This window comes from Rhopalosiphum padi, chromosome 3 (assembly GCF_020882245.1).
Source record: "Rhopalosiphum padi isolate XX-2018 chromosome 3, ASM2088224v1, whole genome shotgun sequence".
Taxonomy (NCBI): domain Eukaryota; kingdom Metazoa; phylum Arthropoda; class Insecta; order Hemiptera; family Aphididae; genus Rhopalosiphum; species Rhopalosiphum padi.
Genome location: NC_083599.1, coordinates 47,166,397 through 47,282,968, shown reverse-complemented (window position 1 = coordinate 47,282,968; position 116,572 = coordinate 47,166,397). Strand labels below are relative to the sequence as shown.

Below are 116,572 nucleotides of genomic sequence, written 5' to 3'. Positions count from 1 at the left end.
ACGTTACGGCGACGCATGCGCACCGCACACACGCGAAACGTTAGCGGTGGCGGCGGCGGCGCCGGCGGTGGCCACCGGCGTCCACCCGCCCGGCGGCCGAGCGGTCCGGAGCAGCAGCAACACAGCCGCCGTAACGGGGCCGAAACGCGCGCGCAGAGAGTGTGTTCACCCCGCCACCACCACCCACGTCCCCCGCCGACGGATTAACGGCCACCCGATAGTTTTATTTAGAACTTTGCCGCCGCGCACTGTTGCGCCGACGAACGTTTTGCCGTTTATTTTTTCGTCTCTACAACATTAATAGGCAATACGTATATACACTATATGTCCACCGCCGTCCTCGTCGTCGTCGTCGTCGCCGCCGCCGCCGCTACCGCCGCCGATACGATATCACAATAAATTGATGTTATAAAACTATACAATATACCAATATACGTATATATCGTGATTCGGCGATTTTATTTGGTTTGGTTTTTACTAATGTAAACCGCCGCCGTCTACTTTGCCGGGCTCCGACGACCCACGACCACTGGTCGTTTGATTTTCTTTCGCGGGGCGACGAGATCCGGCCGATCTCGCGTTCAATTTTTCCCGCCGCCACCGCGAATTTAAAATAATATATTTCACTCGCCAGTGACGCGCGGACGCGATCTTCTCCTGTACGATAATAATAATAATAATAATAATAATATTGTCACCGTCAGCGCCCGTGGGACGCGATCGCGCGCGCGCGCACGTCACTCCTCCGCGGAACGCTACCGACGGCCGTCGTCGTCGTGCACCCTCCACCTACTTCGTCGTCGCACGCGCGCCGCGAGATTATATTGGGCACTTGCCGCCGTACGACCGCCCGCGGCTGACGCCACTGTAGCAAGACCGCTGGCTAGACGACGACGACGAAGACGACGACGACGACGACGGTAGCTGCAAGCCGCTGCTCCGCCAACTCGCCGTTCCGAAGAAGGGTAGGCCAAGTCGTGTGTAATTTTTTAAAATTTTTTTTAAACAACACTTACTGTTTTTGTTTTTTTTTTTATCTATTTTACAACTACCGTAGTACAATATATATATAATATATTAAAATAAAAGACAACGGCCAATCTTTTCGTTGCGTTTTCCGAACACTGCAGTAGTGTACTAGTGTTGATAAAATATTACACTATCGCATTATTTATTATATCACACATCGTACCTTTTTATCTGTGTGTGTATCGTACTCGAAAAGGAACCCGTACACGGTATTATTGTAAGACACACGGCTGCACGCCAAGCCATGTCAGGCGTTATCATAATGATATTATTTTATTATTGTGTAATATTGTTAGAAATTTAACTTTGACGATCGTTTGGATTATGTCATTTTTTGCGTTATCTCAACGAAAATAATGAAAATGATACGGTCGTTATTGGATATTATTGTATGACGAGTACAGGTCGGACGACGGAGAGATAAAAAATTGCATATTATTCACTGTCTTCCTGCCGCGGTGGGTTTAGATGATTTTCGCGTGTTGTGCACACGCCGCGAGTTTGCGTTAGGTTCGCCGCGTGCGCATGTCGGCCGCGAGTCCCTTTTGCGCGAACGCACCGAGTCGTAGTCGCTAATAATTAGTTATCTAATGTAATAATGTTATACAGCGAAACCTCCGAATAGTGATCGCTTTTGGTCACCGAAATTTTATCCGCTATTCGGAGGTGTCTTAAGGCATTAAATGAGGTTTCACAGTCTAACGCACCTAATAATAAAAATAACTATTTTTGCGTACGCTATTATTGTACCTATAGACGATGTTTCGATATCGCATAGTCGTGTACTGTGTAGGTACCGCGAAAACCGCTCGAGTGTGATAAGCATAGTAATAAATAATAATATTATCGTTTTATATACCTACCCACAATTTTGGACTTAACCGCGCGATTGAACTGATATCAAAACATACAAATTATGACGTTTCGCCGAACCAACAATAATAAAAATAATAATATATATTAAGCTCATAAGCTGCCATGCTGAAACGCGATCGATCACTCATTTCATACGCGCGGCACGTTTTTCTTATGTTATGATCCCGAAGAGATTTCGTTTACTCACAATTTCGTAATGTTTTGTAGTGAATCGTATATATTTGTAATTCTCACGAACTTTCGATCGTTTACCTTTTCCCCACTACATCCCGTTTAACATCTTGATAACCCATTGGTATTTTTATGATACGAGGTGGATTAAATCCACTTAAACATGATTTTTAGTTATACTATAATCATAAAAATTCATGATATGAAATAAATAATATAGTACACATTATATATATAAAAAAAAATTGAGATTGTAAAGATGGGTGACATACTCGTATTTTATATTATAGGCTACGTTAGTGTAGGTTTAAGTCAAATGTTTAAGACGTGCTTAAGTTTGCTTACGACAATTTATTGCAATTGTGTTTTTGCTGTTTTCTCAGAATTTATTCAGAGTTCGAAAAAAATACCTCTAATTAAGCCTTAAGGTAACATTCTGGTTTGATTTCGTTCTGGGTTCCTGCATGCTACTTTTAAGCTTTTTTAGTGTTTCGAGTACGATTTGAGAAAATCCCCACATAGAAAATGTGAAATTGATTCATCTTGCTTAACTATAAATCTAACACAATATTACCTGCTACGTATTATGATTTTATTTTTTAATACAAAAATGGCACAAGTGGTTTTATTCGTTATTACCGATTAAACAAACTTGTAACTAATATTATATTTTTCAATAATACATGTTTAAAATAAATGCATTAATATTCAATTGTTTGGCTCATTAGATATTATCACAATTAATTAGTATCTAGTTGAAATTCGTCATTTACCTAACCTAGCCTATATATAATATATGTATAATAAATATATTTATAATAAGTAGCTAAAAGTAGCAATTGTATGAACTTTATATTTTTGATTTTATTTTAGATATAAGCGAAAAAAACTCTTTTATTAAAACTAATATGACTTACAATTATTTATTTATGAATCATAAGTCATCAAATATAGTTTACTAATTAAAAGTAATAGTAGCTTAAAGACACTTGAGATATTGATAAATCATAAAGTTTGAGCAAGTATAAGTAGGTATGTTTATAAATTATAATATTATTTGATTTATTTAAATTATTAATTTGATAAGCTAATCTATTATGTCTTGCTCGTTTATAAATTAGTAAACAATTGGGATTACGTGAAAAATCCAGAAAAAAAACAATATTAAGTAAACAGGTACTAATTTGTAAAATATAATAGGGCAAAAAAAAATATACGGAACTATAATGTTTTTATTTTCAATTGTAAAAAGACTTCATTAAAACAATTTTCGAGTTTAGTTCATACAAGTTAATATAAAAAAATAAAAAGCATGTATTTAAAGTAATATTGTAGAATTTACTGTAGGTACTACACTACTACATATAGCAAATAGTATTGATTATTGAGTAAAAAAATACAACAATATTATAGGTACAAACATTTTTATGTTTGGAAAATACGGGTAAATGGTAAATACGAGTATATAAAGAGTTTTTATACTATAATAAAAGAAAAAGTAGGTAAGTAATATTTTTATATTGTTAAAACTTTTTTCAGGCGTAGTTTATTATGTTATACTGATTTCCATTAAAACTGGATTATCAGTATAATAAAAGGTATATAAATTATCATCTAATAAAAATTAAAAATTGTTTCATTTTGTCATTACTGTAAAAAGAAAAATCGATTTCCATATATTTAACATATATTATATAAACTATGTACAGACATACAGTTTCCCAATAATAATGTTTGTTTACAATGTTTACATATTATGTGTACTTGCGTTATATTACTTTAAGACATCGTTAATTTGAAGTATATAAAAGTTACTACCTTCTGTACAGTGTACATTATTTGAAATATTTATAATTATATTTTAAAATTTTGTTTTGACTTAATACTTATGATAGGCATCATAAAACATTCAAATTACGATATTAAAAATAACCCACGCTAACTTTTTGTACAGATTCTAATTTTATTTCGGTAAAAACATTTTATTTCAATATACATTGAGCTATTAGAAATACAAAAATATACTTTTGAACCAATTTAGTGGAAGCGTAATAACAAACAAAAGTACCGCATCATCGAATCGACATAATATTTTGTACAGAATTATTATCAACGATTGATTTATGTATTTTAATAAAAATAATTATCAATTGAAATTGTCATACAATTTCATTAATATAAATATATAAAAACATTGTGATTATAATAAATAATTTATCAGGATATTTTTGAATTCGAATTAAAACAAAATATTTTCACGACTGATTTACGTATACAAAAAAAAATATTTAAAGTAATTTAAATTTGTTACGATTAATTTAGATTTTATAATAACTTATTTATTCTCACCTAGTTATTATCTATCGTTGAATAACACAACTTTAACTATATAGAGATTAATTAATTTAATTTAAAATAATAAAACCATTAAATCATTAATTTGTATCGGAGTATTAATATTACTCCAAGAAATAAGTATAAAATTGAATATATTTCAAAAAAGAACTTAACGCATGACTCACTACTCACTATACTACTATAGGCTTGCCACTTGGCAGCTGGCACAGAGTATTGGCATTTTAAATCTGAAAGCGATGAATCATCACATTCTGAATACAATTTAATATGAAGATCATCAGCTGATGATAAAAATTACACTGCATTTAAAAAACAATAAATAAAATAAAAATATTTTAACAGTGATTTTCAATACAATTAAGGAAATATTAATTTGGTGTGGATAACTTTAATATTGAAAATATTAAATCTTCATACATGTTGAAAAATTTTGAAAAATATTTTCTACATAAAATATTGTTTTTCAGTATTTACTATATATTTGATTAATATGAATGTTTTATACATAAAATATGACAATTGTATTTATAATAATATAATCGTATTATTATTGTTGAAAACGTTTTGTGATTTCAGACACAGCGCCGAATGCGTTGTCTCCATCTTATAAATGGATGACAACGAATATGAATTCTAAATTTATAATTTTGGGTTTTTATAATTTATATTAATGAACTGATCTATTATCAGTCTTTTAATGAAAAAACATTATCTGTGTTATCTAGGAATTTTTTACAATATTTTAATTTTTAAACGAGTTATGAGAGTTTTTAAATTTTAATAATTTACATATTCATAACTTGTTTAAAAATGAATATATCATAAAAAATTACGAAGAAAATAAAAATAATTTTATTAGTTTATTACCTTTAAGTTTTATAATAATTCAATTCACTTTCATAAAACAATATTGAAACTGCTGAACGTAAATTTTGGTATGTTATGCATTAATAAGACAGTCAACACATACGGATACGAGGTCCTCCTAAAATAAAACACTACTTAAAACATTATTTTATTTTTAACGAAAATTCAAAATTCTTTTAAACAATTTTAAACTAATAATATGCTTATTAAATTCTGAGTGAAAGGATGAATATATATTAGTTTTACAACAATGTATGTTTCTATTTTAAAGTAAAAAGTAAAAATGTTTTGATTTTCTACTTTGAGGATAATTTTTGGTAGCAATATAATGGATATATTGGATAGTCAAAAATAAAAAAATAATCAATACTTTTCAAAATCGTCAAGAAAAACTATATTTACACTAAAGCAGTTTTTGACAAAATTAATTTTTTTATCTTATTATAATACAAAAACGAATAACCGTAGAAACTTGAAAGTTTCACCAAGATAATTATACATAAAAATAACTCTTTTTGAGCTATTTTTTATAGACTTTCAATTATTTTTTTTCTATAAAAGTCGATTAAAAAAATTCCAACTTTAAAGCGTGGTTAACTCTAAAGTTTATTATATTGTTATAATATAATATAATATAAATGTATATTATTGTAGTAAATATTTCTATTACATATAATAAATGCAATGTTATCAACAAAAATTGAATCAAATTTCCGCAACACTAAGAGTAAAATAAACGAATTTAATAGCTATATTAAAAAACATATCGTGAAGTGTACTTAGTGATATAGGTTGACAGACCGTCATCGCTCAAAATCGTTTTTCGCACACAATGATGTATCATGTGATATATCATTGTACCTATACAAATTTAACACATCCATTACAGTGACCCACTCGACAACAAAGCGGTACTTACATGTCCACTTTTTTTTGTTTTTTAAGCTTATTTATTTATTATATATTCCTCATTATAATTTTACGACTATAAAGAGATTAACACAAACATAAATCTAAAAACTGGAATTTATATGAGCTGAAAATCTAGTTGAAGGTGCCACAAATAATAATAATAATAATAATAGTGTATAAATTCATATTTAATAAGTAGGTACTATTACCTATATATTATTAAAATGTTTATAATATAGTATCAAATATTCAAATCCATATTTTGTTTTAACAAAAATTATCTATATATTATTTCGTCATAAGTATGGGTTTTGATAAATGGTAGATATTTACACACCATTTAATTTATACATGATTTTCAGAGTTGAATATTAATATTCTCTATGGACCTATAGTAGTAAGTAAATGTCCTTCATTCACATAAAGTCGTGTTGCTTTTGAGTATCTCTAAATGATTAATGTAGCTCCAAAGTCATTTAAAAAAATATCGTTATGAATTTATGATGAACAAACCGTAACTTGTGCGTATGTAGTGCGGTGTTGTGGACTTTTCTCCATGCGAGTTTATTTATGGTGAATCGATTTTTTTCTTACCTAAAGGCTAAAATAATATATGCATAGCCCTCAATATTATGCTTCTTGATATCGCTTTAGAAACGTTTAGATCCTTCAATAGGCACGCCCCGAAATTAAAGACATAATTTCCAATGGTGTATTTAAAGGGTTGATAGGAGCAACCTCCCCCAATATTTTTCTATGTAAATTAACATTTCGTTTTTTTTTTTAAGAAAATATTTTATCATTAGTCAAATATTGTGTTATAAATTATTAATCCCATCTTTGCCTATTACTGTTACACCTGCCAAACACAGCTTTTTCACGCTTATTCTAAAATTTAATGCATTATGCATTATGTGTGTATAGTATCAATTACTAATATTTGATATTAATCTTATCTTACCTACATCGCTGAGTTTAAAAAAAAAATGGTACAATATCGCCTAACGGATTTTTTATTACTTAATATTTAAAATTTTGTATCTTTATCTGTTGATATTGTTAACAAACTTTCAAGCATAAAATAAAGAATATAAATCAAATTTATAGTAAAGTTATTTTCTATTTAAGTGCGTACTTTTTATTGGGTGAGGGGTTCCCTTTTCACCAGAAGTTAGCACTCAAATACGCCCTTGTCAATTTAAAATCTGAAATACTATAAAACAAGAAGTACTTACTTAAAGAATTAGTCAAGTAAAATATTATGTGGTAGAATATTAACCTCATGTTGGAATAATTATACTCATGGTAGGTTACCTACCGCAGTACAATGTTAATAATGAAAACAATTTTAAATTCTGATCAGAGCGTGGAATGTATTGATTTTATAATAATGTCTGCTATCTATTGTGTATTTGTATTCGTTTGTTTATTATTTGCAGTGGTACTGTGATGGGTTTATATATTACATTGTTCTGTATTTTGCGTATTCGGGTCTATATGATATTGTATTGTGTTAGAATTCACTTAACTGATTTTTGTTTTTTAGCAAATACATTTTGAAAATATTTGATATGTGCCTGCGAGTGAATATATATTGGGTTTTATCTTTTACTATTTTATTTTCCTCGTGCATACAAACAATGTGTAATCTATTTTTATTTTACTTTTTATTTTTTCATAACTTAACAAATATACTGCTTTGGTAATTTAACATAATTAGATGATATCGATAGATTAAAAATATAATTTTAGAATTTCTATGTTCGTTTTATAATAAGTAAATTTTGCGATAAATTCAATTATTATTACTTTGTTTACAACAAAAATAACATATAAAAGATACTTCAAATTTTGATTTATTTATTATTTTGAAAATTTTGGACAATTTTTCTGGTCTTTTTGGATACACTTTATAATTTATTTATTTTTTTTAATTTAGTTGTTTTAACAACGATTATATTTTATACAAGTCAGGTATAAAATATTAATTCACGATATTATTTTTATGGACATTTTTCTATTTAAATTACATTAAGATGCATTGTATATTAGTGTACTATAGCTATTAAGCTAATGAGTTATTCTATATCGTTTTTTTTATGTCAAACATTTTTTTTAATCGATTTAAAAATATTTTAATTTATAAATACGATTCTTTTTTTCAGACCTCATTTTTATTAACAAGTATTATTTATTATGATTTTGATACTAGCATTTTTAAATCAGTTATACACAGTCATATATATTATTTTTATTTTTTATGAATTTATTAGGCATGGTAATCTAATCATTTAGAAATATTATCTTTATAAACATATGTTGACAGTTTATTGCTTATCTATTAATTTTAATCCATTATTATACACAATATTTTTTTGATTTTATAAAAACCATGATTTTTATCTATAAAAAAGTAATCGTTGATATAGTTATAACTTTGTAAGCATACTATTAAAATATTAATACGCATATTACATTTTACTTGTGAAACTCTGTTAAACAATACATAAGTACCTACATAAATAGATAGTATCTGTAAACCGTCATTGACTAACTTCTTTTATTTTATCTAGATTTCATACCCTCTCCCTCAAACACAAAAGTTTTATAAAATCAATAATAATATATTTATAAGCTATCACTTATATTGTTTAAATTGTATAAATTGTATAACATTGTATGAATCTAGGTCAATTGACAAAATATTTTAGTACCTATTTTAATCATTATCTTTTTAATGAAGTTACTTAAATTTATATATATATATATTTTTTTTTTTAATGTCTAAAAATTATTAGTATATTAAATATTTTTATCATATTTTCCGAAGAGTATCGATATTATAAAATCTTCAAATTTGAGAATTTTGTCATTTATTGTATTTGATCAGTTATCAGTTATCAGTGACTGGTATTTCAAATGTGATGTTAAATATTAGGTTTATTATCATTTGATTCTAATTGTAAGAATTGTAAACCGCATGTTGAGCATAGTTTAACATTTTTTTTATTTTAAATTAATCGAATTCAAAATTCAAATTATATATAATCGCATATAGAAACTTCATTTTTTTATTTAATTATGTTATGTTAATATGTATTAACATAATATTGATGTGAATTTAGTTGCGTACGATAAACCTTTTAGGGAACATGATTGTGTATATATTTTCCTAATAATAAAGGAATACCTTAATTACATTTTGATTAAAATAAACTTCAACGTTGTCAAATTTATAGTTACACAATTTTCAAAATCACAAAATCATGTTAAATTGTTTTTTTTTTATTTTTAAAAGTTAAAAACTAATAAATTACACTCAATAATCTGCAGTCTCACACTAAACTATAATTAAATATCATCATTAAAATCATTTTTATATAAATTTAATTTAATTAAAATACGGAAAATGCTTACTATATTATATAATATAGTTCATCATAAATAATTTAAAACAGTTTTCATGAAATTTTTATTGCCAATTAAAAATGAATATGTATCAAAATAATTTGTGAATTTTATATTTATTATAATATTATATTATATAATTATTATATGTAAATTGAAGTTTAAATCATTACATTAGATTCATTAGATTTGACATGAAAAATCTGAAAGATTTATTTCATTGTGGTTGTGTGTTGAGATTTAACACGTTTTTGTTTTTGTTTCAACTTGACTCTCCACTAATATTTATATAACTACCTACATATGTATTGGTGGGTGAGCACAATAAAATTGGCTGTTGTACGTTTTTTATGAGTTTTCTGTACCCTTTAAATTTATTTTATTTTGTTAGTCATATATTTGTGCTCCATTATAAAATTCGTATAATTTGGCTTTGGCAACGCCACATAAAAATAAAATTAATTTAACGCACGGAATCGTGTTACAAAAAAGATACCGCTGATAAGTAGCCTACGCAATCGTACTCCACCTTTCAGTTGATATTAATTAATAATTTGTAATTAAAATCGATAACTGGCAGAATTTTTAACCCACTATAAATTACATAAAATATAATTTATATTCCGTCACAAAAATATAAACGTTTGAGCAAATACTTAAAGTAGAATAATAATTAAATTGTAATCATACAAAGACGAAATAAACTGTGCTAGAACTTAAAAAAAATTATAAATTGTCTAATTATTCTTTATACATCATCATATATGGTTGAATCAATAGAGTATTGCCAGGCCCAGATGCATCTTTGTTTTCTTAAAGAGGCGATTACTCGAGTGGAGATTTTTTCAATAAACTCTAAAGTAATTATTTTAATTATTCACAAGATTTAAATAATGTATTTTCTTTGAATGCGCACATACAAAACATCATGATATATAATCAACATATAAACAAACTGATTAGGTTATGATATTTTTGGGGTAGACCATGTTTTAAGTTGATAAGTAAATATTACCTACCGTTATACCTTGAAAACAATTTTTGGAAAATTATACATAGTAATATATTATTTATGTATATTATACTTGAATAAATATGATTTAAAACTAATTGTATTTTATATTTTTAGGTAAAATTGTGGAACATGACTTTAGTAGGGTAATATTCATTACTTCTTTCTGTGTATTTTGAAAAAAAAACTATGAGTGTTGTAAATGACAACAATGCCGATCCTAATGGGGTGTCAAATAACAATAGTACCAACAATGCTACCACAAACACCAATAATAATAACACTACCAACAATAACACCAATAATAACAATCCGGCGAACAATAATCAAACCAAACAGGTAACGAAAAGACCTATTCGAAGACCTGGAAAACAGCTCCCCGACAGACCGCAAAGAGCATTATGCTGCCTATCTCTCAAAAATCCTCTTCGTAAATTATGTATTGGTGTAATCGAATGGAAGTATCCTTTTTATTCAATACGTTTACTAAATATTTTTAAAAAATAATTATAGAACAATAATTATTATTGGTAATTGCTGATATTTCAGAAATCTTTTTTAAATATTAAAATACGTATATATTGTATCGTGAAATTTTCGTTTAGAGTAAATTAAATATTAATTTGGTACAATATTGCAGTTAAATTATAAAACTGTTAAAAAGCTTGTACAAAAATATTCTTATAGAAAAAAGTTTTTGTTACGTAATTTTTTGTAATAGACTATTTTAATATTACAAGTTGTTTATGTTAAACATTATTGTGTACACATATTTAATACGACCACTAGAAAAGTAATTTATTTATCAATTCACTATGTACTTGTACAAGTCTATTTTTATAAATTGTATATATTTTACACGGAACACTTATAAAAAATTAAATGAATTTACCAAGTTATGCCTATTCTCTATAATAGTACCTAAAAATTACAATTATATGAAATATGTATACAATATTATTAAGTGTAGATTAAAAATTAAAATTGTCTGAAAAAAAAACGATTTCTTAAATTTATAATTATAATTTATACTCATAAACTATATTTTCTTAACAAATTTATTTAGACCATTTGAATACTTAATTCTAATGACTATATTTGCTAATTGCGTTGCTCTCGCAGTGTATACACCATATCCATGTAATGATTCAAACACAGTGAATGGTTATTTAGTAAGTTTAACTAATTTTTATTAAATAAAGATTTATACAGTTAATACCAATTTTGTTTCAATATAAATATTATGACTTTTAGGATAGAATTGAACGAGTGTTTTTAGTTATATTTACTGTTGAATGCATAATGAAGATTATAGCATACGGGTTTGTTGCCCACCCAGGCGCATATCTAAGAAATGGCTGGAATTTCTTGGATTTCACAATTGTTCTGATGGGGTAACTTGGCTATGAATAGTATATTTTACAATTTAAAATAAATTTTTCATTATTATTTTTCAGAGGTATCAGTATAATCAACGGATTTGATGTAAAGGCGTTGCGTGCCTTTCGAGTCTTAAGACCACTGCGATTAGTATCGGGTGTACCAAGTAAGCAATTTTATTTTACTTAACATTATGTACGAATATATAACAAATTAATTCTATAATTTAGTATATTCATCAAACATACTCAACTTCCCTTTATATTTTAAATATTAATAATGGATTTATTCAAATTATAATTTTCGGATTTCCTGTGCACTTATATAATTAGTAATGATACTCTAATCGACAGAACCGCACCATAACTAAAACTGAAAAAGCCATAGAGTTTCTAGTCCCTGAATTTACATAAAAATATTTGTTGGTTTTATATTATAATTTATTAGGTAATACTAAAAGGAAAACATATAAGTAATGTAAATATGTTTACTCAAATAGTCGAATAATTACCTACTTTATAATTTTGTCTGTTTTTAACCAAATATAATTCGGACATCGGAGAATAAAATTGATATATAAAATATAGGTTTTTTCAAAGTCTAGTACTTATAGTAGTATGAAATATTATATTTAACTCTCGCTACTTATTATACATACTCAGGCCCAGATTTACCAATTCATAGGCCCAGTACAATTTAAAATGCTGTACCTCTAAATTATTAAATAAAATTATAGTGATTAAACACAATTATTTGATATACAAGAACACTATACATTTTTAAGCACCTACTCTTAATAACGTAATATTTATATTATAATTAAACAAACTAAAAATTATCAATTTATTAATTATTTGTTTTTAAATATTGTATATTTTTGATTTTAATAATACCTACCTATTTTTATAAAACTAAATTTTTAAGTAAAATTTTAATGAAGTTTTCACAAATATTTTCTCGCTTTCTGTTATGATAACTTATCAATAATATCGACAAAACACAGGGTTACTGAATAAAAAAATATAATTACAAATACAGTAATTTGTTGCCTGTAATCGGCGAACTACTCTTTCATGTGAGCCCAGTGTAAAATGCCCCATATGTGTATTCATATAAACCTACCATAAAAAAGTCTTAGAAATTAATATTAGTATACAATATTATGCATATTTTACGTGTATAGTACATATATTATAGTAATGTATAAATAAGAAATAGCTAAGTGTTAAGCATCAATATTGACTATATTTGATGGATTAGAGAACCGTTTTTGACAAGACGATTGAACGTTTTTCTTTGGACTTCATGTCAAATAAATCAAAGTAATTATTATACATAACATTAGATTAAAATTTTACTATTTTCGTAATTTTTATGTCAAACCTAAGTAAAAAATTCACTCTAATGTATAAAAATAAAATTTTACCTCGTACCTATTATTATATTATAAACTTACGATCAATATTTCACATACCTATTCAATTATCATACATGATATTATAATATTAATAACATGATTTGTTTTCTTTTATATTATTTAAATGCAATACTATAATTTTAAATTATAGACATACCACCCCATACTATAACACAATATAATGTATAATAACTATACCTAGTCTTTATGGTATAATTTTTCTTTTCACAAATCGTGACACGAAAAATCCACAAATTTATAAACTGGATATTAAATAAAATTATTTGTATTAAGTATATTATGTTGAAATTTATTAATACATTTAATATGATAGAATATATTTTAATAATATGCATGCTGTCTAATGAATACAATATTAATGATACGTTTTATTTTGTTTACTTACAGGTTTGCAAGTCGTATTAAATTCAATTTTACGGGCCATGGTACCATTATTACACATTGCGCTTTTAGTTATATTTGTTATCATCATATATGCAATTATTGGATTAGAGCTATTCTCTGGGACTTTGCATACCACTTGCTGGGATAATGACACAAGTATTGTTTTATAATTTTTTTTAAATTGTATTATCTTTACATATAGCTTTTTTATTATTTAATTGAGTAATTTTAATCTAGTGTAGTAAGTATATTATGTGTTATGTGTTTAATTTTAATTTATAAAGAAATAATTACTAAACTATTTAACTATATTTTATATTTTTTGTTGATTAAATTCTCTGGTAACAAAATTAGGAAGGGACTTGAAGGGCAAACACTTCAAAGTCCCCTAAAATATTATTGGTGGTTATAAATAAACTTTTAGTTTAATGAAAGCGGCCACTAACGATCCTATAAAGTCATATTAAATAAAAAAAAAATGATATTTCATGTTTGATAAACACGAAACTCGATATTAAGATACGAGTACTCTCAATTACTTTCCATATTGCCTTAATATCATATAACTCTGTATTAATACGTATATACTTTCATAAAATAATAAAAAAAATCAAAATAAATCCAAAATAGGTCTACACCTCTACGGATTAATTAACTAATTAATATTTTTATTTATTCGTATATCATATAAAAATGTAATATAATAGATGATGATTAAATATCAGAATTGGATAATATTATATGTACTATGAATATTATGTGTATTGTGTATCATATAGTTGTTAAATATCAATTCCTAATCCATTTAATGGAAATTATATGACTAAAAAAAAAATAAATATGTAGGTACTAATGTACTATATAGATACATACTTAATAGAATATATTATATTAATTGTATTATATTAATCTATCAATTAGTGGCACAGTAGGAAGATTTGGAGGATCAATTATTCAATCCAATCTTATAAACATAATATTATTTTTTTATCTAAATTATATCAACAATTATTTTTTCCAACATTTACTAAATAAAAATATTTTCATTATGTAGGCCACCTAAGATATATATTTTTAAATTATTTATAAAAAATTCTAAGTACAATTTTACTCTGTATTACAGTGATGGACAGTCCTCATCCATGTGATGAAGGTAATTATGGAGATATTAGTGGTTTTAATTGCGCTACTCTCGAAGGGAATTTCACCTGTCGTGGACCTTGGGATGGACCAAATTCTGGAATAACCAATTTCGACAATTTTGGCTTGTCTATGTTAACCGTTTTCCAGTGTATTACTCTTGAAGGATGGACAGACGTGTTATACAGTGTAATTTTTATTTAATATTTAATTATTTTGCAAACAAATATTTATAATATAAATTAACTAAATATACTTTAATTAACGTTTGGTTAATCATCACCGCATAAATCATATTATACAGTTAACTATAGATTTTTTAATTTTTATAAAAACTTCATTATTAAACATGTAACAAGTTAGTATTTCTTGTATTTTGATATATATAATATATACCTAATACCTATGTTATAAATTATTATTATAACAAAAATCCAGATTTCTCGCTTGGAGTAAATATAATGTTTAATATGAACTGTTCATGTGTTGTGAAATATTTAAGGCTCCTTTGAATTTTTATAGGAACTGGTTATTCGTGTAATTCCACATAATATATTATTAATTAAACATACACAATAAAAATAGAATAGTCGAAAAAACTAAAAAGTCCAATTATTTCACGTTTTTATAATTAATTAATTTATATAGCATTTAGTGTTTTTTCGATAACTTAATTTTATATAAAATAAAGTAGTTAACTTATTTATTGACCAAAAATCATAATTCAGATATAAAAAAAAATCACATAGAATGAGCATTATGGAATGCACTCATAAAGTCATAAATATGATTTTATCTTCATTGGTAAATTGTTGAATAATTTTTTTTGATATTAGAAAATATTGATTTTATAGATTGAAACTGAGCAAGAGATATAACATTCCTACTTATATGAACTAAATGTTTTCGTTCTTTGAAATTTTTACAAATTACTTCTATTTTCAGATTTGGCTGTAGATTCTGATTTTAAGAATTTATATAAATAATATATATTACGAGGTGTGTTCAATAAATACCCAGACTAAAATTATTAAAAATTATATTTCAAACTTACAAATTATTTAAATGGATCACCTTCAAAATAGTGTCCTTTAGCATCAATACAATGCTCCCAACGGTCTTGCCACTTTTTGAAACACCTTTGAATTTCATCTATAGGTATAGCCTTTAGCTCTTGTGTCGCGTTATGAATAGTTTCGTTAACGTCTTCAAATCTGTGGCCTTTGAGGGTACTTTTCAGTCTCGGAAACAAAAAAAAATCACAGGGAGCTAAGTCGGGTGAATATGGTGGATGAGGTACCACTGGTATATTTTTAGATGTCAAAAATTCACGTACGGAAAGTGCAGAATGCGCCGGTGCATTGTCGTGGTGCAAAAACCACGACTTTGATTTCCACGCTTCTGGTCTTTTACGGCGCACTTTCTCTCTTAATCTTTCTAATACTTGTTTATAGAACACTTAATTTATTGTCTGACCTGTAGGTGCAAACTCATAATGAACTAAACCAAAAAAATCAAAAAAAACTATGAGCATTGCTTTGATGTTTGACCGGACCTGACGACATTTTTTTGGACGAGGTGAATTTGCGGTCTTCCATTGCGATGATTGGACCTTGGTTTCGGGATCATATCCATACACCCATGTTTCATCGCCCGTAATTATTGATTTGATAAAACTTGGGTCATTAGAAACCCGATTTTTTAGATCCAAACACACTTCAATGCGATGTTCCATTTGCTCCTCGGTTAACAATTTTGGCACTAATTTTGCGGACACTCTTTTCATACCCAATTCATCTGATAAAATCGAATGACAAGTACCAATTGATATGCCAACTTCATTAGCTACTTCTCTGACAGTTAATCTTCGGTCGGATCTAATTTTGTCTCGAACTAGAGAAATGATATCATTTGTTTTTGATGTTGATGGACGCCCAGGACGATGGTCATCTTCAATGGATATACGACCTTCTTTAAAACGTTTGAACCAGTCAAAAGTTACACAACGGCTTAGTGCAATATCTCCAAAAGCCAATTTTATTAATTCAAAACATTCCGTAGCATTTTTACCAATTTTGAAACAAAATTTAATACACGCGCGTTGCTCCGAAATATTATCCATTGTGAAATCGCGATTTTATACAAAACGACCAACTTCGAACGCGTATTGTCGATGACTGATTTGAGATAATGATAATTATTATATACTGAAATAATGGTCATTATCTCTAGTTTATTTTGGTGCAATAACATTTCCGATAACATTAAAAGTTTTTCTACAATAATTTTAGTCTGGGTATTTATTGAACACACCTCGTATTTGATTCACGCGTTTTACATTTAAAAAAAATTTTTTAAGTAATGTTCTAATTACAAACCAATTGGTGTGTTTGTTTATTCTTACTTTTTTCTAGAATATTTTATTGTATTTGAAATAAAAATTAAGTTTTAATAAATAAAAAGTTAATTTCTACATTTTAGTCATTTTAAAAATGTTTTATTATATGCATTATGAAGTTTCTCTATAATTAATAATTTAGACAGTATTTATTATAAAATTACTTTAAAACTGTATTAAAAAAATATAAATTATTTAAAACTTCAGCACTTGTTAGCATAGAATTAATGAATGAAATTAAAAATATTTGTTAGATATACTCAACTATATTTTATTTATAATTATATTTTGATAAAAAATTTAATTTTTATATATTTAGATTGAAGATGCATTAGGAAGTTCATGGCAGTGGATATATTTTGTTTCCATGGTCATTTTAGGCGCTTTTTTCGTTATGAATCTTATTCTTGGTGTGTTAAGCGGGTATGTTTAATACTTTTAAATGAACAGATAACAATTACATTAAATACATATACATAAGATAAAATCTAATAAAATACTAAAATAGTAAATATATATTATAACAGTATGTAAATTAATGTTAACAAATTTCAGAGAATTTTCTAAAGAGAGAGAAAAGGCTAAAGCTAGAGGAGATTTTCAAAAACTTCGTGAAAAGCAACAGCTTGAGGAGGACTTAAGGGGTTATTTGGATTGGATAACACAAGCAGAAGATATTGAACCAGACGCTGATGATAAAGACGAAACTTCTAATCAACAGGGTAAATTATTATTTTTAAACTTATATATAAATCCCGTTATATTTTTTATATATCTAGTTGAATTCTAAGACTTTTATATATTTTAATTTATTTCAAAATAATAAATAGTCATTTTAAAAACATTGGACTTAATTTTTTATCTACTGACACAATAATGCTAATGTTTAACTAGTTTCATGAATCTTATTTCTATTAAGATTACAAAGTTTATCTGACTATAATTTTCTATTAAATAAACATAAATTATGCAATAGGCACTTGCATAATGATTGAATTGGTATCCTAAAATTATGTGATTTTTCTGATGTTTTGCATTTAAAAAATTGATATGGTGAATTCGTAACTTTTATACTATTATTATGCATTTCAAGTAGATAATAATGCAAATGAAAACAAATCAACCAACGTGGAACGGGATGAAGTCGACTCAAGTAAATCGTGGTGGAAAAAGAAACGAAAAGACTTTGACAAGTTTCGTATTTAGTTTTATAGATTGATGTTAATTAATAAAATTTAAAAACTACATTTGTATCATTAATCCAAAATTGATTTATATTTTATTATTATTTTTTTTTCAGAATTAACCGTAGAGCTAGACGAGCTTGTCGTAAAGCTGTAAAATCTCAAGCATTTTATTGGTTAATTATTATTTTAGTGTTCTTAAACACTGGCGTTTTAGCAACAGAGCATTATAAGCAACCAACGTGGTTGGATGATTTTCAAGGTATTTCATTTAACATGAATGATATTATACAAATAAAATAATTTTCTATAATTGGTCACTGTTATAATGGATTTTAATAAATAACAAAATGTTTTTTTTTTACTTGTAGAAATTACAAATGTTTTCTTCATTACTCTTTTCACATTAGAGATGTTATTAAAAATGTATAGTCTCGGAATACAGGTAAGAATATTGCACACATTTACACAATATGTTATGTATTCAATACAAAACGTAAATAATAATAATATTGATGATATAGCGTGTGAAATGAATAGGTTCAAACTTCAATTACTTAAGATTGGTGGTGCAGAAGAATGGTGGTTTTGAGTATGGCGTAAATAAATAGGAATATGTGTGGATGGATGAAGTGAAGAGAAGCATCAGTTATTTTTTACGGTAATAGGATCCCGTTGAGATTAAAAATTAAAGTTTATAAAGGAGTTATGAGGCCAGTCATGATGAATATCGAAGAAGATATGGATATATAGAATAGAGAATGACATGAAAGTGGCTGGTATGCAAAATTAAAAGGTAGGGGGCTTTAGAAGTGTGACCATAATAGTTGATAGTAAAGGCCAAAGGGTAAAGCAAAAAAAGAAAACACTTCGTGAACAATAACAAATTATTGCAATAATTATCGCAATTGTAGCAACGTAAAACCCTTATAAGATTATTTTATTATTTTTAGGGATATTTTGTTTCGCTTTTTAATCGTTTTGACTGTTTTGTTGTCATCGGAAGTATAACTGAAACGATTTTAACGCGAACGGAATTAATGTTACCACTTGGAGTATCAGTGTTACGTTGTGTACGACTACTCAGGGTTTTTAAAGTTACAAAGTAATAATTGACTATATCATAATAATATTAATAGGTACTAAATAATAAAATATTATTTTATTCGATAGGTACTGGAGGTCGCTGTCAAATTTAGTGGCCTCGTTGCTCAATTCGATACAATCCATTGCCTCTTTGCTGCTTTTACTGTTCCTTTTCATCGTAATATTTGCGTTGTTAGGGATGCAAGTATTTGGTGGAAAGTTTAACTTTGACGCCACAGATTATAAGCCACGTAGTAATTTTGATACGTTTTGGCAAAGTTTACTGACCGTATTTCAAGTAAGTAAATATATTAATTATGTTTGCACCTTATGCATAACGGACCATAATACACTGACGATAGTAGTTATTGAGTACTGTTCATAATTATATATACTGATTAAATATTAACTAAATGACGCGAGTCCACAATTTCTACTCATTAGGTATATATAAATCTATTCTGATATGATTATTTTGTTATATATACATTTTTACATTTGAATTTAATATTTAATGTTAGTTTTATGATCTTGCAAGTTGCAATATAAATTTAATGTTTAAACACACAACAAATTTAAATGATTTATTTCATTATCCAGTGTATAAAATAATATCTTAATACTAGTAGTTGATTCAGGAAGGCGAGGGGCCCACCCCCTTGGAAGTTATTCCTTTGCAGTATTTCCAGTAACATTATATTATACGAGTGAACGATCATTTTCTACTTTAAAACTAATAATAACATACTTGAGGAGTACAACGAGGATAATTCTTTTATAAATGTATGAACATTGCTTAATAATCACAAAGAAATCAATGTAATATCAAAATATGTTCTAAATCTCCTTTACAAACAACAACTTAGACGTTTACAATTTTCCTTACTATAATATATAAATTGATTTAATACATTTTATGTTATATTTTTTTATTTTGTAATATTTCAATAAACTTTTTTTGTAAATTATAATATAAATTACAAATTAAATAATACTTTTAAATTTTTTATGTTAGAAAAATTGGAGTAATACTTTATTTGTAGGCTTAACATCAAACCCTAAATATTGAGTTTACAAAATGAATATGATAGCTCTTCCCTCTCCCCAAAAAAATCCTATATTCGTCACTACATACCTATATAGTTCTATTTTAAGTAATTTATAATTTTACGAAGTACAGTCACAAAACTGTACTATTAATTTCAAAGTGAACCCAAATTTTGATTAAAATATTATAAATTTATCTACCTACAATAAATTCTAATTTTGTATTTTTAATAATTATTAAGGACTAGATATTTAGGTATCTATAATCTACAGTTTATTAAATACTTAACTACTTAAGATTTATTAACATTAATCAAATTAAATATTTAATTCAGATTTAATTATATTTAAATGACGTAAACTCATATACCTACTTAACATAAGTCATAATTTATTTATTATTATTATTAATTCGATATTTTTAATTCACTTACGTATTTTTCAGATACTAACTGGTGAAGATTGGAATGTTGTGATGTACAATGGTATAAAAGCTTACAGTGGTGTATCATCACCTGGTATTTTAGCTTGCATTTACTTCATTATATTGTTTATCTGTGGTAACTGTATCCTTTAACAAAATAATTAGATATTTAATACTATTTACACAATAGGTATACATTTTTTATACAAGTGTAAATCAAAATATAATTAAATTATTGAATTATGATTTACAATAAACCTTGTAATAAGTCAAAAGGCTTTAGTTCTACGATATCTAATATTATCTTATTGGTTTTATAACACACTGTATCATGTAAGTAGTTCTCTGTAATCTGTGTAATGTACAATTACTAACCAGTAACTATTTATTCATAATTAAATAGACGTCACTGTTTATCGATAAACGCATTTTTCCAATACCCGTGTAGACACACGAGAAACTTTACTCTTTCAAACACACCTTCGGAATAGAAATCTAATAATGTTTACTCTTTTATAAGAATAAGTTCGACGTACCACTTTACTACTTATATCACTTTCGAAAGTGATCAAGCAACAGCTAAAAAATCAGTTTTATTTTATACAAACTTTTGATAGGTTTTTCAAATGTATTTTTCAGTATGATTAATTTAATTAATTTAATAACCTGTATAATTATGGATACCTAAATATATACCTCTTTATAATCAGTAAAAATATAAAATATAAAGTTTACGTGACTAAGCATGTCATTTGTTTATGGAAAATCAAATCTTTTTTTTAATGAATTAAATTACCTTAACTATATATTAATATACCAGATATACTGTTAAATGTTTTCTTGGCTATCGCTGTTGATAATTTAGCTGATGCAGAGTCTTTGACCGCAATAGATAAAGAAGAAGAAGTAAGATTTTTCAAAATATTTTTTTCATTTTATACATAACATTCATTCAATTTGTTTTCGTCATTAAGCAACCCGACAAACAACAAAAATCTCGAAGTAATAGTCAATCGAAAGAGAGAGATAACGAATATCAAGGAGACAATTCTGAAGGTATTTCTGTCGAGGAAGAACTTTCAGACGAATGGTATGTAACCTTATTATTAATTTTTTTTAATCTAACAAGGTTTTATATTTTTAATACAGTTCGTCAAGAAAAGATTACGAAAGCGACAGTAACATCAAAATCGATTTAGAAGGATTCGACTTCGAACCAAATGGAAATCCAGGTTATATTATAAGACTGCGTCATTTTATAGTTAAGAAGTAATTATAATATTACTGATTTATTCTAGAAAATGAAGAAAATGAAGATGGCGTCCGTCCAATGACAGAATTCAACAATGCAAATAAAGGGATGCCTATTCCTCCAGCTTCTTCATTTTTCATATTTTCACCGACCAGTCGGTAAATAACTTTTATTTAGTTTACAATTATTTTTATTCAACTAGGTATATGTATATATAAAAAAAAGTGTTAGTAGTGTAGCAAACAAATTCCACGGTGATATATTTGCAGTTATTTTTGGTATATATTATTATAGACCAAAGACACATAAAATTACATTAGACTTTGAACGAAGTGAGGAATGTATTGATTTTACAATGATGTATGTTTTTTTAATTTTTATTTTTTTGTGTCTATCATCACGTTTTGGAGTAGAAATAATGCTTTGAATTTTGACTTCAGCCCTCTTTTGAAAAGGAAAATGAATCCATTTGGTATTTTGGAAGGTCAAAAATAAAAAGTCCTGTAATTTTTCAAAGCGTCAGGAAAACCCTTAAAAAGTAACGGAAAAACGGGAAGTTTTACGCATAACCAATTTTCAACAAAATTGGTTTTTTTATTTAGATGTAACTAAAAAACGAATAATTGTAAATACTTGAAATTTTTATCAAATGTTTATATTAGCGTTATATATTTACGATTAAATTTTCAAAATATTTTGACTTTTCTTAAGCTATTTGCAAACAATTGAAATGCCGATAAAAAAAATTTGGCTTTCCAAAAAATCTTTAAAATTTAATACAGGGTTTATTAAGTTGTACTCTTGTACTTATCGTAGAAAAAAAAATCAAAAATCGTTAGTCATAATTTATTTGTATATAAGCATTTAAAGTTCAAATGTTTACGAAATATGTCAAAATCGCAAAAATTAGCAAGGAATTTTGAAGTTGAAAATTCATAACATTTTTGTGATTTATACCTAAGAATAAAAAACCCAATATAACGTTTTCCATAAGTTTTCCTTCAAATAACTGTAAAAAAGAACTCCAGCGTCAATATAGAAAACATTTTGTGAGCTTATGAAATTTAATTTTTTACGAAATCATGTAAAATAACGATATATTACAGTTTAAATATACGTAATAACTAATAATATAATATATCCTACTAAATATCCTAGACTGACAAATCATCTCCGTTCAGAAGCGTTCTTCGTATACAATGATACCTGTCCTTGCATTCAAATAGTACTATGCAGCAGAACGATACCCACTTGCCCACCCTTTTTTTACCTGTAATCGGTTATTTTAATTAAAAATAATATACATTCATACATACTACATACATAAACATAAATTTAGGTATTTAAAAAATCAATTTTTAATACGATAACTCGTTTTACTTTAAATTACTCGCAACCACACAAAAGTCCTAAATATTAAATTGTCAATAAAGATCTATAGATCGCGGGTAACATGTTTAAAATATTATACTTATTATACTATACTTATTATATTATAAATTATAGTAAACACAATATCAATTAGGCAAATGTAAAAAATAGTTATAAAAGATTAAAATGTTGAGTGGCGAGTGCAAACAAATACAAATCATTAAAATTAATACATAAAAAATTAATTTTTCAATTTTTTACATTATTAGCGAAAATTAAAATCAATGAATCTTACAACTACGAACTATTTTTTTCAAAAACCAATGAATTCAATGTATAAAAAGCTACGAATAGTCTACTTAAAATATAAATTTACAAAAACTTACTCTGCAACTCGTCTTAGGATCAGCTCTAGACAGAGCATATAGTTTTATCAACTAATTATATATTATAATTTTTAATAACCCATCATGGCATATACATTATAATTAATCTTCCAATGGTATATCTATAACAATCTAAGCTATACATACTCTGAGGAAGTTTTCTTTTTTACAAATTGATTAAATTTAATACTAATAAGATATTTAAATAATTTGTTTAGGGTTCGAACGTTTTGTCATTGGTTACATAACCATACATACTTCAGTAATTTTATATTAGTATGTATTATGGTTTCTTCAGCGTTATTAGCTGCAGAAGATCCGTTAAAAGCAGATTCAGAAAGAAATAACGTGAGTAAAACTATATTTACTGAAAAATCGTATAATAACTCGTATAAAAAATTTATTTTATTTTTTTTCAAAGGTATTAAAGAAATTTGATCATTTCTTCACGGCAGTTTTCACGATTGAAATAATTTTGAAAATAATTTCATACGGATTTGTATTGCATGATGGAGCATTCTGTCGATCATTTTTCAATCTCTTAGATCTTTTAGTTGTGGCTGTTTCATTGTTGACGGTTATTTCTAAAATGGCAAGGTATGTTATTTTAAAAATTGGAACAGTATATACTATTTTAAAATAATAGTACTCAAAATTTTAGCGCGGGACCAATGTCATTAGTAAAAGTCTTAAGAGTCTTACGAGTACTCAGGCCTTTACGTGCTATAAATAGAGCAAAAGGACTGAAAGTAAGTACAAATATTACAAAGAAATGTTTAAGGAATTTTTTTTTTTTTTAATATAATATATTGTTAGAGTTTGTTTCAGTACTTTTTTGATATTCTCTTAAATGAGTATATTTTGTAAATTTACATTAATTTTTCTTAGATATCTAATATATCTAAAAAAGAAAGAAACATTTATTAATATATTGATATGTTATCAATTTTCTATTATTATTTTAATAGTCAATATTTAATATTTTAATATTTATGAATTCGAAGAAATATTTTGAATTCCATTGATGTATAAAGGTATTACACATTACACGTATTCTATAATGTAGTGATGTATCATTGGTTTTATGGTTCACATAAATACACAGAATCAACATTATAGTCATACATTTTGTATTGATATACCTAAATACTAAGTAGTTTTAAATAATCTGTATTTTGTGTAGTATTTTAATTTAGAATGAGTACCTATCTAATATTGTTATAGCTTATAAGTAACTAGAAAATAGTAGAATTTGTAATCATTAATGTTTATGAGTTAGTCCAAGTTTGTATAAAACCTGTGTTATTTAATACATCTAAAATAGTATAATATAGTTTAATCATAATACAATTTTTATTGCAGTTTAATTAATTTTGAATTGTCTTCATCAGTTTATTCTATAATGCTTAAATAATAATAATAACAATAATATATCAATAGGTAGTGTTAATATTAATTTTAATATATGTTATTCGCTCATTCCAGTATTTACAGTACATAATATCATATAATTTGCGAAGCACTTAACCTATGAATAAATTTGATCCGTAAATATGCTATTTTGTTTACTAAATGGGTGAACATTTAAAATAAAAAAAATCATTTTTATTAAATATTTTCATGTTGATTTAATTCAAAACGATATTATTTGTATTTATATTGCAGTGTTTGAACTATGAAATTGAAATATTTTCTAAATTATAAATATTTGTCTCAATATTCTATTTTATAATATTATGCATATGTCCACAATATTTGTCCTCGTTTACACCCATCCGCCTACTACACATTAGTGTATGAATTATATAATAAACTACTTCTAACTTACCCGCCTTCTGTCAACACTTAATACTTGTGTAACTACATAAATACTTAATGAAAACTTAAAATTAATCTTTTAAAACTACTACATCAATTAATTCTATATTAATTAGCAGTTCCAGATGTCTATGAAGCACCAAAATTATTGCTTTTTTTTTTTGAGATAAGTGAACCAAAAAATTACAGTGAATTAGAATCACTGTGGCTCTATAATAATAATATTTTGTTATCATATTTAAATAATAGAAGAATTTTAATAAAAGTTACTGTGTACAAATACTACAAACACAAAAAGACACTATATAAAAAAATCCAAAAAAAACTTGATTTCGCGTAATATTGTAGGTATAATATTTACATTCGATTTTTATATGTTTTACTATAAAAAAAAATTAAAAGAATAATAATATTTACGTAAATAACAAATAAATATGATATTGAATAGAACTCATAATATTATAGCTTATAATCTATCGAACCATTTTTCGTAAAATATAATTTTTTTTTACATAGACATATAAAAATAATTTTTATATTTTTAGATTCTGAACGGGTGCTATAGTTGTACGTGTTTTTTATTTTTAAATATATTTTTGTATTTTGCATTTTATAAACTTTTTAATATTTTTAATTTTTCTCCATATATTTTTATCTACTTTTTTTCTTAGTCAAAATTCTAAGCTTGAAAATATTAAACAGTTCTAAACAGTGATCTATTAAATTATGTGGTACTATACGTCTATACAACAGATCTACTTCCCAGCGTTTTCATAAAACTAAAATATCCGTTCGATTACATTATAATTAATAATATTTTGACATTTCATAGAAATAGTTTTATTACAATTTTTATGATGATGCTATCCATCAGATACTGACTGCCTGTTATAATACTGAATTAATTTTACAAATACATATTTATATATATAAGCCATACTTTATGAGTTATAAGGTATAACAAATGAAGTAATACGAAATGTTTAGCATGTAGTGCAATGTGTCATTGTTGCGGTCAAAACGATCGGGAACATAGTGCTGGTAACATGCCTTCTTCAGTTCATGTTCGCTGTAATCGGAGTTCAATTATTTAAGGTACGACTGATTAGAGGCATAAATGAGTATTGCGTACCCAAATTTTCGTTCCTTGTAATGTTATTGTATCGACCCGCAATCCCTGGTATCCTATATTCAGTGTTTTTATCTAATGACATTTTCCGAAACAAAAATTTAACCAAAATAACTACTACCTATGAGTTAAATAATTAACTGGCGTCGTGGCATTTGCAACATCCTAACAATTAATAATCTGTTTAAAATATAATATATATTTGACGATTTACATAGATGGTTCCGATGGTAATTTTGTTTTTTTATGTAGATTTGTTGTGTTTTATTTTATCATAAATATAAAAAATACAAAGAAAAACCGTTGCTCTATTCATAGTAATTATCTACACGATATTAAAATCTCAAGTAAAACCAAATTAATTAATATTCATAGATTTCTAAAATGTATATTGTACATTGAAATAGAATAAGTGAATTAAATATAAATGTAAATTATTTACCACTTTTAATATAAGTTATTTCTTAATAAAAATTATTTTATTATATTATATATAAGTACCGAAATCATTAATGTGTTAATTTTGACGTAAGTCATGACATTTTATATAAATAGTAAACATTGTAGTAATTCAAGTTGGATAATGTACCTATATTTTTATTATTTGGATAAATATAATATTGTAGTTTTATATTTATTTTATAAATATCATTATATGGCTACACATTATACGTTTGTGTATGTAAAGTTGCTTTATTCTTATATTAGTAAGAAACTCTAAAATCGAGTTTTAAATAAGAAAATCTTTGATTTTATAATGACAGTGGTCTAGTATATTTTGTTGTCTTGTTAAGAACTTAACAGATAATAATAAAATATTATCTGATTAAAAAAAGTAAGATTAAGGGGATTCGGTCCCGGCTTGGTTTATTATCTCTTTATTTTATGCCAATTGTACCTATCTTAGAAGTATGATTAATTTTCTGAAAACGTATATGAATTTGTCACACGCACACTTAGAATATTGTCTATTTTGAATTCTTTAGAATCGGTCTGTATCGAATCTTCTTAACACAGAGTCATTGAATCGATTGAAAATGTTAAGTATAATTATTATATTAAACACATATAATGTTTAAATTGAGTTTAGTTAATTTTATCAAAGTAATTAAATAGTAAAATGTGTATTGTTGCTATTGTCAACTAGCTATAATGACATGTAAATGTAATGAGCACATGTTTCATGTTTACAATAAATTATATTGAAATCTATTATTATTTAATAAAAAATGTCAATTCAGATTTTTAAATAGGTACTTGTATACTTTTAATTTTAAAATGTATTTATAAGTTATTCATAACCCTTAGACTTGATAGTATAAAACTTATATAATTTGACTGAATTATATATATATATATATATAAATATTTTTATACTTAAATTTTAATTATTTATGTTTAATATTTTCTTTATGAAAGAACTTTTATATTAATATTTATTATTATATAATTATACACTATAAATAAGTATTTATATTATTTTAATTTACTTTTAATTTGTATATAAAAATAACCATAGTTTTGTATTAAGAGGATGGTTTGTGCTATATTAAACAGAATCTGGGATTTGGGTTTAAAAACTAAGCACATTATTAATTTAATAAAAAATAATAATTATATTTATTATTGTAAAAATAGGTGTATTTTGATAAAATACTATTATAGTGTTTTACTATTAAATTCTGAGCGGGGCGATGATTGTATTGATCTTACAATTAAATGATTTTTTTTTTTATTATTGTGATCAAAATTAAAATTATACTTCTGAAAAAATTCGTCAAAATCGCAAAAATTAGTAAATTATTTTGTAGTTAGAAATTCGTAAACATTGTTATTTATTCAAATTTAATTTAATATTCTCTATTAATTTTTCAAACTATATATATATAAAAATAAAATTCTACCCGAAAGCCAAATTAATTATTTATGAGCATTTCGAGATATTAATCTATTTATACTTTAAATCTTCTTTTATTATCCTAGAAAAAATTGATGTAATATGGTATAAATATATATTATTATAATAATTAAATAGTCATAATTTAATAAATGCAATGTTTTCGATTACATTAAATAAACCTACAGTACTACTAATAGTAAAATAACTTACTTTAGTGATATCAAGAAACTTATCAATTTATCATGAAATATACTTTATGATATAAGCTGAAAGACCGTCTCCTCTCAGAATCGTTTTTCGTATACAATGATATATCATTGAGTTCAAATTTGACACCTAATTTAGGTACAAATCAGTAGTACCCACTTGGCTACCTTATTTTATATAAATACATATTATCATTAATATCATAATTATTATTAAACATTATATTTTTGTATTCTAGGAATTTACTTATTAATGTATTTTTAGGAATTGAACATCCTCTTAATAAAGTTTAAAAAAATGTACTCATTGATTTGTATTGTTAATTTTATAATTCTAGTAATTAATGGCAAAATTGTTAGAACATTTTATCTAGGTATTGTATAATTATTAACTTAAATCGTGTAGACCACTAGTTAATTATATTTATTTGATAGTTTTCCTTTTTTTATAGTATGTAGTGAAATGCGTGATAGTTGCAATTAAGACCATCGGAAATATCATGCTGGTTACATATTTACTACAGTTCATGTTTGCTGTCATAGGAGTTCAGCTTTTTAAGGTAATTCCATAGCTTTCTTGTACAAATAATATATTCTGTAGAAATTGTTAAAAATTTTAATTATTATGTAATGAAAACAATTTTATTTTGTATACAATTTTATTATACTTAACGTTTTATATACTCGCTATAACCTACTATAGGTTTTAGTAAGTTTAATGTTTATTTTATATTGTAGTTCTATCGGTGCGATCGTATGTAGTTTAGTTAATGTATGCATTTTTAATAGCTAATATTTATACGATTTCTGGTAGGCAAAAGTGTTTAATTTATTTCTGTTTAACAAAACGTGACAATTTCTAGTAAATAAATTTACTAGTATTATAGCGATTATTATCAATAAGACTCTTATGGTTCGTTGAATTGCCCATGCAAATTTTTGATATGGAAACATTATTTTCACTCTTTTCATTCACAAAGTTAAGCTAAGTTATAAATTAAAACCAGTTGTCTTTTATTTAATAAATTATTATAAACTATAGATATTTCACATCATTAAAGTTATATTATGGCACTTTTGCATAACAGATAAAATATTATTTTGTAATTACTTTTTAAATTAATTAAAATAGTTAAATACATTTGTGAATACTATGGAGAATGTAATTCTTTAAGTATACTGCATGATCATAATTTGTGCACATTTTTTATATCATTTGATAACATTTTTTACACGCTATTTTTTATACCTCAAATAATATTTTGCAAATACTACCATTAAGTATTTCAGCAAACTCCAACACCACTGTGTGGTTATGATATATTTTCTAAGTGTACCAATATTGTAATATTTTAATATCGTGTAGAACCAGTCAGGGAGCATGAAACTACTAGTAACTCAGTTTATTGGCTTGTATAAAATATTTTACCAATTTTTTACCTTCAGCATTGTTGTCATAATGTATATTTAATTATAACCCTCTTACCCAAATACTATGATAACAATAATTATAATTTGTGTTTTAATTTATGATAACTGCAGAATAAATACCGTTGTAACAAGGATTCGACTACAATATTATGGATTCTGTTTTACGTCTGTTCAATTGGAAATAATTCCTAAACTAATCAAAAATACCAAAATGAAGAGGTTTTAGGATGGTTGTTTCTTCAGCTGTAAAAATTGATTTTTAAGTTTTCGAATTGCCAATTTCAGAATGCGCTTTGATATCTATTTTAAAATATCGATTTTTTCACGTTCCAATTTTGTTCAATAGTACCTACTGATTCATTTTTAAAATATGATACAACAAATATAATAATAATAGTTCATATTTTCTATGACATCTTTTACGCATATTAATCATTTGAACATAACTATAATAAGTATGATCTATGGGTTATAATAACATAATTTACCTATTAATAATTAATAGGATTAGTTGCAACCTGCATGTTTTTATTTATCAAACGCACGTTGATAATTATTTAATTTATTCACATCCTTGTAATATTAAACTTTGTACATAATCCTTACTATTTAGTTTGATTATTACAGTATTAATACTTGATTCCTTCATCTTCAATCTAAACATTAAATATTTTCATAATTACTTTATGTATTGCAAAAACGATTGAGATTTTTACGTATGATTATAGGGGAAATTTTTTTCATGCAATGATCTTTCCAAAACTACAGAATTTGAATGCCAGTTAGTATAAAATATAATTTAATTATTTCAAAAATTGAATATATTATTTCGCGTGATTGTTGAATTTTAATACTTTAAATTTATATTGCAAGTTATCTATTATTTAACGCTTAAGATTCTATTATTTATTAGTACCTAAATGTTTCATTACTAAGTCAAAAGTTTTCATTTGACAGAGGCTTGTACCTAAAGTTCGACCATGGTGATGTCGATACTCCTAAAAAGGAAGATAGAAAATGGGAACGTAACTCGTTCCATTTCGACGACGTAGCCAAAGCAATGCTCACTCTCTTCACTGTATCCACCTTTGAAGGATGGCCTTCGTAAGAATGCATTCTTTTTATCACTGAAAACGTCGGGTTTTGTTAACGAAAAATGTGTACGTGTTTTAGACTGTTGCAAAGGTCAATAGACTCCAACGAGGAAGAAAAGGGTCCGATACACAACTACAGACCAATCGTTGCCGCATATTACATCATATATATAATTATAATAGCGTTTTTCATGGTGAATATATTTGTCGGTTTCGTTATAGTTACGTTTCAAAACGAAGGAGAACAGGAATACAAGAACTGCGAGCTTGATAAAAACCAAGTAAATTATACGACATTTTTGATGTTTTTTGTGAACACGTTTATATATTATTATCTATGTTTGTCATAATTCGCTTATATACTTATAATATATTTTTAGAGAAACTGTATAGCATTTGCACTGAAAGCCAAACCTGTCCGTCGTTACATTCCCAAGCACCGATGCCAATACAAAGTGTGGTGGTTCGTGACGTCACAGCCATTTGAATATACCATATTTGTGTTAATTATGGTAAACACCATTACACTTGCAATGAAATTCTACAAACAACCACAATATTATGATAGCATCTTGGATATGTTAAATTTATTTTTCACCGCTGTATTCGCATTGGAATTCGTATTCAAACTAGCGGCTTTCCGTTTTAAGGTATGCATAATTTATTAATTGTTTGTTCACTCCGAAGAAATATTTGAATACAATTAACAATTATTCTAAAAACTTAAGACTGTAACTAGGATAAATATTTTTTTAAATCATTTGCCAATTTGTAATTAAGTATAATATATATATATAATGTGTGTACCTCTACAGTTCTATCTATGTTCTATAATATAGATGACATACATAAGAAAAAGTTTCATTTCGTTTACGCTTGTGAATGCTCATAAATATTTGAAATATTTTATTAGATCATTTGTTCTTAAAATTAATTCAATTCCTTATTTATTTATTTTATATTTATTATTAATGTAATAGTAATTCATTACTTAATAATACTAAAAGTGCATTGCAATGTTTTAAATTACATCCATCATAATATTAATGCATCAAACCCGTTAAATTAAAATACTTTTTTTTTATAAATATTTAAAATTATATTCTTTAATAATAATAAGTATTATGTACTTTTTTCATTCAGTCGACTAGACACCTCGGCACAAAAAAAATCATAACACATTAATATACATAATATATACTAATTTAAAAAAAAAAGCATTTCGCTATATGTACCTATCTAACTATTTATTTAGCTAAGTAAAATAGAAAAATATTTTTTACCCACTTTACTCTATTAAAAAAAAAAATATATTAGGTACTAATAATAATATCTTATGTATAATGAATAAATGTATAACAATATTGAATTATCATATCTATAATACTATATACTATAGTTCAATATTAAATAAAATGTATTCTCGAGTGGTTTTTATTTTATTAAGCACCCACATTAAACAATATACTGTTTTGTGTAATAACAAATAATATGTATTATTCTTTTATAAACTTAAAGTGAACATCTAATTTTTTAAAGGAAATAATCGAACTTTTCCTATTATTAATTACGGGTTTGTTTATGGGTTATTAATGGTTAATTTTTTTTTAAACGTTTTTTAGAATTATTTCGGGGATGCATGGAATGTATTTGATTTCATAATCGTACTGGGGAGTTTCATAGATATCGTTGTTGAAAATTTGTCCGTATGTATTTGTATATTGTACTTGTAATTTCTCAGTAAGTATATTGTTTGATAATTTTTTATTTTATTAGCCTCCTAATATCGCTAACGCTCCGAAGAAAAAAGAAAGAAAACTGTCGATTAACTTTTTTCGACTATTTCGCGTTATGCGTTTAGTTAAGCTATTAAGTCGTGGCGACGGTATAAGAACATTGTTGTGGACTTTCATAAAATCATTTCAAGCCCTACCATACGTCGCACTACTTATTGTGATGCTGTTCTTTATTTACGCTGTCATTGGGATGCAGGTAATAGTTTCAATGATTATAATTATATTATGTATTATTTTGTTGATACATTTTTTTCATTGGCATATAATAACACACAAAATTACATTTTAATATCGTGGAATAAATGTTAATATAGATTTTCGGGAGGATAGCAAAAGACACTGAAGATTCTGCAATCCATAGAAACAATCATTTCCAAACGTTTCCTCAAGCAGTTCTAATTCTTTTTCGTTCTGCTACCGGTAAATTGATTAAATTATTTAATATTACGTTATACTTTAAATTGTGAAAAAATTAATTATTTCGTATATAGGTGAAGCTTGGCAAGATATTATGATGTCATGTGCTTACCGACCAAACGAAGTTTTTTGCGATGAGGGGGCTGATAAAACTGATGATAATTGCTGTGGCTCTGATTTTGCTTTTCCATACTTTATTTCATTTTATGTGTTGTGTTCATTTCTGATCATCAATTTGTTTGTCGCAGTTATAATGGATAACTTTGATTATTTAACCAGAGATTGGTCTATACTCGGGCCCCATCATTTAGACGAATTTATTAGGTTGTGGAGTGAATACGACCCCGATGCCAAAGGTAGAATAAAGCATCTGGACGTTGTAACGCTGTTGAGAAAGATTTCACCACCTTTGGGATTTGGTAAACTATGTCCACATCGAGTCGCGTGTAAGGTACATAATCTTTAATTTTTAATTTATGTTAATATCTAAACTAATTATTGTCAAGCATCAAGGCCGTAACTGAGTTATGACCTTACTGTACATTATCAGATTATTTTAAAAATGTATTGAATATGACACAAATATTTTTAATCAATATTTAGAGACTGGTTTCAATGAACATGCCTTTAAATAGTGATGGCACAGTGTTGTTTAATGCGACATTGTTCGCTGTCGTTAGAACATCATTACACATCAAATCTGAAGGCAACATTGATGATGCCAATGCAGAATTAAGGGCAGTCATCAAAAAAATTTGGAAACGAACCAGTCCAAAACTCTTAGACCAAGTTGTACCACCTCCGGGAGGTATAGCTTTTGTTAACCTGTTGTTCTAATTTTTATTAATAATATATCAATCAAAATGTGTTATAATAGTTGATGACGAAGTTACCGTGGGTAAATTCTACGCAACATTCTTGATTCAAGATTATTTCCGACGATTTAAAAAACGAAAAGAACAAGAACTCAAAGAAGGCGATAAAGAAGCGCGTAATACTGTCACTCTTCAGGTAATATCATGGAAAGTTCACGGTTATTTTTTTCACTGAGCAAAAATATTTTTATAGGCTGGTTTACGAACTTTGCATGATGCTGGTCCTGAAATCAAAAGGGCTATATCTGGAAACCTCGATGAATTAATCGACGATAATCCTGAACCATCACATAGGGTATTTATTTTAATCATACATATTTGTAGTTAATAAATTTGAAAATACAGTTCTTAAACCGTTTATAAATTTGAAGAGAAATCATTCGCTATTTGGAAGCGTTTGGTCATCGATGAGACGTAGGACGGGCAGTTTAAGACGGTCATTTAGAGTAAGCAATACTCATCCGAAAAAGAAGCATGTAAGCTACACACTTGATAGACTGTGATTTCAATTTTTGATCAAACTCGATATAAAATTAACAGTTTTTTATGTTGTCATACTTACAGTTACTAAACATGTGCGCGTAGTTTTAATTTTTAGGCTTTACGTTGAAAGTTAGGTCCAGAAGTAGTTGCTACTGTTGCTAATAAACTAATAATATATCATAAATATTACAATATATTAATATATATGCCAGTTGAATAAGCTTAATATTACATTATAATATTATATTGTATAGTTATAAAATGCTTGATATTTGCATTTGAAATAGATTTTAGATCCTATACACAAACGCAACTAACTTTAATGTATTTACTAACGTGACTAATTGTGTGAATAATACAAATTATTATTCAGATATTTCTTATTTAACATAAATGATAATATTATACAACGTAGAAATTGTTTGTAGAGTGTACCTACCATCGTACTAAAATTTAAAAAGCACAGTGCATATTATTATAATTACTAATTTAAAATCACTGAAAATTTTTAATTTTGGAAAAATGTATTTATTCTTAGAACTTTTTTTATAATAATGGTAACTAGAAGTATTATAACTAATGTTTTAAATTGAAAGTTTCATTTTACTTAACACGCAATAACTTTCAATAGTTAATACATACTTATATGGCTATATGTAATACATATTTACAATTTATAATTATACCCAATTGTGTATAAATATTTGTAACATAATCATAAATGTCATTATGAGCTTATATTATCATCGCCTATAATTAATATTTTACAATTAATATAAACTATAAAGCAATAATTAAATGTATTAAATAATGTTTTCGATTATATCACGATTAAAATAATAAAATAATTCGTCATAACTCATAGCCAATTAAATTAGGTAGTATAGTTATCCATACACACATATGAAATAATTATGTTGACTTATTTTACAAATATTTAGCGATTTATCTAGCGGTACTTCAACAAAATTTAACTACGTAAAATAATTACTAATTAATAGATTATGATTTCTCATTAACTTATTTTTTTATCGTAAACTTAAATAATGTACATCATACTATGTGTCTATTAGAATTTATACATCTCAGCAAAAAAAAATATTACAAAAAAAAATAATAAATAATTATACGTATCCACTGAGTCATTTTAAATGTGGAAGCATATCCCATCTAATACAAGTCAAAAGTTAATAAAAATTATTAATGGATTAGAATATTCTCATATAATTTGTGCATACGTGAATCATTAAACAATAATGTTATAAAAATCTTCAAATATAGGTACTAGTGGTTATTGTTATTGGACTAAAAACTAATCGTTTGATACGTAGCTAAAAAATGTACTAACTTACCGTGTTCAATATAGTTATAGTTGTTTATTCTTAAATATATTATAATAATATAATAGTTATAATGTTATAAACCTATACCTAATTATATTATAATATCATAGAAATTATACATTTTTCAGAAAAATTACTTACAAGTATCGGGAAGAAATGTGACAAAGGTATTTTCCTTGATATATATCTAATAATATTAATTTAATATTAACAAATTTATTAACATTATAATTAAATTGACCAAAAAAAAATTATATTAATCGCCCGTGGGTTCTTCTACTCTAGCTGTCTCCGTCGAGTTCAATCGAAGTAGATTATTTACCAGGCAACTATGCAAAACAGCAGCGAGATACCAAAATTCAAAATGGATCTGTTTCACTACATAGGTAAAATTTTATTAAAATTCATAATAAAAAATACGATTTTATGATAAAAAATTAGAACCCAGTAGATAGGTTATTAAATGTTATAATACTACTAATTTCCTGCAGAGTTGTAATGGATTTTTGTAAGTGTCAGTAGGTTAGATCACCTTCCTAAAATTTAAATACTTCTGTTTACACTTATTGTTTCTATATATATTTTTGTATACCAACTATAATTTATTAATTAAAATTAAAATTATTTAAATACACATGAACGCAATACTTCTTCCTGCATTTTATAATCTGAATACATTATCATTGTGGCAGAATATTATTATGGATCTAGATACCGTACCTAAATATTTGAATTGAATACTTGGCATATATAGTTTTTATTTACATTAACTATAAATATTAAAGCATTATTATTTACTTATAATATTCTATCCATAAATACAATTTAATAAACAAATTATTATCAATAATTGCTTAGATGTCAATCAAAATACCTTTTATTTGTATACTATTTAGTTGCATTTTCTTTTTTCAAAAGAATATTTGAGCATTTCTAAATTTCACTTATACTTTTGTTATCTCTGCATATTATATCACACTCAATGCATACTAAATGTACATTTTGCAGAACCAAAACTCTGTGGGTCATACAACTTGTAGAATTATAAGTGACTTATTTAAAAGTGGTTTATATATATATATATATATTTTATTTTTTATTGAAAACGTGGCTATGTGGTTAGAACATGAAGATACTTAGGTACATTAAAATATAAATCATTATTTAATTTTAAAATTAAGTTGTTGAAAAAAACCAACGCTACGGGTAACATTGTCATTATTAATTAAAAATATAGTTTTCAAAATATATTGATACAAATCTACATCGTTGATCCTACAAAAAATTACAATTTGTTAACGATTCGTACAACAAATGTATAATGGACGGAGAAAACAAATCCTCTGAATTATATTTTTATATTAACCTTAACAAAATCGTTAATTACAACTATCGATAAGATTACCTATACGAGTACAATACATAAAAAAATATATAAAATATAATTTCGAGTTATTTAAATTTTTAACATTTTATCAATTATTATAGTTTGATGTTTCGAAGAATTTGAATTATTGGTATATACACAGCCATCTGAATAATATTGACCTTAAATAACGTTTAAAAAATATGAACTTATAATAAACCAATTTTATGCCTATCTATTCAAAAAAAAAAAAAAATTTTACGTATTAACACTTAACATCTTAATCCATCTTACGGAATTATAATTATACGGATTTATATAAAAAAACAATGTAAGTATTCTGATTTCCTAACCATTTATAAAATATGTCCATCTTATTTTTGTACAAACCATATAAATGTATGTAAGACAACGATGTATAGTAATGCAGGATATTTATAAAATTATTTGTAGCTATTAACGTTTATTAAAAATAAAACTAAAAGACATAAATTAATCAGTTTATGTAGTATATATAATTAATACCCAATAAATAGGTATAGTATAAAATATCGATGACGCGATATGTAAACCATCGCTAGACATATTATTAAGTTTATTAAGAGACACTCTCAATTCTCTTAACCAAAGGCACTTTTGTCTTTTAGCCAAAACAAATAATGAGTATGATGTACAAATGACGCAAGATTATATATGTATGTATATTTCAGACGTTTACCCGTTCAAATGCGTAATTTTAATGGTAAGAAATAAGCTGTTTTTTAGGGATCACAATAATATTAACATACACTTAACTCGGAATAAGTGATTCTTCTTTGATTTTTTTTACTTTTTGTAGTTTCATAAACAAATTACATATGTATATTAAATGCTTTTATTGACACACTATAATATTATGTCGTTGCCGTTATGGAGTTAACCAAACTTGTTTTATGGTATGAAAAGCAAAATATATTACATGATTTACACTATACCTATATACTTTATTCTATCTATATTATATATATATATATATATTTATTTATTTATATTTATATACTTAATCTAATTTATATGCTTAACACTTGTACTCACCATAAACATAATTATTTATTCGTTTTCGGTTTCGGCTATACACGTTTAAGACAAATTCATACATAAATACTTCATTATACCAAACTATACGGTATATAGTGTAACTATGACTGTACTTCTCGTTTAAAATATGACTTCTTTTATTTACATCAGTTTTCAAAACTATAATTACGTTCTTTGGCTGTTGACATTTATTTAGTATACATACATAGACATAGGCGCGGTTAAATAGCAGCTTGTATCATCTATATCTATATCTATCTACCTATACGTATATAATATATGTTACACGCGTAACAGCCTTATTACAATAGCTTTAATATTAGTATCAGTTTATTTTTTTATTTTATTTTTTTTTTTTTGCACCATATACCTATACATTTTATTATTATAATAATGACATGAATATAACATAAATATATATTATACATTTTATTTAATTTTTTTGTTTTATCTAATACAATAAAATAACTAATGAATGACGATGCACGCAACGCTAACATTGACATTTTCTGTTGCTTTTATTTTGAAATGCTACCATTAGAGGATACCCCTATAACAACGATTGGCTAAACAGAAGTCCCGATACCGATGATAATATGTCGAACTTCAGCGGCGATAACGTATACCTGCCCATGCGAAAACGTAATGCTGCTAGATTGCTATACGACCAAAATAACCAGCGAACCGTGCATATTATGCATCAACGCGCTTCATTTCATTACAAAGGTATAACTAATCACATTTTTACTGTGATGCCGTGTAGTTTGATTAAAACAAAATTTATACATTTTGTGGCTACAGTATGTAATTATAATTTTTTAGAAGTACAGATTCGAAAGGCTTTTAAAATTATTGATAAATTACGACATAGTATAATAATATTTTTATTTATTTTGTTGCACGCGCAAAAAACATATTATATATATTTATCTTAAATCGACTGAAGTTCTTATCGATTCGCGAATGTGACATTTTGTACGTATTTAGCGTATGGACACGAATCGCCTTTTTAGCGCTGTACAATATACAAGTTTTTATTTAAAAAATTGTCACTTTAAACATATTTTTTATATTTATTAAAAGCCTTTTTGTTTGTGCTTATTTACCTTGATTTTAATCGTGAACTGTCAAACCAAATTAGTTCGTGGTTTTAATCATTGCAATATAATTTTGATTAATTTAATATATAGATAGTAAAGAAGAAATGAACGGAGCCATGCCCCTAACCAGGTTATCACATTCTGTACCTGGAAGCCCCATAGACGATAGACTGAATTCAACCGAAGTTATTGGATCTGCGGAAAGCCTCGTCGGACGGGTAATATATTTGAACTATTTATTAGGTGGTAATACTCGGATATTCAAACGTTTAAATTTTGAAGGATAATAAGATAAATATACGTATATATATATATATAAATGATTAAGTAATATTTATACATCATTTATAAAATTAAGAATTTTTAAATCATTCCTATTTTCAATGTTAATAAATTTCCTAAGAAAAAATATTAAATATTATTGCATTTTTAACTAAAATTCTTACTGGTAGATATATTTCTATTTAATACGAATTTCCGTACAAGATATATGTATAAAATATTAAAAACTTATTTTACTTATTCATTGGAAATAATACAATTTGTATTGTGAAAAATGAAAATTATAAATCATGTGGGTAAATAAAAATGTCTAATGCTGTGTATATAAATTTACACTTTGCTAATGCCCAATAGTATTTAAATTTATAAATGTATCATAATTCAGTTGATACAAATATTTTAATTTACAAACCATATCCATGTTGGTCCGTACCAACGTGTCAATTTGTTATTGTGTTATCTGCACATTACATTGCATTTGTATATTTTATTATCGTATTAATTGTGAATTACTTTAAAACATACCCGCCATATCATGGCTTCCATGACTATAATATTGAAAATCAAGCTTTCATCCGACCTGCATAATGTTCTCTTGCTTTAAAGTCAACAAAATACGACTATTCTTCAGGGACCCAGGACGTAAAAGTTTTCCCGTAAGACGTGTTTTTGTTCTAAACACGTATCGGCTTCGACCCCCTTAAAACTTAAATATATCATATTATTGTTATTTGTTACTAATAATATTGTAGTTAGAATAATGAAAATTGTTAAACACTGACTTACAATACTATTATTGTTGTCTATTTTTAAATATCAAAAATATGTAACTCTGTTAACAATGAGTTTAGATGACAATTAAATGTCGGAGAAACTTTAATAAAAAAAATAAAAACATTGTATACGTAACTAAATTTTTGAAAATTTATTTTTTTACATATTGTTTATAAAAAAAAAACTATTTAATAATAAACGATAGTTCTAACCTAGGAGTTAGCTTTTACTAGATAGCTTTCGTTTTTCTGTTACACATTGATTATGATTATGACTCACGAATACTTTCGATATATAATTTATAATATAAGATAATACGTGTATTTAGATATTAGCGGAGCAAGGCCTTGGTAAATACTGTGACGAAGTGTTTGTACAGAACACGTCCAAAGAATTACGCGAAGCGTTAAATATGACAAGAGAAGAAATGGATTCTGCTGCACATCAGTTACTTACCCGTGAACAACATGGCCGCCCCATATCCTTCCACGAAGAAGACAGTAATTTTGTCTAAGATATTTTCCTTCCTATAGGTATAAAAATTATAATTAAAATAATTCATAACATTAATATAAATAATAATAATCATTATTCAATTCTCCGAGTCCAATTCAAGTGCCTCACAATATAATTTTATCGGTGTTATTCGGCACGTGTGCCTATAGTCATAAAGTTTATTTATATTATTATACTTTTGAATTTAGTTATTTTATTTACACATTAAGATTTTATCGATAAACGTTTTCCATGTTAACTAATTATGTAAATAATTAATTTTTATTAGACTATAGCTTATATTTTTTGCTTAGTCAATACATATTTTATTTTTTATTTTTGGTGCTGACATTTTACGGTTATTATATAAATGCTATGTTATATTATATTATATTACATTATATTATATTATATTATATTATATTTATATTGCAGCTGTATTTACTTATTATTTTGTTTTTATTCTGATTTAATTAAATGACTAGTTGCCATTGAGAGCAATTTATAAAATTAAAATTTACTAGTTTAATAGTATGTAGACACATCATTTGCATACAATGTATAGCCGTATAGATACCTAATTTCATAAATTCAACCGCTCAATAATTACAAAAAAACATCGCAAAATCATAAAAATCATTATTTTTATCATTTAAAACAACATCGAGTGTGCTAACGATGTAATAATAATAATGATGAATATATAAGTTTATTATTGTGTTTAAAAGAAAAATATACAAGTACGTTTAAAATTTAAATAAATATAATTAATGATTGCCATCAAAAGTCTATATAGGCTTGTTGAAAACATAATATAGTTCTTATCTGGCAAAACTACTTAAGTTCTAAGCTATATACATAAATATAACATTAGTTTTAAATGTTTTAATTAAAAATTACAATAAAATAAAAATATCAGAAATATTAAACAATAAATGTTAAGAAAACAGATTACAAAAACTGTTCAAATGTGTAATTTTAATCGCATAAACATTTTTATCTTAGTCTTAACATATTTTTTATGAAGATCATAACCCTTAAAAGATTTTATAGAAATACCATAAAATATAAACAAAAGTATACCATAATTAACAATATCCCTTTTTTATAATTCTGTATTTAATATATATTTTTTTTAATACATTTTTAACCATTTGGTGAGTATTTACCAAAACAATGGTTAAAACTGACGCTTTCAAGATTGTATAAATACAAAACATAATATTTATATAATTAATTACTATAATATTTGAAAATAAATTTATTATATGATTATGATTTTTAAATATTTAGATTTTTTTTTTTATTGATGCTTATATTAAACATTTATACAAATATAAATACAAGTACCAATATTTTTAGGAAATTATTTGTGGAATAAATAATGATATTTTTTGAATTCAAACTAAAATATGTTTTATTTATTGTGAATATATTTTTTTGAACTTAATTAATTAAAAAAGTAAATGATATTATTAGTAAATTAAAATGTATAAGAAGTAAAATAAATTATGATTAGATATACAAACTTTGAGAATAAAATGAATAGCCGTATAGTCGACTATTATGTTATACACATGAAAAAGTCATTATAATATTGTACTTACAGTACTCAATTATAAACTAATTATAATCTATTGCATAAGTTAAAAAATTGCATATAACTTCCAACAACGGAGTTAAGTTCTGAATTAAATATTATTAAATACCATACTCAAACATTGTCCTTACACAAGCCTGATTTAATTTGTTTTTAAGTATTCAAATTTATAAAAAAATAAAATAAAAATGAATTTTATATTTCTGTATACTATATAATTATAAAAAAGAACTAAATTTAGATGGTAATATATTACTATAAAAGTGATTTATTTTATGTTGTCTTACTACTTTTTCGTCCCACAATTTGTTTGCTGCAGTAACAAGTTACTGTTACTTGCGTAATAATAATAATATCGTTTCATAAAATTCCAGATACTGCTATAAAATATATTATAACCAGTAAGCAATCAATTAATCAATTAATAAGTTTTTAATTTTCAAGCATTTTAGTGTTTAGATTGTTTATGTTGATGTTGATGGAATTAGATCGAACAAGAATATTTTCATTCCTGAAAATAGACAAATTTGAATACAAGCGCAGGAAAACTTTAATTTTGGCGCAATTGGTTCATGCCCATTCAAATCTACAACTATAATATTTTATAGGTGCTTAATTTTTACAGCTATGATTGTAATGCACTAGAAATGGTGGTGAAATTGCATTTCATTAAATAAATGACTACTAAATAAACTGGGACACACAGGGCTATGTCAAAAATATGACCTTTTTTCTTGGGACGTTGTCGGGATATCCCGATTTTTAGAGCGTTTAAATCCGTTCCCTAGTCAATAAATTCAAATTAATTTTATACCTATAAGGTTTGAAAATTGAATACAGTTTTATACTATATAACTAAGTATATTTAAATATAAATATATATAAAAATATATTATAAGTTTAGCAACATATGTGTAAAAAAAAAAAATATATACTAAAAAGCCAAATTAATATTTTATGAGCATTTGAAGTTTAAATTTTTACGACATTATCAACCGTAAAATAATTATTTCTCCTTATAAACGATTTGATGTTTTGTTGTATTAAAAAATTAACAGTATAAATACTTAAAATTATTTTTATCATCATTCATATGATCAAATTTCAAAATTTTTTTTACTCTTTTGGAACTATTTGTTATAGAGCATGATTAAAACCATGACATATTTTAATTTTTTTTCAATTATTTTTCCATAAACGTCAAGAAAAAATTACTTCCTTGATCAAAATTCTTGACAATTTCACGAAATCCAAAACAATGAATAACGATGTTAATTATGTTATAGTATAATTTAAAAACATTATTTGTGGGAACTTAAAACTTTTATGTATATTATATTATTATGAATTTTACTGCAATTATTTTTTTTTTTAAATATTATCTACGTATATATATAATAATTCAATTCTGTTATTAAAATAAATGCAATGTTTTTAACATGATTGAATCAATCTAGGTATTGTAAATTGTAATACTAATAGTGTAATAAATCACTTTAATAGTAATATCAAAAATTTACATGAAATATGATGATAATAAATATATGTGATAAAGCTACAAAAAAAAAAAAGATGCCAACGGCACGTAGTGTTCCCAAGCGGTCACCCATCCAAGTACTAACTACGCCCGACGTTGCTTAACTTCAGTGATCGGACGAGAACTGGTGTATTCAACGTGGTATGGTCGTTGGCGAAGAGTTCGTGATGTCGGACTACAAATAATTATATGCCTCACTTTTTTCTATCTTACAAATAATTTAATAAGAATATAATGAAGTATACAATATAGCAAACTTAGTAATCCACTCGAACTCGACTCTAATGTACAACAGTGCCCACGAGCCTACCTATTTTTTTAACGTTAAATTCAAGTTTTGTTTGGCTAAAATTGTGACCTATATAGAAGCTTCAATAGCAAAATATGGTCAAATTTTGTAAGCCACAAATAGTATTTCATGTATTTCAACAAAGCTTTAGGTAATTTTAGTGTCGGACCAACAACCTCACAAGTTACACAATACAAAAATATACATCAAGCATAGGTAGCTGAATAAAAGATTAACATTTGTTTAACTGGAAAATAAAACGTAATTAAAGCCAGTACAAATATACAAGGATGAACGTAAATCAATTTAAAAAAAAAACTCAGACTATTATACGTATAGCGTAGGTAAACATCAGTCACTAATCGTTTTCAGACAATAATTAAATTCTAATTTTCGTGGTTTATTATAAAATTATAAATTATCGCTGTGTACAGTCACAAAATTTAATACCTATTGGCTATTACCAATGCATGTATGCATTTGTATTTAACATATTATAAGTTTAGTTTTAATTTATACTCGTCGTTTATTCATAGACGAGATTTTTTTTTTCTTAACAGGTGTTTTACAAAACGAATGATTGATATTAACATTATTTGTATTATTATAACATTAATGATAACATGATAATAAAGAATGTTTCGTGACGTTCCGCACATCAAACGAAAACACTTATGTAACATTGCCATTACGATTTCTCGATTTTAAGAGGTTAAAAACTATATATACTATATTACTATGTGGCTTTTAAACATTATTAAATATAAATTATTATTATTTACTTTATCATATTATTTATCCCACAGTTATAACATCTATAACACTACAATTATATATTATAGACATTCTATGCTTCATATCAGGTTTACCCAGCTTGATTCAGTTTTTAAATTTGAACGTCAATCGATATATTTACAAGCAAAAATATAAAAGTTTAGTTTATTAAATTAATTTACCCTACGAGAAAAAAAAACGAATTATGTTTTTATTTTGATGATATAGGAAAATATTAAAAATTATATAATGTTATATATAATAAGCAAGATGAGGCTGCAGAGTGGCAGAGTGCAGACTGACAATAGTTTATTAGGAGCAGCATATAAGCAATTTATACTTGAATTTTATTATTATTTAATATTAATTATTTGTTTATATTTCGTTAATTCATATATGTATTAGGTAAACTGAAGAGTTAATAACAAAAGAAGTTGGTAAGTGGGTACCGCTCTGCTCCACATTAGGTGTCGAGTGGATCTATGTAATGGATGTGTTGAATTCGAATTCAATGAAATATTATTGTATACGAAATACGACACGAATGAACAGAAACGGTCCTAAATTCCTAATCTAACAGTGACTCACTTGACACCTCCTGTACTCACATCTACTACTCGCCAACGACCATACCACGTTGAATACACCAGTTCTCGTCCGATCACTGAAGTTAAGCAACGTCGGGCGTAGTTAGTACTTGGATGGGTGACCGCTTGGGAACACTACGTGCCGTTGGCATTTTTTTTTTCATTTTTAAAATGTCTAGCCAGTCAAATACCTATAACAATAGGTAAATATTTTTATATATGTAAATCATTAATATTATTTAATATGATTTACGAAGCGATTTAATGAAGTGGTATGAAATTATTTTATTGGACATGGCCAATGTTTGAAGCATAATATATATTATCTATTTTATATAGACTTTGGATGACAATAATCAATTGCATTTATTTCAACGTATTATTGTATATTTTTCTTTTTATTATTAAATTGTTATTTGTTAGCACAGTCGATGTTGTTTTAAATGATAAAAATAATGTTTTTAATGATTCTACGATGTTTTTGCAACTTTTCCATTTGTCTTAATTATTTTTTTTAAATGTCAAAAATGTAGTTACGTACAATGTTTTTATTTTTTTATTAAAGTTTCTCCGACATCTAATTGTCATCTAAACTCATTATTGTTAACAGAATTACATATTTTTGATATTTAAAAATACTTAATAATAATAGTATCTATTAATAAGTCAGTAAGGATGATAATTTTACAGTGTAACAATTGTCTATATTACTATAATATTAGTAACAATATGATCCATTTAAGTTTTAAGGGGGTCGAAGCCTATTTTTTTGTCTAGAACAGGAAAAACTCTTACGTCTTGTAGAATATTCGGATTTTGTTTACTTTTTTAAATTTTAAGTAAAAGAACATTATGCAGGTCGAATGAAAGTCCGATTTTCAATATAATAATTATATAAAAGCTACTAGCTGCATAATCTGGCTTCGCTCGTGTGTTAAGTAATCGATTCGTACCTATATATAAATTGCTTTTTTTTTATTATAATTAAACTTTTTAAAACCTAGCTACATAATATATAATATTTTTTATAATTTAACTTAATTTATGATATTTATAACTGTAATAACGAATAAAATAAAATTAAAAATAATAAGAGTGGTTTATTCGAAGGCTCATTTGGTACATCCTTGTGAAAAATAAATTATTTAAATAACACGCTAAAAAAACGTAACCTTTAAATATAAGCCTCCCTCTCCGTCCCCTCAAACGAAAAATAATGAAAAATCGGATGACACTCAGAAGAGTACTTGGAACATCATCCCCGTGAAAAAAAATTCGAAAAAAGTTAAATTGTGTTGTCACAAAAAACGCGTATTATTTTTTTATGTATATGTATAAATATATATAATGGTATACATTAAAATAGGGCACAATTAATAAGATGTACAAATACAATGTAATGTACAGATAACATACATTTGACAAACTAATCGTGCAAATTAATAACATATAGATAACATAGGTAACATAGGATAACATAGGTATATTATGCATTACATCGCGAAAACGTATGAAATTAAAATTGACACGTTGGGTACAGACCAAAGTGGATATGGTTTGTAAATATAAATATTTGAATCAATGTGAGGATGTTTTTATACTATTTTTATACGATATTGGTTGTAGGCGTTTGGCTTTGGCGTAACGATAAAATGGTGTGAGGAACAAGCAACTTAAAATGATTATATTATCATTATTGTGAACTGAACTTATTGCCTTCAATAGTGTTAGGTTACCGTGGGAAATTATGTTGATATAATATTAATTATCATTTATCAAGTTGATTCTGCAGACTCACAATATAGTTACCTATGTAGCTGATGCTATATGAAGCATAGAATGTCTATAATATATAATTGTAGTGTTATAGATGTTATAACTGTGGGATAAATAATATGATAAAGTAAATAATAATAATTTATATTTAATAATGTTTAAAAGCCACATAGTAATATAGTATATATAGTTTTTAACCTCTTAAAATCGAGAAATCGTAATGGCAATGTTGCATAAGTGTTTTCGTTTGATGTGCGGAACGTCACGAAACATTCTTTATTATCATGTTATCATTAATGTTATAATAATACAAATAATGTTAATATCAATCATTCGTTTTGTAAAACACCTGTTAAGAAAAAAAATATCTCGTCTATGAATAAACGACGAGTATAAATTAAAACTAAACTTATAATATGTTAAATACAAATGCATACATGCATTGGTAATAGCCAATAGGTATTAAATTTTGTGACTGTACACAGCGATAATTTATAATTTTATAATAAACCACGAAAATTAGAATTTAATTATTGTCTGAAAACTATTAGTGACTGATGTTTACCTACGCTATACGTATAATAGTCTGAGTTTTTTTTTTAAATTGATTTACGTTCATCCTTGTATATTTGTACTGGCTTTAATTACGTTTTATTTTCCAGTTAAACAAATGTTAATCTTTTATTCAGCTACCTATGCTTGATGTATATTTTTGTATTGTGTAACTTGTGAGGTTGTTGGTCCGACACTAAAATTACCTAAAGCTTTGTTGAAATACATGAAATACTATTTGTGGCTTACAAAATTTGACCATATTTTGCTATTGAAGCTTCTATATAGGTCACAATTCTAGCCAAACAAAACTTGAATTTAACGTTAAAAAAATAGGTAGGCTCGTGGGCACTGTTGTACATTAGAGTCGAGTTCGAGTGGATTACTAAGTTTGCTATATTGTATACTTCATTATATTCTTATTAAATTATTTGTAAGATAGAAAAAAGTGAGGCATATAATTATTTGTAGTCCGACATCACGTACTCTTCGCCAACGACCATACCACGTTGAATACACCAGTTCTCGTCCGATCACTGAAGTTAAGCAACGTCGGGCGTAGTTAGTACTTGGATGGGTGACCGCTTGGGAACACTACGTGCCGTTGGCATCTTTTTTTTTTTTTTTGTAGCTTTATCACATATATTTATTATCATCATATTTCATGTAAATTTTTGATATTACTATTAAAGTAATTTATTACACTATTAGTATTACAATTTACAATACCTAGATTGATTCAATCATGTTAAAAACATTGCATTTATTGTAATAACAGAATTGAATTATTATATATATACGTAGATAATATTTAAAAAAAAATAAAAAAATAAATAATTGCAGTAAAATTCATAATAATATAATATACATAAAAGTTTTAAGTTCCCACAAATAATGTTTTTAAATTATACTATAACATAATTAACATCGTTATTCATTGTTTTGGATTTCGTGAAATTGTCAAGAATTTTGATCAAGGAAGTAATTTTTTCTTGACGTTTATGGAAAAATAATTGAAAAAAAATTTTGAAATTTGATCATATTAATGATGATAAAAATAATTTTAAGTATTTATACTGTTAATTTTTTAATACAACAAAACATCAAATCGTTTATAAGGAGAAATAATTATTTTACGGTTGATAATGTTGTAAAAATTTAAACTTCAAATGCTCATAAAATATTAATTTGGCTTTTTAGTATATATTTTTTTTTTTTACACATATGTTGCTAAACTTATAATATATTTTTATATATATTTATATTTAAATATAATTAGTTATATAGTATAAAACTGTATTCAATTTTCAAACCTTATAGGTATAAAATTAATTTTATCAAATTTCTAACTTTATTTTAAAGTAAAGTACTTGTAAAAAAATCTCGTGACTAAGTAAATAGATTTTCGATATATTTTAATTCAGAAAATAAAAACTTATGAGGCGCTTTAAATTAGCTTTTTTAATATCTGTGCCCAACGAATAATTTTTAATTGACATGTACAGAAGAAAAAAAAGAAAATTTCTAATGCCTATAATATAAATAGCTCGAAATATTTTAAGAATTTTATATCTAATAAGAAATAATATCATAAATATTTGGTGAAAATGTCAAGGATCTAGGGTTATTTATTAATCGTTTTCGAGTTACACCATCAAAATAGATTGTGTCAAAATTGGATTTACGTAAAAGTTCTCGTTTTTCCTTAATCTTTAACCTCCCTATAGTACAAAATTTACTACCAGAAACCACCTCCATTTTTTAAAATTAAAGCATTTTATCGACTATACTTATATCGCTTCAAAATCTAAAAATATCTGTGAGTGATAAATACGCGTTTGTAATAAATGTTGTATTTATCATGATTTATACCTTTATGATGTACCACTTAAGTGATACTTACTATTTATCCTAATCCGATAGAACATCGATTTCATTGGCAATTGCACGGTATAGGCGCTACACTACTCGCGCAGTGCCTCGCTCTCTTCGGTTCATTTCCTATTATAATACACGATATACCTACACAACCGTATCATATTTTCGGCGTCTCTCGACTCCAAGGCCCTAAGGGTGTAACAGGCGTACATTCGTCGGCAGAAATAGTTGTACGAACGCCGCGCAGTCGTGTCCGGAATTCACGATCATTTAACGCTGCAGCAGATCATCGTCGAGCTTCATCACCCCGTCCGTGATCCGTGCCGTACAACACAATATGTGTGATAGATGTTATATACAATACCATATAATAATATGTACATTATTCAGCGTTCCGCGTGTGAGATATCACGCCATAATATAGCTGACAAACCTCTCGGTGTGACGTCCTCTTAAGCGGTGAGAATCGATCGTCTGCGTCGGAGTACAATGTAATAATCGCCTGCATATTATAAAAACGACTCGATATAGTCGCACCGAACACGTACATATTATATACATATAATATATATATATTCTATTTCTATCATATATATATATATTGTATATATAGTGTCCGCAATGCATCGTGTGCTGTATATAATAATAATAATAATAATAATAATAACAATATGTACATGTATATAGCACGCGGGAATACACGCGCGCTGAGTTCATTGTCGAAACCCGCAGGTATCGGACGACATATTATATAATGTATATTAGAAACGGGATCAAAGCAAACACCATTAGCCTGAACCTCCCGCGGACAACCCCGAAACGCGTCTGAAAGGACCGAGCACAATATTGTTTACGGAGTAATTTTTCTTCCTCGTTCCTATGTTGATGTAATAATAATAATATGGGTAATATATAAAATATATCATTATACGTTATTACTATGTACTATAGAATATGTACATGATGTGACGCCGATCGGCTACGATTATATTTTTCTATTGTTGTATCGGCTTAGCATTACAGTCGTGAAATCGCAGTCCGGACAACAGCGAAGAAAAAAAATGAAACCCCACACGTTAAAAAATAAACACTATCGTGTGTGTCCAGTGTCCACAACGATTTATTATCGACAGACTACATCATTAGGACGACGTTCGATTCAACAGGGACACAATGCACTTGCCATTTTTAGTACCTATTATTATTATTATTATTATTATCGTCGTCGTTTTTTCTACAGTTCAAACAACGGGATAAAAGGAATTATCTGCGTTATATAGGATATCCGCCAGCTGACGCGGTTTCCTTTTATTTTTCCAACAAAGTGCCCATAATAATTCACGCAATGACAACTTAATCCGTTATGATATATTTACTATGTCTTTTCGACAAGAAAACGGACAAAAAAACGTGTAAATATATTTACGACCTACGTCAAAACTATATCGATATCGGTGACACATATAATACGTTGTTATTATTTCGTACGTCACACAATACGATTGTCGATTGATCAAATTTTTAGCGATAAAATAATAAATCACTGTATAATAAAAGCGCCAAGGGTAGACGGGGTGCCAATATGATTTATGCGACTGGTCACGCCGATTTTAATCGTATTCGGTAAACATTTCCCATCGGTAGTTTTTTTTTCAATTTCACTATTATTTATTATCAGGGTGACATTTTGACGGGACGGGTTTACAGGTCTGTTGAAAATATCGATTTCACACGTTTTCTGCAAACGTCTTCCGGTGTAACGTATTTTCTACTTTTTTTTACATCAATATTTATTTTATCACGGAATAGACACATTTTCTGGCCTTTTTGTAATTATTAACTAATGATAGCAATGATAGCATGTATATTAGTATGCTCTCACAGTCTCACTACGTTTGTTTCGTTTGGTATCTGCAACAACGCGTCTCATTTTAGTAATAAATCGCACTAAATAATAATAATAATATGTACTATAGGTGGATTTTAAAATAAATGAAAAATGTTATTGTATATTAAAATTCATAATAATATAAAATACGTAACAGTATAAGTTCCCATGAATGTTTTTAAATTATAAAAAAATTATTATATTATTATAATTATTAATATATCATTACTTATCGTTTAAATAAGTAATTTCGTCCAAATTTGAACTTGAAATGCTTATAAAAATAATTGTATAACTTATTTATTAGATTTTATGGTAATATGGTTCCAATATAAATTATATAAACTACTAATGAATAATCTTGTATTACATTTTTAGAAACTAAAATACAAGAAAAAAAATTGTATACATTTTTAACTACAAAATAGCTTCTAGTTTCTTGCGATTTCGACAAATTAAGTCAAAATTCTAGTTTAAAAATTTTCTACAGACATAAAATTATGTTTTGTGGGATCTTGTATTAAATTTTCAAGTACTTATACTAAGCAAATAAATTTTAATCGACTTTTATAAAAAAATCTAAAAAAAATTAAAAATTTCTTATGCCTTTAAATAACTAAAAAATAGTGAAGTATTTTGTACATTTTATTTGTAAATATAAAACTATAATATTAACAATTGGTATAAATGTCAAGTACCTACCTAAGGTTATGCGTTTTTAAGTTAAATCAAAAAAATAAAATCGATTTTGTTGAAATTGGATTTGTGTAAAAATTAAAATATAAAACACATAATTTAATGTTCAGCTATATTATTATTTTTTATATTTGTAATCGTCTGAGAGTAATCTAACTATGTCAATACAAGTTCCCATGCAACAAAGGTGTTAGATATATTGTTGTTGTGATTGTGGTGCTAACTTTATCAGTATCACATTATCTACATCGTAGATTATAACTTGTCTTTAAATTGTTTTGCTGACTAAAAATATGACAAAATATCCTGAAACGCAATTTACATTTACGTATGTTTCAAAAATACTCGATCCACAATTTGCGTAAGTAGTGATGTAGTTTATATGATTGTGGCCTTTTTGTGGACGCAATTTACCGACTTCAGTGAAAACAAAACAACATGGTTGTCACTTTTCTAACAATAATGTATTTTTATTATTATTAGTAGTAGTAATATATGAATTCACATCAGTTACAGGTCAAACTTTTATATTTTAAAGTAAACAATTACACGTTATGATTATTCATATTTCATAACCTTAGACAGTATTTTATACTACAAAACACTTTGTTATTTTATAATACGTCAATACGACTACATAATAATTATAATAATAATAATAATATTATTAATTTATTTACCAACAACAATACATACGTATATAAATAGAATCATAAAAATAGATGAGTTGAAAGCTTAACCAGTTAGCAAAGAATGCTTGTGACGGTTAAGTTGAGTTCTTAAAAAAGAGATTATAAGAAAAACAAAACAGACAAAATAATAAAAGGCTACGATATTAAATACAATGTTACGACTTAAATATTAAATATTGCTAATATAATACTTATAAACTATTAAAATTAACAAAATTATTTAAATTAATATTATAATTAGGAATTAAAAAAAATCCTTACATTATAGGACTATAAGCATTCCAAAATTAGGTTTATTAAACGGTACAATTAAATTACAATTGTTTTTATTTCTTGTATTATAATAATGAGTAGGCAGAAATTTACTAATTTACTAACTTTAATACTTTATACAATATATTATATAATAAAATAAGTCGACAAATCGTTCATAAGTTTAAGTAATAGTAGAAACCTTAAACTCAGAATAAATTATGTTAGAAAAATATAATCTAGCTTTATTAAGAATAATTTAAATTAATATATGTATAGTTTTAAATAGACCATCGATGTGGGAAGAGTGTGTGCGGCCTCATATCGAGAGACCATACGAAAAAACTGATTGTGCAAAATCTAAGTGAATAGTTCTAATAGTTTTAAAATCTAGCATTTTTTTGTGCAAACAGTATTTATTAACTTATTAGTTATTACATAAATTTCTAATAAGATTATTTACATAATAAATATGTTTTCAACAAACTTTAGTATAGTCTATAGTTAAAATATTTACCAAGATACTTAACGCAATCAACTCTTTCCAATAAGGTACACACACACACACACAATTTAGATATTTACAATTAAAAGATTGTACACATAATGAAAAGTCAGGACTTATAAAATGATATGAAGCATTCGTAATATTAAAAACGATATGCTTAGATTTGACTATATATGTAAGTTATTATTATTATTATTATCGCATCAATTTTTACTGTAGACGTTAAACAAAAATTAGCTCTCTTGTATAAGTCATCTTAATTTAAGCTTTTAACTAGAATTCTGAATTACAGTGTCATCAACATAAGTTATGCTGCATAACACAGTTTATCTCTGTAACTATATCTATAATTATTATTTATTGCAAATTGATTGTAAATATGAAAAGTAGAGAATTGTATTAATATTTTATTTAATTTAAATTAATCTATAAAAATGATGCTAAGACAAACAAATCCACGAAACTAAAATTAAATAAAATGTTCCTTGTTTGTTTTTAAGCGCATCTCGACTGCATCCTTGTTTAGTACGTACGTATTTCAGAGAACTGTTGGTGTTTGCTAGCCGCATATACTCGTCATGTTATACACCTAAACAAAAAAATAAAAAAATATACAGAGTTATAATATAAAATACAGGTCGTCGTGACTCGTGGTTCTCCACTGCGGTATACCTATACTCATAATGATTATAGAAAATCGTACTTATCGAAAATATTAATCAAGAAAACGTTGTTGGCGTGGACCAATGCGGTGAATGATGGTGAAATGGACACCCTGTACACTGTTCGGCGTCGGACCTCGTCTCGAGGCGGTACGCCTCCGACATGATAATATATAATATACTATAAGTATATATATATATATACACGCGTATATGATGAATACAACCAGGCACGACAAGACGTATAATGTATGATGTATAGCGCGAGAGTCTAAACATATATATATACGTACGACACCCATACGTACATATATTATTTTGTATTATTATTGTTTTGTTTTTTTTTTTTTAAATTTTAGTTTTTAACAGTATTCGCCAATATAGCAGACGACTCCCACGCGCTATCTCCTATTATAATACAGGGTGATTCTCCAAGCATGCGCACCATCACCACTTTTACATTTAACAATGAAATCATTTAAATTATGGTTTTTGGAATTGTTTAGTATGTTTAAGGACCATCATATTTCTGATTATTTATAATTTATAAATCATTTAAGGAGCAGTGTACCGTAGTGACTAAGAACTTAATGTTTTTCAATGTAAAGTAGATAATTTTGTTGATAATTATTCTGATGTATATATAAATCAAAATTTAGAATAGTTATTAATGTGCGTATACTAAGGATATAGTGATGGTCCTTAAAAATGGTTTAACTATAAAATAAAGAACTGATGTAATAGTGGATCTGTAATATTTACTCTATATTTATTATTTACTGTACCTACCTATACTTGACATTTTAACAAATCACAAACCGTGATGTATAGATTAATATTGATTAGGTATACTAAGTTTTTAAATCTTCCTACCATCATCCTTAGTAAATAGTAGGTACGCACAAATTTAAATAACTCAAAAACTACTCGTTTGCATTTCGATTTAGATAATAATATGTATACATCAACATTTTCAAAAAAAGTTATCCGGAACAACAATTCACGAGTAAAAAAAAAGCGAAAAAAAAAATAGTCGGTATCGCCACAGGAAACTCCTAAAAAAATATAACCTAGTTGTATAAAAAAATACAAGTACTATTTGAAAATATGTCCACTTATAATATATATATTATGTATTGCGGTGTGTATTTTAGAGTTTAAAAAATCAGAATTTGAATGAATTCGATGTTAAAGGAAAACACGGGGGGGTGATGGAGAGCACGCTCGGTGAATCGCTCTGTATAATATTGTAATATACGTGGTATATTATATAGTAATGTGGTATTATACCGAAACGCGAGACCAGAATTTCGTATATACGACGACGTCGTTAATTTGTTGTAACAGTCGGCCCGAGACCCCGCGAAAGAGTGCTGCGGGAAACTTGCGTGCGTGCGCGCACGAAACGCGTATACCTACGCCCGTCGCGAAACGATTAGCTGATAGATAGGCGCTCCCCGCCCACCCCACTGCACCCCATGTGGACCACGTCGACGGATTCCGTCAGACCCGTCCGGGTCGTATATTATAATATATTATCATGTCGTTTATTTAATAACGTTTTCTTGACGAGCGATTATTATTATATCATCATCATCATTATTATTATTAAAATAATAAAATATCATATAAATAATACATGTATAATACGTATTATATTATACGCGCGCTGTATCGCTCCGAACGCCATCGTTCGTAATCATCAATAACGTTTGGTATTATTACATGTATTTTATTAATTATTATTTATTATATGTAGTACACATAATATTATAATATTGTGGTGAAAACGTGTATAGGTATAATACTGTGCAGCCGTGCAGGTAACCCATATACAGGTATAGTGCCATACCACGTCCGAGTAATATTTTAATATGTAAACGACGTTATATTATTATATATTATCTATGCGTTATTCAGAGCATAACCTAAGAGTATATTTTATATTTTAAAAGTATATAATATATATATATATATAAGTAAATAAAATGTTATAATAATATGTTACAATCGTGATGTGTAATAAACGTCTAGTTTTTTATTTTATTTTAAATATTATACTTTTAATAATTCTGTCGCAACTGCAATGATCACTTTTTTAGATACAAAAATAGTATGTATTATAAATATACAGACAGCATAAAATAATCATTATTACCTATATTAGTCCAATAGTCCATTAAATATCAATACGACCAATTAAGATGTAATTAAAAAGTAATAATAATTTATTTATAAGAAGAAACAAATTCAATATTTTCAGAAACGTACTTACGTGTTTGTTGTACATAAGATATTAACATATATAATATATTATGTGAAATGTGTAGGTATCCATAATTGTTGTAAGTTTTATCACAATATTAAACGATCAACAATAATCAATATCTTTAAATTATACCACGCACTACTACGTTACTATATAATTGAATAAAATATCACACGTATAGTGTTTATACTTATTTAAAAATAATTTTTCAGCTTGAATTAAGATGTATGCATTAAAACATAGGGCCTCGAGTTGCCCGGATTTCTATTAACTGGACAGGGCAGCTCGTATATACCTACACTATAGGTATTCTATCATTATTATTGTTTAAACATATATAAATAGTATACGTGTTTAGCTGTTGATGAGGTGTCCGTAAAAAATGTTTATAGACAAAAAAACGTTAAAAACCATATTATTATATTATTGCAGTAGTTATAATGTATGATATTATGATGAGCGTATAGAAGAAAAAAATTTAAACATACGTTTATTTTATATTACCTATATAGGTGCATGATGAGGATAGAGCGACTTTGAGATGTATATAAGTATATAGTCGTAGCAGGACGCGCAGGTATATACCTAAATACCTATAAGATAAATCTTTCACTTGTACGCAAAACGCTGTATAGTTATAGAACAGAAAGAATTTAACCGACCTACATAATGCTGCAAAATTACATACCTATAATACTGTTCTAACCGTATGGGTTTTTATACAGCGCGCGCGTGTATATTATAATACATACATTGTAATTTAATATGATAAGAATTATCTCCGTGTCATTTTTTTTCTTCTTCGACATACATATACATTTTGTTGGGTATGCAATGCATAGCAATTCAATGAAGACCGCTTATATTATAATTTATAACGAATGAAGAGATTAAAACATTATTTAAACAAACGAATCTATAAATCTTCATTATTACAATGTATTTTAATTGTACTTTTATACAAACGAAACGCAATACCCCCTCGGCCCCTCCGTTTAGAATATCATTCAAACGCATCACACGTGCGTTAGATAATATTATATTATTTATCTTCCGCGGCCAAGACCAAAATGAAATAATTTCTTTTTTTTATTTCGTCTTGTTTTGTCTCTCACGCGATAAGTACGACAAAAATAATAATAAGCAATAAAAGTTAACACCTATGCATAATATACTAATACTACCTACAACCTACTCCGTGTGTAGAATCGTATAATTTGTTTATATTTAAATACAATTATCGTTGTATTTAGGTACCTTATATTGATGAGAAAAAAAAACTAAACCGTATAAATTGTATAGATCTTTCAATTTAATATACTAATGTATATAATATATACATATTATTTCATATTAATTGCAGCAGCTTTATTATGTTATTTTATTACTCAAATTGTAGTTAACATCTGACATATAAATTTACTATGAGCGTAATTGTCGTACGATTACTATTTATAATTCATATACGAAGAATGTGATAAAATAAATATATTTAATTATTTAAATTAATCCTGTATTTTCTTGTTTATTGTAGAGCGCATTAACTGTAACCTGCAGTGTGGACTAAATACTAAATAGTTAATACTTACTGCAGTTATTTATATTATATACTGCAATTGCATATTCCGTTATTTTTATAATAACTATACAGTGAAATACAGAATGTTGATAATTAATAATTTATGAAAAAAAAGAAATGTTTTTTATATCAAACTATTGTTTATGTGTATGTATGGATTTGGCAAAGTCCGTAATTATTTTTCCCAAGTGATAAATAAAAACATATTATTAAGAATAAATAGCTTAAATACACTTATATAAGTGCTAAAGTCTGGGAAAAATAATTAAAATATAATTTCGTACTTTCGTACCTTCGTATAGATATGAGTACTTAAAATGGTCGTCTCGGATCAATTTTGTACGCCAATAATTTTGAATTCTAAACGAAATCTAACGAAATGCAAATCTCATCATTAAATTCACAGTAATTATTCTACTCATATTAATTGTGTTAATGATTCAAAATTATGATTATATGACGACGTATAATAATAACTATAAACCCTGCAGTTACGTTGCTAATGTATTATTGTATAACATCACAAAATGTGTATTATAAAGCATAATTTGATTAACCTACCGACATTACTCTACACGTAGTTAGCGTTTGCGTGATGTTTATAAATTATAATAATATATCAAAAGCGTGAACACTAATCGTATACAACACCATTCCGGCGATCTGTATGACGAGGCCTCAAAAAATGTCGGTGTGAAATGTCATTGCGTATATGTGCGCGTATATTATATATTATTATATAGTCGCTAAACAATGGCGTGGGTACACATTATAGTGTTTTAGACGCGCATTATAATATTATGGCGGACGGTTTTAATTTTTATTAGTTCTGCAGGTAGAAAATATATTATATGACACCAAAAGCCGCGTCCAGAGTTGTAATAAATTTATATGTCGCCGACGTTGTCTCTATACATAATATAATGTATATAATATACCTACAAACGCGTATTTGTATTATTCTTTGATCGTTATACCGCCTACGGGGCAAGAACTGATTATCGTCGGAAACACACGCGTCGGGCATTATAATAAATTACAGTGACAAAATGATTTCTTTCGGTCCGGAATCCGGATATGTTAGCACTATTATGGCGATATGATGATGATATTTTGTAATTGTGTTTATGTATTATATATGTATTTATGTTTTGATCGGTATCCGAATGAAATATATAATATTACTTAGTATAAGGTGAATCTGCAGCTGGCGTCCAATATATTATGTAAGTATATATGGGCATTATTTATTTAGTATTGGTTTTATTAAATACTATCAATACTATAATATATGCTATTTCGTTAAATAATTATATTCTCGAGTTTTCTATTAATTTTACTCCAAGTATCTACTATGTTTTTGGATCGAATAAAAAATATTTCGAATGTAATTTATGTTTCTGATACGCTGTGGTTTAATCCTAACCATAATTGATGCTTTATTTTTAATAATTGGAAGAAATAATTACCTATGAATGATCAGTTTTGATTGACTCGAATTATATTAAGCAATTAAAAATATAACGAAAATAATGTTCGACACTATAGCGCGATAATGGAAGCCAAACCGAATGAATAGGTCATATTATATATAATAATATAATAAATTATAATTACTACGGATTAATTTAATATAATAATTTTTTACGCGCTTATGCAACAGTTATAAACATATTATTATAATATATAATAAAAAATTGGCTTATGAGCTATGAGCAATAACTAATAACAATTAATACATAATAATATCGGTCCTCAGATATAACAATGATTAGGTAGGTACATAATTATTGTCACCGAAAGATTAATTAAAGAATTAAAAAGAGCTGTTGCCGTTTACTATCGTCTTTATAAAATATTATGCATGTAATAGTGCGCATTCAGCTGTTGCCCAATTATAATTGTTTTTTTTTCTTGTATTGAAAAGATTATGATTCTATATTATGTCTATTATATTGGCCTCCCGCGAGTAAATCAAAACGGCTACATTATGTATATAATATATATATATATATAATATACATGCCATTATTCTACATTATTATGCATTATGATGGTAATACATACCGGAGTCAATATTTAGTGTAATCTATTATAATAGATCGTATTTGTAACAGCTAGTTTCTCAATCTATCTGTGACCCAATAAATTGTGTTCAATTCTGTGTCCGTCAATTATAAATTCAGCTCAAAATTCAAAGTGTGGAGTCAAAACTTAAAATGTATCATGTATGTATATAGTGTCGTGCTAACGAGCTAACGTTTGTCTCAACTGTATTATACAGGTACTTACTATATATATATATTGTCTATATTAGTATTGGGTATTGCATAATATGTATTTATTGTTTTTTATTCATTAATTTTTTTTTTATGTTCTTGGTATACACTACATATACATATATACCGTAGTTCAAGAAATAAGTATTCCAAGTAGTCCAAGTTCTTAAAGTTAGTAAAATATGTTATTGAGGGGGTTAACAGGATGATCAATCCCCAGACGTTTTTTATGCACTAAGTTTTGTTTTGTGCATTAATATTATAGTTCATATATTTTATAAATGTGATAGGTTGAGTTGAATATTGAAACATTTGATACTTGAATAACGATCACACCCTGATCCACCCCATTGGTTTGCAACTGGCCTAGGGACCTGTGTTTAATATAATAATATGTTTATAAACCTATATGGCTATCGTGTATATTGCTATTCGGTTAAAGAATAGTATTATTAATGTTATAAATTATAAGATATAAGTTTATAAGTTTATAACATTAAATTAAAGATGTGTGTGTGTGTGTGTGTGTGTGTGTGTGTATGTGAATGAATGGGTTTCTTGTTCAACACTATATTCATGTCATTTTAATCTTGTACATATATCAAATTTGCTTATTGTAATAGATGTGTACAGATTGTAAAATTTTCTTTAAATAAAAAAAAACCTAACATTATTGAAATAATGAAATGTATTGCTGTTTATAATCATAATATAATAAGTACGAGATAGAAACAGCAAAGTACTATTTTTAGATTTCCCTGTTCACAAAAATTAAAAACAATTCCTCCTGGTTAAATAAAATGTTTCTAAGGATTTAAAATATCTTCTGTTTTACTATCACAATATCACAGTTCTGTGGAACGAATTATACATATTATAATATAACCATAAATTGGTATACTTTGTTGGAGACTCGAAGCTAGTAATACAAGCCACAAGGTAGATATATCATATCCACCTTTGTTGTATAGAAACACTAGCACCTATATTAAGTATATTATGTAGAAATATTTAAGAAACAGTTTTGTATTGAAATAAATATTTTTACGTAGTTTGAATATCAAAAAGTTAACAATAATTATATTTTAAATATTTCGATAATAAACGCATATGTTCCATAAAATACATAAATATTAATAATATTATGTACTATTTTATTGGTACAAATTGGTTTTCACGACAACAAACATTTTTGGATTCAAATATTCAAAAAGTATTGTAAATAACGTGATTTGATAATTACCTATTCTAACATATTACGATTTAATCTTTTAAATTTATAGGTGGTCACTGGTCACCTAACGTTCAAGAAACAACAATAATAATTTTCTCACAAATAATTGGGTAGTCGCCATAACCAATAAATTCCATTTTTATCTCTTCATCGTAACGAATAACGCGTGGGTATAGTAATTTCAACAATATATTATAATTACATAAAATTACGAAAATCAAGAATTAAAAAATGTACAGTGTTTCTAATTGTTTTTACATGATAATAAAAAAACGATTTCGAATAAAAAAAAAATATTGGTTTAAAAAACCTCTTATTTAGTAAAATAGGTACTTATTAAAAACTTTTATATAAAAATTATATATAGTTATACAAACAATGTTATTGATGTTCCTATACTAATATATTAAAGATACTGTAAATATAATTTCTATTAATTTTTAAATGAAATATTTATTAATTATAATAAATGTAAATATATATCAAATTGTGAATAAACAGTATTGACATAATATTTATATATTTAAATACTTTCATACTTTTTTACTAAATTAAAATCCGTTTTTTATTAATAATATTTTTAATATTTTATTATATCTATCATATAATAATGTAAAAACGGCCCTCTTCACGAACCACTGAACTGCATCTTATATTATAATATGTATGTATTTTGTGGTGTACGTTTTATAATTGGTAACTGAATACATCCAGACATAATTCTAACGGCCCCGCAGTAAAACACAAATATTGGACTGCGATACGTGAAATATTAAAAACGCTGTAGAGACTTAACAAATACGGTAATTACTCATTTATTAATAAAATAACCATAATCATAGTATTCTTTCTATTGTTGTTTTGCCACGCAGCTAATATAAATTAAAATGAAAGTCTTTCACTATATATAGTCTATAATATATAAATAGTAGGTATTAGCCATAAGGCGAATACAACGGTTCTGAGTGAATTTCGTAAATAATATGGTTGGTTACACACTGTTTAGCAGCTGCCCAGACACATTAAACTAAAAAGTGTATTGTTTGTTGGACAATAATAATATAATAAGATTGGTGGTGCAAACGTGAAAAAAATAATTTACATAAAGCATTTACGAGTACAAACGCACTGCTTCAGGAATTCGGAAATTCATAACGTCATACGTCATACTCATCCAAAATCGACTCAAGTAATATAATATAGTTATAATATAACCATTAACTAATTTCCTAAAAGCATTGAGTGTGCTGATGAAATAACAATAATAAGACCGATTATGATATAATATAATTTATGATCATAATTATTTTAATAACTGATGAACATTAATGTCATTAAGTAATTGAATATTACTGTAATTCTAATAATCTTATATACGATATAGCAAAATGTATAAATGTACTAATGTATGTACTAATACTATAGTATTATTATTGTCATCGTTTATTTTTATTTGAAGCTGTACTCGGTGACAATTACATATCATGATATTCTATGGTACATTGCTGAATTCGCTGATTTCATCATTTGAATTCTATGAACGCCTTCATTTGGGTTCTTTTTTATTTTTATAAATAGGTATTGCGGTGACATTTCGATTCCTGTGGCGACTCTGTCGTTATATAATTCTAATGATGATGCATTGATCCTCATCCTCGTTCTGCGAATTGTGCGTCTTATTTTTACAGACCGTATATTAATCATAAAATATAACTAGAATTAAATGTAACACGACACATGTGGTCAACAATACACCTTATAATCAATCGGAATCCCATACTTATTTTATGAATTTATGATACAACGATTACAAGTTACAACGTATGGACTATAGTTTACTCTAAAATATAATGGTATATATATATACATAATATAAAATGCGCATTGTACGTGATTGTAGGTTGTATGTAGTTAATAGTATGTAGATGCGAAGATACCGAAGACGTTTAAAAACGCAACTACGTATTTTACAATAAACTATTGCTATAATAGTAGTTTTAAATGCAAGAATATGCAACGAGAGAGAAATAAAAATAAAAATTCCTGTTTTTTGTCTTCTAATCGCAATATCCGGCTGTACGTGTATAATTGGTACGCTTTCGGGTTTCGAGTTTCAGAAAATACCAATAAAGTTTGAGCCCTACAACTTACTCTGTAGTTCCAACAACAACAGACGGATGCAAAATATCCAAATAACAATGCTATAGTAAAAGTGTAGTTTAATTGAAAATCACGTGTAAAGATAAAATAATAAGTAACGAAAAAAAAAAAAAATCTCACACGAGTATTTAAAATTTATTTAGTGTACGCGTTCGGGGCACATCAATAAAGTCCGTGCCCATAACACGTTAAAAATTTACATAAAAAATTTTAAAAACCTAAACCTACGAACGGAAAACGAAATAATTCTCCGGTTTTTTGCTCGTAGGACAGAGTACAATCGCCTTGTTTTTAATCGCCGCACACATCACCGCCACGTCAAACACTCGTGTAATATATACGCTCTCGGCGTGGGGGGATGTGTACCGATAAAGTTCGAGCCCCGACAATAATGACGACGACGACAACAATAACAGACAACAACAGTCAATACTACGCCGAGGTGTAATATAATGTCAACAGTGTGACACCTGCGTGTGTGTGTGTGTGTGTGACAACGATCTCGTATATATTATTATTATTATTAATATTCCACGCGAACCCCCCCGACTATTGTAATAACAAAATATTCAGCTGTAATATATATATATATTATAATATGCGCGTTTAACAGTAATATTACGACCGATATCGTTATAATATACAGGCGTGTATGTTATTATTATTATACCGGGCGCGCGGGCCCGTACTATAACACTAATAATAATAATAATAATATTATAATATTATTATAATATAATATCGGTATCACACGCGGCGTACACGCGCGCGCGCGTGCGCCGGCGTGTCGGCGGCGGCGGCGGCGTACAGGATCATGATCTGAGGTTGGCACGTATATATATATATATATATGTAGACAAAGTGGTTTCAAAACGACCTCCACCCGTACCAATTGTGTGCGGGTCCGCGTGTGCGTGTGTGTGTGTGTGTGTGCGTGTGCTCGCTCGGCCGAGGAGAGGAAGAGAAGTGAAATAAAAAAAAAAAAAAAAAAATTAAAAAAAAACGGAAAAAAAAAGAGCCATCCGAAAACCGGTATGTACCGCCGGACGCGCTTTACAAGTCGACCCGACGCGTATATAATATTATATATTATATATTGTGTGCGTGTGTGTGTGTGTACGTCGTACAATAATGCGTGTGCGAGTGTGTATGTGTGTGTGTCCGCCGCGTGTCTGAGGCCCGCGACCGCGTGCGCGTGCGTGCGTGCGCGCGAGTGCGGGCCGTTGCCCGTGTGTGTGTGTGTGTGTGCGCGCGCGTATATAATAATATCATACCTGTTGCGGGCGCGCATACATACATACACCTGTTGCGCGTACATATATATACATATACTATACACACACACACACATACCCGCCGACGTCGTCGTCGTCGTCGTATACATATACGGTATATACATATATATATATAAGGTGTACACACATACCTAGTTAAAACATTACAGTCATTAGATTCCATATATGCATATTACAATATAATATATAGCCCGCATATGTGTGTACGTATATTATAATGCCCGCGCTCGTGTGTGTGTGTGTTATTTATAATACATATTATACGCGTACGTTTCGTGATGAGTATAAAATAATAATATTATAATATAATAGGCTTGTGTGTGTGGCGGTGATTTTTCGTTGAAAAGTATCGACGTTATCGCGACGCCGCCGCCGCCGCCGCCGCCTTCGAAGTGGGCATAATTTTTTAATAATAATTTTCTTTTTACCGCGAGCAATTATATATATATGGTGGTGGTGGGTATTATGGGCATACGTTTATTATTATTATATAGGCACCTCTGCGCACATTATACACACACGCGCATAACAACGTTATTATTACCATTACGAGTGGTACGTATATGATATTATAATAATATTATGTGCGAGTATTATACGCGTCATATTGTTTTTGCCGCGGCGGAAAAAACAAAAACCCGGTTCGTTGAACTAAAATAATATTATATTACATATTATAATATTCAGCTATAATATTATACAATATTATTATATTATATTATTGTAATAATATTTGTTTTGTGTGAAACGCGCGCGCTTTAAAAATCATATTTTACATATTATTATCATTATGGTTATTGTACCATCATTATTGGACGAATACAAAATATATATAATGTGCTGCAATGTCGCACGGAAAACGCATTGCGGCAGTGAATACGCGTATTATTATAATATTATATTATAATTAACGAGACAATATATCCTCGCCCGTTATATGCGTCCGCATACGACCATTATGATATAGGTACATTATATTATTATTATTACATCGTTACTCGACACACTTTGTAAAAACAAAAAAAAAAAGAACCACTCGCAGTACACTTATGATGCCTATACCGCCTACCTACATGATATTATATATATATATACGTCCTCTACCTACAATATATATTTTTGTTTTTATCTCTATTGTTTCCAGTTGTTCGAACCGTGTGATAAAATTGTTTTACTTTTTCTTTTTTCTTTTTTTTATTATTTGGAGTGTAGTTACACACCTACCTAATTTGTATTTTCAAATCATTTCCGATTTAACGTATATATAATATACGACGGTATACTACACGACACGACACGGGTATACCGCGGGTGGGTATATATACACGTTATACACACACATACGCTTTATCGAAAAACCTATACGGCATAATGTTCCAAGGCATTCGTCCGAATCTATACTATAATATATTATTATTATAAAAAGCCGACGAACAGTTTGTGTGTTATTGTGTTTGAAGCCGTTAATCTCGGCGACTATACGACTGGTCCAAATCGGTCCGTAAAAGTATATTATATAATATCATCAATAGATTCCTACTGAGGGTGTTTTTAGCTTTTTTTTCAACTGATATAATATGGCTGCTGCAATTGCAGCGGACAACTCGCGCGCGTGTATTTCGTTTTGTAATTGAAAAATCGAACATTTTATTGGTTAAACTCATAAAATTTAAAAACAAATTGATTCGAACTAGCCCAACCGCCGAGCGTTGTGCTGTGGGATTCAAATAAAATAAAATTATATAATATTTTTAATAATTATTGTTCGTTATTCAAATGTATGTAACAAAAGGCAATGTCTTTATGTCTGTTACTTATAGACTAGACAACTACTCGACCGATTTTGACTTAGGTTTCTTATAGATTGTTTTTAGAGTTATCAAGTATAAGTTTAGAAAGTAGTTTGGATCACGTTCGAAAATATACCAAGTGCTATATTATATAGCATATATCTAATTCGTAACGGTCGGATTGTAAAAATCGGTAAAATGAGTTCATAAAGTACGCCGATGCTGATTTACCCGTGAATTGAGCTTCGCTAAAACCGAAACACATTGTAAATGTAGCGCCGTATTTTATGCAGTTATGTATAGATAAATAAATACAAATCACGACAATATATCACTGACTAGTTTATAATAGAAAACAGTATTGTTTCGAAGAATATCAATAATTGCATTATTATCAATAGGTACTATGACTGCAATTAAATAAGACTATACAGCAAACGACACTTTTGAGAGCTTTTCAGAACCGTTTTTTTTTTTTAAATCTTATTGTTAACGCATTAACGCTCGACACTCGATTTTCAAATAATAATTTGTATATTGATTAATAAACAAAGCTTGTACTATATACATTTACAGTTTTAATTAACGGCACGAGTAAATCTTGTGGAATTATAGTTCTAAAATCACTTAAGCCTTAAGCTATATAGGTACTAATATATTGTACGTCTGTATAATATACCTACTATGTAGGTAACGATCGTTAAGGTGTTTCGTTGTGTATAAACGTAAAAACTATAAAATAACACTTTTATTTTACAGATAAAAATAAGACTAATGTTCGTTTAATAGTATCTAGTATTTTTCTTTATGAATATTTATTAAGCTTATAAGTGTTTTAATAATCGGATGAATGTTTACACTATATGACTTTTAAAGTTTTTCTTTTTCAATAAAAATAAAATCGTGTAACAAATAAATTATCATTGATTTAATACGTCTCCTTCTCTTTTAATACTCTATTAATCTACAGGCTACAATGCATGTACAAAGTACCATGAAAGTACCGATCTGTCGACGCGTATATTTCTCAATTGTCATGCGGGATTTTGTCTCTTTTAGAAAATATCAATTCCAATAAATCAAAATGAACCTTCCCGCCTCCCGCCCATGCACCGGTGAAAATCAAAAACCAATAAATTTTGTAAATTCTCTGTGAAGACTTGACTAAAGAAAATGTGTCTAGAGACGGTGACGGTCAATGGGTACGTACCTACCTGACAGGTGTGAACTGTTTGACCGCTATTTGAAATATTATACGTTGTATTGTTGTATAGTGTGATCATAAAAATGACTCTTTAATCTTTTACACCCTTTTTGTTGCTATATTACACGCGTTATAGACTTATAGTGACTTTACCTTTCCTACAATTAAAATGTTTTTTTTTTGTGTTTGTATACTTGCAAACACGTGACCATCAAACAATAAACGAAAAAAAATCGTCGGTCGATACAATACTCGTCGTCATGTAGCGTCATATATTATCGTGTATATGCAAGGTGGAGGAATCTTTTGCATGTACTTTATATAATATACGACTACAGCTTTTAAAATATTTAATAGCGATTTAAAAGGTATAAACCTTGAAGTGAAACTAATTTATGTTTATAATATCTGCGTTTTATTGTAATTTTTCACATTTTATTGTTGAAATGTAAATCTCTTCAGTATAGTAGGTATTACCTATACTCCATAAAATTCTCTCCTATCCCGCGCCTGGCACAAAAATATTGTTTAGCGCAATAACTGCTGCAGAAATGACATTGTTAATGAATTTGATATGGTCGAAAATCGTGAACATTGCAATTTATTATTTTGGTACCAAAATTGTGTAGTATCAATGGTAAATGGATATAATGATATGTGCATATATATATATATATATTGTACGATTATGCTGACATGGAGTCAAAATATTTTGTTTACTTATTAAAAAAAAAAACCTACACCAATATAATATTAAGAATTGCTTCAATAAGGTAGTTGTTGTTATTTGATATTTACTTACACGAACAGATATCAATTGATATTTACCTACATGTATATTAGGTATCACACGATATTTACTTATATACACAAGAGTTTGTATTTTAAACAAAGATTGAAGTACCTATTTGTTTGAATAGCACGATGAGTAAATGAGTTAAACCCTACTATGTATTATATTATACATAATATTGTTATATGCATATGTGGCGGAACAGTACCTACGCAATTTGAAAAATTTTAAGCACCATCGTCGCCCACTCGCCCGCCATTTGTATAGGTAGGTATTTGAAACTTTTACAAGACGTAACAATAAAGGTATTTCACGCAAGGTCAGACTAATCGTACGACGGTTTATGCGCTCGCTGCGGTTTAGATTTATTGATGTGGGTACCTATTTTTTTTTTTTCGTTTGAGCGGGTAGGTTTTTATTTTTAAAATTGACCAATTCCGAAAAGAAACGAAACATAATGCAAGCATGACGGATACGAGTTACGAACGACTCGAACGAGCACAAAGGGAAGACCTTCAAAGGTGTTTTTGTAGACGTTTTTACCCCATCGCGAGTCAGGTAACTGGATACCTGTTTGATTGATATTCGATTTAGAAGCAAGAATAACATTGGGATTTCGAACAGAACACGAGGTTTAAATTTCATTACACATCCTAACGATTATACTATACACTTAAGTTCGCCTTAACCGTGTCTGAAACAAACACACAAACACGTTTGGGTAACGAAATCACGAAAACGGGAGGAAAAGAGTTATCGAAAAGCTTTGGAACACACCAAAGTTCGAAACGCAACCGTCGACGTGTATTATGTACTACTATACATAATACATAAAAACGGTTACTGGTCCGGTACATTTTATTCCGACGGCGTATAGCGAAGCTTTCCGAGGAACGGGACGCGGCGAGAGAACCGACCGGCGGTCGTCGTCACGTTGGCAGTTTTGTCGAAATTCCGGTAGCCCGCCGTCGACGGTCGTGTCGGCCGGCGGCGGCACCGAGGCGAGCGAGCAACGGCCGACAAGTCGCGTCGTCGTCCGCTCGGTATGCCGCGCGCTCGCTTGTGCTGTAAAATTATATATTATCATCGTCATATAGTATATCGTGTGGCCGCCGAACGCGATTGGCAACACTGCAGCGGTCGTGCCGCCGGGCGACACGGTTATTCCGACGCGGCCGCGGCTATATGGTATAATATCATTATATATATATATATACGTATGTTACACGATAATAATAGTAATAGTAATAATAATGATAATATTCTTTGCGTTCGCGGCTCGCGTGTATACGTGTATAATGTAATATGACGGCCGCTTCCCCCACCACTCGCCCGCCGACCGGTCGTACCGCGCGACCGCCCGCCGACGAAGGCCTTCAATTATTCCCATAAGCTACGCCGCCGCCGCCGCCACCGCCGCGCCACCGTCGGGTGCGCGCCGCGCGTTTCCGCCAATCCGTCGGGCCGCGCGGCAGTCACGAACAACGTCGGCAACCGTCGACGTCGCACAGTCGCACGTCGCTGCCGCCGCCGTCGCCGCCGCTTCACGCTCGTACATTACGTACGCGAACGGGTTGAAATCAAATTCTTCCTGTATCACGTCTTATCGCAGCGTCCGACCCGCGTGATAAATACCAGAGCGATAACGCGCGTGCGCGCGCCCCCGACCGCCGCCCCGTCAGACGGTCGCGATGTATCGCGGCTGAGGGGCCCTGTCCGGACGATTGCCGTGCATGCGACGTCCGTGTGTACGACGACGGGCCCGCCGTGAGCTGCCACGGCCGCGTGTGCTGTTCGCCGGACCGCAGACGCCGCCTCCGCCTCCGCCGCCGCCGCCGAAGAGGACGACGACGACGACGGGCGGAAAGCGCGACGATCACAATGCCGCCTCCCCCACGGACGATTTCGTGACGACGGCTTTTGGGTGAGTGTCCGCACAGTTTCCTATTTTAATCTCGTCTTGTACGACGTACGGGTAACGGGCGTTACGGGTACGGACGGCCGACGCGGCAAATGGTTGCGTTGTGCCGGACCGGTATTCCTACGGCGTAACACCGGCAGCCGTACAATATGGCCACGGCTGCAATCCGCAGACGGCCACCGGTCGACCCATTTTGAACTTTCGGCGCGCGCGCGCCAAGAGAACTTTGCGCGCGCTCTCACTCCTCTCCTCCGCCCCTGCGCTCTCTCCAATTATTTTTCAAATCGTTTCGTTCGACCGTCCTTTTTTCACTATGCTGCAACTTGTTGAATAGGTACCTCTACCTACTTTTATTTTTATTTTTTTTTTTTTTCATCCGTTTTGGCACTAACACATTGATTGAGCATTGCCAATGATTATATTATTTCTCTACACGTCCGTCACTATCCATAATTTAGTTTATCAAGCTACTAAGCTAGGGGATTGCAGTGTATTATTTGTAAAAGTTTGGAGAGTGGCTCTAGTTTTTGGCTACCAGAGCTTTAACTAGAGCACAAAATTCCATTGTCCCATCAATTCAAAATTCAAAAATTAGAATCTAAAATGTTTTTGATGTTTAAAACAAATTTGAAAAGCTAAATAAATATTTAGGTGATTTAAAAAAGTAAATGTTTTTCTGAAAATATTTTAAATTAGGTAGGTTTTTAATTATTAAAATTAAATATTCCTAATTATAATTCACTTAATACTTATCAAACATGAAATATTTTAATTCTTATATTTTTTATATTTTTTCCATTAAATTGAGGAGTAGGTACATAATCATAATTTGTGATACTAAATAGTATTTAAATGTAGATTAGTTGTTAGTAGATGTATTTTATGCTTACACATATGCAGGTATTTAGGCTAGGTACCAAGTAAAATATTACCACAAAACATTTTATAGGTACCTTTCTAGTAACTTCAAAAATTTGTGTTCTTTAAATATTGATTTGTTAATAATTTGACACATGATATGTTTTCTCATTTGAATGAGTCCTATATATTTAACTTTCACTTAGGCAAATACCAACATTTTGTTATATATATATATATTAATTTTTTTTCACTGTTACTAATATAATGTTTATAGATTAAAATAGAGTTATTGTGTTATGGTCATTAAAATCTAATCATAGGGTTGTCTTCTAGTTCTCAACTCTAAGAATTAATAGGTAGAATAATTTACTTAGATATGTCAAATTAGTATGATAATTTTCTGATTTATAATAATATGAATAGAAATTACCAGTCTAGTAGATTATTTCCCCAATTAATAATCAATAACAAAACTGGAATGTATATATATCCTGTTGTTTTTTAATAAAGACATTTTTATCTTACATCTAAAAAAGTGACCATATAGGTACTATATTATGAAGTAATTTGAAAGCAGCTTCAGTTCAGAGAGTAGGATTTGTTGTGTCAAATGTATTATAATTGGACCAGAATTATTTTTATTAAAATACAATTGATACCTATTATTTATTTAATATTATATACAATTTTAAATATTAAATATAACAACTATAACACCATGAAAAAAATAAATAAGTTGTATTAAATTACATAATATAAGATATAATTTAGTTATTACTATTAATACCCAGTCTAATTAAACTAGATATACATAAATTACAATTGATTACAATTTACAGTTAAGATCATACATTTTATAATGAAAACAAATTTTAAAAATGTATTTAGGTTTAAGAACCTACCTTTCTGTCTAGAAAGTTAAAATTTAAGTACTATCCATACATTTTAGATTATCTTATGATAATAACATAATTTGTGATCATTTCAAGGCAAATTTATTATTTGATTTTAAGTATATCAAATGCCATTTTAAAGTATATTTTTATAATTATGTATATTTTTTTAAATCCACCTTGGTATTTTTACATTAATTTTATATCTACCTAATATAAAGTATAATTTTTTTAATGTTAATAGAATTCAATAGAATTATCATACTAATTTAACAGCTTATTTTATTTAAAAAAAAATGGAACACACTAATTACCATATAAATTTTTTGTTTTTAAAGGCAACCTATTCAAGTTTTTATAATTAAATATTCCTTTGTATTACAACTTATATTCCATGTTTATTATACAAATACCTGAATATATTTAAAAAAATTAATTTAATTAAATTTTTTTTTTAATTTATTGGCTTGTCTACTTTTAAATTAGCTAATCTTGATAATATTCTAGATTTTCATAGAGACTTTAATTTTAGTACTATTTTTACAACAGTTATAACTATTTTTTTCTTAAATTCTATTGTTCTATAAAAAAAAATTGCTATAAAGATTATGTGTATATCTTAATTTAAATTCAATAAATAAATTTGCAGCAGACTTGGATCCAAAAACATTTGATGAACATTTTAAAATTTATAGCATTATATTAATAAAAAACAAATGTTATATTGCATTTGCTTACATTAATGTCTTTATTAAGCTAGTAAAAAAGTACTATTTCTATTGGTTAATACTGAAATATCAGTAATACATTTATATGAGTTTAAAATATTAAAGTTTTTCACATTTAGTTAATAATAATTGATAAGTAAACAAAAAATGATTGATGAGCTAAAAAATAAAAAATATAGTATTTGCTTTTGTAGGTAATGCCGCTAATGGTATAATACACCTCACACAGATACAATTATTTCTCTATACATTTACTAAGAAATATCATTATTCTTAGGTGTCTACTATTGAATCTTTATTATATTTGGGTACAAATATTAATTTTATTGAATTATTTTTCTGTTATAGATTTTCGAGCTGTTTTTGGGAGTATGGAAGAACAAGAAACTATGAACAAAACATTGCCACTTGCTAAGAAGCAGAAACTTAATGACAGTGAATATCGTTTGGTAGATTTAAACGTTGATACAATTAGTTTAAACTTGACAAAGCATTGTCTGTGTCAATTACCCGAAACATGCATGCTAAAAGAAGTTTTTAGGGTCTCGAATGTTAGTAGTTGGAGTAAAGAACGGCTTTTAAATTTTTTAAGTTCAGCTCGATTAACTTGTGACATTGCTCTCAAACAACAATCAGAAGGCACTATATGTACTAGTGTTGAGCGGTTAAGCAATTACTTGATTTCTAATAAAACAGGTATAGTAAACGAAGTTGTATCTTTACTTACACGAACAGATCCTTACATATCATATGCAGCAAGTAATGCTTTAGCAGAAATATTTGTGTGTTCGCAAAATAAAATAGACAATGTATGGGTGGAGGAGTTGACAGATTTATTTCTTCGTCGATCTCCGGAAACTTTATGTCCTGTTATAGCAGTTTTTAAACGTGTATTATGTTGGAGAGATTCACTAATGAATGATAATGAAAAAAATATCAAGATGCCTGAAAATTGTGTTAGCAGAAAAGTTATTTTTGAAGATGATGAAATTGAGATGGACGATGAATTCGGAATAAGCCTAGTTAAAACTAAAGTTATTGAAGTTTTACAAACTCAATGGCAAATGATAGTATTGAAATTTATTAGGTATATGTCATCTTTTGACCACTGTACAGATCTTAATAATGAGCAATTCGATCATAAAATGGGTCATATTGCTATTATAGAATTTATCAAGTTATGGACATCCATGGTTTCTATTAAAACTAATCTGAATGTTATGAACATTAAATACTTTTATGCAGATTTAGGACAAATGCTTATTCTTTTGAGGCGGCCAAAAGTCCAACCAGTAGTTTGGAAGAATATTATTAATCTTTTCAATGAAAGTTTGTGTTACACTACTACATTGGCTGTACAAGGTACCATGCAAGAAGAACCTTGTATGTTAGCTAGAGAATTGGTCAAGGTTGTCAAAACTAAAAATATGTTGAATAACATGCCGTTTAGAAAAGGTCCTGGAGAATTTGGAGGAGGAGAAGAAGATGAAGGAGATAAAAAATTATTACAAGACACAGTCTTATTAATTTTAAAAGCAGTGGCTACAATCATCAAGGAAACAAAAAATGAATCATCATCCAGTGATTCTTCGTCTGATGAATCGGAAGATTCTGAAGAAATAGATGCTGAGATGGCAATAATTGAAAGTAGTGTCAATGAAGTTTTACGGAAGCTTGACACATGTGTTAAGAAGTGTATGTCTTATCTACCCGAAACTCCAATTGCACAGTGGATTGTACAGTTATTTTCTGATCGCAACGATGTACTTATTGAGAGTATGGTTTGTACCCTTGATATTTCACTGGTATTATGTTATCGTCGTAACTCTTTACCGATGTTACGTCAAGTGCTAAATCCCACTGCTAGTTTAGTTGAATTCCTACAAACATCATCTTATAATAATGATTTAAATGAATTGTTATTAGATTTATTGTTGGGTAGTGACACTAGTTTTCTGTTGTATATTATGCGAATGTTGAAATTCATTTGCAATAGGTGGTCAGAGTTTTGTCTTTGTTGTGATACAAAACTGCAAAGCACAATGGCTACATTGATGGGCTTACAGACAAGTCTTGATCAACTCATTAAAAATAATTTAACTCCTTACAATCTTAATCCAGTATTAAGGTTGTTAGTTAAATGTAATGATTTGTATTCGGGTATAGCTGTAATAAACATTTAAATGACCCTTATTACTATGTTTTTTATTTTATAAATATATTTTTGATATTTAAGTAACCATTTTTTATTCAATAAAAGTTTTATTTTCCTAATTTAAAGTTTTATGTACCAAATTCTAAATTAGATTAAGGAACTATAGGTTAAGTCTATAAAAATACAATGTCTATAAGCTGTTTGTTTCCAATTTTATATTTAACACTTTGACTGCGACATATCGCACCTGTTCTATTCGGCGGGTGTCGACACATCGTCGACAACCCGTATTACTTTCTGAACTCTCCCAATAATACCAGCATACGACAAGCTATTTGTTCTTATGCCACTGCACAGAAATTGTTTAATTCACGGTAGTTTGAGATACCGGGTATTTTTATATTTTTATTATACTTACTACTATTATTACAAAAAATATTCAGTATAAGCGAATCGCTCAGGTTAAACCATACCGCAGTCAAAATTTTAATACTCTATTGTCAGGTTGTATGAAAAATTGATTAATTAATAGTCGAATTAAATTTAACGGACAATTTCAGGCCATTTAATTATTTTTAAAGGACTTACTATTGATTCATTAAATGTGACCCAGAACATATGCATTAGATTTAGACAAGAGTATTTTAATATTAAATTGTAAATGTAATTAATTATTGTTACTAAATGTTTTATATAGTTTAATGTAAGTAGATAATTTTTTTCAATTATTGATTGTTTCATTTTATATTTTATAGAATATAATATATTGCTAAATATATTTGTAAACTGTTGTGAATTAAAATAATTAATATTTAGGTATGTTAGGTCTTCTGTTTTAATGTGGTATTTAAATTATTTATTTTTATAGTAAAAAGTAATATGTTAACATAAAGACTGATACATAGGAACTATATAATTTAATTAGCTTGTATTTATGAATAAGAATTTTAGCCCAAGTTGCCATCTAAGAGAACTTTATTGCATAGTCTATTTATTATATATATTTTTCTAGTTAAATCCACTAATTCCATACTTAAAAAATTGTAGTCTTTCCTTGTTTTATTCTTTGTTTTTATAATTTTACTAGGTACTTATCCAATCTAATTTTACTTCCTATGGTTAGGATACATTTAAATTTAGGTTATTATATTGAATTGTACTTATTAATGATGTGTAAAACGATTTGGTTTTAAAGTTTTATTAATTAACTTTAAAGAATTATCTGTTTATTAAACTTCTTTTTAAATCTGTTTTAAACTATTATTCTATTTTTTTCTTTTTCTTTTCTTTTTTTCTTTGTATTCTTTATAGTAATTACAAATCAATATTTATACATATATATATATTTATATAAAAGTATTATGTATGTATGTATAATGTTTTAGTATTTAAAGTTTGTAAATTATACCAATATGTGATAGTCGATGTGTCCACCATTTATGATGACCCAAAGACAACAAACCAAATGAAATTATTAGTTGTTACTGAAATTTTATATCAAGACATATTACACTAAAAACTTATTTATATTAATAACAAATAGAATAATATAGATTATAGTATTAATAATATAAAAATATAAAACAAAACAATACTGTATTTTTATAGGTATGTAACTCGTATAACTTATTTTAATATTTAGGATCTAATTTGTTTTTAATTGGCACTATTAATAAATTTCCATGTTGTGAGCCCTTAGTTACTTATTATCGTTACCATGCATCAATTTATATCTAAGAGAAATACATTTTTGTTTTCAATATGAACCACATGTAGTTAAGTTCTAATCATTTAAAACTTAAGTTTTAAATTTTACTTGCCCATATTATTAAAACAATAAAATTAATATAATATTAGGTAGGTAAGTGATATTATATACAGCAGAGGTATTCAAACTTATTCACCCCATTGTCTATTGTCTTCATAACATTTTGATGGTTCTTGAATTATTAAGAACATAAAAAAATAATATTCTAACGTTTGATATTTAATTATTTATAATTGTATGTATTATAAATAATTCAATTATATTAGATTACAAATTAAATAATAATTATGTAGAAAAAATCAATGTTTTTACCCTTCAAGCTGAGTGTTACTACTTAAACAAATAATCTCATGTTAAATTTTTTCCTACTTTCTTCACATATGCTACAATTAAAAAAAATACACTCAACCAGTCGTTTCATGCACAGTTTGGGTATCTCTGAACTACAATATTACTATTTTTTAGGATCCAGTAACCTTGTTCAATAGATAATAATTGGTTTGTGATTTTTAATATAAATTGCCATTTAATAGGTAGAATAAATTAATATTCACATATTGGTATAATGCTGAGGTTTTTAGTCTGAGATTACTGCATATTATATATGCAATTTCTCATACAAAATATTCCTAATTAAAAAAAAAAAAAATGTATTTCTATTAGTTTATTTATTTGTTAATTTATTTATGTATTATTTTGTAAATCTATTCATTACTATATGTTAAAAAACAATTTTTATTGAATATGACCTTTACTTAAATAAATAATTTTAGATGTCTATAAAAATGTAAAATTGAAATGTATTATGTAATATTAATCTCGTATAAAAACATACTTTGTATAATCAAATAAGGTAATTAATAGTGAATTATGTTGTAATTTGAATCAAAATGTGAAATAAACATTTTTTTTTTATAAATTCTAATGAATTCTTTTTTTACCTATAGGTATATATATTTATTATTATTTAAAAAAATAATTTGTGCAGGGTCTTATGTCTTATGTATAGGTAAGAGGTATTTATTAATATGAAACCAAATGTAAAGTACTTGTAATGATCATTATTATGGGTTTCTTTTTACAAAATCACCGGGTAAGTAACAGTAATTATTAAAAAAAAAAAAAAATTGTTTTATATTTTGAATTTAAACATAACTTTTTTTAAATTTGTTTAATTCCTGAAAAACAAAATAAGTAAATTAGGTAATAATTATGAAAAAAAAAATTGTATTTATACACAATCTATTCAGAAGAATATAATCGTTATAAATATATAAACTGAGTTAAATTAGTTTATCTAGGACAATAAACTTCTAATTCTTTATTAAATCTACTTATTTTCTTTTAATCCTTTATGGTTGTTCATTCCTAACTAATTTTAGGTTGATTAGAATTAAACCAGTACAAAATAAATTTTTAAACTATAATAAGTAGCCTAAACAATTTATAAATAAGATATAATTTTACCAACTATTGAATACAACAATAACATAGGTAGTTATATAAGCAATATTTGTTTGTATGCAGTTTACAGGCATTTAATAATGGTAGCAAATTGACAGACAATAAACTTTTTATTAACAGGTAAGTCAGACTAGGTCCTATGGAATACAATTATTGAAGAATTTTGTACGTTAACTAAATTAGGTTTATCCATGAACATTGGATATGCATGCGTAATATTGGTATTTGGCGAATGCACAAATGTATATTGGCAAAGTATAATTTATAATTGGGTAAGTATACAATACTTAAGTATCATTATTTGTATGAAAATAAATTTCATATTCAGGTATTTTAATTTTAAAATATTCTTTAAAATTTAAAATTTGAAACACATAATTAATGCACACTACCAAATCCAATATGCAAAACTCAATGTCTAGAAGTAAACATTTCTATTACTGAATAATTAAAAACAAGAAATAATATGTTTGTTTAATACAATATATTATATTATTTTATTTTATTAAGTATACTATTATATATATTTGTGTAAATTGTAAAAAATATCTGAAGATAATAATATATCTATAAGTAGATAACAAATTGCGAGACATTTTAAGTGTACGTCTATATTTTTGTCATGCCGGCAGCAAAGGTTTAATTTTAGATGCCAGTTAGAGCGTTAGAAAATTACTTTTTTTCGTTCAGCAGGTATGTGCCTAATTGTTTTTTTTTCCGACTGACGGCGACAAAGTGAAAATCCCGCAACACAACGGCCGGGAGGGTTACTGTCTTATATTCATAATCATAAACATAAAACAGTTTGCGAATCTAGAAGGAAACGGTGAACAGTAAATATAGTTCATTATGGATTACTATCACTATTTAGTATTTACTGTTTACTATAATATCTACCGACGAAGGAGTTTTCGGTGGCATCAGAGGCGTAACAAAAAATAGCACGTCACATATTATTTTGTAGTTCGTGTGGGAAGTCAATTTCCTGTACTCATATTGTGTTTGTGTTGTACCTATACTATTTTGTAGAGAAGTCCCTTAATGAAATCGTTGTAACAATATAGCCAATATACATAGCTAATATAGGTATCTACTGATTATTATACTACCGTCTACCACTACTCACTAGTCACTACTGCTTAATGCCTATATAGTTACATACAAATCATTAGGCAATCTATTTACTTTATGATCTACGATACGATGTGATGATTATTGGCTGATGGAGTTGTGTGAGATACTGAGATAATATTATATAGATTATTATACATATCCGACGCTCAAACGCTCAATGGAGACTGGAGTATGTCAAGTACAAATTTATTATAAAATATTTAACGCCATGGCGGTCGTGACTCGAGGTTCAAAATATTTGGTAGGCATATATTTATTTTCCAAAAAACCAACAAAAAACATAGAAAATTGTTATATGTATTACTTATTATGCGGAATATATCATTATATCAACAGATGAGACTCGAGTGCCAACCTGTGACTGTTTAATCATAATTTTCAGTTAATTTAATTTAATTTCCCTAATATTGTAGTCTTCATTGAATATAAAATCTATAATATACTAACATTTATACGCCACGAACCTACACGTAGTGGCTACGCGGTGGTGTAAGTTGTAAACAAAAAATAAAACTGTACACACTATGTAGACATAAAGTGATTGATACCTACCTATGATATATTATTTTTGGTGTGCAAATTGCAATGTGAATGGTGTGATATAATACAAAGTAGGTATACAACGCCAACGACCATATTGAATACACTGGGGTTTTCATACGATCATCACAGATGCAATGTCGGGCGTAGTTAGTACATAAATATTTACCTAATAATTACAATTTATGAAAAATGTTTTGTAAAATTGTCAAGGCTTAGGAGTTAAAATAAAAAATGTTATGCATTGGGCTTGTTGCAATTTTGGTACCTCAACTAAGGTACACTTGAAACAGTCAAAACTTATTAGTTATTATTTATTACTAATACTGAAATATAGCAGAGCGACTCGCCGACTTTCGCGGTTTTTTTGTCACTCGTCTGTACATTATTAAAGGTGGACGACTCGTTGGAATTTATGCATTACTGAATTAGGTAAATCATGGTCTGAGTAGTCTGACTCATATTATTAGGTGTTACGATTAATGAAAACATAGTTTAGGTTTGTTAATATATGTAATATATACAGGGATAATAAAATATAAGCATAAAAATTTGTTAATTTTAATTATTTATAAATCTTAGAGACTTAGATGTTGTGTAACTACTGTAACTTAATTAATATAATAGGCTACCTACATTGATATATCGCAATAGCATTATAGCAATAATAATTAATAACATAATATAATATATTAATATGCTTGAGTTATTATATAAGAATGTGTGATTTCACAAGCTACAAAATGTTTAATGTATGGTCATGGTTAAAAATATTACATATTTCAAAAAATTGAAAAACATTAGGTATATATATTCATTATGGTTTTTATATTACACGAGTTAAAAATTAAAATATGAGATGAATACGAACGAGACCGCAGCGCAACCTGTGGCCGTGTACAACTCTTTCCGGGATGTTTTCGGTGAACACGGTACACTGAACTGAGTCGGAAGACAGCAAAACTCTCAATTATTGACCCGGTCTTACAAACATATAACATGGATAAATTGCGTTAAGTAGGACTGATTTTGTGTTGTTCTCTTGTCAAAGTTATGAACATTATCTGTGCTTAAGCATTGGCTTATTTTGATATCTTAATTTTTAAACGAGATATGAGTACAGAGTAGGTACGTATATAAAATATTACATTCTAATTAGTAATGTTTCATGTATAGCGTAAAAATTAAAATACCGAAAAAACCAACGCACAGATCGTATTCGTACCTATCTTTATTTTGAAAGTTTAAGTCAATTCATTCTGATATTAATAGTCAACAACTGAATAACATACGAAATCGGATTTTACTAAAATCAAATTTGCTATGTTATTTATTTGTAAGATGGAGACAAGAAGGACATATTATCATTATATAATGTGGTCCGACAACTCGAGCTCTTCGCCAACGACCATACCACGTTGAATACACCAGTTCTCGTCCGATCACTGAAGTTAAGCAACGTCGGGCGTAGTTAGTACTTGGATGGGTGACCGCTTGGGAACACTACGTGCCGTTGGCATCTTTTTGTTTTTTTTTTTAAAACGACTAGTCATTAAATAGCAATGTTTAATATTTTTATGTATGTAAATCATTTATATACCATTTACTATGATTTACGAAATGATTTAATAAAGTGGTGTGAAATATTTTTATCAGACATAGTCAATGCTTGAATAACTGTTGTCTGTTGTAGTTGCGCAACCTTTGTTAAGAAAGTATATACTATTTTAATATAATGGCTATGGACTGTGATTAAGAAAAAAATACCGTGTACCACGTTTATTTTTTTATGAATAAATATTTATCAAGAATATTTTTAAGAAAACTGATATCTACTAGGCACGAGCGACAAATGATGCAGCTAATCGTTAATGAATTTAATTATAAATGACATTTTATTTAAAAAAAAAAATGCCATGAAATAAGCATGTAAATTGTCAACGTCAACTACTATTATTCCTGCAGAAGACGGCATTAATAAACACGTTTCACAAGAATCCACTCATCAGCATCCGCTCAGAAGTATTTGATACGTTCTCGTTTTTTTTTTTTTATAAATGATTATCTCCACCTATTGAAGATAATCGAGATAGAAATAAACACAATAATATGTCTATGTTTAATGTTTATGTGTTTATACGTTTCTCAATTTTTTTTTTTGTTATTACATAATACCTATAAAAAGCCGAGTTCCCAGCACGACTAGATTATTTGAAGAGTATTCAATATTCGTTGATAGTCGCCATGTAGTAGGAAAAGAGTTAAGTATTTGTAAACACGAATTTTCGGTATTTGGTACCTATTCGAAAATCGTAATTAGTTATTCGCCAACTTCCCGCGAAATATCTGCAGTAATGCGACACGAGCTAATGAAATACCCAAATTATTCATCAAATACACACGAATCGTGGGAACCCGAGCCATTTACTGTACACTAAATGGCAAATACTAAATATATTTTATGTCTGATTATATTATATAATATAGTACAGTTAGCATAGTGTCTAATCTTGCAGTGGTCGGTAACCTTTTTGGACTCTCAGGCCACATTCTCGAATTGAAAAGAGTTCGTGGGCAGGACAATAATAAAAATTTGTTCTTAAATTATTTACTATGAAAAAAAAAAAATACTGTTTAAATTTCGCTTTTTTTAAATTTAAAGCGGTCCGTATTCAATATCAGTAATCAGTAATCACATATTTTGTACGAAAAACAAATGGGAAGCATAAAACATTCAAATTTATATAAATCATATTTACTAATACAATTATACACGTTGTTAGTTGTTACAGTTGTGCGGCGTAAAGTATATAGTAAAATGTAATAATATTGGGCACAGTCACTAGTTACCTCCCACAGTCAAGAAGATCGATAATTTTTATACATATTGTCTACGGTCTGTATTATGTGAGAGTTGCCTCCCTACGTACCTTATATTTTATCGCAAACGAAAAGGGTGTACAGTACCAAACTATATACCAAACACCTTACCTATAGTCGCATCACAATGGGCAGGTAATAAATATGTGAGTGGTTCCTAAACGATACAACATTTTTATATAGGTATACATTTATATACATAACATGTGTGTATAATAATATAATACTTATACAAATATATTGTACATAAGTATATTGTATAATAATATATTTATAATTTTAATCGTATTACCAAATGTTTTGTAATCGTACTATATAATTTTAAATATCCAAATATGTTAAACAAATAACAATTACATTATATTATCAATAATTTTAATATGAATTTCTTCCAATACTTAAAGTAAGTATTCTTAAGGATCAATATTTTATAATATTTGGTTTTATTTTATTTGATAGAAGGAGAACCTAGTGACAATACAAATGTTAAAAGTTTAAAATAATAATTTACGTGTTTGAAAATGTGGTATTTTATTGTTTATTTTAATAAATGTACTCGTATCATTAAAGGTAAAAATGTTTGTGAATTATGCTTGTCGTTTGGTAAATCCTTAATCCCTTCATATAAATTACTAAATATTATTTAATATTTTTTATTAAAGTAATAATATACTTACTGGCTTACTGCAATATATGGTTTAAAAATTATTTTAATGTAGATATGATTGTAATTTCTATATAATAGGTTAGGTTAGGCTTATAATTTGCATTGTTTTTATTATTATATAATTGTGTAATATTGATGTAGTTATATTTAATATTATTTATGTATACATGCATGTAATGTGTCAATGTTTGCATTTGGGCAAATTTGTAATAATTGAATTTCGTTTGGGCACTGGACAGTATTTTATTAATCCATTTTTTCTCTCATTTTGACAGACTTGAGAATTTCCGTGACTTCCATTGGTATGATTAAAAATTGACTTTTTTTTATGTAATGTAATGTATTATTATTTTTGTTTTAAAATTAAATTCACTATAGATTTCATATATTATTGTATAATTTTATTTCTATCTTTTATATTTTAGTAAATATTGTCAACGGTTGTTCATAGGTACGAAAAGATAATCCATTTGTCGGTCGCGGCGGTGGGAATCGTGCCGGTGAGATAGATTCGCCGTAGACGAATGTTAAATCTGAACGTATCATACTCTCCCAAACACTGCGAGGAGCTCGTCCAAACACATTGTTTTTGTTATAAGGGTAAAATGAGAATTCGGCCAAACGCATTATGCCCTAGAATGAGAATTGACAACTTAGGTCACTTTGTACGGTCGAGCATTAAAAGTGCGAAACGCGGACACTTTGTATTATTATACACATAACGTATACACTATATAATATATAATAATATAAATAAGTCTGAAGTCATGATCAATTTTATTAAAAATATTATTAAGTTTAAATATTATTTGATAAATCTAAGTATCTTCTAAATTTCTACAAATCATATACAACCAGTAAGTACCTACTATACATATATAAATATTGTGTTGTTATTTCTTATAATTGTATATGTTTAAATAACTATACTATACTTAGTATATTTCTTACTGTTAAAAATATTATTTTTTTTCAACAATATATAATATTATATTGAGTACCTACATATATATTTAACAAATAGTATAGGAACGTACTACTTACATATTATACAAAATAAGTATTTTTGTGAACATTTTTGTTAGGGTTTTTAAAATATTTTGATTAAAAAGAACTGATTATTTTGACTTGTAGTTAATACACTATATTTTATAACGTTTGTTATTTACTTTTTATTTTATATTTAATTTTTACATTTTATATAATTACTACTTAATTATACAACTATAGACATTAATATAAACTTGATGTATATATAATACATAGTACAAAGTGTCCGTATTCTTAAACTTAAAATTTTTATCCAACCGTACAAAGTGTCCGCGTTTTGCAGTTTTAACAATAGGCCGTACAAAATTACTTTTTTAAAGTCTGTTTTATGGTAGATTTTATTTACTAGCAATATTAAACAGACATTATGCAAAGAACAAAAACTTCTTATACAAGTAGCCAAGTAGGTACCTAAGTAATATCTATAACGGCTATAACAACATAATTTGTACCTAGGATTGTAATATCGCTGTTTAAGTCTTATTTTTAACCACTAAAAATCCGTTGCAGGACACTTTCTACGGTCGCATAAAAAAATAAAAGCGCGGACAGTTAGAACTATTTCAAATAGATAAAAATGTATATATTTTACATAATTATAATAACAATTTTAAATAAGAAATTACAGGTAGTCGTATAGTTGAATTGTAGATTTCAAATAGAAGTAAGTATTGGTAATGTAATGTAATCTGTAAGGCCGTAAGGGGACAAGTCACGGGGACTGTCCCTATTGTTAACGCGTAATTATGATTTCAAATAAACGATGGCGGCGCCGTGGCAATAATGCTAAAGCAGTTCCCACGGCGTCGTCGGTTCAAAACTGAAAAAAAAAGATTTCAAATAGAAATAAAAAAATAATAAATAATAATAATAATATCAAAAATATAGATACATTTTATACAGTGGAAAAAATGTTCAATTATTGTCTATTTATATTTTATTTTCACTGCAAACAATTTCCGTGGTATGCAATTCAAGCAATAAACAGTACAAAATGTCCGTTTATATTGAAAATCAGTTAGTTAAATTGACGCACAGACGGCAGACCCAACACGGTGCATTGGATAGGGTATAATATTATTATGATATGATCTATGAAAACTTATTAACACTTGTTACATACTTACATCACTATAAATACATGTATATGTGTATATAGATTGTTAAACCCCTTAACCTTTAGGGTCCCGTACACAAAACGATGCATTGTCTAACGTACACGTCCAACGTGGTCGAATAAAGAAATCGGCACGTGCAGTGTGAAGGAGGTGATGTTTGACAACTTATATCGAACAATCGGTCTGTCAACAAGTTATTGTCACATTAATCGTTTTGTGTATGGGACATGGATCCCACTATTTTGAATAAAAAAAAAATACAATATCATTATATCAATGTAGCAGATAAGCAACAATATATTAAATTCTGAGCGGAGCGATGAATGTGTATAGATAAATCTATTGTATAGTGTATAGTTTTTGTTTGTCTGTCATCGTGCTTCGAGTGGAAAAGATGCTTTAATATACAGGGTTGAGGGTGATTTCTGGTAAAAAATTGAATGTATTTGGTACTTCTCATAAAAGAACTGCTGTGCCAACTAAATCGGGAAATTTAAAAATCAAAACACAATTTATTTGTTAACAGGATACAATAGTATTAACATATAAGCGCTTAAGGCACATCATACATATATTATCTACGTAATACTACTAATACTTATAAAAGGATAATATATATACTTGTGCAAGTGTATGAATACGATTTATCGATATTAGATACTTAATATATTGTTATAATATTTTTCCACTCACAATTTTAATGTTATTATATTATGTGTTATTTTATAATGTACCTAAGTTACATATTATGAATGTATTCAAATTGTTAATAATATTCTTGGAAATTCCCCACTTTTTTTTTAAATACTGGTCAAACATTAGTTTTTGACAAAATGGTTTTTGTTATTTTCTTCTAATAAAAAATGAATTATCGTAGAATCACAGATACTTAAAATGTTCACTAAATGTTAAGATAGGAATTTTCTAATAAGGTATGATATCATTTTCAAAATATTTTAACTCTTTATGTGTAATATATACTAATATGTAGACATTTGAAGTTTTCAACTTTTTTAAGTATTTTATATTTTAAGTGGAGCTAAGAATATTGATTTTACAATAATTTTAGTTTTTTATTTTCGTATCTTAAGACATTTGTTTACAGTAGAAAATTTGTCGTCGCCGTATTGCCGTATGCAATATATTGTGTGGTAATTGTTTTATTAAAATAAACAAAGTAATTGTCAATTAATTGTGTCAAAATAAAAAAGTTATATTCCTTACAAATACCTATGTGAATAGATTTAGTGAAGCCACATAATTTTTTATTATTGGGATTCAAATGCATAATTTGATTTATTTGTGCATATTTTGTCAATACTATAGTAAAAAATAAGTAAGTATTTAGTATATAAGTATTTTTTTGATAAGAATATTTGACGAATTAAAAAAAATATTTGGTATAAAATCATTTATAAATGTCTTTAAACATTGATAACAAAAAAACAATAGACAGGTGTTGTATTGAATCAACAAGTCACAAGGATCAGTTAAAAAATGATTTGTATTATTATCAAAAATAAGTATAAGTAAAATCAATCAATATCATATTGGGTCGTTTTGAACAAGCCGTTTATCGATTCCATGTACCTTAAACATTAATAAGCATACTATTTACTGTTTAGGTATATCAATAAGAATAATAAGATACGTCGAAACATCGATCATGTACTGCTATATTCGTCTTCGTAACGTTCGTTACTAAACTGTTCACACATAGCATCCTCTTCAACTTTACCTACGTACTCTTTTAATTGGGAAATTTCGACCAATAATTTTCTATTCAGCTCGTCGTGGAATTTATCTTTCTCGTCCATTTTCAAGCGGTGTTCTTCTCTCAATTTCTCCATAGCAAAATTCATCCATTTTTTACTCGCACATGCGTCCTCGACCATGGTTTTTAAACGATGCATCTCTGATACAATGGTGTCGTCAAGCACTGTAGTTTTGTCCAAAATAATTTTAAGTAAGTTTGATGTATCAAATTCGCCAGACGCTTCAACATTGCATATGTTTTCCATATCGATTTTACATCTAGGCGAGTAATAATGAAATCATTAATAAACTGTGTCTGGTAAGCTCGGATACCCGTAAATATAATGTATTAAATATCAGATATAAACTAACTTGTTCAACTCGGTATTGAGTACAGTTAATTGGTCGTTGTTTATTAGATTTTTATCGGCGTACAGCTCAATTTCCTGAAGTTGTTCCGCTAGAAGTTGACTTTTTTTCTGCGTACATAATATTATGATTATATATATATATATATGTATATTTTTTAAAACTAATCAAAACACATGGTCTATTATTTACGATGGGGTAAATACTCGCCTTTAATTCATTAGACACTTTTTCAACAGATTCTAATTTTAATTTAGTCTCTTCGTTTAATGTCAGTCCATCGCCGCCTTCACTTTTATCTACCGTTAGTTTTTGCTGCTATAAAACCAAGAACAACATTTATAACCAATAGATAACCATTCTTAATCTAAGTATAAAATACATCAGATAAATTTTTTATTGAGTAGAGTTCAAGTTCAAGGTATACTATACGTATTACGTCATTACGTGTATTATTATACGTTATTCGAGATGTATATTTAAAATTTTTAATTACCTACTTAACATAAAATAATAATAATACTTAATATATAATATTTTAAACAAACAAAATACATTTTTGTAAAACTATGAGTATTTCGAGAGACACTAAATTTTTTTTTTATGATTTATTGCTCTGAATAAAAATAACAATTAATGTTTTACTTTTGATTTACTAAGAATATATTTAGAGTAATAGAGTATATCACTGTATCTGAGTATAATATTTTGTTGTTTTTTAATTATTAAATATTGTAAATTGAACCTCACTTTGCAAAACAAAAAACTGAATTAAAATCAGTTTGAGTTTTATAGTTTTACCTGCACTTCTTTTGAATCATCTGCAATTGTATTGACATCCAATCGTTTTTCTTGATTGAAACTCTCATTAGCTACAGAGAAATAATACGAAAAAAATTCTCAAAAAAACTTTAAACGCTTTAAATACTTATGCTACATCTGTCAATTGTAGATTAAATAGTAAGAATTTACCGAGCAAATGCACTGCTTCTGAATCATCTGAATTTTTATTTATATCCAATTGTTTTTCTTGGCTGGAATTTGTATGTTCTATAGAATAATAAAATCCTTTAAACATGCTAAAAGCGTAATTGATATATTTATTATGTTTAAATATTTATTTATTTTCAATAACAAAAATATACAGAGGAAATCTGTATTAAACTTTAAATTATATAGATTACTCTGTATATTCATTTATTAGCTTTAAATACAAGTACGAGTGTTGAGTTTTTCTAAATTGCTTTCACAATTACATTATTTTTTATAAAAAACTCGGTTTATTTTTTGATCGATTTAAATTTTTTTAAATAACAGGATAAAAAGTATTTCAGTTTACTGTTAATCATTAAATTAAACACTATTATTATAGAGCTCAAATTATACAAAAAGGACCAGATGTATAAAAGCTTACAAATTAGACTTACATTTTTAATAATTATTAATTAATCTATACATTTATAATCTATTTATAAATAAACTATAATAAAGTTTAAATTAATATTTACCTTTGATTTTATTAGTATATTCATGATTTTCCGTGGATTTAAGAGCATCAACAGTATTGTGAACATTTACCACATCCAAAATCAAAGTTTCCTCTTTTGTTTTTATCTTTTTTTTATCACAAACATTAATATTCTGATGGAATAAAAGAATTTAATGAGAAATTATAAGCAAAATTGTTTTAAATATTTTTTAAATTTTAATCATTTTTTAGGTAAAAAAAAAACCAACATCATTAAATTATTGTAATATACAAGTATATGTTTAAATTTTCACTATGTTTTTACAACATAATATAGGTTTGCATACAAAAATAAAATAAATCCAAAATAAAATTTACTTAATCGAATAACCAATATAATATTCTCACCTGCTTCGGTATATTATGTGTGGTTAAAGGTAACAAAGGTGAATTATGTTTAGGAAGATTGTTAAACGGTTCGTTTAAGTTCCCTCCCTTTTCTAGTTGACCAAGTAATTTGATTAGGTAAGCATTTCTAAGTGATTCCTCGTGAGTTGCAGCTTTGAATAACTTGTGTAACCATTCTCGACATAATAATTTTTCTAAAAACAATATTAAACACACATAATACAAACATATATAGGTGCTATATGTATTATTTGTATTATTATACTTATATTTATTTATTTGACATTTTAAAAGCATATATTTTATAATTATTGGCATATACAATAGTATTAGTATATATGAGTGCCGAGTGGTTATTTAATCAAAGAAGAAACTATCAATATTTTAGATTCTGAGCAGAGCAATGAATGTACTGATTTTACAATGTGTTGTTTGAATATGCGAGTGTGGGTGTGTGTTTTTCAATCTATGTATACCTATTAAAAAAAACATTTATACCGAAAGTCAAATTAATTTTTATGAGCGTTTAAAATTCAAATTTGTATGATGTTGAAAGGTGTTCTCGTTAAAATTAACATTCCTCCACAATTTTTTTTATTATTTTCTTGTAAATGAATAAGTAGATACTTAAAATTCTTCATAATTCAAAGTACTTGAGATAAGTCATTACTAAGCATTTTAAATAAAAATATACTTTTTATCAAATGTTATCTTTGTCGTTCTTAAGATTTTGTTATTATGTATGACAACATTTACTTTTTGATTTCTTATTCCAAAACTAAATACTACTACTTTTATACATAAAAATGTTGGACTATTAGTTATAATTAAAGGATTATGTAAACTTTTTTCTCGAAAAATTTTAGTATAAACTAGTATACTATTAAATTTTTAATTTTCAAAGACAAATTACTTATTGCCATTATTCAATAAAATAATACACGATATTGATAAATGATAATGGTATTCTTTGATTTATAAATAAAGTAAAACTTCATAAATACCGAGATCTGATTTTAATGCGACAAAGTATGGTTCAATTTTAATCAAGAGAGTTTTAAATTCTTCATGTAAATCTTCGTTATTTGACAAACCGTGATTCATATTAAAAATGTATTATCAACAAAAAAAAAAAGAACGTTTTATTAAAAATATATTCTTTATTGTTATTTATTATTATTATTGACTTTTTTGATTTAAATTCTTCATTACCATAGTTATAACTTCTCCGATAATTAAAAATAATAAATAGTTGTTATATAAACCAGTAAATAGTTAGTAAAACATTATAACTTAGAGTTTATATCGAAATGAATCGATAAAGTATCAATAATATGCACAAACAAATCTAAAATATACAAACAAATTTATTAAATAAATTACAACTAATTATTTCATAATTATTCATTAGTTACACAATAGTATAATTACTATATTCCTATAACATACATAGTACCTATTATATTAAATATTATTTTTTTTTTATAAAAAACAAAAATGATATTAAATCAAATGTAATAGAAAACTAAAGACAAAAAAAAATAATATTATCATTATCTCGCCATGTGACGTACATAATATTATGTACTATATACCAGATCATAACAAATACAATTTACATATTTCTAGAAAAATAAAATACATATATTAAAAAATGCTTAGAAGATATTGGACAAATAAACAAAAAAAATTACTAAGTATGTATTTTTTTTTTATGAAAAAATAAATACAAAAATATATATTTTAAACTATATTAAACTCGCTTGTTATATATATATATATATATAGTGGTGTGTTATAAATCGAGAGTATTTAGAAAATTTGCTATCGCAATAACTTTCGAGCTCTATTTATTACAGTATTTTAAATATTGAATGCAGTATATGTTTTTGCTCATCAATTTAACATGACACTGACACATTGTGTTGAAAAAAATAGTACCCACCAAAATGGGTTGCGACTAATAACAAAAGGTCAAAGATTACTGCCATACTCGTGCTCAAGATTTCTTCGTGGAAGGGTATTTGAAAAAAATTTAGTATACTTAAAAAAATTATTATATTTTATTTCTTTTTTTAATACAGTAAAATCCCGTTAAAACGAACTCCAGGGTTTTTTAAAACAACCGAATTTTTTTTCGTTTTAACGGAAATTTCATTGTAACGAAAATTCAAATAAGCTCTTTATAAGCCCTGTTTTTCAGCAGGGGACTTCTATGACTTTTGTTATAACGGAATTTTTCGTTGTATTGGTATTCGTTGTAACGGGAATTTACTGTATATGAAATGTATTTATTAATATTATAGTTTTTTCAGTATAAAAGTCATTACAGTTCGGAGTAGGTAGTTAAGTATGCAACATATCGTGCTTACAGTCATAGTTTTTGTCTGCTCATATGGTGTACAGCGAGACTGGCGGGCAGTGAGGTCGAGATAGCATCGACCTTGAATACAACTGTTGTTGTACTCAGAACAATAAACTCTTAGATACTCGAGGTTTGTTTTACGTTTTAATGAGAACGGCGAGTGGCCAACGGGCAATTTCCCGCTCACGACTAGATCATGACACGCAACAATATTATTATAATATATATATTATTATACAGCATTATTGTTGGCTGTACCCGTGTCCTATGCACAAATAAAATAAAACGGTATGGAGTGAAATCATATTTTGATTTTCCCGTACGATAATACTAAATGTAGTTAAAAAGAAAAAGTTTCAATATGTACCACATAGTCGTCATATTGTTGTAGACCACCGTTATTCAAATCTCCCGAATCCACACCACTCATATCCCAAAATATGTTTTTAATATTTTCGTTTGTAATTATTAAGGTGCATTGTATTATGCTTTTGCATAAATTATATATTGAATATTTTAAACGCCATGCGCTGACTAAACGTATTAAGACATCTAGTCCACATTTAAATACTCATATACTTATATTGTAATGTAAATGACGTGTTACTTTACTATTTCTGAATTGAATTTTTTTTTTAATACAGTAAACATTTTATCGCAAATACAATGAAAGTACGATTTGAATTTTGCATTGAACTTTAATGTTAGATAGCAGTTGTGTACTTCACACACCGTATAATGTATAGTATGAATTCTCTGCAGAGGCATTTACAATAACGGAATTTAGTACATATGTCATTTTTAATATACAGTATTATTTTAAACACCTGTCGACTACCATACTGTCCATACTTATTACTTGAAAGTTGAAGTTTTAAATTTTTAAATTACTTTGTCTCTGACTACAGATTGTTTATGTATTTTTGGTGATAATACTGTCGACGCGTGAGTTTACTCGTCTTGAAATATTCAAAGTATTTTTAATAAGTATATTATACACTGCATGTTATTAAATAGTTATTGTACCTATTTAAATTTGTATAGCATTCAAACTTTAATGAGTAACACGTAAATAAAAATAAATTAGTTCCTTACATTTTATTAAAACTACTTAAAGGTTAATACGATGATAATATTAGCCATCAGATAAACACATAAAATATGTATGTATATGCAATATATAAGTAATATAACGATAAGTGTCATTAATAAATCACCTCAATGTTTATACAACGATGGCTGAAGTCCTCATCAGTCACAGCTCACTTCTTAGATAATTAATATATTGTTAATCACGAGTGATTAAACATAATTCAAATTATATGTAAAAGTTAGTGTACGAAAAAAATGTACTTACCTATGCCCCATGTACAATGTACATCATATGTATATATGTTTGTAGATATTACTCGATTAATGACTCAATCATACATTTTTATTATACCTAACTGTACGTCTGTACAATATAATATGGTTATTCCGTAACCAACATAACTAACATAACTTGTGATTAGTGAAATTTTCTTGTGTACGACCCCTAACAGCTGTGCAATATTTAATCTATGCTTTTATAACCAGCAATCCTGGAGATTGATGAAAAAACAAATTATAGGTCGCTTTATAGAAGACAATAATGAATTGCTAAAGAAAAAAAAATTATACGATATATTTGTTTTATTTAAACAAAAATAATAATATTATTCGAATATGTTATTATATATTTATATTTAAATAATATTAAACAACTATCACAATAATTTTTAGTTTCATGGTGAAAATGCATAATGCAAAATGCATCTATTTTATCCTACTGGATGAATTCCAAAATATAGACTACATAATACATATACATGCATATTGTAGTTATAATTAAATATTGTGAAAATTAGTGCAAAAATAATATTATTTTGAGCATTTATTATTTTATAACAATCATATTATATGCGGTTGTAACATGGTTGTGATTTTATAGTTCTTAAAATAAACACTTATCATTTAATTATATGTATGATAAATCAAATATTCGGGTTGCTTAGTCATACAATATTTGTTTAATTTAAGAGCTTGAAAATAGCGAGTGCATTTTAAAATTATTTTCTATTATTAAATTCTTAGTAGTTGCGCCACTTCCAAGTGGTATTATTACTCGATATTATTATTTTTCCACTCATTTTCATAAAATATTATCGTTATTATAATATTAAAAAAATATTAAATTTTATCAATTTAAGTAAAAATAATAAATACAAAAATCTACAGCCATAAATCATAAACCACAAACTAAACTGAGAATAAGATTTAAAGGAAAGTCGTGGGTACTGTTCTGCTGTACAGAACTACACAGTATAGTAGTCTGTTCTACAGTAGATGTCGTAAATGTCGATAGGTCGATAGTGGTATGATATTACTTTTATAAAGTTATTTATTTTACTAATAGACAATATAATTACAATAGGTTGATTTAATTTATGCCAAAAACATTGTGTTTATAAATATTATAAATATTTAATTAGATAATATAATAATATATATTTATACAATATTATATTATTGTTATTATCTTATGAGTCAATACTCAATACTACCTAACATATAAAGCAGTGTAATTAGATTCATTGTATAAATAGGTATTGTCTATAAATTAATCTACATATTTTGAAAGTTTCACGTATATAATAAAATTAAAAATAAACGTGGAGTTCCTACGAATAATATTTTGAATTAAAACAAAATGATGAACATTATTATTTATAGTTTAAAAATGTAAATTCACCCAAATTTGAATTTCAAATGTTTATGAAAAAAATGTTGCTTGTAATATATTATATATTTTCAGTTTTTTTGTTTCAGTATGAACTTCTTAATATAAACAATTATGTATAATATGCATTTTAAATATTTCTTAATGCCAATGGTATAATAAATACGTATAAAGAACCTATTTTTAAGCATTTTGACCAATTACATTTTTATTGTATATAATTGAAAAAGATTATTAAAAAATTCATATGCCTATTAATATAATAAAAACAGTAAAATATTTTAGACAATTTTACTATATGTAGGAAATGTCAGTAAATATTTGATGACAATTTCAAATATTGTTCATATTCGAATTATACTTGCAAAAAATAACAAAATCGATTTTATCGAGTACTAATTGTACGTACAAATTTCAATTTTTCCTTAATTTTGTTTTGTTTCAAAAAATTTTTACTTTTAAACTTCCCCCTACACCAAAAAAAAAAAATAATAAGAACTAGATCAAATTTCCTATTAGAGGTCACCAGACAAAATAAAACATTTGACACATGTTAATTGTTATTATAAAATCAATATATTTATTTCTCCGCTTAGAATATAAAATAATTTCTTATTAACGTATAGGAGTTAGGAATACGAATTTTAATTACAAAAAAAAAAGAAAATGAAATATAAAATACTATTGCCAAAATAGAAACTTAGGTTCATAAATTCAAATAGAATAGATAATGAAATTTTGATTTTCAATCGAAACAGCAGTAGCAGCCGGTAAACGGACAGTTTGTACTATCTATTGTTTAAGTTGCATATCGCGGACACTTTGTACGGTGATAAAAAATTGATAGAAATCGATCGCGGACACTTTGTACGGTGATAATAAATTGGTAAAATTCGATCGCGGACGTTTTGTATGATGTGTAAACGGTGGTGTTTTTATTTTGCATGTGTTTTCATATTTTGGATAAAATGCATATTATTGCATTTATTGAATAAAATGAATATTATTGCGAAAAAAGCATGTTTAGTATATTTCGTAATTAATATTTATTATTTAATACTAATATTACGTATTTAATTCTAGCACCGCTGATTAAAGTATAAAACTTGGTTTTTTTGTTAAATATAATTTTTCAAACATAAAATTAAAAATATTTCCACTATTGAATGTGAATTATAAATTTTATTTCTAAATTATAATTATAATAATAATCTTAATAATATTAAGACAAACAGCCAATCACTGATGTATTTCAATAAATAAATATTTTTTTTTGTAATTATATTTTTGTGTTTATCTTATAACAATTTAAATGCATATTTTTTGTATATTTTGGTAAATAAAATGCATATTTTACAATTTTTTATTGCATACAAATCCTAGCCCTGATTATTATTATTATTATCTATGTATGTTAACATTGTTAACTACCTGTGTTTTGTAATAACAAATTATGTCTAACATTTTATATCTCAACATTTTTTTTTACCTGTAATAGTACAAACTGTCCGTGGTTTTCATTTTTTCCGGGTGACCGTACAAAGTGTCCTACAACCGTATAGCAGCTGAGTCCGTTCGAAAATTGATAAGACTGTAAGAGTAAATAGAGAAAATATACATAGTAATATATAAATTTCTCCAGTGTCTGACCATAAATATTTCATTTTTTTTTAATAATTAAAAACAATATTTTTATTGTGTTTCACAAGATATATAAACCGGAATCTTTTGTGTAAATACTTTATCTTCATATTTTCCTTGTATTATTATATTATTATAAATAAAATATTATAATATTCTAGTTAGATAATGTCGTAGCACGTAATTTTTATATTTTACATTTCTGCATACACGTATCAGTTACTGACATTGTATTTGTATACGTTCGAACAACGCGTCACCGCTCTAAGGCTCAAAGAGACATCTTCTGTTGTCGAGGAATTCTCGATAAGTCATCAAAATGTATGAATCAATAATGAGTATATAGCATCAGAAAGGGTGTTTTATCAGACGATAAAACATGAACAATTATTTTAACTGTAATCATAAGTTATATCATATAGTTTCGTAATATACCATATGTGGTGTACTCGGCACGTGCGCCTATCGGTTGTTTTATATAATAATTTATTATATTATGCGCATTGTGCATATTAATATATTATGTATAATCTAAAGTAATAATGATAATTAAAAGTATGTATAAATATAATATGTAATATTCGTATGGCTGTATATAATATAATATGCATTGATACTGTTGTCTTTTTACGTATCTACAATATATATATACAATGTATAGAAAAATTAAACTATTGTGCCATCTATTATGTACTTAATATTAGAGTTTTTAAGTCTAGGGCTTTCATATCCTAAGGATTTTTCTTAACTGCGCAAAAATACAATAAATCATATATCTTAAAGTATAAAGTAGATATATTATTATATAATCAAGTGATTAGGTATTGTGTAAATTGTAAAAAAGATACCGGAGCCCTCCCGCGCGCATTATACGCACCAATCTATCTGTAGTTACTTGTTGGTGACTAGTTTGTTCATTAGAATTTAGAAAGTATAAGTACTATTTTAAAATTAAAATTCAAGAGGAAGATAAAAATCAAAGCTTGCAGATGGTGAGATGATTCAAATTAAACTCCAGAACAAACTGAAATATATTATTTTAGATTTATATGTTTTATAATATTTATAAATAATACAATTGACAAAATGAAACCATTTTTTTTTGTAAAAAAAAAAACAATCCTGGATAAATTAACAGGTATAAATGAATAATTTTGGTCATTTTTATTATTGGGAAAATATTTTCGAGTAATTAATATCATATTGAACTTTTTGTAAAATAGCATCGAACGATGAAAATGTTACAGTAATAGGTTATAGTGTTATAGGTATATACGTATATAAATATCATAATTCATAATATAACAAAAGAATACGTATATATTTTTGAATTTCGTTTGATAATATCTTACAAAAATGCCATTATTTCTCCTTCGTATTTATTATTTATCTTAAAACGTGTTTAAAATATAACATTAATCAATAATTAATACATCAACATTGCACAATTTCATTTTTATTCTGTGGAATTTCGTTACATTGCTTTGCATACCTTTATTAGGTACCTACATGAAGACAAGGGTATCAGTTTGATGATGATAATACAACGGTATTCTAATAATTATAGCGATGACATACTGAATAATATTTTTTTTTACAATTTAATTATATCTCAATATTATCCGGAGAATATTCATTCATTTTAAGTACATTATAATAAAAACAATTACATGATATTTTATTACCAAAACCGAAACTTTAGTCAATACCTTTACCGACAACTTACTGTTAAAACTTAAAAGTACTAGATTTTTAAAGTTTTAAAATGTTATACTTGATGTATATAATGTTAAGCATGGTAGATGACCATGATTGACCATGATTGTTTTTGCATTATTCTTTTACTTAACTTATCGCAAAATATCGTGAATCGTTTAGTTTGCGCATCAACATATCAAATAATATATGGGTATAAAAAATACCTACTGAAAAGTTCATAATTTGTACATTACTTATTAAAAGGAGTGAAAACTTTTAATACTAAATTGTGGTTGAATTTGAAAATTCAATATTTGTTATTGAAATTCACACTTTATAAGTACATTATATATCATACATTCATACAATTTATATACATCGTATATAATTAAATAAATTGGATTATTAAATTTAACTTTAATAGTTATAATTGTAATATATTTACATAGTATGATAAAAATATATGTTTGGGTCGGTCATAATTATATGTTTAATTTTTTTTTTATAATACACGTGTAGTAAAATAAGTATAAATTCATATTTTTTAAACAGAATTATTTAGGTAGGTATTATACAATATTTTAAAATTTAATATTATAACCTTTAAATTTTAAACTAAAAATTATTTAAAAAAACTTATGCTTTAGGGTACTCCTGATCTCTTTCAGTTCTATTGTTAAATATGTTAATGCGCAAATTATGAACGACAATTTGACGTAAAGTATAAACATGCGAAGCTTAAATTCCACAAATTCCAAAAATGGAACAAGCAGCGCGCAACTACTTTAAAAAACAGGTCGAAATGAACAATACTACAATAGTGATGTACTGATGTGCAATGTGCAAACAATGTATAATAAATAGTGGATACTATTATTTACTGTAATGTATAATATACTTTTTAAAGTTTTTAAAATAAGTATAGTTAAATAAAAATTATTTAATTGAATATATTTTCCAATAAGTATTTCAATACTAAGACATTAAAAAATTATTTAAAAAATCTTTAAATTTTATTGATTTTCTATATAGATTTACGACTTATGTTAGCTTTTTATTTTTAAGTATAAATAATAATATTTACCTTATTTAAAAAATAAATACAAATAAAGTATTTAAATAGATACATAACAGCTGTAGGTAATAATATTAAATAATAAGTATCATTGTGACTGTAACAAGTAATGTATAATGTACTATTCAATTATTATGAACAGCCGGAGGTAGTCCTAGGTCAAATATTAGGCGCCTATATTTATTGAATAACAGATAATAAAATGTTTAATATTAATTAATATTATCTAAGTAGTTGTTTGTTACAATTTAATAACTGGTATGAACATTATGAACTATGAAATAAATACTAAATATTGTTGTTTTGATTATTCTTTAATGATGAGTAAATATAATAAGCAAATCGAAATACAAATATTACTTTAAACTAATTACATAAGGTTATTTTTTATTAATATGTACATATGAACATTTTGAATTGTATATAATAATGTGTCAATGTAAAACTATTTTTTTTAACACATATTCAAAAAAATATTTATTCATATTATTGGCACCTTTTAGATTCTGATCGGACGAAGGAGGAATGTACCAATTTCTTTTTTTTTTGTGAGACAAGTTTTCCAAAATAGCGATAAATTTTGATATATTGGTATATAACACGACCCCTTAAAAAAATTGCATTTGCTACGATAAGACGTTTAGTTTGTTTATCACACCAGGAAAGATATATAACAAAAAAACATTCATCAATAAAAGACTAATGTAGATAATAGATTATACTAATAAAGCCATTGCTGTTATGGCGTTACGTGACAATAATGAAATAAACTAAAATATATGGTCGTGTGTATTTACTGTAAAATAGAATTTATTAAACTTTTGATTACAATTTACTTTCTGACAATTCCGAGGATCAATGATTCATCGGTATATCGATAATTGATTTATTTAAAATGTTTCATTCAATTGAACGATTTGGTCGTTCTGTCTAGAAGTCCGAGTTGTTATTATTGCAATAACAGGCCTTTGACTTCATCCCGGATTCAGAATGAGTTCTACTACGTTGTGTATTTGAGACACCGTTATCCTGGTACCGTCCGCAAGAGCTTCGCCCCGTCGTATTAGGTTCCATCTCGTATGGACGGACATTGGGTGGACGGATGGTTGACGGACGAACGTTGGGTGGGCGGACGGAGTTCGAACGATCTGCCGGCGAACAGGTAGACATCGACCAATCGGCCTGCGGACAAGTGGTGGTCGATCGATCAGGACGTATACAAGTCGAAGAGGCTAGCGGATGTGCAAAGGACGAACGATCGTTCCGATGATCGGCCTGTGAAAATGTGGCATTCGATCGATCGGGACGTGAAAAGGCCGAACGATCGGTTGGTGGACCGGTGGAGGACGAACAATTAGCTGGAGCACGTGTACAGCTCGAGCGATTGGCCGGTTCACAGTTAGAATTTGAACGATCCGCTCGCGGACAGTTGGAGGTTGAACGGTCGGCTGGGGCACGTGTACAGTTTGAACGATCAGACCGCGGACAGTTAGAATTTGAACGATCAGACCGCGGACAGCTGGAGGTTGAACGGTCGGCTGGGGCACGCGTACAGCTGGAGCGATCGGCCGGTTCACAGTTAGAATTTGAGCGATCAACCCTCGGACAGTTGGAGGTTGAACGGTCGGCTGGGGCACGCGTATAGCTCGAGCGATCGGCCGGTTCACAGTTAGAATTTGAGCGATCAGCCCGCGGACAGTTGGAGGTTGAACGGTCGGCTGGGGCACGTGTATAGCTTGAGCGATCGGCTGGTGGACAGGTGGAGGTTGAACGGTTGGCCGGGGCGCGTGCACAGCTTGAACGTTCCGGCGGCGGACAGTTAGATGTCGAGCGATCTGCCGGTGGACAGTTGGAGGTTGAACGGTCGGCTGGGGCACGTGTACAATTCGAGCGATCGGCTGGGGGACAATTAGATGTCGAGCGATCTGCCGGTGGACAAGTAGAGTTCGATCGATCGACTGGGGCGCATATACAGTTTGAACGATCGGCCGGCAGGCAGATGGAGATGGAACGATCGGCCGGGGCGCGTGTATGATGACTTGAACGGTCTGTGGTGTTGCAGGTTCGTCGCCTTTTCTCCGTCGGGACGTCATGCCCGTCCAAATTAGTCTGCTGACTCGAATCCTGCTTGCACATTTCGCTTGTCATCACCGTCCCGAAGTTGATGATAATCTGCGACAGTTGCCGGTCTTCCGGATCGCAGTCTGTCTGTGGTTGCGGCGCACGCTGATGCTCGTTCCGGTGACGGTGCTGAGAATGTTGCGGTCCGCCGTTGTTCGGCACGCACACCTGTTCCGTCGGCTGTATACATTCCTGTCGGGGTTTCGATCGGTTGGAAGAGCGGTTTTTGCCGGAGCAGCCCGATGCCGGTGTCTGTTCGCACGGATCACGCTGTTTGCAGTCGTTTGGACTTTTAGCTTCGGCGCACGGATTGTTCCCGCGGTGTGGACGCACGTCGCTCACTTTGATCCATTCCGGGGTCGGTTGCGATTTTAGGAAATCACATATACTCGTTTCGGGTTTTTCTGCATGCCCGCCGCACGCATTTCGCGGCCGAGGCGTGGCGACCGGCTTTTCCTCGCATTTCGATATCAGTTGGCAACAGCATCGGTCCGACTTGCACGCGTCGTTCTGACTCATCGTTGGAATAATGTCGGCTGTAGAAAAATATTTATGTTCGTGGCGTCAGTGTTTCACTTTTAAATTTCGTTTTTATTAATAATTATATAATTTCGACTGTTTATCTATGAATAGAGTATTACTTAAGTAATTTTCTAATCATACCAAGACAATATTAAATTTGTATTTTTGTTATTAGGATATATAAAAATTTAACTGTGTTGCCAAGAGATTGCCACCCAATAACAACATATTATAATTACCTATATAATATATAAACTAGAGTTCATCAGAACAACATCATAATTTTGTGAATATATGGACATGTGATCAAAAACAATATTTTACTCTTGTAAGCTATTAGTATAACTTTTTTTTATATTTAATTATATATGACTGTGAATAATAAAAATAATAAATGTTGGCATTTTTAGTAGTTTTCTGTGTTAATGAAAAATTTGAAACTGAATCAAAAATCAAAAATTTAATGCAAGGCTCCTTATAAGTTGTTCTTAAATAATAAAAAAAAAATTTGAACCTAAAACCAAATTAATTATATTTTTATAAGCATTTGAAGTTAGGTTTTTTTTTATTTAAAAACGGCGAAAATTTACTAATGGGGTCATGTATACAAAATTTTATAAATCAAGAGTACCTATTATAATAAATAATAAGAGTTTAATAAATCATAAGCCCTGACATATTAGTTTTTTAAATAAAAAATCAATTAAAATATAATAGTTAAAATATTTTAGAGTTATGAGAACATGATGCAAATTTACTTTGGACTTACCATGTGTTATTGACTATTGTTAATGTTTTATATGTGTACCTACTACCATTTTTCCTACGGCTACAAATACTATTCTAATAATTATTTTTCTAAAATGTTTATTTTTATGTATTACTTTCCAAAATTTTGTCCATCGGTTTTAACCGATTATTTTACACTGTTGTTGCAACAGGTCTGCCGTACGGCTGGGCTGACGTCGACTACCACGGGCGTCCTCACGTTGGATAGTCATCGTTTCTGTTTTATATATACATAGTACATAGGTCCTATAGTGATCACAGGGTAGAGCCAGTGCTGATTTCGAATTCGAACACCGGCACACCGCGATCTGTCGGTAATGGATAGTCGTCAATGATAATATTTAGGATAATGTATACCTGTTATTTATTTCCTTCAATTTATATTTCGATTTTTGAATACCCTTAAAAGAAGATAGCTGAGTTGGAGTAAGTGTGTATCCTATATATTTATTTTTTATTTATTTATTTGGAGTTTCACGTTTCCATTTATAAACTCTAAATTTATTCAATAGTTTTTCTAAATGCATACATCTTTTTTTTATTTAAAATTGTCGGGTATTAACAATTTAGAGGACGCCAAATTTTATTTGAACCTAAATTTGTGTTTCAATTTGTACTCCTATAAATTAAATTATATTATATACTCAAATAATTTCTTATTTTAAAAGACAATGTTTTCTGATATTCAGACTGAAAATTTGTGGACACTGACCGACAAGACTTCTCCAGAACTCTGCAGTTATAAAATAATAAAAACTAAATTTAAATACCTGGAAATACATGCGTTTTTTCCAGCAAATAAAACTATTGCTCTTTCTAATAATTTAATATTTAATGGAAATGTAATACAATATGATAATGTTTAAAATCATGCTTAACCTCATTGCCATAAACATAATAATATAACTCTGAATCGGATGTTATGACAATTTTTTTTTCTATAGCTATTTTATATTTGGTAATATTTTCATATTTTAAACAAAAATATGTTATACCATATTCGTTACCAAACTTGCTCCAAGTAATAGGTAAATCAACATTTTGATATTTTAATAATTCATAAAAAGTATTTACTATTTTCTGAAAGTTAAATTAATTAATATATACATATTAAAATGCTTATGAGTTATTATTTAGATTTATAAATTAATTTATAAATTCATATGTAACTATGTAAGTACTTCATTTTCAATTATTGTAGATGAGTATAATTGTACATTTGCAAAATTATTTTGAGGCCATATTAATTCTTTCCAACATTTTACATTTGGACTAACTTCCACGGAAATATTAGTAATAGAAGATGGTAGAACAATAGGTCTTAAATTAGGCTTTTTACAATTTTGAAAATTCTAAATATAAGATTGTAAAGTATATGTATTGTATTGTACCTATGTATTCATTTATTTATTTAAATAATGGTTTTATTTCTCACCGTTTCAATATCATTATAGTTATTCCAAAAGTTATAAATATGAATTATATCATCAGTTGTAAAATGTAGCTCACACAAATGTGTAGGTTTATTTGTTATTTTTTTTATTAATTTTATTAATAAATTCCAACCAACTTTTACGTAGCAAATAATTTTTAGGTAATTTAAATAAGGAATATTCAATTGTTTTATCGCCCTTTCGGCTTAAACAATTAAGTATAGCATAAGTATTAACCATATTAAAAAAAATTAATAAAACAAAATTGGATACTTAAAAATGTGTATTTATTATAAACAACAAAATGCATAAATAAAAACAAGATATAAAATATTATGTTTACAATATACATACAACATATAGAAGTAAGAAATTATAAATAATCTAATTATATAAATTTAAATATTGAAGAAATTGTTTTTTAGTCTATTGATAAGCTCAACTAATAGATTAGATAATAGATTTTTAGTCTACGATATATTTTAATAAGTAATATCAAAACAGCAGTGTTTAACATTAAAATAAAATTATATTAATGTAAAAAAAATATATTTTACCATTTTTCTTCATAATTCTCCATAATTACTATATCTACAATCTAACAAAATATACTTTAATCTATTTATACTATATTCTATATTTACATTATCTAAAATTAAAAGGGATTTTTCCTTATTCATTCTTAAATTAAAACTTATCTAGGTTATTAATTATTCTATTTACATTATTTAAACAACTAAATCTTATTTTTGAAATAGTAAAAATTAAATGATTCCAATAATTAATTTTAATTGAATATTTATCATGAGATAGATTATTATTAAAAATTATTATTCCCCAAACTTAAATCACTAGAAACTATGCTATTATGTAATAAATGTGCTTTCCAAAGGCATGCCCATTATCACATTGTATAGCATACATTTCTTCATATAGCTCAAGAAGAATAAACTCAAAATCTACACTAGAATATTTCGTTATATCTTTGATGAGCCAGGGGAGGTAGAGATTTTCAAATTTTGAATTAACGAATTTATACCATAACGGTTTATTTACCATAATGGTACATTTTACAAAAGTATCGTTTTTTTTTTGTACAATTTTCGCATAACACATTTATACTACAATTTTCACAACTCGACCGAATTAAATTATCAAAATTTCTAAATAATGAACCATAAAAAAAAAATTAGTTATTTTTTTATATTTGATTAAGACTATAAAAGTACTTACGTGAGTTGAGATCCATAATATTATAATTGAAAATAAGTCTTGGATTAGGTAAGCTTATATGATTCGGCGAGAAATCTTGGAACACACTTCGGAATATCCTTATAAAATGTAGTATGTTTATATCGGGTTTAGATAAAAAAAAATATATATTTTCTTACCTCATGCTTTTCTAAATCTTCCACCATCTCTGATATGTTTAGCTGCAATGCTGCATATAATTGTAGCTCACTTATGAAATTTTAGACGGTGATACCAATAACATGTGTTGAAATGAAAACGTTAATATTTGTCACGTGGTTAGTCATTTCTTCAAGCGTATTACTGTTCAACTGTCGGCGGCTCGATGCAAGTGCACAACGAAAAATAAACGCTGGCCTCCGCGACCCGTTTATGATGTGTGGCGAATTCTGTCGCTCAAATCGGACGGCAACGACGGCGAAGTGTTTAATTTTGAATTATTATTTTATCATTTTAATTTTTTGTATGATGTATTAGTTCTTTAATTTTTTTAATCGCACTCCTGTGCTAAACCACAGAATTATTTATTATTATTATTTATTTATTATTCTGTGGCTAAACTACTACGAGCTGCCACTACAATGACCAATATCATTATAATTAGCAATTTCAGAGTTGAGATACAGAGACTGATCAAAATCCGATCAGGGACGCTAAAATGCTAGAAAATATAAAAATAATTATCGCATTTATTAAAATTAAATATTTTAAATATTAATATAATTACAATATTAAAATAATTTAAATCATAACACTTATAATAATAACAGTTTTAAAAAATAGAACGACGCTTTTGAGAATCGTCAACCATTTTTTGATAATTATATGAATAAAAACAGACCACAAAATAATAATTATTCACAAACAACCAATAATAATAACGAAATATGTTTGTTTTATGTATTTCCATATTGCATAATATATTAACATTATTAACCATTAACCTATATAATATTATAATATAATATATATTATATTTATATACATATTAATATTAATGAATATTATTATTTATTATACATTATTATAATATACACACGCACCATGCACGGGACATTACGGTTGTAGTGTAGAACTAGTCTAGACTATGCGTAAAAAAATACTAACTAAATAATAATTAGTCGCCCATATAATGATTATAGACTCTCTTCTAATCAGAATAATCTTACTAGTTTTAAGAGTCCTCTTGTTAATGTTTTAATGATTCACGAACAACAAAATATTTATTTTGCCGCTAAATGGATACGATATTTCCTAAAGTTATAACAAAATTAAATAATATCGGCTAGGCTAGGCAATACGCAATCGTCGGAAAATGAAAGCGTGCCTGCACGAGCCACGACAACATAATATATAATAATGAGGTCGGTGAACCAGATTACCGTTGAAATGCCACGAATCGTAATTAACAGTTGAGACTGTTTTAGTTTTTAAACATTTCAAATCACATTATTATACACAAATAGACAAACATAACATATGTAAATCATAGGTATTAAGTACTCGTGTGTAAATCGGTCAATGCTGTAAATATATTTAAGGAAATAAAATCAATAATAGAAGCCTGTAAAAGTGTAAATGTATGGTTGTATGCATATGCTGGTTGATAATCGGTAATCGGTATACCCATTCGATATTAGTAGGTACCTAATAATAAATAGTCGAAAAACCGTACACAATACCCAATGGCCAATAGGTATTCAATAAATATTATGATTTATTATTATATAATTGATTAATTACTAATTAGTAAGGTTTTAAACTTTCGACATGGCAACTAATTATTTTCAATGGCTAGGTACAGTCCGAATACTCAACTTCTTCGCCAACGACCATACCACGTTGAATACACCAGTTCTCGTCCGATCACTGAAGTTAAGCAACGTCGGGCGTAGTTAGTACTTGGATGGGTGACCGCTTGGGAACACTACGTGCCGTTGGCATTTTTTTTATTTTAAATGCCTACTCAATCAAATAACAATATTTAATATTTTTATGTATGTAAATCTCATTACTATGACGTAAGAAACGATTTAATAAAGTGGTGTAAAATATTTTTATCTGATACTATTTTTTTTTTGTTTCAAATCAATTTTAATCAATTTATTTTAATTTTTTTAAAACTTTAATTTATATTTTATACTTATTAATTATTATATTGTGTTTGTTAAACACCTCGGATTTTAAATTAACCCAATTTTTCCGAGCAAAATATTTTACAGATCGATTATAAACTATTGTGGTTTGGAATTATTTTATTTATTTAATCGCTTACAAAAATTTAATTTACCTATACAAGAAATATCTGTTATCAAATCGAAAACTTATTCTTGAAGTTGGATAAATTATTTTCATGATTGTTAACATTTTTTTCATTCATTATTATTAACCTCCTATTTTCAAAAATATAAACGAGCATATAATATTATATAAATATATTTAGGTGTATAACTTAATATAATGACATGACACTTATACAATATAATAGGTAAAATGTGGGTGATACCTTCTGAGGCCTAAGGGGCTATGGAACAAATTATTTGAGCACTCCTTAACTTTACACCTAATGTATGCCTATATAGCCAATGATGAGTACTGGATGTCTGGATATCTATAGATATATATTATAGAAAGTAACATTTTCTCAGATTGAATTTTTCGGAATTGAGAATTCGGACATCATACTATATATATACATGTTATATATAAGTACAGTTAGGATGTTGATGACCTAAAAAACAAACAAAAATGCAAAAATGCCCTAAAAACTTCAAAAAATGAACTTAAAAAATGATCTAAAAAATCGAATTAAATAAGTGAAAAAAATTTATTTATAAATAATAATTTTTATTATAGATACGGGTGTGATAATAAGGTTAGGTTATTTAAAATAAGAATTATAATATTAATAAACAATAATATACATTTATTCTATACAATTTATAAATATAATACTCGATAAGCGTGTATGATCGGTGTATGTCTGAAAGAGCATTTGTTTTATCAATGTATAACACTCAAACAATAAATCTTATCGCCTTATTGGTACGCGACAAATTTAATTACAATTTAAACCCCACAATTATTTTTTTGAACAATACACAAATTTTCTTTAAAATCTAAAATTTGAGAAAAATACCCCCACATTGTTACAAAAACTACAAAAAATGACCCAAAACATGAAAAATCACTTAAAAATGTTGAAAAATGACGTTAAAAAACAAAATAAAATTAAAATAATCTGAAACAAATTTTCAGCTAAGATAGCATTGTATAGACTATAGAGTCAAAGGAAAAAATGCAAAAGTCATCAACATCCTATTATCCTAACTCTATATGACTATATATAAGGTTTTATTTTATTTATAATTCTAATACATTTTATAATGAATAAGTTGCTAATAATGTGATGAATGGTGATCTTTATTATAAATTAACTATAAAGATAATCTTGCAGACCTTAACGATAAAAAATTTAAATTATTCAATAAGTTAGGTTTTTTCCTATAGTATTATTTAAATATTTTTTTTTGTTTATATTAAATTGTTCTAAAAAAAAAAAAAAAACAATAATAATGGAAATCTTTAACCAAAAGTAATAAATAAATAAATACAAATATAAAAACTGATGAAGGTAAGTAGTAACTATTGCTGCTGAATCAAAAGTATCTGTGTTGTCACATAATATTATTTAAGACTACAATTTAAAAATGCCTAAAAAATTCTGGTCAGGAATTTATTAAACGTATAAGCCTATATAAATTATTCCCAAAAAGTCATAATAACTACATAATAATATAATATAATAATAATTGATTTAATTTCGCCGTTTAAATGTAATTTGACTCACCATGAGTACATCGAATAAATAATTTTATATAATTTCCGGCCTAACACACTGTAAACAGCGTAGCCCAATTTACCGATAAGTATATGTATATTAAAATTTATTATATCTTCAAAGTCAAAATAAAAACATAATATTGGTACGATGACACATTTTGAACTTGTTCACTATATCCGGAGAAGAACCTCGAGTTAAGCAAGTACCAGAAATTAAAAGCCAAAAGAATATCGCAATGAGACAAATAAAAAAAGATCCATACAGATATACAGATACCGATGGGTCATGATGAACTGGAGTGATCAATTTAGCAAATTAACATCGTCATGTGTACTGTAAAATCGAATGTATTAATTTTGATTAAATAGTGTTTATATTTCTTCACTTTTCGACGGCTCGTAGACCCCTTTATAATAAAGATTTTTTTCTGGGATGACGATGGCAGTATTGATGTTTTCCTGTTGCAATATTCTAGAGCTTCGAGTGGCAGTTGCAACCACACGTTGACTTATTAACTACAGATTCGGGACGGGCTGCCGGACAGGTGGAGGTTGATCGATTGGCTGGTGGGCAGGTGGAGGTAGGTCGATTGGTTGGCGCAGCGTTGGAGGTTGACTGATTGGACGATGGAAAGTTGGACGTTGGCCGATTGGTTTTTGCACAGGTGGAAGTCGACTGATTGGTTGGCGGACAGGTGGACATTGAATGATCTTTCGGTGGGCAAATAGAGGTTGGCCGATTAGTTGGTGGACCGGTGGAGGTTTGCCTATTATTGGTCGATGGACAGTTGGACGTCGGCCGATTGGTTTGTGGATAGGTGGAGGTCGACTGATCTGGTGTTGGGCAGACGGAAGTCGACCGATTGACTGGTGGGCAAACGGAGGTCGGCCGATTGGTTGACGGATACGTAGCGCTTGGTCGATCGACCGGTGGACTGGTGGTGGTCTGACATACTCGGTTCTTTTCCATCGGAACGGTCACGTCTTTAACTTCCGGATCGGTCTGTTGACACGAGTCTCGCTTGCACGCCCCATTGGTTACGACCGTTCCGAAGTTAATGATGATCTGCGACGATTGCATGTCTTCCGGGACAGTATTTCCTTTCCGTTCATCAGACGTAGGTTTCGTTGAACACTGCTCATCCCGGGGATGTTGTTGCGGGCGCGTATCATTCACTTTGATCCAGTCTGGGATCGGTTGCGATTTTAAGAAATCACAAAGGCTCATTTGGGTGTGTTTGCCGCAGTCACTATTTCGCGGTTTCGGTGTCGTCTTTGCGACGATCGGTTTTTCCTCGCATTTCGCTATTAGCTTGCAACAGCATCGGACAGACATGCAGGGCTGCTCGTTTGTATCGTTTTGTCTCATCGTTATTCGTTCGTTATACTTGTTTAGGGCTTTAGTGTTATACGGTTAAATTTTGTTCGATTATTTATGTAATATCAGTTTTAGCAATTTAGTTGTTTTTTTAAATATTATATAATATATTATATTCCCAGAAACAAACTATTGTTTTTTTCTACGATTACAACAACTCGACGTTACTAAGATAATTGTGTGGCACAAATAACAATATGATAATATAATATCTCCTTCATCCCAACCCAAAATTGAAACATGCTCAAAATAGTTTGCATTGCTTACGTTTATAATCCACTATATTATATAGGTACTAACTTGTCAACATTTTTTTGTGGGTATAATATAATTTATAGTGCTTATACTGTAAGCATATACCTTATACAGTTATACATTTAGACGACGAGTTAACGAAAAAAAATATTACGGTCAATTGTGATTCATTGTCATTGCCGGATTGCCCCTTATATATCAACTGTTAGCTCAATTTATTTAATTATTTTATCAATATGTTTAGTGTTTTCAATAACCGAGTGGCTTACCTTGAACCATTTTTGGAAAAGAGGAGGGTTGAAACTTGAAATAATAAATGTATTACTCTGAAACTAGTAAAGTCAAATAACAACCCTAGTAATTGAATATTAAATGAGGAAAAAATAGGTACATAAATAGGTGTTAATAGTTGTTTTACGTAAGTACCATGTGTCTACATAGTAACTGCAGGGAATGCTCAAATAGTACAAATTTTTTTTTTTATTTAGTATGTTTGTTTAAAATAATAATTTAATAACTAATAATAGTAGTATAAAAAACAGTAGAAGTCGTATGGCTGTATAATAGATTTTAGTATTGAGTGTACCTAATATTTTTATCTATCGTCATTCGTCATTGAGTAGATCACCGTATAATATAGGTGTGTTATAAAATTAACTATATGCATTAATATATTATGAATCATGATACATTTATTTTCTTGGTAAAAAATCTCGAAAATATATTCTTCATTACTCATAAGTTTAACAATTCTTTATGGGTAATTTCAAATCAAATTTTGAAGACGTAGGATTATATTTAAATTAAAAATTTGAAAATTTGAAAATGTAAATAGGAAGGTGCAAGATTTCATATAAGCTTTTCTAACTACAATTAAAAAAGTTTACCGTAGTCACATTTTTTATGAGTGTTTGACGTTAGGTTAGTTTTTTATAATTGTTGTGATAATGAATATTCACTTGTAAAATAACTATTTATCCTCAATCGATTTTGATATTTTGTTATAACTAAAAAACAAATAACCGTATAGATACTTGAAATGTTTATCAAATATTTAAATTAGTATTCTCTACTCAAAAGTTGTTCATACTGTGACCGGAAAATCTTAAAAATATAAATTTGAATTATTTTATATAAACTACTTTAAATATTCTAAATAAAAAATTGGACAAAATTAGATATTTAAATGAATAAGATTATAACGGTTTTAAATGGTTTTAGTTGTAATTTAAAAATATTATTCTTGGTTACTTGAATTTGTTTAATGTACATTATTTTATTTTATACACACAATAGAATTTTCAAATACTGCAATGTTTTCAGTAAAATCTAATTCAATCTAATGTATTATTAATTATTTACTATAGTAAAATAAATTATTTTAAGAACAATATAAATATTATAAATATACCATAAAAATATAAAATATTTGTTGACATACGGTCTTCTGTAATGATTACAGTGATTTACTCAAAGACGAAGTATGTATACTCGAAACTATTATTGTACATCGAAGTAATTACGAGTTGCCTACTTTCTTTTTTATATTTATTTTGTATTTTTTTTTAATAAATAATATAACCATATTTACTTAAGTCATATAGACTTAGGTCTATTAGATACCTACTAATATTTACTATTTTTGTAGGTAAGTGTTGTAATAGTTACACAATAGTTATAATAGTTTAAAATTATACGATGTGCATTCAATAGATGTTATTTCCTGTAGTCTATTTAATATACAATATACATGCGCATTGCAGCAAAATATGTTAGGTAGCAATAAGATACGTGTGAACCGGTCAACCGGAAAACAATATTATGTAATAACTAATAGTTACTACTATATAATACTATACCAAAATAGTAGACAATTTTTGTCAATATACGATTATTATCTTTAAGGCTATTATAAAGGATTTATTCAGTAACAAATAATTTAGCAATAATAGGCTTGTGATGGAAGGAGGGCAGTTATCCTTGGTTGCCGATTTGCACTCCCCGACTGCCACTACTCTCTATATGCTCTTACCCTCTTATACATAGAAACGACCATGTTTATAATAATGATTTCAATTTGTCGTATTGTATTGTTTTGTAGATATCTATACATAAAATAAATGATGTGAGGTATATTATATTATTAATTATTATAACATTAATATATTCGACCATGATGCATATTTACACATATTACCAGTATTACCTATATATATACATATATAAAGAAAAATAAATGAATTAGATATTTCACTATTTTACGACTATATACAAACACTATATAGTGTATAGTGTATTATGTACATAATATAAGCGCATAACACAAAAACATCAGGGGCCCCTCCCAATAAATTAAACATCCTGGCAACGCCACTGATTCTGGGTGTGGTAGCATTGTATAGCGGTTAAACATATTATAGGTATTTCGCGAACAGTGAATACCTTACCAATACCTACAAATATAAATGTATAATACAATTGTTGAACCACTCAACTATATCATGTAATCTAATATCAGCTATGTATAGACTATAATATAGTAATATACTGTAATATTATGTAAAAGAGTTTATCGTATTGCAGTGGTTTGAAATAATAGTGTTCATTGCACTATATAGAGGCTAATGTTTTTTCTAAATGATTGTACCTTTATGGCTTTATTACCTCGAAGTCGGCTGCTAGCCTATCCAATAAATTTTATTGTGCCTATTACCTAAATACAATAAATTCATAGTTTAAAATTACTGTTATTTTAAAGATTTATACCTTATGCATATTATAAATGTATACATCCAAAAGTGTCCAATATACATAAATAAACGTATTCATACCAATTTATAAATGTGAATAGTGAATATACTTAACCTATATGTTATGATAGATCTATAAGTGAAACTAGTGAAAGAATTATACATTTTATACACGAGAATATAATTTATTAATTAATGTTACAATTTTAAATTTATAACTATATCACCTATATAAATAATTATTTATTACGTATTAATTTTTGTCATATAACAATTTAAATAAAATTAGTTTCGTCACTTTCATTAGAAATAATACAGCACTATAAAGACTACCTATGTCCTATACACAGCCATTGAGCTATATACTTACTGCCTATATTGATCTACCAATCTAAATATTATAAGTACTCACGTCTCTCTATGTATAATTTACGCATTCATGCATCTATTTAATAATTAATAATATAAAATATAACAAAACTGAAAAGTGAAAAATTAAATTATAACACATGTATATTATATAAACTACATTGTATCATCTATTCATCGATATACTATATACGTATTGGACTATAGCCGTCTATAGGTATAGCTATATATTATAAGCTCATATTATTTATAAACTTATAGTGCAATTTTAAAATACAAACTTTTATTGATTCTTATCACAGACTAATAGATAGACATCCATCTATTCTGTCTTGGACCAAGATTCCTGGTAGATGATACCTAATTATGTACGATGTATAGCTATATATTAAATATAAATTAATAATAATTATTAAATTTAAAAATATAATTTTTAAGATCTCTTAAATTTCTCTGTTACACTCTATACTCTATGTATTATAAAGAATATAAAATTGGTATTTTAAAATATCTAGGTAACTCTTAGACCTTATACTATAAGTGATAAAGTCTATTAGGTAACTTTATGCAGGCAGTCGATGGTATATGTATAAAAAAAAATTTAACTATTAGATTATATGTCTATATTGACTATATATTATTATAAATTATAAAATATATTTATTATTATAATTATTTCAAGTACCAATTTCCAAAATTTAATACCATTTAGCGGCTTTTCTAAATATTTGTTTTAAATGTTTTAATAAATTATCATATAAGTTATAATCACGATTTAAAAATTTAAGATATACTTAGGTATATATTCTTTAATCGTGGTTATAATTGGTAAAGGTCGGAATTACAATCATCGGTTTTGGCGGATTTGCAGTTACGACTCAACGCTCCGCAAAACAAAATAGGGTCGATTATGTTTCCAATAACTTAACGGCCGATGCCGAGTGGTTAAAATATTATTCAATCAATCCGTTTTAAAGTATTTGGTTGGCATTGAGTTTGTGTGTACTTTTTTTTTCAACTAATAATTCTTAATAAGCCTTATTAATTGCTTTTTAATCTATTATAACGTTATCAATTTATATAATTTGATAATTTGTGTTCTTGTGTTTAGTTTTTTGAATATTTTTATTTTATAAAAT

General features: G+C 27.5%; 5 protein-coding genes, 1 long non-coding RNA gene and 5 other non-coding genes across 21 annotated transcripts; 6 read left to right on the top strand and 5 right to left on the bottom strand.

Annotated features, from left to right (window-relative positions):
• Window positions 1-262: 262 nt before the first annotated feature.
• On the top strand, window positions 263-42,149 carry LOC132924086 (voltage-dependent calcium channel type D subunit alpha-1). 11 transcript variants are annotated; one of them, XM_060988175.1, is made up of 40 exons: window positions 268-965; window positions 10,751-11,094; window positions 11,700-11,805; window positions 11,888-12,027; window positions 12,091-12,179; window positions 13,839-13,991; window positions 14,959-15,164; window positions 17,693-17,796; window positions 17,929-18,095; window positions 18,467-18,566; window positions 18,674-18,819; window positions 18,929-19,002; window positions 19,511-19,662; window positions 19,731-19,941; window positions 21,136-21,256; window positions 21,935-22,020; window positions 22,089-22,204; window positions 22,264-22,346; window positions 22,413-22,524; window positions 24,342-24,471; window positions 24,545-24,720; window positions 24,770-24,872; window positions 29,629-29,736; window positions 31,336-31,388; window positions 31,565-31,711; window positions 31,781-31,982; window positions 32,082-32,351; window positions 33,324-33,407; window positions 33,478-33,693; window positions 33,812-33,917; window positions 33,989-34,365; window positions 34,518-34,722; window positions 34,792-34,925; window positions 34,983-35,084; window positions 35,161-35,265; window positions 36,744-36,782; window positions 36,901-37,001; window positions 39,600-39,784; window positions 40,249-40,376; window positions 41,543-42,149. In XM_060988175.1, the coding sequence occupies exons 2-40, from the start codon at window positions 10,823-10,825 to the stop codon at window positions 41,726-41,728; spliced, it is 5,595 nt and encodes a 1,864-aa protein (XP_060844158.1). In that variant the 5' UTR covers window positions 268-965; window positions 10,751-10,822; the 3' UTR covers window positions 41,729-42,149. The 11 variants fall into 11 exon arrangements, 9 of the variants coding, with proteins under 9 accessions (XP_060844165.1, XP_060844163.1, XP_060844164.1 ...); XM_060988183.1 differs by having other exon boundaries at window positions 269-965; window positions 18,470-18,566; XM_060988174.1 differs by lacking the exon at window positions 29,629-29,736 and adding an exon at window positions 26,929-27,036 and having other exon boundaries at window positions 269-965.
• Window positions 42,150-44,882: 2,733 nt separating this feature from the next.
• LOC132928086 (5S ribosomal RNA) lies at window positions 44,883-45,001 on the bottom strand. Its single transcript, XR_009661963.1, has one exon. It is a non-coding gene; the product is annotated as a 5S ribosomal RNA (ribosomal RNA).
• Window positions 45,002-46,528: 1,527 nt separating this feature from the next.
• Window positions 46,529-46,647, top strand: LOC132928084 (5S ribosomal RNA). Its single transcript, XR_009661962.1, has one exon. It is a non-coding gene; the product is annotated as a 5S ribosomal RNA (ribosomal RNA).
• Window positions 46,648-49,315: 2,668 nt separating this feature from the next.
• On the top strand, window positions 49,316-49,434 carry LOC132928083 (5S ribosomal RNA). The gene has a single exon (XR_009661961.1). It is a non-coding gene; the product is annotated as a 5S ribosomal RNA (ribosomal RNA).
• Window positions 49,435-71,463: 22,029 nt separating this feature from the next.
• Window positions 71,464-79,248, top strand: LOC132924384 (protein lines-like). Its single transcript, XM_060988666.1, has 2 exons — window positions 71,464-71,927; window positions 74,755-79,248. Exon 2 carries the CDS (start codon window positions 74,778-74,780, stop codon window positions 76,587-76,589), a length of 1,812 nt encoding a protein of 603 aa, XP_060844649.1. The 5' UTR covers window positions 71,464-71,927; window positions 74,755-74,777; the 3' UTR covers window positions 76,590-79,248.
• Window positions 79,249-82,867: 3,619 nt separating this feature from the next.
• On the top strand, window positions 82,868-82,986 carry LOC132928082 (5S ribosomal RNA). The gene has a single exon (XR_009661960.1). It is a non-coding gene; the product is annotated as a 5S ribosomal RNA (ribosomal RNA).
• A 5,855-nt stretch (window positions 82,987-88,841) lies between these two features.
• LOC132925143 (uncharacterized) lies at window positions 88,842-92,286 on the bottom strand. Its single transcript, XM_060989564.1, has 8 exons — window positions 92,187-92,286; window positions 91,183-91,376; window positions 90,815-90,947; window positions 90,279-90,356; window positions 90,108-90,178; window positions 89,517-89,624; window positions 89,310-89,416; window positions 88,842-89,216 (listed from the first exon to the last, which is right to left on the bottom strand). The coding sequence occupies exons 1-8, from the start codon at window positions 92,284-92,286 to the stop codon at window positions 88,847-88,849; spliced, it is 1,161 nt and encodes a 386-aa protein (XP_060845547.1). The 3' UTR covers window positions 88,842-88,846.
• A 9,668-nt stretch (window positions 92,287-101,954) lies between these two features.
• LOC132925142 (uncharacterized) lies at window positions 101,955-103,362 on the bottom strand. Its single transcript, XM_060989563.1, has 2 exons — window positions 102,908-103,362; window positions 101,955-102,846 (listed from the first exon to the last, which is right to left on the bottom strand). The coding sequence occupies exons 1-2, from the start codon at window positions 103,360-103,362 to the stop codon at window positions 101,955-101,957; spliced, it is 1,347 nt and encodes a 448-aa protein (XP_060845546.1).
• Window positions 103,363-106,177: 2,815 nt separating this feature from the next.
• LOC132926924 (uncharacterized) lies at window positions 106,178-107,560 on the bottom strand. Its single transcript, XR_009661558.1, has 3 exons — window positions 106,979-107,560; window positions 106,821-106,918; window positions 106,178-106,750 (listed from the first exon to the last, which is right to left on the bottom strand). It is a non-coding gene; the product is annotated as an uncharacterized LOC132926924 (long non-coding RNA).
• A 1,102-nt stretch (window positions 107,561-108,662) lies between these two features.
• Window positions 108,663-108,781, top strand: LOC132928124 (5S ribosomal RNA). Its single transcript, XR_009661996.1, has one exon. It is a non-coding gene; the product is annotated as a 5S ribosomal RNA (ribosomal RNA).
• Window positions 108,782-111,153: 2,372 nt separating this feature from the next.
• Window positions 111,154-112,050, bottom strand: LOC132925140 (salivary glue protein Sgs-3-like). Its single transcript, XM_060989562.1, has one exon. It carries the CDS (start codon window positions 112,048-112,050, stop codon window positions 111,154-111,156), a length of 897 nt encoding a protein of 298 aa, XP_060845545.1.
• Window positions 112,051-116,572: the final 4,522 nt, after the last annotated feature.

Excerpts from the sequence above, each read along its gene's own strand:
- LOC132924086 (XM_060988175.1), top strand. The coding sequence starts at position 10,823 with ATGAGTGTTGTAAATGACAACAATGCCGATCCTAATGGGGTGTCAAAT. Across the intron at positions 11,095-11,699 it reads ATTGGTGTAATCGAATGGAA|ACCATTTGAATACTTAATTC; the intron begins GTATCCTTTTTA and ends AAATTTATTTAG. Across the intron at positions 21,257-21,934 it reads ATTGTTTATCTGTGGTAACT|ATATACTGTTAAATGTTTTC; the intron begins GTATCCTTTAAC and ends TTAATATACCAG.
- LOC132924384 (XM_060988666.1), top strand. The coding sequence starts at position 74,778 with ATGGAAGAACAAGAAACTATGAACAAAACATTGCCACTTGCTAAGAAG.
- LOC132925143 (XM_060989564.1), bottom strand. The coding sequence starts at position 92,286 with ATGAATCACGGTTTGTCAAATAACGAAGATTTACATGAAGAATTTAAA. Across the intron at positions 90,357-90,814 it reads ATATACTAATAAAATCAAAG|AACATACAAATTCCAGCCAA; the intron begins GTAAATATTAAT and ends ATTATTCTATAG. Across the intron at positions 89,217-89,309 it reads CTCAATACCGAGTTGAACAA|ATGTAAAATCGATATGGAAA; the intron begins GTTAGTTTATAT and ends TTACTCGCCTAG.
- LOC132925142 (XM_060989563.1), bottom strand. The coding sequence starts at position 103,362 with ATGAGTCAGAACGACGCGTGCAAGTCGGACCGATGCTGTTGCCAACTG. Across the intron at positions 102,847-102,907 it reads GACTGCGATCCGGAAGACCG|GATTCGAGTCAGCAGACTAA; the intron begins GCAACTGTCGCA and ends ATGTGCAAGCAG.
- LOC132925140 (XM_060989562.1), bottom strand. The coding sequence starts at position 112,050 with ATGAGACAAAACGATACAAACGAGCAGCCCTGCATGTCTGTCCGATGC.